Here is a 114,165-nt window from a genome sequence, read left to right on the forward strand (position 1 = left end):
TTCAACATTGATTTTCCCCATGGCAAGCGCACGTGCGGCTTTCCAACTGGCCACAGTTTCGTGTCCAATTGGACCAACTAGAATACAAATGTTGCCGTCAGCTGTTAGCTCAAAAATTTTCCATGCCCTGTTATTTGTTGTGATATGTTTTGCTAGTGGGAAAATTTCATCCCTATTCATTTTTCGGCTCTGGCTCAGGTAAATAAACGGTTACCGTTTCGCCGGCCGTTGATTTGCCAAATCATAAACTGACGCATAACAACTACACCAACATCATTATCATCATAATCATCATCATCAGCAGCAGCAGCAAACACAACAACATAGCAGTGCACGCAGCTTTCGGCCATTTAGCTTTTGCAGGCAGCATTAAACTTGCAGCAAAAGCTTTCTCGAATTATCTGGCAGAGTTTATTGGCTTTTTAAAGCTATTCGCATAGAATAGTCCCGAAGGACTGTGCAAGGATTATTCAGATTCGCGATTTATGTTTATTTTCCATTGGTGTGTCAAACGCATTATTCATTAACATTACGTGTAACAGATTACTATTTCTTAACATAAATTGAATGCGCTGCCAGAGTGACCGTGCAACTGTCTGTGCATGCAAGTGTGACGTCACGTTGATATTACGGGACATCTGTCGCACACACAAAGGAATCCCATATCAAGGACTTTGACCCGCGAATTCAAGGCAGCAAATGCATGTTGCTGAAAGTATAACTAAAAAAAAACGCGATACATCACAAGGTGATGACATCATTGAATGTCTTTTAAGCTTGTAAATATAAATAAAATTGTATATTTTATAGCTGTGAAGCTGCAATGATTATACGATGATTAATTAATCTTAATGTAATTTGGAAATTTTGAGAATATCTTATAACCTGCACTGTTGCATAACAGATTTTAGGACAGATTCATGCAGTTCTTAGCAAGTGTATAAAAAGCTTGGGCTCGACATTGCATAGCTTTTCGTTCGGCTTTTATATGATTTTATTGATTTAAAGTTTACTGTTTTTTTTTATTTGCAGTCAATCTGGATGGACACCGTTTCAATTTTCCAATAAAAGTGCATAAATTGCGATAAATTCAAATTACTTTTTTTTATAAAAATTGTGTTGTTTGAGCTTTGGTATCAAAATGTCGCGTTCAAGTAGTTTGTTGTTTCATTCGGCTTCGAATTTAGAGACTAAGCAGTTTAACTGTTAACAAATTAAAACAATAAAAATAAAACAAACGAAATTATTCCATTCAAATATTAATGAAACTCTAAAAGCAACTAAATACAAATAATTTAAAAGCAAAAGAAAATAAATACACGAAACTAAAATATATAAAAAAAACTGTAACAAATTTGTGTGTGTGTGTGTTTCGGGTCTTTTGGGCAGTGCAATAAACATCAACGGGAAGTATTAAGCTGGAAAGTTCTGTAACTTTTTGACCACATTCCTCCACATAACGTATACCGTAACATAGGTCGCGCACTCTCGTCCTCTGACTCTCTCTCTGTCTCGCTCACACATACTCACTCAGTCAACTTGTCGTTTTCCAACACTCGATTGCATTTGTCAAGTGTGATAACGGTTAGGCGCCTAATGGCAAGTTCGCTCAACAAGACGAGACACAGGCGCAGATTGGCTGCGATCTCGTTTCTATCGAATATCTCATTAGATGGCACACACCGGGACACAAAATTTGGCGCAACATTCGGCAGCAGCGTCTGCACGCAACAGCAGCAGCAGAAGCATTACAACAACAACAACAGCAAAGGCAACGCAACGGCAGCGTTGGGACTCGGCGCCGGCGGCTATCATCAGCATTATCAACGAAATCATCAGCAGCGCAGCAGCCAACCACAGCAGCAGCAACAACAACAACAGCAGCAGCAGCAACAACAACACCAACAACAACAACAAAATCACCAACAACACCAGCAGCAGAATGGTAAGTGCGGCGGCAACGCAGCTGCGCTGCTACTCTGCAGCGCCGATGTGCACATGGGCAGCGGCAGCGATGCCGGCGCCGGCCTTTGCGGACTGGATGACTGCGCTTCCGCAGGAGTGGGCGGTGGCAGCGATGGTGATGGTTTTAGTGAAACTGAAAATATGGGTCAATACCTGATGAATGTGAGCGGACTGCCCTCCCAGGCTGAGAGACGCAACATAAAGCGGCCCACCTCCTGTGGCCGCCAGCAACAGCAGCACCAGCACCACCACCAGGCACCGGCCCCTGTCAACAATAAGCAGCGGCAGCAGCGTGGCGGCAGCGGCGGTTCCGGTGCCGAAAGCGGCAGCGATTCGGACAGCGTCAAGATACCACTAAAGGTCTCCAATTTGGGCAGCGGCCTTAAACTACTGCCACTAAGGGAACGGTAAGTGTTCCCGCTATGCTTTTATACTGTCTACTGTTCCCACATTCTGTAAGAGTGTGTTCACCATATTGTGTAAGAGTGAGTCTGTCCGTGTGTACGAACGCGGGAACAATAAGAGCTAGAGACTTTAAATTGGGAACGTACTTTTGAATCATCGCCCATTTCTAATTAATCGATACAAATCGATTGCCAAGTCAAGTCAAGAAGAAACTCATAAATAAACAGTTTTGTCATCACATATGGAACAGATATTGATGTTGGATTAGGATAGATCGAATATGAAAACCACGTTTTCAGGGTGTTTATTGCAAAATAGAAATTCGAATACTGAAATCGTATACTCTATTTGGCATTTGGTTGCAGCTAAGAACAATGTTTATGCCTGGCAAATTGTTTTGCGGCGTCGGTTGACGAATTACCGAGAATTCAGAAGTTGAGAAAATCGTGTATATATTGAGGATGAATTCCTGAAGATGATTTCCAATTCATGAGTCACGCAATGAGATCAATTAGACACGTTTATTGGATATGCTTGAAAAATCATTTTCCAATGTTGAAATTTCCGATTTAGTTCAGGCAATTGACACCTGGTGCTAAATTTGTTAACAAGCTCTGCGCAGCTATGAAAACAAGCAAGGCCAATATTTTCCAAAAAAATAAGCGTAATAATAATAATAATAATAAAGAAAACATTTGTTTGCCAACATCTTAAGTTTCCCACAGCTGTCTGACTAATATAATTTATATCATTGTCCGCGCTCGAAATATGTACAAATTATTTATATACACTTTTTTTTTTGGGGTGAATTGACGCAGCTGCCTCTGACGGGGCATAGTTGGATCGCAGGCAGATCTCTTCACAGCTCGCTAAATATACTAGTCCGATGCGGATTCACGCCGAGCGCGGCGCTGGCCATTCAAGGGGCCAACGTGTGCCAGTTCAATTAACGCAAATCAAAACGCCTCATTGAAAAGCGGGCCGCAAATTGGCCAGCGCCACAGCCGGTTGCATGTTGTTGTGCGGCAGGGGGGGGGGGGGGGGGGGGGGGGGGGTACACTCAATTTAGGCTTTTGTTGTAATTGTGACAAATGTGCCCACGGTTCCTCCGCCGATCCGCATGTTCCCCCAACTGCTCGGTCGTTAAATTTATTGTTTATTCGATTCGCTTTTTGGTTTGGTTTTTATTGCGAACCCCCCGCACGCAACAATGTGACAGTCATGGGCCACGCAACATTTCATAGTTGAAGAAAGGCATTTTATTTTCTTAAAATAAATATATTATTATAGACTATATGTGCAATCGAGCATCAACTGTTTCTTGATCATATTAGAATTCAAATTGCAGACATCAAGAAAACAAATCTCTTTTAGAGTTCATCAGCCTAAATTGTCAAAATGCAGTTTTTTGTACTAAAGTCGGTTAAAATTGTACTGAAAATCGAACTCTTAGGAATTTTTAAACCTATCTATCTTTTGGGATATTTTGTGTTTTATTTTGTATTTATTTCCAAGTCTGAATACTGATTTTGTTCCGGATTAGTTTGAAAACGAAAAACCATTTTTTTTTAAATTATTTTTTTTTTTTTTTTAAGACCCAAATAACTTCGATTCCAAGCATACTTGGTGTTTTGTAAAATTTCGAAAGGTGTCTCAATTATATATTTTTTTGATTTTTACTCAAATTACATTTTAGCGTATTTATTTATTATTGTTAAAAAGCTATATACCCTGTATAACGTATTTACAGTGGTAGGCATATTTATGTTAACCAACACTACTATTCTCTAACGGCTTTTGCTTAGTTCATCTGCATGGGATGACGACACATTGGTCATGCATTAAACAATGGTTAAAAATATATATGTACCTAATTGTACTACGTATGTTGCTCTCGTCCAAATAATGGTGTCGACCACTGTGCTTACTCATAAATTCATATTCGTGAGAGCGCACAAAGGACAAAGAAATTGCATGCAAAACGCATACAAACTGCCTTGAACCCAAAAACGGCTAGCCGGGCAGTCGCATTACACGTTATCTATCTCGCACTCGCTCTCGCTCGCACTTGCAGTGCCAGTGCAGCGCAAAGCTTTCGCCTCAATGTTAGCACATTGCTCAAGTTGCGTTAAGCTCGTCTAGACGCACTTTAATACACATGTACACAAGCACAGCTACATATATGTGTACGTACATGTATGTGTATGCTCACTTTGTTGTTATTGTTGCGCACTGCAATCCGTTGCGCTTTGACGAAGTGACCTTGTTTCTTATTCGCGCTTCGCCGACGCCTCTGCACTTGTCATCGTAGTTTGTTTTTGTTGTTCTTTTTTTGTTGGTTGATTTGTTTGTGCTGCATCTTTTGTGTCGTTCACCTGCTTCGCCTTCGTGCTGGTCGTAAATCTTATTCTCACATTTCTCATTACATTTGCCAGTGCTATGTTAGTTTACATAGATATTTTAGTGTGGCTGTCGCCAATTTATGCCAAATATACTTGATTCTCTGCCAATTGGCCTTTCAACGGGCTGGTCAGTCATTCAATTTCGTATATATATACTTATGTGTTTGGCTAAGACGTCAACAAATATTTGTTAAGAGCCTGTATTAAATTTCTTATCAAGCAAATGTTCTGGGTACAAACAATATTAACGGACAGCTGATTAGATTATAGCTAAACATGGTTTACTGGCTAAATCATGTAGAACCTTATCCAGAAACGTGAGTTGCGTCTTTTTTCTGAGTAACAATGCAATGATTCTCCAAATTATGTTAACTTTATATCAGCGCAAAGTTTAACTAGATAAGCGTTCAATAATAACCCGGTCTTCAATATCAAAACAAACCAAACCATAAGAAGAAGAAGAAGAAGAAGTGTACATCAACAATTTACCCACAAGGCTTCAATTACTTATTTTGTTATTTCCGTTTGACTATGTCAGCAACATTCCCGCAGAATGAAAACATAATTCGAGATGGCAAATCCCATACTCTAGGGAATGCTTCCTGTAAAAAAACAATCAAAAATGCTGCGCACGCGTGAAAGACAAATCCAATTTGTACATGCATATGTGTGTGTGTGTGTGCGTGTGTATGTATGTATGTATGGGTGTTTCTGTTAAATGGCAAAAATTGCAGAAAACTGCGACGCAAAAGGCCAAAGCAAAACAAAATCCAAACTACTTTGCGCCAGCTCATGTTATTGCTGTTGTTGTTTTCGCTGTCTTTCGAGTTTCGCATGAAAGTTGTTTTGATATTCGATATGTTTTTTAAAGTAAATGAATAAGGGTCAGCAAAAGAACCAAAACACGTAGCGTACGGAAACCTTGCCGAAAACGTAAACAAATTTTGGGTCGGCATTCTGTCTAACAAGTTGAGGTTCTCTGTCCCTCTCTATCTACCTTTCCCTTTCTTTGTTCCGCTCCAAAAAGCTTAAGCCAATTGCGTCATGCTTTTAATCTGATTAAACGCCCTGTTGGCAGCTTTCCTGTGAATCAAACGGCCATTTCCGTATATCCCGCTCGTAGTACTCAGTCTCAAGGACAAATTCAACCGCCGGGCCTGACATTGAAACAGGGCCAGAGCTTTAGAAGTCTGGCAACGCTAGGCGCCGCTCTCAGCTCCTGCGCGGCTTCGCTCAATGTCAATGTCAGGGTTGCCCGACACCGAAAACCTGTACCGGAATGGCGCAGCACGCGCAGCTTCTGTTCCCCTGATGCGCCCCTCTGCCGACCAGGCACTCGATGGCATCTCTTCAAACTGGGTAACCTTGAAGCAGGCTTCTTAGCGACGTAATATGAACCGGTTAGATTTCATGTTTGTTTGCCTGCTGCCGCCTGTTGTTTACTGCGAATCCTGGCAGCGATTTTTTGTCCTGTTGCATCACTTCAAGGTCATGTGGAAAGTTTTGCCATTCGAGAAAAGGGTTGCCAATTTCTGGGGGTTGCAAAATATGTGTCAGTAGAATAAAACATTTGAACGAATTAAAAGACAGGCATCTGCACACAAAAAGTAAACAAAAAGAAACAACTTTGTTGTTGTTTAGGTCAGATATTTGTAGGAAAACTAGGGCGTCTTCGACTAGGGAAGTTCATGTACCTGTACTTCTTCTTCCCTTAGAATAATTTATACATTTTGCGTAGAGTTCGATCTTTATGAAATTTATGGGATATGGGATATAGCAAAATTAAATAAATTTTTAAACTTTTTTAAACAATAATAAGGGTACAACGATCAGATCGAGTTTGTTTCCGATAACCGATAACTTACTCCGTTTCCAAGCAATCGATAAAAATCGATATCGATATCCTGTTTTTGGGCTATTTTGGTAAATAATAAGAGCTAGAGTCACCAAACTTGACATATAACATCTAAAATAGAATATATATATGCAGTTTATGTTGGAAGACGAGGGTTCAGGGTATCCCCTAGTCGGGAGCTCCCGACTAGAACCTCTTACTTGTTTTGAGATTGTCACGTTTATACAAACAGAAATGCCTAAATCGATTCAGCTTTGTTCATGGTAATCGTAAACTTTATGGGATCGGAGATCTGTAAGCCTTTCACAAAAGTTCAAGGCACAGAAAAGCGTATTCGTGACCTATTAGAGTATTTGCTGGCTAGTCTTAGGTTAGTTTAGAAAATTTATTGTCAATAAAAAAAGCTACAAAACATTGCGCAGTTTGTTTAACTGCCAATATCTATCCATATTTCATGGCATTTTCTCAAAATAATTACCAAGCTCTATGCGCTGACTCTCTGGCATTAGTTGGGTATTTATGTACCTGACCGTACATACAGTCATACGAAATGTTTATAGAAACAACTTTATAAGTTTGTCTTTGGCTTTGTGCTGTGGTCATCAGTTGTTGCTTTGTTGTTGATTCATTGTCGTCGCCATTCGCTTCGCCGAGCTGGACTGAAAGTATGAAAACCAAAAGAAACAACACGAAAACAATACCAAAACAAAGGGGCCAAACTCGATCGAACCGCTTTAAACCTCTTTCAGCCGATTGCGTACTTTCCGACTACGGAAAGAGTCTGAAATAACAGAGCATATGTATGGGCTGAAAGCTTCTCTCCGATAAGCGACAACAAACAGAGTCAACTTGTCATACATGTATGTATGTGTGTGTTGTTTTGAGGAGGCCCCGATTGGGTCTCTCTCTCTCTATACTTGATTATCAACATTGTTGTTATTATTATACTCGTTAGCCAAGTGAAAAGAGTTTATTGGTTTGCTGTCATGTCCGGTCTGAGTGAAGTCGCGAGAAGTTTGGAATGTATACTCGTGTTTTTCTGCTGATTATTTTATAATATATGAGATTTGTCCTATAGAACCCCGTCAAGTGAGATCCTGTGGCTGCCGCAGTTTAAGTCTTCCCTCTAGAGGGACAAACACCTGTAATGGGGCATCTAATTCTTGTTCTACCAGGAGAAGCAAGGCGCCTTGGATGAGTGGGCTGGGATAAGAATGAAGGCGTCCAAAGAATCTTTTGGCCTGCTGTCGAATTACGTCTCCTACTTTGGCAACTCCAGGGTCTCTCTCGATGTCCCTAGTACGCATATACCAGTATACTCGTCCATATTCGCGTTAAGTACTCTAAAGTACTCGAATTTAGAATGATGACTACTCAAAACAAGCTAGACTTGGAACGAGTATAACACAGTCGGTTGCACCACACTGTAAAATTCTATTTATTTATTTTTTGTTTTATCTATCGGCCATTGTTTTGGCAGCTTCTACGCAACGCAACAGGCCCCAAATCAGCTGGCTGATTACGAAAATGAACAACGACAATAAAACGAGCAAATAGCCCTAAATGTGTATACAGAGTATGTATGTGCCCAGATATGGACTTGTCTCGTTTTATGGACCTGCCGCGCTTATCTTTATCTGCGGCACATTTTAACGACTTTATGGCTGTCTGGCAGTTAATTCGCCTGATCTCTCTCTTGTAATCCACTTGATAAACATAGTTCCCATCATCCCTGGAGTTCTATTCTTGATTACGTTAACAACCTTCAATTGTTGCTATTTTCGTCATAAAATGCGTAAACAGGCCGTTTTTATAGCTCGTGCCTGATTAACTTATCAATATAAGTACTTCGTGAGACGCTTGCATCAATATGCACAAGCTTTTCTTTAGAAATATGTATATATTATTTGTGATATAATATATAAAAAACATTTGCGATGGCATAAAATGCATATTTACAATTTCTATAAATCTTCAATTCGAAATATTTCGCCTTTAAACTAAAGCTAAAAAAAATAATTGTATTAAATTCTTTTTGTTAATTTCAATTTGTTTTATGTGTTTTGTTGACACAACTTTTAATCGAGCAATGTCGAAGCACGTGAGACAAAAGCCACAAGTTTAACAATTAAACTTTCTATGTGTATGTACACACACACACACACACACACACACACACACACACACACACTGGAACATCTGTTTGTCAAGAACTCACCTACACGCTGATAAGATAAGAAAACAAAGAAAATAATTATTATCAGGCACATCGATGATAAGACAAACTGAATTGTATTAAGTTGATTTGATTGCCCTGTTTATTGAAATATTGATTATCAGCAGGGCAGCGTATAATTAAAACACAGAATACATTTCCTTTTTGGGGTGGGTACATCAACTATTTTATAAAACAAGCAAATTTTTATAGAACAATTTGATGAAAAACAAAGAAAACAATTCATAAAATATTAATATAATGTTTAATGTTGAAATTGGCGGAAATGGAAAAAAAAAATGTAGAACAAATATTTTCTTATTTGTTATTTAAAATCAAAAAATAAATATTTTTTAAAAATATTGTGCAAGGCTGTTCCGTTCCACAGATTTTTCTGATGCAATAGAAAAAATGCATTAGTTGTATAATAAATAAATATAGCGTAAACCAGAACTTATATTAATCTTCAATTAAATTATAATATTTAAGGGAATTCAAAATATTTAAAATTTAATAAATCCTTCAAGTTAAGTTCTCAAAGAAATATATATTATATAAATCTTAGCTGACAAAATATTCTTTAAGAATTTTAAACAGATTTGCGACATTAATACGCCTTTGTAAATTATATTATTGATTTATTGTTGAGCACAAATCAAACTATTCATTTATTCAGTAATGAAAGCTGCCATTAATTTAATTAGTCTAATCCAATTAGAAACCAATTTGTTTGCATTTGCATTCCAATTAGCCCGTTTGTTGGGAGTGGGAAAGATTTTCGAAATGTGTGTTTGAAATTTAAATATTGTTTGTGTGCGGCCCAGGCGCGCAGATGTCGCTAGGCAGCCTACAAAACGGTTGCCCAAACAGTTAAAAAAAAAAAAACAAAAAAAACTATTAAGAAATGCTTCCACACACACACACGTACGCACACAAGGTCTGCCACCTGCACTTATGTGTGTGTATGTGTGTTTGTAGCTGCTGCATTCGTCTCTCTTCTAGGGTTCCACTAGCCCTCTCTCACTCTCGCACGCTGCTAAACGTTACGCTATCGCCATCTAATCATCGCACAGTTTTGCTTTGTTATAATCTAACGGAAACTCTCTCACGCACTGGCTTGAGTTTTAGAGAGAGAGAGAGAGACAGCGCGCCGATAAGTTACATAAGCAACGCATATTTTCTATAGTGCGTGGCCTTTGAAGGTCTTCTTTTTCTTCAGTGTGCCACGCGTTTACATTCCATGTTAACATGTAAATAACACAATGAACGAATGTGTGTGCGTGTGTGTGTGTGTGTGTGGCATTTGGTGTTGGGTCTTCCCTTTGGTCTCTTCTGCTCTGCACATTTGGCTCTTAGCTGCTTGCTGCCGTCGCTGGGCGCCTATTCGAATACTCCAACTAATTAACGGGTTATGACAGGCTTGGCGCCACTTCATCATACGCATTATAATTCTGCCCCCCCCCCCCCCTCTACTTTCGCCTTCGCCAAGAGAGTTGCCTAATTAATGCAAACGGAATTTTCATGGAAATTCGTTGGCCCCAAGACACGCACGTGATTTCAGACAAATATTTGTGAGATTGGAATGATTTTGGGGCTCGTGTAACCTCGATCTATACCAATTATCTCAAGGTAATAGACCCGGCGCACAGAAATCAATAACAAGACGCTGCCCTTCAGCAGCTGCAGTCGTCTTCGAGTGTGTTTTTCATTATTCGTTGGAAACACTCGACAAACAAAATAGACAAAGAGCTCGCTAAGCCTCCTGATGATAAGTGCGTCTCTCGATCTTCGATGGCCCTGCGGCACAAATACTTACCTACATATTTTTGACTGCATTTTGCTGCGTGCCTGTGAAAATATCGATCGCCTCATTTGGGGTGTGTGCGTGCGTATGTGTGTGCTCTAGTTGAGATTTGAAGCAAATGTGAGAGAGCATTAAAAGAGGGAGAGAGAAAGATAGAGAGCTGCATTTGATCGTACTCCCGTTTCTTTTTTGTTGAATATACGCTTGATCTTGCTTAAAAAGATTCTTTTATTGTTTGTAAAACTTTCAAATATATAAACCTGCTCTTATTTTAGATTTGGATCGTGTACTCGGGGCTGTCACCTTTAGTAATGCCGCGTAAATGCAACTCTGTATATAATTTGTAAATATTTTCCAAAGCAATTGGAGATTTGAGTAATTTGTTTGATTGCCTTGTCGATAAAACGTTAATTCTCGAATTGCATCAGTTAAATATTTGTTTACCCCTTTCTTCGACATGTTTACATACGAAGTTTCCAGTTGAATGACAGCTGTTTAGACGAACGGCGAATTTACGTAGTATAAGTTTACGTAATCGCCAATTGTTTACCCGGTCGTTAGATTACTTTCCTTTAAGAGACTGCATGAATACCCTAAATGTTGCCCAACAAAGGTACAAAAAGTGTTTCGGGGTACTCCTCAGATTAATCTCAGTAGAACTCTTTGAAAGGCTGAGATCTTTAATAATGATCATTATTAGTCGTACAAGGAAAATTATTATATTATGTAATCCTAGCCTCGAGTCATTCACAATGACTTAAAAATTTCGAATCTAAAAGATATCTCTCAATGATTTATTTTGATTTTATTTTTGAGCAATAAAAACAAAACTCGCAAATAATGCTTGTGGCCTCAACTTTTTGAATACATTTGCAATTTTCAAAAAAGTTTTGGAAAAGATAATACAAATTGATTTTTTCCATATTATATACCCTTGTAGAATTCCATTGGATATTATAATTTTGTCATGAAAAGTGTAACACATAGAAGATGGCATCTCCGACAACATAAAGTATTTAAGTATCTCGTCTGTTGCCCTGAAAATTTGCATAGGTTCATTCTTTATGTTTTTTAAGATATTTGGATCAAACATTATAAGTTTATAAGTTTCACTATGTTCCTTAGTTTATTCTTTGAAAACATCTAACTTTGCAGAACCTTTAGCAATGGTGCCAGTGAGCAGAGCCTGCAGCCGGAGAGACGAGCGCGTCTAAATACGGCGCCTGGCATGCGAGGAGCGGCGGCGGCGGCGGCGGCGGCCAGCAATGCGAGCTTCATTGGAACTGGCGGCCTGAGGCGCAACTACAACATTCGCAGCGGATCGAGTGCCAGTCACATAACGGATGACAGCAGCACGGAGAGCTTGGCGCCGGCTGGCAACTTTGCGGGCAGTTTCCGCAACAGTCTCAGCAAATCCGTGCAAATTACCGACGGCCGCAAAGACCCGGGTCCGGGCCTGGGACAACGTGGTGAGCGCATGGTGTTGCTATCACGGAACGTGCCATTTGTTATATTCTCGGCGTTTCCGTACCACAAAGGCAAGAACGGACGGTAAGTGAATGTCGGACAATCCACGAAAATAACAAGTTTAACATGTGTCTGTCTGTCCATCTAGAGCTGAGTTCCGCAAGGAGGATCGTCGGCGTCGCAATACATCCACTTCACGCCCCTTGAGCTCTATCAACGATGCACCCTTTGATCCCTTCGATTTACTTGGCATACAGAAAGCTGAAAGCGGACAGGTTAGTTCCTTCCCCTCATCTGTTGAGCTGAACTTATCCAATTTTATTTACTACGCTTCTGCAGGACATTTCGTACGGACATTTACTTATACCATCCCGACAGTACGAGAAGGAGCGCAAGAAGCACGGCAATGCATCGACTAATCCCTCAATTTTCGATAATCAAATGGAGATAACGAGCACAGCGGCTCTTAGAAATCATGGCATAGCCAGGTTGGTGCCCATTTAAAGTCGACCTATAATATTTCATTATTTACATACAAAATTAATAATATCCCATTACCACATACACACATACACACACACATACATACATACATACATAAATTGTACAAATTAAGGACCTTATGCCTCAGCCATTAATCGGTTCACTGAAATGCAATCCAATTATCCCGGAATATAATTACAAATTGGTTCTTGAAATTCCGTGATACCCTGTAATCCATTAAAATGTTTCGAATTGCGGCTTCTGTTTATATAAATGTAATATTTATTGAAGTGTATTTCTTTTGAGATTTAGCAAGGCTAGCTTATTGTTGATTATGCAGACAAGTTCAACCGGGAGCTGCGAGCTCAACCTCCGAAACCAGACCCGACGTGAACTCGACAAAAACGAAGTCCGTCTTCTCACAAGTGCAGACGAACAGAAGCTATTCGACTTATACGATCTCCTCTTTTTGTTCCCAGTAAGAACAGAAGTCAGGGCAAGAGATCAGGTTTATTGGTTCTAAACGGTCTCATTATGACTCCTAACATCAACCAAATTACCAGGTCAAGAGAAGCTATAAATTATTCGCCTATTTACCAAGTTTAAGAATGGGAATCTCAGGATCTGAGTCGAAGAAATGGCGAATTATCGGTTGGGTTTGAGTCGAAAGACAATGCTTTGTTTTTACTATACCGGGAATAGGCCTGCCTAGGCCCATCTCTATTTCATAACTTATAACCATATCCCACTTACAAAAAGATCTTACTTTTACCGAACAGACCAATTAAAAGGTATAGGAACAATATGATGCCTCCTAATTAAAGGCACAACAAAGAACAGCAGATGACCGTCAATGAATAATGATTATTCCAAATTGTTTACATAGCTCATTAAAATGCGGCCAAATAAACAGCTTGTTAGTGTTTGCCTTATTCGCAGCGCTAAGCGAAATAATTTGGCAAAGCCCAGATATCAAAAATAAATGTTGTTTTGTCCACAACTCTGGGCATTATTTGCATTCGCTGACTGAACAAAATACCACAAATATATCGGGGGTTATGCTGAGACATGGGCATACGAAAAGGTCTCGCATGATTTGCGTACTTATTTTTTTGTGATTGCATAAAATGTTGGGCAATGCATTAATTTACATAATCGAGAAACAAGAGAGAGCTTAAAACCCAGTTCCATCCAATCAAAAAAGTTTATTATTGAAATACTTAATTATACACAAAGTTTCGATGCATTTTGTACCATTAACTTTTGCTAATCATAACGCTTTGCACTACTTCGTTTCAGCACAAAAACCATAACCAAACATCAAGGCAAATGGTAAATTTTTAAAGCAGCTAATAAGTAACAATCGATCGCGCCGATCTCAGCTATGGGACAGAACCCAATTCTATGACTGGCTCGCCCATAGCTCAGATATGCTGCAAAGCTTTAAAGTATCCTATATACCACTAACAAAATTCACACTTCACATTTGCACACATTAGAAAACTGGCAACGCTTCAACTAACCTGCTTACACTCACGCCTTTTCTAAGATCTATAATCCCAATACATATATACGTATAGCTCCTTAATCCATGCTTGATGCATTTACAGGTGCTTCACATACGAGAACAATAATCGCAACAATGCAGCGAGTCCTACACCCGACCTGAAGCTGGACATGGACATGGAGAGCATTATACTGAGCGGTGACTCGACGCGTGGTCTGCCGGTAAGATTATAAACTAAATAACTAAACATGGCTAGCTCTAACCCACATATCATTTTGTGCTTTCAGTATCAACAGTATTCGGCTAGCATTTTAGATGATCCCGAGCTCATTGCCGGCAAGCATCGCACTTTGCTAACGTTTACCTCGTACATGACTTCCGTAATTGACTATGTGCGTCCATCGGACCTAAAGAAGGAGCTCAATGACAAATTCCGGGAGAAGTTTCCTAGCATACAGCTTACCTTAAGCAAACTGAGAAGGTAGCTTGCCCCCCAACTATTGGTTCAGACAATTTTGGTATTCAAGGGATAGACTGATGATAATTGTTAATGATATTGCACATTGAACAATATTTGTCGGAAAAATTAGATCTGAATAAGCGATCAATGCGAACGCCTGTAAATTCAAATAGAATTCATTACAAATTTTGCTTAAATTCTCTATGAATTCTTTATTAAATATTGTTTTATACCAAAGCATTACTTCCAAATGCTTATTCCTGTAGGACACACATGATAAAAGGGATTATAGCTGAGCTTGATCTTGATATCTTAATTCACAGAAAGCATTTTCGTACACAAACTCATTTTCGATAGATTCTTGACTGAAGCTGATTAAATTTTGTTAATGTATTATCTTTCTTTTGAAAGATTGGAAAAACAAAACCAAATTCTTGAATGCCTCACTTATTCTAAGTATTATCTCTTTCTACCCTGATAGTACCAAAATGAATACGAGTAATTCCCTGTCATTGACCTCTATTAACTTTTATTTCATCCGCAGCATCAAGAGGGAAATGCGTCGCATTAACAAGCTGGACTCACGCATCGATTTGGTGACCATATCGCAGGCCTATGTTTACTTCGAGAAGCTAATTTTGGCCAATTTGATAAACAAGAGCAATCGCAAGCTTTGCGCCGGCGCCTGCCTGCTGCTTAGTGCCAAAATGAACGACGTCAAGGGGGATGCCCTGAAGAGCTTGATTGAAAAGACAGAGAATGTGTTTCGCCTGAATCGCAAGGAGCTCATCTCCTCGGAGTTCGCCGTGCTCGTCGCCCTCGAGTTCAGTCTGCATGTGCCAATGCATGAGGTGCTGCCGCATTACCAGCGCTTGCTCTACGAATCCTAGAATTGGCCCACGCGCTGCGCCGAAGGACGTCTGACGGCGGCAGCGCAGGCGGCGGTAGCCCTGGCAGCGGCTACCACCCGACATCATTTGCGCCGCAAGGGCAGTCGCAAGTAGCACCTGGCATACCTGTGGCATACTTTCCGGCTGGCCGCGAGCGTGCTAGTACTTATATTGCATATTTTCTTGGAGGTGGGAATTTTTATATATCTATGCGAAACAATTATTTAAGTAGCAGTTAAGTTTTGCTAAAGCAAAATAATGGACAAAAGATAGGCAATGGTAAAAAAAATACTTAAAACATATAATCCCCCCTAGACCTCTCCGGTAGTAGGCGCTTCCATACACAAAATAGCTGTTAAGTGTTTTTCTTTTAGCAAGTTATTAATTTTTTTATTTAACGTTTTGTTATAGATCAAGCATACTGAATAAATAAACTGACAAAATTATATATAATTGTGTAATATAATTAACATACGCAGCGGTAAACTGGAAAACACAGCTGACGCTATCAATTTCGGTTGGGTTCATTGCGGTAGCTGTTGTCACAGCTGTTGGGGGGCCCTTCCAACCTGACAATATTCAAATTCAAGCTGAGTTGCGCTCTCCACACGATCTCGGCCTCTTCGCATTGCTGCTAGCCGCATGAGCAAAGCTAACTAATCCGCCCCAACACGCCGCTCGTGTTGAGAGCTTTGCTGGTCTGAAGAAAATCCAAGCAACCCCATGGGGCGCGGAATAAATCACCCGATTATTTTGGCATACACATTACATAATACTCTGTGGCTCATCAATCAAAAATCAATAAATAATTTGCGATCGATTATTTGGCTGCGCAACAGGCGCCCAGCAGCCGGCGACAAGCTGAAAAAGAGTTCTGTTTGTGCGTCTATAAACAAATGCGGGCCACGATAACCCGAAAATAAAACAAACACACGTGCCCAGTTGGTCCCCGGCCCCGTATGCATTACATTGTTTGTTATTGTTGTTAACAGTTAATTCTGTTTATACCCTGTACACACAACAGCACAGCAGCAGGCATTTCCGACGCTAGTCGGTCTGTCCATGTAAGCTATCTTAGAAACTACAAGAATTCGGCATCATTTTATATGCAGTTTCTCATTTAGCTTATTTATGATTACAAATATGTTCCACCTTTACCCTGTAAAAATAAAATAAATTTAAAAAAAAACCGAGTTGACTAACAAAAACTTTCAGTAATGTCAATAAATACTGATGAACAGAAACGAGTATAATTGTGTGTTCCGGCACTTCCAACTTTGATGCAGGGTATTTCTTCGTTCGGCAACCGCGCACAAATCATTCTTGTTTGCTTTGATAAGACGTGTTGGTGTTTTTGTTGTAACTGATTTGGGCACCCAGCAAATGGGCAGAGGTTGCTGCTGCACACTGCGCAACACTGATTGTGAGCCAGTGTGTGCATGTGAGTTTCTACGCTTGTGTGAGTATGTTTATAATTGTGTGACCGCATGGGTGTGTTTAATGTGGACGGTGCGTTGCAGTGTAATCAGTTTTCGCCATATCAGCATAACCCGCGTCGCTATACTTGGCAAAAATGAATCGGTACGCCAGAGAATAAGAATCAGAACACAATATATATATTCAAGTAGGAGATATAGACACCTTACGTTTGTTTTATTTTATATTAAATTTTAAACATGCATGCAAAACTCTTCATTTTGTATTCTACTTTTCACAATGAATGACCAAAATCCAACAAAATCAAAACCTAGTCCATGCACGTATTGAAAAAACATGTGCTGCAAACTAATTAGTGTGCCTTTTGGTCACACTGACACACAAACACAACCATGCACGCAGGTAGACGTACATATACGTATGCATATAAAATGATATATGTGTGTAAACGCACACACACACACACACATGCTCATTGTCCAAAATACGTACAGCTGTTGCCTGCCACATGCTGTTGCATAATGAAAATGCTTAAAACTAATTAACGCAAAAGCAAAGCCGGAACCGAATCTGTTTACTCCCCCGCTCGCCATTGCCTTCTCTCTATCTCACTGTCCCCCACTCTATTTCATTCTCTGACGCCATCACTCTCGCTCTCTCTCTCTCTCTCTTCCTCTCTCCATTCGCCTGTGGTCGTCACCCTGCTGCTCTGCTAGCCTGATATTCGCGTCTGCTGCTTGTCTAGGCCGTAGCAGAACAGCAGCAGAAGTTTATTTATTACTCATTAGCACGCAAGACGACAGCGCAGCGCAGCGCAGCGACGTTGACGACTTTTGCCATCTTTAGCTCATTTATTAAGAACAAGCCCAGGCACGCGCCCAGCAAACGAACACACATATTAACACACACACACACACACACACACACACACACGCACACACAACTTATTCCTTAAATTTTCGTTTTTATTTCGTTCATTAAGTTGGCCGTTGCGCACTTTTCTGCCTCCCCCATTTTCACAACCCCCCCACACTGCGTTATCATTGTGGCCTTTGTTGTTGTTCGTTAACAGTTTTAGTCGTTGGCTCACTATTTAACTTTTCTGCCGCTGCCTCCGGAGTTGCCCTGTGCCCTGGCCAAGCGCTCGACGCTGATTGGAAAGTTCTGTCTGCATTTTCAGTAGCGACGTCCGCCGGTGACGCGTTTCTTTTGCTTTCGCAGCAGCAGCCGCTGCTGCTGCCGCTGCTGCTGCTACTATTGCTGCTGCTGCTGCTGCTGCTGCTGCTTCTGTTGCCTGTCTGCTGGCTGTGGTTTTCTGTGCGCCTGATACTGTGCGCCGAGTTAATTGGTTTGCAAACAAATTAACCAACGTGGGTGTGTACGTTTCCTAATTAGCAGCTTTTGTAATTAAATATGCCCGCAGCCATTCACACACACACACATACACGCACTCATGTGTACGGCCTCTCTCTCTCTATATATGTGTGTGTGTGTGTACAATGGCATAACGGTTCATGTGACTGTAAGGCGCAGTGGCAGCTACTGAGGGGGGCGCATTTCTAGCTAATGAACAGGCAATCCCCCTTTAAAGCACGTCCCAGTCGTGAGCGAGCGGGTGGCAGTTGGAAGGCGCAGTGGTTACAACGCTGACGTCCCGAATGAAAATGCATTTTAATTAGGGGTTTTTGTTGGCTTTTGTTTTTAGTACTTTTTTGTATGCTGCTGGTGCTGCGTTGCTTTAGCTTCGTTCATTAGTTGAATTGAGGCGCAGAGTTGCCAAGTTGCGCAGAATACCAAGAACAAAATGGTAAATCGGTTTTGAAGTAAGGTATCGCAAATTAAATCAAGTAGAATAATAGTTCCGATAGAAAGAATACAAATGCAGTAATCCTTAAAATAAATTTGTTACTTATTTCTTATTTATTTATTCTGATATTTTATCTGATTCAAAGGCATCATTATCTAGATCACATTAGAAATAATGCATTTTAAAAATGGCAATACTTATATTAATGAGTTGGCTAAGTCCACCTACACGGTCGGAAAATCAGTGTAATAATCTTGCGACAAATTTTAAGATATATATGCATTGCATTATAGATAAATCAATGTAAAGAAAACTTTTACTGCATAAATAAATAATAATAAAATATGATGCACTAATTGTAACATGTAATTACACTTAACGGCTTTTTGGTGTCGCCTGGCAACCCTGAGGAGCCAAACGATAAGCGTACCCAATGGCACATTGCAAAATGGGGGAGGTGGGGTTGGCGGTCTTCAATGACTGTGCGCCGCAGCTGAAGTCGGTGCCAGTGGTGCCTGTGCTGGGCTCTGTAGCTCAGGTAGCTCATAGAGCCGCCCGGCTACCAGAGGCAGACATGGTCCGTGCCTGGTCTCTGCCATTCATGCGATTGTTCCTTTTGTTGTTCAATTCAATTCAATTTGAGCATCAGCTTCGAAAAGGGTCCAATTAAAAAACCACAACAATTAACGAGCCAAGTGAGTTAACTTGGCATAAATGGAATTTTAATTGGCAACATAAGAGCGGCTGCAACAACTACCAACAGTGAAAAGAGCCAAGAGCGGAGTGACTCGTCGAGTGCCGATAAGTGAGTGCAGCAATCGGGGGGCGAGAGCGAACGAGCGAGCGACAGAGAGAGAGAGGGAGAGAGAGTGGTGAGTTTATTGGAGAAAGGGAGAGAGGGATGGGAGGGGGATGGGGCTGGCTCGTTACGAGCCGGGAGTAGTTAAGTAAATGAGCATTTTGTTTCACTAATGAACACTAATGAATGCCGGAGACAACACTTGGGTTAAGCTGTGTGTGTGCGTATATCTGTATGCGTGTGTGTATGTGTGTGCCCGTGCCTGTTAGTGTGTGTGTGTGTGCTGGTGCCTTTGTTGGTTTGGGGTTTTGTGTTGTTAATTAATAAACACGAAAGCCGGGCCAGGCAAGGCCCATTGTGTGTCTGTGTTTGTGTGTGTGTGTGTGCCCAGTTTTGAAGGGGTTAAAATAAGCAATTAGTTGGATTTTCAACTAGGCGCACAGCAAATGCAGAGCCGTCGAAACTGGCAACCGGCAACTGGCAACAGGCACAGGCAACTTTGGGAGGCAAGCCGACGACAACATGAAAAACTTTCAAACTGTTGCCGACCAACGCTGTCGGCGTCGCTTCTTCTAACGAGCAGCGGATGGGAACAGCCGCCGACGCCGCCGTCGTCACCGTCGCCGCTGCCGCCGCCTCCGCTGCTGCTGCTGCTGCTGCTGCTTGGGGTCGTCGAGTTAACAGCGCGAGAGCAAACCGAACACGAGGGACGAACGTTGTCGTCGCTGCGGCACGTAAGCCTGCCACGCATAGCCCCTGACATCGAGGGACTCTCTGTCTGTGTGTGGGTGAGCGAGCGGTCGCAAAAAGCTTTTCGTCTGGCCCTTGCGGTTTCTGTTGGCTTAATTAGTGTGTGTGTGCCGTCTGTGACGTTGGCGTTTGGTTTGTGCGTGTGGCATGCCACAGGTGGCCCATTAAGTCTTTAAAATGCGTTGCGTGTCCTGTGTATTTTTGACACAGTTTCTTGTTTTACATTTTGTGGTCAACAACAGTTAATTATGACAAGTCGGGAGTGCCCGACTAGCAGATACCCTGATTAAGCTCGCTGTTCATGTTCCGAGCTTTGTAAGGTATCTCGTGAATTATCTATCATTTATAAATACCTAATCAATCTAAGCTCTTCTAATCTTCAAGTTATGTATGTTCAAAAACAAGTGTCTATTTATCGGAAAATTTATGATGGTAGAAGAAATGAAAACAAATATATATATATAAAAATGTTCTACATATACAATAGTATACCTTATATACAATAATATACCTCAAAAGGAATCACGCTGTATATATCTTACCATAATAGCCAATTATATTTAATTGATCGCATCAAAATTGGATATATACTGATATCTCCATATGACATTGTGTTTCTTAAAGCAAACTAAAATGTTTTACTGTTGGACAGTGTTATTTAGCATTGATTTATGGACCACTGTGCAGTGTACAGTACCTAAGTTAGCTGTTCTTTATAATTTTTAATTAACTTCCGAAAGGTATTTTTAAAATTGATCAGGCAAACAACAAGCCCGCACATAAATCTAACTTATGGCTAAAAAAGGAAAAAACAAATTTACGTCTTAATTATACCCTGTACATGGGTAAATGGGGTATAATGGTTTCATGCAAAGGGCGTGGGAACCTCCTAAAGAACATACGTTATTGATTTGCACGAAAAGTCGTTTCGATCCATGTTCGTCTATTAGTTCAACCTTCCGAACGTAAGATCGCCTTGACCTCGGGAACTGTAAGAGCTGGGCACCTGAAATTTGAAACGTAGGTTCTATAAAGATCAAGCTTACATCAAATTATCGATAACTTACTCCATTTTATTACAATCGATATCGAAATCTTGTTTTTTGAGCATATCTCGAAGCTTGAGACTCCAAATTCGGTATGTAGGGTATACGAAGATCCAGAATATTTAACTTTCTCGGTTGCGGGTGGAAGAAGCAGAGCCAACACCTTAAGTTCTCACCTTAGAAGCAGCTAGAATTTCTGTAACAGCAGGGTATTTTCGTAGTCGTGCACTCCCGACTAACTCGCTCTTGCTTGTTTTGTTCGCAGTACGCTACAAATTAAAGACTTATGAATCACAGAAATGCTGGCAATCAAGATCAAGCCGTCGATTATAATGGGCATATTTACAGTGACAGCTTGGCTTGAAGACAGCTTGCGGAACCGCTTCACCTGGTAGCTGTTAGACCTGGTGTTTAATTTGTGGGCTTATATGGCAAAGCGCCAGCGACGCGAACTCGTCTAGTACGGTTGTCATTGGCAATGCTAAACAACAACAATAACAACAACAAAATGCCAACCCGTGGAGGAGGAGCTGAAACTGCGAACCCGTTTCGTCTGGCGAAAGAAAACAAACGGCTGAGTTAACCTGACGTCATCGATTTAAATGACGTGTGGGTCGCTGGAGCAAGCAAAAACAATCATTTACACGCCAAGGTTTACTACAGTGAAATCATATTTTAGAATATCACAGCCGTTGCGACAAGTCAATCGAATTTTGAAACTCGCCGAACGAGCATCGCAGACCGAAGCGGAAGCTGGACTAAGGAAAATGTCGCTGCGCAAGAAGGAGGACTATATACCCATCAAGTGTGAGGGCTGGAATGGCAAGTTTGTGTATCCCGATGGGGCTGTGAACAACGTTTCGAAGATTCGTCGCCAGAATCAAAATGTTACCAATACCAACAATTTCTACGGCTTCAATACGGAGCCAATTGTCCTGCCCACCGCCTGGGATGGCACCTTTGTCAAAGGCGGCGAGACACGCATCAAGCCCGAACGCAATCGTTCCGATGATCAGGATTACTTTGACTACAACACGGATCCCACCATATTGTCGCCCGTATGGAACGGTGAATTTGTTACCGATCCAAACGATGTGCGCATCAAGCCGGAACGCAACTTCTCCGATGCCCGGGACTATGCCGAGGCAAGTCGCTTCAAGCTGGTCCAACACTGAGGGAAAGTGCAAGTGAAAGTAATTGTGTGCGTATGTGTCTGTGTGTGTGTACTAACAGCTCGAGGTTCTACGGATCCTGATCCTTGATCTGTTCTTGGGAAAACCCAAACTAATTGCAATATATTTCATGTTCTCTTGAGTTTTGCATTGAAATTAACCCTAGCCTTGTGTTTGAGTTGTATTTTTATGAATATTTATTTCTACATTTAATAAAAAAAAAAACTGCGAAAAAAAAACTGTACGAATATTTATTTTTACACCTAATAACAACAAATTGTGGAAAAAAAACTGAAAGCGTTTGAAAGTTTGCATTCGGGTGGGCGTTCGAGTTAAATATTTTTACGGGCCTTTTACGGTTGCGCTGCTTGATTGTATCGATCAAGTTGGCGAATACATTATATATATATAATATACATATATATATACATGCTATACTTATACAATAGAGCGACCCATTCGGACCCTATATGGAAATGACAAGCATTAGGGAAACTTTTTCTAGACTTTTCTGCCGTAGAACCAAATATACACATATTTCATTTATATACTAGAAATTTATTTTTAATCATTTACTATATTATATAGCACCTCTTGAGCTATTTAACAAAAACTTTCATTGATATTGTGATTGACAAACAATTGTATCTCATTACAGAATGATGAAATTATAGCTGACATTCTGTCAAACTCAATTCGAATGTACTAATTGAAAAAAAATGACACCCAGCTTTGAAATGCGAACATTGAGTATTTCTTATGTGAGAACCTTCTAGAAGTCAACACGAGCTAGACGAAAGGCATTCTAAACGTTCTGAACAGATTTGATAGATTCACATATTGCCATTGATATTGGCCTGTTGATGATATGGGACGAGGCACTTTCCCTGATCGCGGACATGGCCCGACATTATAGGCAATCTCTATTTGTGGTCAACAGAAATGATTCCGAAGAGTACTTCAATTATTGCGCTGCAAGAAACCTCACTACTCTTATAACTTATAAGGTTTTTTTTTAGTGTACTAAATACACACTGATATCTTATCATTAAACCATAAGTTTTATAGATAAGAAGCGGCAGGGAGTGCACGACTGGTGTGTACCATTAGCTGCTCTTATTTTAGTAGTATTACATACAAATATTGCAATTTACATCAATTTATTTCTGAGTAAAATATGACACCAAAAACGTTTCAGTGGTAAGGAAAATTGTTCTATTGCAGTCCGCGAATTGACATTTATGAAAGAAAGTTTAGTTTTTACTCACTTAAAAAAGTATTTTTATTTTTACTACAAAGAAAATCAATTACCATGCGATTGGCTAATTTGGAAAAAAAAGCAAAAAAAAAAAGAAACCTCGATTGACCCCGACGTGAATCGAACACGCAACCTTCTGATCTGGAGTCAGACGCGCTACCGTTGCGCCACGGAGTCCTCAAATATGCGGTTGCAAATTGATTATTTCAACTTGTTTTGACGCATCTTATGGTTCACCACTGTCTATATTTTTAGAGCGTTGCCACTCAGTTAAAATCTCGAGATGCCACTGTTCAATGTTTCACAAATAAAATCTTTGTGCCATACAACAATTTCAAATTATTCTTAAATCGTATTTGCTTATTTGTTCATTTATCATATGGATTTAATGCAATCAATTAAATGTATTGCGGTAAAAATTATACATTTGTATCTCTGGCAAAGCCATATATGCCATCCAATAAAAATTCTCCACATAATCAAAATTTAATCCAGTATCTTCATATGTAAATTCATTGGGCAGAATGTTAAACAGATAATATAAATTATTTATATTTAACTCATCTTTGAAGATGAAAACTACGAATTGCTAATTCGTTTTAATTTCTGCAAATTGAAACCGCGCATTTTACTATTGTAACTAATGAAACTAATCGATAACTTTGCATATATACTTCTGTGAAGTCTATCAATTACCTACTAATCGATAACACTTGGCATTCCCTGCATTCTTAATCGCAGCCAACTTCACATCAACGCGTTCTCGGTATAGGTTTTAGCCATTATTTATTCGCAATAAATGCGAATGCAATTGCGAAAAGTGATTCGATTCGCTATATTTGCGAAATAGCAGTAAAGTAATTTGTTAAATAACTAAAGGCGCCCATTTGGCATATATTTTACTTCCTCTATTCTACGTTTTCTTTCCGCCTCAGTCGTTGTGCGCGTGTGTGTGTATATTTTTGTGAGTGACGCGCTGCTGCCGCCATTCAAGATTGAAGCGAAAAAATGGATTTGGCGAAGCTGGATAAGATGAAGGTGGTGGACCTGCGTAACGAATTACAGACGCGTGGTCTTGATACCAAAGGTGTGAAAGCTGTGCTCATCGAGCGCCTGCGGGCACATGTGGAAGGTTCTGCCGGCGGCGGCGATGGAGGTAAGTTAGTATGTGTGCGGGTGCGTGTGTATGTATGCATCACTGCGCTTCTAAGTGCACGTTTGTGTGTGTTGTGTGTACTACACAATTTTGAACGGTTTTCAATGTGTGTGTGCGTGTAACTCGGCTCAGCGTGTTCTCTTCATATTGTAAACGCGCCTTATATAACAAAAATACGAATTTTCCATGAATTAAAAATTTCGTTTCACCTCCGACAGATGGCGCCCCAGTTACACCAAGCCGCCGTCAGCGTCGAACGCGGTCTATGTCGCGTTCACCGTCGCCGGTTGCGGCGGCTCCAGTTGCCACAGAACCTGTACTGGAGACTCTGCCGGAGGAGGATCAGGCCGCAGCCGAGCCCGAAGTCGAAGCAGAGGCCGGCTCTGGACCAGAAGTAGAAGAAGTCGAAGACGAAGAACAGGAACTGGAACAAGAACAAGAACAAGAAGAGGAGGACAATAAGGCGGTTCAGGAAGAGGTGTCAGAGGAAACTGATGCTTCTGCTCCGCAAGCAGAGCAAGATGAAGATGTGGCTATGACAGATGAAGCCGCCGCCATGGAGACAGCAGATCAGGAAGACTCAAACGACACCAACAAACAAGTGGAGAAAGATGAAGATCCACAAGAAAATGATGAAGCATCAGCCGATGCTGATACCGACAAAGTCGCGCACCAATCCAACGGCGATAATGGTGAGAAAATGGAAGTTGACGACGAGGCTGCCGCTGCCAAGACAGACAAGGAGGAGGACAAGGAACAGGACCAAGAAAAATCCAACGAGCGCCGCAAACGCTCGCACAGCCACACGCGCTCCCGCAGCAGCTCGCGCTCACCCAAGCGTCGTAGCGGCGACAAGCGCGATTCCAAGTCTGGTGCGGCTGTTGAAGAGCGCACCGTGACCGAGGATGAGCCCACTATGGAGGAAAATCAAGTGGGCCTCAGCTGGTGTAAGTAGTGTCCTCTTTAAATACTAAAAAACTAAATAGCTTGCTTGATAAAATATTTTGGTTTTCTATTTTGAACGCATTTAAATAGGAACTTCTAAATTTACGAGTCCGTGGAACAAGTCTTACATACATTAGATACATTAAATTAAAATATTCTTTTTCATTTTTGAGAACATTTCTTTTCCAACTTACTAAACTAAGTTGGACTAAATTTTGTTATTTGTATGAAGTTATAACAATGTGAAGCCTCTATAAAAGCTCGCTTATTGTTCTGTACATAAATATTGAGTTAGTTTTTAGAGTAATCGCTCATATATATAATTTTGCGTACGCATTTGAAATTCGCTCTAATTTAATATCAATTTCTTTTAATAGTTGATTCGGATCTACATCTACGCATCGATGCTACCACTTTTACATCTGCGAAACCTCTGAACTCGGAGATATACTCGCTAATCTGGTCAGGTGCTCGTGCCAACTATGGTGTGCGCGAGGGAAGGGTGTGCTATGAGGTGCAGCTATCGGAGGAGTCTGTGCCGGAAAACTCGCATCATTTCCGCGATGAACCGCATGTGCGCGGCTTTCGTGTGGGTTTCTCAACGCCTCAGACACCGATGTTACTGGGCGAAGCTGAACATTCCTATGGCTATTGCGAGAGCGGCCGCAAGGCCAACAATGGCGAGTTCAAAGAGTACGGCAAGCCATATCAACTGGACGATGTGATTGGCTGCTACTTGGATCTGGACAGCACGCCGTGCAACATCAAATACACATTGAATGGCGAGGATCTTGGCATTGCCCATGAGTTTGACAAGAGTATTTTGGGCGAGGAAGGCGCCCTCTTTCCGCATATTCTCACCAAGGGCTACGAGTATACAGTGAACTTCGCTAACAATGAAGAACTGCTTGTTAATGCGGAACGACCGACACGAAAGCGTCGCAAGCAACGCGCCGAGTCGCACAAAGATGATGACAACGATGGTGAGAAGTGGAAGGTGCTCGACGAGGCAACCGCCGATGATGATGAGCCCGAAAAGAAGGACGATGACGCCAAGCCAGCCGCCACCGAGCAATCCGATGAGGCTGATAAACCTGAGCCCCCCAACGCTGATGCTACCAGTGACGCTGCCGAGGAGGAGCAGGCTAAAGAGGCTGGCGTCGAGGGCGAAACTCAGTCGGAGCAGGCTGAATCCGCTGAGGCAGCGCAGGATCAGGCTATGGAACCTGGTAGGTTCAACAAACATTTTTCAAGTAATTTCAAATTGTTTGACCTTTGATTATTTACAGTCGAGGAAGCAGCAGAAGCTCCAGCTGTTGAGGCCACTGAGCCAGCAGCTGTGGCCAACGGCGATAGTCTGCCTGAAGCCGAAAAAGCCACAGAAGAAAATGCAGAAGCTACTGCCGAACCGGAAGCGTCGGCTAAGGAGTCTGCCAAGGACAGTGAATCGGCAGCCAACGCTGAGGAGGACGACGAAGATGGCCCATCGCCAAATAAACGCGCCAAAGCTGACTCAGAGACAGATAAGTCATCAGCTGACAAGTCACACCCGGCCGAAGATGAGTACGAGGATGTCGTGCCCGTGCCCCGGGATACTGTTGCCCTGCTACCCGGCTATGTACTGCTGGCTTTGGTACCTTCCGAGCAACTAGTTAGCGGTCCTCAATGCGCTGCATCGCGCAAAGAATGCGAGGTTATCCTTCTCGTTGGCCTGCCAGGTGCTGGCAAGACGCACTGGACACAAAAGCATGTCGCCGAGAACGTCGATAAGCGTTACGAGATCATTGGACCTGATTCCATAATAGCCAAAATGACGGTGAGTGACTAACTATATAAAATGCTCGTAATATTATCTTTAGTTGTAGTTTTGTTGTAATATTTTCTTGCTGTAGGGTATTATAATTGTATAACATAATATGTAACGCTTTTGCAGAACATATCCTGATGTAAACATTTTCCTGACTAGTGCCATGTCCAACGGTCTGCGTGTTTCTTATTATACCTTAACCAAGCTTGGCACTTGCGAGCTTCACTATGCTCCTAACAAAAAAGCAACCAAAATTGTATCAGCATTGAAATTGGACTAGCCCAATTGGAGCGGGCTCCTTTTGTAGGTGTCTAAAGCCAAATGCGGTTTGAGGCTTGTTTAAATCATCATTTACTACCAACCTTAACTTCTTTACATAGTAACTATAGGAAAAATTGGTCGCAATAGTTTGAGCATAAATTTAAAGATCAAGTTATATTTGGTTAACATATTAAATATGAAAGCTAGAAAAACCAAAGTTCATTAAGGATCTATTTGCCATTCTCAAAGTGGAAAAAAAGCTAGAATATTTTTGACTCAGGGTATCTTCTAGTCGGACTCCCCCGACTAGAGCACGCTTACATGCTTTACTTAACACCTTGATTGATGTATATGTTGTTATTGGTTTTTTTTTTTGATTTTTAGATTGATGGCGAATCGCGCAAAACTGTGCACAAGGGGCGCTGGGATAAGGTATACGAGATCTGTTTGAACAGCCTAGGTGGTTTGGAAGATATTGCTATGAAGCGGCGTCGCAATTTTATACTCGATCAGGTAAAACATCAAACAAATGACCCTTACACTGAAAAACCACAATCTACACACACCAACACCAACACCAACATACATACACACACACAAACATACACAGAGAACCGAACGAAAACCAAACCACGAAACAAGCGAGAATTATGCGTTGATGATGACATACTATGTACATATGTATGTCACGCCCAGGTCCCTGAAAGGATCTGTTGCAATATTTGTTTATTTTTTTTTTTATGTTTTTGTTTTGTAAACTTTGAATATGCATTTTATTGCTCATATATATGAAAATGAGAATGTGAAAGAAAGCCCAAGCGCCGCAGGGCGCCAACCCGCAAAGGTGTCAGGTATGTGTTAGGTCCTAAGTTGATCCGATAATTAATTTGTATAAGTGTGTGAGTGTAAGTATTTGTATTTGTATTTGCAATTTGTATTGCCTAAGCATAAGTTTTAGGTGCAACAGTTGACTGTAGAGGAGTGTAAGGGATGGCGGAGAGTGCGAGATGGAGAAAATTAAATGTATGTATCTATTAATGACAGGAAGTGGAAATGGAGGAGGAAGTGGAGCGTGCGGCATGGAAGCCACTGTAAGTAAAACCAAAAAATAATAAACACACACAATTCCAATATCCAGACAGAGCGAAAATCGTGATGGTCAACAACAATCTTATCATATTAACTGATTCGTATAACGTATTAGCACTTACTATATCTACTCTCGTATCTCTCTAAATGTCGACTACCATAACAGAGGCCGGCAGCATATATGCTCTATATATATATATAAACTAAACTCTTGCTATACAAAAATGATTAAGTCAACTGTTGTTTCGTTCTGCCATTTCGAAGCAGACAACCGCAATAATGTGTGTGTAGATGTATTGCATCTATGTGTGCGTAACTCCCTGGCGGAGTTGCCGGTTACTAAGACTCACTTACACACACTCACACATTGCGTGTGTGTGTATCTGTGTGTGCATATTAAATCAGGTATGTGTTAGTTTGTAAGCGAGGGCACAACATCGTTGGGGGCCTGGCTCGGCCCGGCGGCAAATCATGAACTGCAATCATCAACGTGTTTCTCAACTGGCTTGCCAACCGACTAAATGTACAACCAACGCAACATTCAACAAACTACCGCCCACAACGCAACCAATAAACAACAACCAATCAATCAACCAACCTATCAATCAAACAACCAATCAAACAACCAACCAACCAATCAACCAACCAACAACAACAACTGTAATATTCTTGTAGACGAATGCGTATGCCTCGGCCCAGCGACGTAAAATGAAAGGTTTTAGCGACTTCAAGCGTATTGCGGTTGTTTGCATACCCGGCGAAGATGAATTGAAACGTCGCATCGCCGAAAAAGAGGAAAAGGGAAATGCTTTTACAGTTAAAGAATCAACAATAAATAACTTACGAGGTAAATATTGTCTACCACAACCAAGCAACGAAAATATAACCAAAAAAAAAAAAAAAAACAAAAAAAAATATATCCATGTATCGAAAGCGGCAATTATTAGTGCATAAACAAAATATATATACTGTATATATATATATTGATAAAAGAATATAATTATGTTTAATGCTTATTATGTAACGTTTATATTTAGCTTGTAAGCAGCTGCATTCTCTTATGTATTTGTAACTGTTTATTCTAATTCTAAGCATTTCTTTGATTCATTTTGATTATACTTCATTATTGATAATTTACCTCGAAACATCCACAAACAACCCAGCTGTGCAACGTGTCCCCTCCCCTCCCCTCCCCATTCAGTCCGATTTAACAGTTAATAGACAATTTGGCAAACATTTAAGTCCGATCGATGGTATGATATATCTTTTAACTGGGAAATATTTCATTTGAATGTATTTAAGTAAATGTCCGATGCTAAATATTGATATCCGTCTGATGCTATATAGATATATACGAATTGTACTTCTATTGTCCCTAAAATAAGAGATCATTTCATCTACTCTCAAAGTTTGAGCTCTCTCTCTCTCTCTCTCTCTCTCTCTCTCTTACTCTCTCTACCCAATCGACACGTTACCAGCTAAAGAACTCACCACTCCCTCTCTCCCGCCTTACTCTCTTTTAAAGTGTAATGTGTAAAATTGATCAATTTTTTGCCAGTGTTGCACAATGCAGTCATTATGATAATATACGTTTGCATAATCTTTTTGCAGCCAATTTCACGCTTCCCTCACTGGAGTTTGGCTGGTTTGACGACATCATCTACACGGAGCTGACCGGCGACGAGGCCAAGGCTGAGGTGAAGAAGTACAATGAGAAGGGCAAAAAGGCCATCGATGCGGACAGGTCGCGTGACAAGAGATCGCGCGGCGCTCGCGATAATTATCGCCGTGATGATCGGCATCGCAATCGCTACTTTGACGAGAGGCGTCGTGATCACGGCGGTCAGCGCCACGACAGTCGCTGGAGCGACTCGAGACGCGGTGGTGGCGGCGGCGGCGGCGGTGGCAGCTACTCAAGCGGTGGCGGAGGCGGCGGTGGAAGCCGTGGATATGACAATCGCAATCGCAGTTATGGCAGCGGCGGCGGCGGTGGAGGTGGAGGCGGCGGCGGCGGCCAACAAAACTGGATGCAAAATAACCGCCGTAGCGGCTACGATGACCGCGGCTATGGCGGTGGAGGCGGCGGCGCCGGAGGCAGTCGTGGCTATGATAATCGCAATCGCGGCTATGGCAGCGGTGGGGGCGGCGGTGGTGGCGGCGGTGGCCAGCAAAACTGGATGCAGAACAATCGCAGAAGTGGCTACGATGATCGCGGCTATGGAGGCGGCGGCAGCTCTAGAGATTACCGCGATCGAGACCGCGGCGGCAATGATCGCAACCGCTTGGGGAGCAACGATCGCAATCGAGGCAGCAGCCAGAGCAGCTATCGCTCGGGCGGCGGCAATCATCAACAACGGGATTTTCGGCATGGCCACCGCGACACCAAAGAAGATAGTCGCGGTGGCTATGAGCGGTCAGCTGCACTAGCGCTGCCCAAATACGGCAATAACTCGGCCCAAGCCGGCTACGATCAGTACAAGCAGCAGTCGAGCGGAGGTCAGCAGTCCGGCTCTAAGGTAAGCAGCACAGTTCCGTTATTCTTACAAATCCATCGTTTGTAAACTCATGTGGAATTCTGATCTCTTGTAGTCCGCACTAAGTGGCAAGTGGAGCACCTATGCGCAGCATCAGCAACAACAACAACAGACGCAACAGCAGCAGCATCAACAGGCCGGCGGCGTCTGGCAGCAGCAGCATCAGCACCAGCAGCAGCCACAACAGCAACAACAACAACAACAATACCAGCAGCAACAACAGTCGCAGCCGACCGCGGGCCAACAACAACAACAATACTGGAACTATAACCAGATGCAGGGTAGGTAGCAGCGACAGCAACGACACCCGGCAACTGCTTACTTATAAACAAAACTCGCTCTGTTGTCGCGCCGCTAATAAAATTCTTCCTTAACATTGAATGCGAATTCTTTTTGATGCTGGTGGTTCATGGAGCGAGTTCCAATATGAGTTGAGTTTGGGGCTGTTGTCGATTGACTGTTGGACTGTTTGATTGTTTGATTGATTGATTGACTGACTGATTGGTTATGGTGTGTGTATCCATCCTTAAGCAGGTTATGGCAACCAGCAGCAACAAGCAGCCTGGCAGGGCGCTGATCCACAGCAGCAGCAATGGATGTCCTGGTGGCAGGTAAGCCAAGCCGCATGCGCATTTCCGGCCAAAACAACAATACTTAAGTGTGCTCTAATCCCGACAGCAACAACAGCAGGGCGCCGGCGGAGCAGCGGCCAATAATGCCGGCGGCGGCAGTGCGGTGGGCACTGCGGGCGCCACTGGCAATAATGATGGCGGTGCCACCAATCATTATTGGTCTCAATATTCATACTCTACACAGTCCAATGCGGGCATCGACAAGAAATAGGAGCAGCAGCAGCAGAAGCAGCAGCAGCAGCAGGATGATGCACACTTTCGCCGTCGGAAGGCCAACTTTCATTTTGAACAACAAGCACACACACATACACATAAACAAACACATGCACACACACACACACACACACATATATATATATACCCACAAGAAGAGGGAAAGCAACTTATAGTTTTTAATATATATGAAACAAAGCAAAGAAAAGCGAGCGTAAATTTAGTGTAGCCAGTTTTTAAGCGTCTGGAAAGTCCAAACAAAAGTAACCTTAACAACAGCTTCTCGCTAAAAACAACACAAATGATCAAAAAACAAAAGAAAACAAAACAAACAAAAAAAAAACTACATACATATTTGTGCATCATGAGTAGGGAACTGTTGATTTTAACAATTTATGTATTTACTTGCTACAACAAATTTGTCTGCGACATTTCTAAACCAAACATACAAATATTGTGCATTATGAAATGGTTTATAATAATATACAATTTGGTGTTTGCCAATTAGCATTCTTTTGTTCTGTTTCAAAGAAAGCAATAAAGGAACGTTAGTACACCTTCTTTTGGCTCATTACGTATCTAGGACAGTACAATTTGTTTAACGTTTAATTATTATTGTTTTATTTTTTTATACAATAACGAAATGCTGGAAGACAAACTAAAAACAAAATAAATTTAACAAATAAATCTATATACAACATACAAAACAAAATAAAGTGTTACGTGTGTTTTTATTTGAACAAATTTATTAAAAAACTTATTAAAATAGACATACAGTTTGTCACAGCTTAAGAAATACAAATCTTCATGGAAATATGTTTACAATTCCTAATTCATCGCATAAAGTCGTGTCACGACGGGGGTGTCGTTCCGAGCACATTTGTTACGTTTCGCACTCTAATGCACATGTTACAGTTAAAAGATAAAAACCTAATGTCTAAAACAGAGCTGGGTTTCCCAAGTGACCATTTTATTTATTATATTTTTAATTTTAATTTAATAATGATTTTTTTGCCAGTCTTTATAGATGGCATACCCCTAATGCGTTGTTTCGGTAACTACCGGCGCTCGATCAGTGTGATCGTGTTTATTGAGTGCGATAGTTATCGAAGATCGAGCAGCGCCTTAACGAGCTCTAATCGATAAGCATCGATAGGCGACCCACCCGCAATCTATTACATATTTCATAAACATAAAAAAAAAAAAGAAACGCACGCCCTTTAAAGTGTGTCGGTCTTTATCTGCAGGCCAGCAGAGCCGATAAATACGCGTGTCTATTCACCTGTAAGGTATGTGATACACATGCAAATCTGATAAGAACAGTTCGAATGACGCATGCAGCAACAACACAAACGGCGTGACTTTTTATTTAATTGATTTTTCCCACTGGCAGCGGCTAGAGACGTATCAAAATGTTGGGCATACAACTATTTAACGAAATCGGCAGCATCTTTCGCAATGTGAGTGTGTAATTGATATAAATCTATAAATAAATATGTAATATATATTAAATGCGTGCATTTGCTGCAGACGCCGACCTTTGCGCTTGTGCTGCAAACGTTGCTGCTGATCACAGTCATATGGCTGCTGCTGCACAGACGAGGCGGTCGCCGGCTCACGAAGGAGCAGCAGGACTATTTGATTGAACAGTATGAACCGGAATCGTTGGTGGCCGACACGGATCCAGATCATCCGTTGCTGCGCACACGTCTCGTCCAGTCGAGGGTGGGCAAGCGTATTGTGGTCGATGGACACGATTGCCTGAACCTGGGCTCGCACAACTATTTGGGATTTCTCGAGGACAACGACATCTTGGAGGAGGCGTGCAAGTGCCTGCGCAAATATGGTGTCGGTTCGTGCGGTCCGCGCGGCTTTTATGGCACCATGGATGTGCATTTGGACCTGGAGGATCGTTTGGCAAAGTTCATGAACCTGGAGGAGGCAATCGTGTACTCCTACGGCTTCTCGACAGTGGCCAGCGCAATACCCGCCTACGCCAAGCGTGGCGACATTGTCTTTGTGTAAGAATAGGAGATCCACAACTGGAAATGGAAATCTAATTGATATGTAACCACTTTTGCAGGGATGAGGCCGTCAATTTTGCCATACAAAAGGGCCTGGATGCGTCGCGCAGCAGCATTGTCTATTTCAAGCACAATGATGCCAAGGATCTGGAGCGCCTGCTGTTGGAGCAGGAGAAGCGGGATCTGAAGAACCCAAAGAAGGCACAAAAGACGCGTCGCTTTCTCGTTGCTGAGGGCATCTACATGAATACGGGCGAGCTGTGCCCGTTGCCGGAACTGGTCGAGCTGCGCAAGAAGTACAAGCTGCGCCTCTTTTTGGACGAGAGCGTCTCCTTCGGCACCCTGGGCCGCACGGGTCGCGGCCTCACCGAACACTTTGATGTCTGCGTAAGTGTGTCCAACTATTCGGCCATACACTCTTATTACCGTTGATTCTTGTAGCGCGACGAGATTGATTTGATATCGGCGGGCATGGAGGGCGCCATGGCCACCATTGGGGGCTTTTGCGTGGGCTCGCATTTCATAGCCGAGCACCAGCGGCTGTCCGGGCTGGGCTACATATTCTCCGCCTCGCTGCCGCCCATGCTGACGCAGGCGGCGATTTGCTCACTGGATCGCTTCGAACGCGAGCCGCACATCTTTGAGCAGCTGCAGCAGAAATCGCGCCAGGTGCACAGCCAGTTCGAGCAGTTCTCCAAATTAAAGCTGGGCGGCGACGCCTTGTCTCCCGTCAAGCACTTGTACTTGAGCGAGAAGCGCGACAGCTTCGAGGCGGAGAGCAAGCTGCTCACCCAGGTGGCGGACAAGGTACCAATAGCATTCCTAATCTTTCAACCTCTCATTCCTTGTTTGTTTTTTCTTTGCAGTGTATTGAACGAGGCGTGGCCGTCGTGCCAGCCGCCTACTTGCAGAACCGAGAGCGTCAGCCGATACGTCCCAGTCTTCGCATCGCCGTCAATCGCTTACTGGAGGATGCGGACATCTCGACCGCCTTCGAGACCATCGAGTCCGTTTCCAATTCGGTACTCTAAAAGCTTATTTCCATTGAACTTCAATTCTATTGTCGAATTGATTGCGTTTTCTAGATTTCGTCCTATAAAAACTGAGCACATTTCTAATATAATTATATTTATACACAACAAATTAGTATTGTACCTGGGTTTGCGTCAATAATCCAGTAATAAACAAATAAAACCCAAATATTGACAAAATCAAAAAGTTTTACCCTCAAATAGGATATTTTTCAAAGCTAATATTTATTCAGAATAAGAACAATGAATTAACTGAGTTTTCCCTATAAAAGCCCTTGAATTTTCTAAGCTAATTTTCTTTCTGATACTCTTTATATATTTTAACTTTTAAAATGATATAATAAAACGAATTTAACACACAATTTAATGCCACTTAAAAAACGCGCGTAATTTGTCAGCTGGTAAATGACTTGCGTGAAGTTGGCTGCGCTCCAAAAATGTATTTTTCTAGTGCCGCCAATGTTTAATAGATGGCGCTACGTGATATATGATTTAAATGTACATTTCGGTAAGTTTTAGATCAGATTGTTTATGCGCAGTTAATAAGTGTGCTTTTTTATATTTGCAATCTCGTTGAAATTAGCAAAACATAAAATCTTCACAATAGCTGGCACTACGATAGTCTTGCTTATCGATAGATTGCTGGCATTTTTAATGCATTTTGGAGTTAATACATCTGGTCACATTGTCATTCAGAAACGAAGCCGAAGCGAAACGTACGCACGTCGCGCTGTGATTTTCACTGTAATTTTTGCATTTAAAAAGTAAGACTGTTCATAATTTAATACAATTTGTAATTAATCGCCAAATGAGCCATAGCAATTCGAGCGCCAGCTTTACGGGCCCAAACTGTGTTTTATTAAATCAGCGCAGTCGAAACGCACTAATCGATTTTTTCACGGCATGCCGGTGACGAAGACGCCGCCAAAGTGTTAATACCGTTTGTGTGCGCGTGTGTGCCTGTGTATTCGAATAAATAATATGACATAATCGACGCACATATGCATATGTGGTTGGCTTAATTGACATAGTTTTTTTCAATGCTCAACCGAATACTTAAAAGTGTCGCATTTTTTGTGGTCAGCGCGTCAGGACTTGACAATTCCTTTTGCATTTCATGTACGTGAACGGCGCTGTTTTTTCCCGCATGCTTTGATCGCCACATTCGTTCTTACCAACATACACACATACACACAAATATTCCCTTTTGATTTGGGCGTTGCAGGATGATACGATTTCCAGACCGCTTTGCGGTCATTTTCCAGAGAGCACCAGAAACTCTATAGTTGTCTCGCTCGCGCGCTCTTGCACAAAACGAAAATTGTATTTGCTGTTGATTATAGAAACAACAAAAAGTCAAATTGTATTGATGGTTTATTGAACAACATAAACATGAATACATATTATTATTTTTGGTTTATTTTGTATGCCGAAAATAAATAAATTGCTTGTTCAAGTATGCATCATTTTTGACATTTATTAATCGCTACGCCCACTTGTCGTTTCCCAACACTGCGCTTGGTGACCGCTTCCAGTCGGAGCGCTCTCTCGCTCTTCGTTTTGTTGTTAACGTGTGCTCGTGAACGACAGACGTGTGCGTTACAGAAATAAGAATATAATAAAATTAAATATTAAATGGCGGTGTTTGTTTAAAATTATATATATAGACAGCTTAAGCTAATTAAAGTTGGTTACGCGTCGATTGTGCGGTTAAAGCGATTTGCGAATATTAAGGGTAAACGTGTTGTGCTGTGCAAGTGCCGTTAGTTGGACCCGCCATCTCTAGAAACGCCGTTATAAAGCGAGCTGTGCCCTTGTCACTAATAGCCCAAAGTGCTTGCGATATTAAATGCTACAAATTGTTCCAGTGCAATTCACGATCATTGCAATATAAATAAATTTAAATTTAAATTTATTTCATAAATTTATTTTTCCCCTCCCGTTTATTTACCATACATGTACGTCGTAAAGCAGCCGAAAACCGAACGCGTGTGCTTGTCTGTTTCGACGAACTTGTGTCTGTGTTTGTGTAAACGACGTCCCAGCAGCACGCAATAAGAACGAAAAAGCGAAAAGAGACAACGAGGACTACGTCAAAGTTGGAAGAAGCAGAACCATACACTGTGAGTGCGAGCCCGTCTACCTTCATATAATTTATTAGATTCGTATGCATGTTTGTGTGATATTAATTGTATTATGTACTCTTGGTCGATTTTTTTTTTTTGAGTGAAAATGTGTAGACATTGCGCGCTGTTTACTGTTATGCGTGGTTGCCGTTTGACCGGTGACGCCATCTTTTAACTCGCACCAACAATTTTCATATATACATATATATATTTTTTTTGGGATTGGTCAAGCACATTCCGGAGGAGAGTGTATTTTTTGTGTTACGCTTTGCGATCAATATTCGCTCTTACCGCAGGGCAACAGATTTTTGTATTTTCTTTGACTAGTCATATTAAGAACTTTTGACTTCTCTCTCGCTCTCTTTTGCATTGGGTGGGTGGGCGCTTGGGCGAGATCTTTGTATGTGTGTATGTGTTTAGCTTTCTATTCATGTCTGACACATGTCAGCATACTGGTTTCTGCTTTCTGTTTTAAACTGCCTGCTTTATCAGTGTACACTCAGCACAAACACACACACACGCACACGCACACAACTACTTGCAAATATTTACGCTTACGCGTGTCTAATGCATTTTGCCGATAAATTGCCGCTGCTGAGGCGCATCTGTTTACAAGTTTCGCAGTCTCGACTATGACCTACTTTTTCAGTTTCTTTGCAGGTTTCTGTTTTGCTGCTTTGCCTTTTGCATTCGATTTGGCGAAAAACCTAGTTATTTGAGATTTGTTTTTGTTTTTTTTGTGCAAAACAAGTGATAAACAGATTTGTAAATATCGAAAACTTGTTTATTGAAGAATGACAGACTAGAACCGTGTTGCTACAACAGGGGCGAGAGTCGCGGCGTGTCGTGTGCCAGTTTATGTTTAGACGCCCGTTATGCACTTTGGCAACCATAAGCGACTCAATCGGTTATCGGTTAACCGATAAAAACAGCTGTGTTTCTACCAGTGTAGCCAAATTCTAGTCTTATACTCTTTTCTACACTTTTGCCACAATCTAATCGGAACTTGCGTTTCGTTAAGTTATCTAGTTAGATGTGAGTCGAAAACATTTATAATTGAATTTACAAGTTTTTTGCTCTTTCGACAGTTATGTTGACCTAATTATAAGTATTATGGCGACCATTCCAGCAGAGGGAAAGAGAGAGAGAGAGTTACAACAAATATTACGTATTATTTGCATTTTAATTTGTTGTTCCAATAGCTTGGTTTCTCTTGCCTTGTTACCGGCCCTATCAAGGTGATATAATAAATATAATCAAACAATTTCGCATGATAAAAGTCAGGTATTAAAGTTTGCAATGACGTCATCGTGCGCATTCTCTAATGAAATTTGCTGCCTTTTGTTGCTAATTCGAATTTGCGCTTCCTATTCATACATAAAAACACATACAAACGAGCGCGCGCTCACACACACACAACACACACACAAGCTGACTTGATGAGCTTTATAATTTGATTCAATTCTGTGCCTTGTGTGTATTTATGTTTTTAGATTTGTTGCTCCCCTCTTTTGAAGTGAACTGCAGTCGCAAAAAGTGATTCAGTTGTTGAATAGGCGGACTATAAAGAGACTATGAAATGTACTGCAACAATTTTCGTCAACAGGTGGAAACAAAAGCTACTCGTGACGCTTTTGGGTGGGTGAGAGAATAGCACACGAAAGCAAACGACAAAAAAAAAGAAGAATATACATTGTCATATTTCGCTACAACAGTTAGTTCAAGTTGACAAATCAATGTGTTGAATGAATGAAGGAAAGAGAAAGAGCTATGCTACGTTAACCAGTATATGTGTGTGAGTGTGTGTGTGTGGGAGGAAGTGCATAGTTAAAACTGTAAACAATTGTTGGGCAACCTAGAAAACCCAGCGACAAATGTTTGAATGAGATATACACGTTAGTTTCACTTTTTTTTGTTGTTGTTGTTGTTGTCTTTGCATGTGACGGAAGTAGAATAGAAACTGGATGATATATTTACATATATAGAAACAATAAGAACTGTGAGCAGCAGCAATAAGCAGAGGTAATACATGACTCACTTGATAAGAAATATTCGTTGCATTCAAAATATATATATAACTGATCTTTATTGTTTGTCTTGCACAATGCACAAATGCATTAGCTGAAAATTGTTTACTCAAGCGTGCTGCTTATCGAATTTCCCATTGACTGACGTCAGTTTCAGGCCGTGATTAATTGTTATAAAATATTTAGAGATTAACTGCATAATTGTGACGTTCGTTTTGATTAATTGAACCGTTCGTTTGCTGCAATCACGGTCTGGCAACGCTGTTGCCGCCCTCCCTAACACCAGGCCATCTTTCTAAAAACAACAAAGCAAAGAAGAAAGCATAAAAGAGAGGTAAACTCGTCTTTGCCTTTAGGCAATTGACAAGCCGCGTCATCCAGACACATTGCAAAAGGGGGAGAGTGAGAGAGAGAGAGAGGGAGAGAAATGCATAAATAAAGCAGCGTACGTGCCAAGCTTCAAACAAACACACACACACACACGAACAGACACAGACAACTAAACCTACATAAGTAAGATTAAAAAAGAGATGCTGCTGCTGGCTAAACAACTGCGGTTCATCAATAATAACAGCTACAGTAACAACACAGAGACAACGGACAAATGTACAGTTGCAGGCGCAACGAAAACAACAACAACAAAAACAACAAACTCTGCTGCAGCAGCTTCACCATAAATCTTGTAAGAAAAATCAAGAAGGCTCAAGCGAAGCAAAGCCCAATATGAGGGGACAGAGGACAACACAGACAGACAGACAGACAGACAGACAGACAGAGAGACAGACATACAGAGAGAGAGACAGACAGAAAGACAGACAGACATACGGACAGCAGCAACGCCTGCAAAAGCTCAGGCACGACAACAATGCTGTTAATTATACATACCCAAGTGGAGAGAGGAGGGAGAGAGGTGGAGGGAAAGAGAGAGAGTGAGCGAGAACAGAGTAGGCAGAGTGGAAAGAACAAAAAAAGTAGACAATTGCCACAAAAAAAGCTTAAAACAAAAAAAAGGGAAAGATGCAAGCGTGTTGTTGTTGTTGCATCTCAGCTTCTGCCGGGGCATCGGCAATTGAAACTGTCTTGAAAATAGAGGCATAAGAATGTTGTTAACTTCTTTTGTCTTTCGCTGAATGAACTAAATTTCTATTGGGTTATTTGGGTTAATTTCGTTTCATTAGTTCTGTGTGGGCGTGGGAAAATGTGGGTAATTTGAACAAATTGGCTTGCGATTAATGTAATTTGAAAGTAAACACAAAATTGTGTAATCATCGCATTGTGTGGCCCTGCTCTAACCATTGCCAGTGTTGTAAAATGCACAAATATCAATTGAATCACGGCTTGAACCAATATTCGGTACGTGAACTTGGACTTCAACGTCGTTGAACTCAAACTGGGGTATCTCACATTTGATTAAATTAAACATTCTATTTAATTAAAATAAATATAGAAATATATACGGAAATGTCAACTAGGATCGAAAATAGAAATGCTTATAAACAAGCTTCTTTATGTGATATTATTTATCGAAGAAAAATATTCGAATTTGATTAATTTAAACTATTCTCTACAAAATTGTTCTAGCACGCTTGCCTTAAATGCAGTTTCTCGTTTTTGATATTATTTTCTATTATATTAATATAAAGCTGTAAATAAAATTTCATTCTAAAAGTAATCGCTTTAAAATATTTCTTGCAATTTGCAGATTTTGACATTTTTCTTAATTCTGTCGGAAAGCTAGTTCAATTTTCTGTTATACTGAAAAAAAAAATAACTTGACGTCATTCAAATCAAATTTTATTCAATAATTTAATTGAATTAATAACATTTGTAAGTGTGCCAAATGTTTTTTTTTGCTTTCCATTAAATTCGAATTTAATTTTGTTGAAACAAAGTTGGTTTCGGCTCGGGGCATAGACAAAAAGCGCGACTTGAACCGGCTCGTCGACTGGTTTGGGTCTTAGCTGTACAAAGGTCAGCTATGCATATTGTTTTATTAAAGCATAAACTGACAAAAAAGGAAGATAAAAAAACGTTTCAGCTTTGGGCCAAAAGTAATTGGACAAAAGAGCTGCAAACGCGACGGCTTAATAAAAAGTCAATCCAATAACAATGGGCCGCAAGACTTGGCCAAACATATTGCAGCATAGAGATTAATGTATGCAGCAAAATGTGAAGCACACGAAAGCTACAACTCGACTCCGATGGGGCTTACATAATAACTGTTATATCTTCCTCGCAAAGACCATAACCGAAACCGAAACCAAAGCCAAAACCAACGAGTCTTCAGTCAACTCGTGGCAGACATTTCGACGTCGCATAATAATAATAGTTTGTTTGCATGTTTCGACTCGAAATGAAATTGTAAATTAACACCAGTAGCAGCAGCTGCGTTGCATGCAACACACGCGCATTATTGTTATAGGTAACAAATTATAACTAACATTTCTGTTCTCCGTGCGTTTTTGTGGCGAGCAGTGTGTCCACATCACGAATGCGTTGTTAATCGGAAACGCATACACTGCAAACAATTTCTGTTGCTGTTGTTGTTGCACTCACAAAAATCAATATACATAAATATAAAATTGGAGACAAATTTCTGTTAAATCTAATAGAAATCATTTAGAACTTTTTCAATTGTTGCAAATTTCCATAAAATTCAATTCGTCTCATAGTTTATGATACCGAACACAAGTGTGCCCTAATCTACACAGAAAGAAAAAGTGTAGTAAAGCAACTATTGCGATCGTGATAAGATGTGATAAGCCGAAAATTGTAACTGATTAAAATGAAAGTCATTTCTTTAATCTGTTATTATGCAATTATTTCAACTTTGAGGTCATGATAAAGATTGTTTTAATATTATTTATTAGCTAACACGAACCTACAAATAATCGGCTCATTATGTTGTAATTAATATGCAAATACGTAGAAAGTGTACCATGAAATTATACAGACTTTTTTGTTGTTGTTGTTTCAATAAACCATATATAATGCAATAAAGGCACCTGTAAAAACGGTCGAATTGCGAGCCTGACAACAACAACAACAACGTCGAGTTTGTTTGCCTTACTCGTGCTCGCACACGCCCCCTCGGCGAGCGTGTGTGTGTGTGCCAGTGTGTACACACATGAAACGGGCGGGGGAATACAAACATATTTGAACGCGCGCTAGCTAAAAATATTCGCATGACATCATTCGGCGCAGCGCGGCCGGCATCAATAATTTTCTATTTTACTTTTTGCCTAGACTTCATTTTTTTTTTGTTTTTTTTTTGTATGTTTTTAAATGCGCTGGATGGAAAATATATAAATACGTAACTGCATTTTGTGGTCAGAGTCTGTGGCGACAAGGGCCATAAAAATGTTGGAATATTTGTCGGCCCATTGAACTTTTGTAAATTACATGCTGATATAGTTTTCTTTTTTCTGCTGCTCTCTTATTTATTTTGTGTTTTCTCTATACATTTGCAGGCGCATAGAAATCACAAAAAATATTAAAAGCGCAACAATTTCGGTTTTAAGGTGAGTTGTTTTCTATTTTCTGTCCGAGTCGTAGACGCCCTTCCAATCGATAACTGTAAGTCAAGTGGAAAGTAAACAAACGTTCCAAGCAGCTGAAGAAGAAGAAGAAGAAGAAGCAACGACAAGTTGACTTCATGTTTATCTGCGTGCGAGGTTTACATTTCAAAATATGCAATGATTATTGTGAATGATGTGCCATCAATCTCTACACTCGCTCTCCCGCTCTCGCGCTCTCTCTCTCTCATTTGCTTGATTACATTCTGTCTTACTATCGTTTTTGTGTTGACATTTGTCTTGCATCACATGATGAATACGAAAACTGCGAAACGGCGAAGTGTGAGAAAAAGAGAGGCAGAGAGAGGCAGAGGGAGAGAGAGAGAGAGAGAGCGAGCGAGCGATTTATTACCACACCTTAAGCTGCGCTCACAATCTTGATGCTTTTTTGAGCTTCGAACTTACGCCATAATTGCCATAATTAAGTCGTGTTTGCCAGAACTAAGTGTTATGTGTCATCCGTAGTTTATTTCTTGCTTGAGCTGAAATGACTCCAAGTTTTTACTCTCCATCTGCGACTTTTAAATCATAATTAACTTGCGGTAGACAGCAAATGATGTCACTCAGTCAAAACAAGTTTTTATTTTCCTTTTTCACTATTGTTGTTCTTTGCAAATATCTATTTACAAACATTTATAATTTATTCAAGCGCGCCACATTCCGGTTACTGTCGTATTTTTTTCGGAATTCATTTCACTTTCATTTGTTGCAAAGTATTTAATTCAATTAGACTTGACCTTTGGTATTAAACGGTCAGTCTTATGTTCAGCATGGTAAATAGTTTAATATTAAACTAATTTTTGGCAAAGATTCATATTTTTCTATCACAGAATAATAGATTAAAAAAAAAGTGCATCAAACCCAAGTTAAATGTCGGTTTTTTCAACCAATAAAATTATTGATGGAATTTTCATTCAATTTGGTTCAAAATCTATTTTCAAACTTGTTCAAAGAACTAGTTTATTTTCAAAACTCGTTCTTTCTGCTTGATATTGAATGAAATCAGAAATAAAATCCAATTTTTTCAATTACCATGTGAATTGCAATATGCCACGACGGGGCAAAGATGAAAGAGAGAGAAAGATAGAGAGAGAGAGAGAGAGAGATGGAGAAACTACAAAGACGCTGATGAAGTATTTGTATTTTTTATTTCTCGTTCTCGTTCAACTTGAAAGTTGACTCGCGCTTGTGCGCATTTGGCCCAAGTCCATCCAGGCCAGGCCAGCTGAGTAGTAAATGGGTCATTGAACCAGACAAACTTTGCTGGTTCTATTTGATTTTATTATCATACATTGCCATTACGGTTTTTCCTCTGGGCAGCTAATAAAAAGTTGTGCTCTAAAGTACTGCATGGTTGAGTTTATTGGAGAAAGCAGAAACATTTATTATTTATATCTGTTTATTAAGCACTATTATTATATCATAATTCGTATGCCAGCTATATGCATTTAAGGAACTTTGTTAACATTCATATTGGTTGTACAACTTTGTACGGCTTCTCGTGCTGCTTAGCATGCGATCTGTCAATGACCCCTAATACATATTTCTAAAGTATGACATCATGCCAACCACCCCACACTCTACTCACACACACACCCCCAAATAAAATAAAACACTAAGCACTTAAAGCGGCAAATAAAAATGTTACCCTCTAGAGCGCTGACGTCACTTCCTGTCATTAAGTCAGAAGGAACGCAACCCAACACCCCCAAAGGATATTTTTACGAGTCGCGTGTGCTTCCCCTTGAACCCCTCTCCCTCGTGCTCAGTGAAAACTGGCGCCACATTTCTATGATTTGGCGTTTGGCGCCGGCAACAAATTTCATAATGGCAGCCGGCGACCAATTCTGACGAATGCCGGCAAAAAACAAATAGGACGACACACACACACACACACACACATAAAAAGTGGGCGGGTGTGGCAGGTATTTCGCACAAGGAGCTGCCAGAGAGGGCGGGGGCATTGGATTGTTTACTTGGGGGTTGTTTGCCCCCGGGCCGGGCCGGGCCCGTGTCGTTGAACTTGCGGCGATGCCTGGCAACACGCGATTGCCGTCAACTTCGGCACACATGTGTCAATGGAAATGCGTGTTTTCAGCTAGTTACAAACTCAGATAATCAATGGGCATGGGCAAGTGCGACCCGGCCATGTCCTTAGCGGCAGTAATTAGACGACAATTTGCAGGCCTAAATGGAACTTTAATGGGCGCTCAATGCAGGTGCATCCGTCAGATAAAATAGTTTTTACTATAATTGAGAACAAACTATGTTTGTTTTATCAATAAACAATTCAGTTTTTTCTGGCATTTTATGTGCTTCAATACTTGCTTGCTGCAAATTCTATAGTTTTCGACTCTGTAAGAAATCTAATGTATCTCATATTCATATTATCCAATTCTCCATTTGATTAATGTTTGTCTTCTTGTGTTTATAATTAGAATCATTTCGAGAAATTTTGTTATTGATTTGATTATTTGATATATATAAAGCAGCACTCTGTAAATTTGTCAATTGGGCAATACGCACACGAGTGCATTTATAATATTCATTTATACTTATGTATAGATACATTTGTATATTTATTGGCTGTTTTCCAAGTGAGTCAAGATTTGTTGTCGGGGCGGTGACAACATACAACATTCAACAGCCGTTGCATGTGTCCATTGAGAAATCATGTGTCTCAATGAGTAACACGAGTGCTCTAGTCGGGAATGCTCGATTGAGAGATACCCTGTACGCATCAACAAGTTTTCGTTGCAATCATTCTAGCTCACACATATTCAAAAACACGTTTTTGTTTTCTCAATTTGAGGGGAATGGGGGTACTCATAATACATATATCGAAATCGGTATTTATCGCTTCTTTTAAAATCAGACTAACTCAGCTCGTCGTTCTGAACAAGAATATATGTACTTTACGAGCTTCGGCCTTTTACATGCATATGCTCCTTTTCGAAAACTTTGGAAGATAGCGTCAAAGAAATGCGGAAATTTTACAATATCAATATACTCTTCACTTTGCGGACGAGTATACAAAATAAACAATTATAAAGCAAGCAAACGAGCATCCATGTAAACATTGAACAGTGAAGTGAATTGTTTGTAGTCATACTCACGCCAAGTGTGTTGTTGTCTGTCCACTTGTCTGGCTCTCATGCCTGTCTTATATATATGTATATATATACTTCACTTAAATCATTCCATTTGTCAGAGCTCGGGTAATCTTTGGCGTCATGCAACGGCGCCAACTTCTTCAGGGAAGACCTCTGTGGGATTTTTATATTGTAATTCAAGCCACGCGACTTGCACGCGACTCTTCCAAGAGCAGAGGACAATGAAAGAGTCAGCTATTTAGCAAAACAAACAAAATTAGCAAGTTGTGCTGAGAATATAGAGCAGACAGAAAAATACTGTAAAATAACAAATCCGCTAAAAATTCGCCATTAATAATTCCGAACACGGCCACAACTGAAGTCATAAAGTCCGTTGTTTATTTTACATTCGATAACCTTCCGCACGAACAGCTTTGATTTCGAGATCATAGTAGCATAAAAGTAAGCTCTTTTTCTTTTTTAAAAAATATAAAAAATTCACATGTTTCCGCCCGGGATCGAACCGGGGGCCTTCTGCGTGTTAGGCAGATGTGATAACCGCTACACCACGGAAACAGTTGAACGTGTGCTCGCCAAATGCGATACACATATTTAAGAATGAAAATAGACCAATATATTTTGTTACTATAAAGAAATTAAAATTTTAATTTTTTAAATTTGGAAGCATCTTGACGTTAACATATTGCTGTTGAATTAATTTTGGTATCTTTTTTTATTAAGAAATAATATCTATTCTATGCTTTAATTGTATTTCGAACTGTTAAATTATTATTTTTAAATCCATAGCTTTATTACAACTTATAACAATTTATTTATTTAAAAGAGTATTATGTGCTTAACTGTCTTAATAGTTAAATGCATATTAAATATAGCTGTCCAATTATGTTAATTTTTGTATGGAAATTCTAGTTTCAATGAAAAAAATTAAAGTTGAGTGCACTTTTACACCTTTCTTCTTCAGTTTAACTGCAGTGTTCGTTTTTTCCCCCCTTAAGAATGATTTTTTTTTTTTTCTGTTAGTACGTCACTTTTCCCTTGAAATCAGCACAATTTTAAAGAAAAATTCAATAAAAAGAAGTACGTGATTCTTATTTAATTGTTCTTCAATATATTCAGTTGCCCCAATATTTATTCAAAGGAGGTGCATTCATGCACGTTGTACTATTTTGAAATAACAAAAAATTCGACATGTTTCCGCCCGGGATCGAACCGGGGGCCTTCTGCGTGTTAGGCAGATGTGATAACCGCTACACCACGGAAACAGTTGAATCATGCATGATTTAAAACCAAGCAGTTGCTTTGTGTAGGCTGTGTAACCAGAGAAGCTGCTTAAGTAAATGCAAAATAAAATTATAACTTAGAACTCAAACAGTTCATTATATGTAAAATAATTTTTAAATATGTTTTCTGTAGAAAACATAAAAATAAAGAATTTATCTTTCGCAGCCGGTAGGATTCGAACCTACGCTCCCAGAGGGAATCTGATTTCGAGTCAGACGCCTTAACCACTCGGCCACGACTGCTTGTGGAAGTGGCCTGTCTAAAGCATGTTATATGCTTTGCAGCAACATTGTTCACATTGGTTTTCGGTTGTTTGATTATTTATGTTACATACACATATTCGGATGTGGTGTTTAACTTTCGACTAAGAAAAGGGAATAATTGACGAACGAGATAGAAATAAAAAACAAAAATTTTAAATTACAAATTTATATGAATTTGGTTACATTAACATTTTACTTAAATGTAATAGCTGTTTTAAGTTGTAACTCTGGCTGAATGTATCTTAGCGATGACATTTTTTTTAACAATGTGAGATTAGTTAGGATTAATATTTAATTAAATAAAATATTATTTAACGAAACGCTCTACTGCAAATTTTGTGAAAATATAACTACAATTTTTGCTGACAATGTTTTCGTAGATAAAATGTAATGTATATTTTTTTACGTTGTTCGTCTTTTGAATGGAGAGCAGCGTCAGAGTTATACAACATTTGTTACTGACTTTAAAGAGCATTTTGTTTAGGCAGTTACGATCGGACTAGGCTTTAGCTTGGCTATATGTACATATTACGACAGCTTGAGAATCAATTGCCATTCAAATTAATTAATTTTACGTTCAGTATTTCACGAAACGCTCTACTGCAAATTTTGTGAAAATACAAGTGCAATTTTTGCTGACAATGTTTTCGTATATAAAACTGGATGTATATTTTTTTACGTTGTTCGTCTATTAAATGGAGAGCAGCGTCAGAGTTATACAACATTCTATTATAGACTTAAGGCAGTTCCGATTCGTCTAGGCTTTACATTTAAGAATGTATTTACTTCATAACCAGTAAAAATATTTAGAGGGCAATTAAAGTAAAACGAATTAGCATGGTTATTTATTTATTTTTTTTTAATTTTAAATTTTTATTATATTATTGTTCATATGGAATAAGGTTAATCTGTCAACTGAACACACGATATGATGCTGAAATCAACTAAACTATTGGATTTGTTTTTTTTTTTTAGAATTAACATTCCGGCGACAACCTTCCAATATTAACTTCTATTCATATTAATTGTTGCCCCATCAACTAAAACTAAATCAACCTAAAGCAAAGCTTAGACTTATTTGCATTACAGTGAAATGAATGAATGCACAATATTTCATGTTTTTGTTCGCTTCGCAATGATTATCTCTGACAGCTGCAAATGATGATTATTTACACTTGACGCACTGCTCGTAAAGTTTATTGCACTTTTTTTTCTGTATTTATGTATTTATTGTTATTTGTTGTTTGTCGTGTACTTGCACATATTTGCTCCAGAAAACTGAACGATCTGTCAGAGGCGTTGAGTGTCCCACTGACTGAGTGACTTTATGCATTATGAACGCTGAATGGATTCATTGATGATGTTTGAGATGATGCTGACCTTATTGCTGCGTTTGTGCTCTGCTTTTTAGAAATATTACGTAAGATTTCTCCAGCAACGATAAGTGAATACTTGAGCAATTTAATTAACGCCAGCGCAAGTGTAAAAATTAAATAGAGGGTGTCTGCTCTGGGGTTAATTGGCCGCCCTCATGTGTGTGCATATGATAATTAACCAAATGAATGGATTAAGAGCATAATTTGAACCTTCAAAGAGAAACTTAGCACTTGCTGAAGCAGCTGTTTGAGGTTCTTTTCGGTGTTCGAACTGATACTTCGACTGAAAGTTCGATTCGTGAACCATGTTTGGCGTCGAACTTCTTTGATTACTGAACTTTCTTACAACAAAATTGAACTGTTCTATTAATAAATTAGACCATTTGGTTTACACATTTTTATTCATTCAAAATTAGTTAAAGTTTTATATGTGTTTTGTTCACGTCGGTTCGATAAAATCAGGTTTACATGCTGAAAGGTTGTCGTACAACTTGTTGCCAACATTCTGATCTGTTGGGGTAAGATGTATGACATGGCTAATTTGTCACATTTGTGTGCCACGCAATGTTCACACCCAATAATAAAGCGCAATTCTACAGCATTTAAATAATGGGCGTGTCTCGTGTGTGATGTAATTGCATAATGTCAACAGCCGACAGAAATGTTGGCGTCAGCCTCGCCTAAATTCAATTGATGTTTCCGTGCAAAAAGGTCAACCAAAAGACGAAGCTTGCCACGCGAGTCGCAACAATTGTCATCGTTCTTACTTCACAGGCACAGACAACGACACCGGCGCTCTATTACCTCACTTTGTCGCATCACATGATAAGTTAATTAGATTTGTATGTGTGTGTGTGTGTGTGTGTGTGTGTGTCTTTGCGGGCCATTGAAATCCGATTAGACATTGCATGCAGCGCTGGCATTGGCGAAAGGTCAATAAACCGAGCTGCCAATTGGCAACTAAGTATGGTTACACTTTTAATTTGTCGATGACCTGGCACTGTTAGCTATAAATGAGAACCAGTGTGTCCATAAAATAACATGTTCAATCGGTAGCAGTGCGTGACTCTACACACAGAACAACAGAGGATGCATTTGCAGATTCGCCTTAATCAACAGACAGGCCTACAGCAACACCTACACCTACAACAGCAGTAACACCTACACATAATTTCGACTGTAGGGCAACACTGGTAGATGCGCAAAACTCCTACGCGTTAGCGATGGCTCGTTAAGTTTATTGCTCGCTGCCCACTCAAACTGGGCACTTGAAAAACGTTTATTTTCAAAAATTATTCTCTTTGATTTGATCCAAAGTTCTCTGTCGTCGCCCACGCACAGAGCAAAGGTTCAATTACCTGGCAACGCTGACGTTGTTGTTGTTGCTCCTTCTCGTTTAAGGCTGTCACTCAAAATGTGCGGCACACGTTCACTCAGCCATAAGCAGCACACACACACACACACATACACACATTCGTCGTAATTAGCAAAGACAGCAGAAAAAACAAAATAACAACAACACTTAAATGCACTTTAAATATGCACAATTTGCATGCTCGATGTGCAATTGTCAAGCCAATAATAACAATGAGCAACGGGTTCTTTTTTTTTTGTTTTTGCTCGTTTCCCCATATTAATAATACAAATAAGCTAAGTTCAAAGCAGCCGATGTAGATATGTAGGCGGCACACTTTCTTTTGCACTGTGCAACTGTTGTTGTACAGTGTTGCAAAAGTTTCGATTGTCGCGTACTCGCGTATTTGTGGGCTCTTCCTTAAATTGCCGTTTGTTGAGTAGAAAATATGCTTTCAAATGATATGGCAAGGCTGTGTGCTGTGAATCGTTGATATTTGTATATTTATTATTTGATTAACTCTCTTGATTGCCGACATATTTACGAGTTTTTTTTTGTTAACCGCATTCATCTACGTACATTATAATAGCCTGCATTTTGCACGCACATTCAAAGAAGAAGAAAAGACAACGGAATCCAAATTGAAGGTTAATACCATTCAAACCACCACGCCTAAAATTAAACGAGCAACGCATTTTTTCTCTGTAGTTGTTGTTTATTTGTTTTAAGTGGCGCAGCGGCGTCGACGTCGACGTCGTTGTCGCTGCATTCGCCCGTCTTTTACGCTTGAGATGCGGTCTGTCATTTATTTGTGTTTTGTCTGTGTGAATAGGTCTGTGTGTGCGTGTGTATGTGTGTTTACTGCCACTTTCTTCATTTTGTTTTTAGGCATCAATTTAAATTCGTTAAAAGCCAAATACATGCATATCTAAATAAAAGCAAATGATCTTAAAATAGTTTTTCCATATCTGTTGCCGCACGTTTGTTTTCACACTCTCGTGGGCAACAGCTCGCTTCACTGCGCTCTAAACCCCAGTGAAAAAGGGCAACATACTTTTCTAATAATTTTTTTTTACTTTGCAACTGTCAAGAAACCGAAATTAAATTTCAACCAAAATAAGAATTTTTTGTCTGGTTGTAAAATATAAATATTCATATAAAGAAGACGAAATGGAAAGGCTGACCGGCTCTCGGAACTTTGTCTCAAGTGCTTTTTGTTCTTGCCATTCACAGCGCATGCAGACATTTGTACACACACACATATACGTATTTCCCCTTTGCTCTCACGTTCTGCGCTCTCACGTTTCTCTCTCTCGATGTGGTTGTTTAATAATGTTGTTGGGTGGTTCATTTGCGCCTCGCCTTGCAGTTTTATGCAGGCGTCACAAGTGCTCTCTCTCTCGCTTTTTCCCACTTCTTTGCTGTTGGCATGCCACCCCCTTTTCATAACGGAAACCAAAAGTTTTGGCCTGCACTTTTTAAGGTCAGTTGAAAATTTTCAGTTGGCAAATACATATTAAGAAAATACACAAGAATTTTATTTTTATTTAGATTAAAAAAAAAAAACTAATTGTGTATTTTTGTATGCCTTGCATATTTTGTGTATTTTTAGCATTTGAACTAAAACATAAAAAAAATAAACTGAAAAATGACTGAGGTAGAGCAACCGCCACAAAACGGCATAGATCCAACCGCGGGTGAGGAAGATGAGAACAGTAAAGCACGTCCCGCGGACATTGAACAGGTATGCTGCAGTTGAACATACGGAAACAAAAATCCAAATCACATTTCAACGATTTGCTACTTGCAGGACATGCGGGAAATGGAGCGACGCAAGCGTGTAGAGGCCATCATGGGATCGAAGCTGTTTCGTGAGGAACTGGAGCGCATTGTGGACTCGGCACGCGAGGGCGGCGCAGGTGCCAGTGGCATATTGCAGCACTTGTCTGATATTGTGGGCGTGCCCGTTAACCGAGTAAGCAATGTGTTCAAGAGCAGCAGCTGCATGGTGCCTATCAACGATATACGCGGCGTGGAATCGATGGGCTATGCCAAGGGCGAGAAGATACTCAGGTGCAAACTTGCTGCCACATTCCGGCTGCTAGACCTGTACGGCTGGACACAGGGTCTGGGCGCACAGATCACGGCCCGCCTAAAGGTCGATCAGGAGTACTTTTTGGTCAATCCGTATGGACTGTTGTACCATGAGATCACCGCCTCGTCCCTCAACAAAGTCGACATGCAGGGCCAGATTGTCGAACAGGGCACCACCAACTTTGGGGTGAACAAGAGCCGTAAGAAAAAACAGAATATTCGAAAAACGAGAAAATTATTTACTTATTGTTTTATTATCTTACAGACTTTGTCTTGCATTCGGTGGTTCATGCAGCGCGTCCCGACATCCGTTGCGCCATCTATATTGGCTGCAGTCCCGTGGTGGCCATCTCCTCGCTGAAGTCAGGCCTGCTGGCCCTCACCAAGGATGCCTGCGTGTTGGGCGAGATCAGCATACACGTTTACACCGGTTTGTTTGACGAGGATGAGCGCAACCGTTTGGTGCGTAACCTGGGTCCCAACTCTAAGGTTATGCTGCTGGCCAACCATGGCGCCCTGTGCTGCGGCGAGACCATCGAGGAGGCCTTCTTTGCTGCCTGTCACATTGTGCAGGCGTGTGAAACGCAGCTGAAGCTGCTGCCAGTTGGCATTGACAACCTTGTGCTCATACCTGAGGAGTCGCGCAAGCTTATCTATGAGCAGTCGCGTCGCCCACCAGAGGACTTGGAAAAGAAATTTGCCGCCATCACAACTGATGAGGATGGCGCCGCTTCCAGCAAAGAGGAACCTACGCCTAAGATAGGCAGTCCGCCCAAGTGGCGTGTGGGTGGTGCGGAGTTCGAGGCACTAATGCGGATGCTCGACAATGCCGGTTATCGTACTGGGTACATTTACCGCCATCCACTGATCAAATCGGATCCGCCAAAGCCTAAGAACGATGTAGAACTGCCACCAGCTGTGTCCTCATTAGGCTATCTGCTTGAGGAGGAGGAGCTCTTCAGACAGGGGTATGCAATCTTTTTGAGTAATAATTTAACGAAATTTTCTGATAATTCCACTTTTCACAGCATCTGGAAGAAGGGCGATCTGCGCAAGGGCGGCGATCGCAGTCGCTGGCTTAATTCGCCCAATGTTTACCAGAAGGTCGAGGTACTGGAAACTGGCACTCCAGATCCCAAGAAAATCACAAAGGTAGAGATCATAACATTTGAAGATAAACAAACAACACAACAGCAAACACAAAAAGTTGTTAACCTCAAGGAAATCGAAGGAAATTAGTTGAGGTTCATATTAACTAATTCGAGCAAATATGTATCCTAATACACAAATAGGGAAATGTTTTAAACGATCCCAAAAACCTTCATAACTCGATTAAAACCAAGACATTCCAATTAGCCATCCATAGAAATATTTAAAGCCCTCATCGACTAGCTCTGCCTCTTAACTTTTCCACTTGCTTTCATTAAATTTCACGCATATTAAGTAATAGAATATAAGTTAAAAGTGAAACAAAACGGACATACTTTATTTACATATAAACAAATTATGATGCAGATGTTTTGTAACCCAAATGCAGCAAATTCGCCACAAAATATATAATTACGATGAAACTAATGCTAAATCAAAATAATATGAAATGCTTTATAAATTGTAATTGTGCATTAATCAAATAAATATACGAAATACAAAACTAAATCTCATAGATGATTTTGTGCCTTTTTAGGGACATACCCATTATTATTTGCCTTAAAAAAAACAATGCAAAGAAAGAGAAAGACATTTGTTACTAAATATTAAATGCTAGCAGTTATATTTTAAATAATGCTAAATGATAAATCAAATTAATTCCGATTGTGTAAACTTTTTACACTAAAAAAAATGTTCAATTATCCATTGATCGGTCACGCATGTCTTATAATTTTCTTCATCATTTTATTATAATTTGTTATTGTGAACACACACGAATTTCTTTTTCTTTGCATGATTTAAATTTATTTGTAAATTGTCCTCATTTTTTTTTTCTTACATTTCTTAAGGCACAAAGTCATTTATGCTTGTATTTCATTTATTTATAATTTGCATTAAAATAATACATGTTTCAACTCTGATTAACATTTGCTTGCATTTGTGTGCAATTATCCGAGGGGGCATTCATATTGTATTGTAAAATGTGTTTTTGCTGAAACTAACAAACAAAAATATCACAAAAATGTAAACTTAATAAATATTGTGCAGGGTATTTATGAATAGAGTTTATCAGATTTAAGCACTTGCATTTCAAAACATGAACTCTAAATTAAAACAAATTTCTTTCTCTTTCCTTTTCAATTGCTTTTCTCCGTTGAATGACCTTTTAAAATGCCCGTACGTAAAACCCTTGAAAACCAAATGCACGTGAATAGTGGGTAGCCGAAGGTTCGCCCACCCACTCGACGCCGGTGCGAATCGAGGATCCGTTGCAATTTGTGCCAGCTGGAACCACAACCAAGGAGTTCAAGCGGGTCCAACAGCAAGTCAGTAGCAAAAGTTCACTGCAAATCTTTGGATTAATCGAAATGCTTAATATATTATTATTATTGAATAGATCAAGGACAATCGACGTGCGGACCTGATTTCCGCTGGCCCACAATCGCACATACTGGAGGGCGTTACCTGGGACGAGGCAAATCGCATCAAAGATGCTACTGTCTCGCAAACTGGTGACCATGTGGTGCTAATGGGTGCCGCCTCCAAGGGCATCATACAGCGCGGATTCCAGCATAATGCGACAGTCTATAAGGCGCCCTATGCCAAGAATCCCTTCGACAATGTGACAGACGATGAGCTCAACGAATATAAACGTACCGTGGAGCGCAAAAAGAAGAGCATTCATGGCGAATGTAAGATCTGACTAAATACTGAAATCCTTAACATTAGCTTAAAATAAACATTTTCCATATGTTTGCCCACAGATACCGACACAGACTTTTCGGAATCGGAGGCCCTCAATTCGATGCAGGCGGCGGGTGCCCATGCACATGCAAAACACGCACAGAGTGAGCCAGAAACGGGTAAGAATTAACACATGATTCCTTTAAGAATCTTCGACTAAATTGGAATTCCTCTATTTATGCCGGATAGAACACCAAGTCATACAGATTCAAACGCAGCAGGCGCCCATTCCCAGCCAGGCTGAGGTTGTGCTGAGTGATGGTAAGTGCAGAGCCATTCCCAATTCTTGTTTTTTTTTTTCCTATTGTTTTATGTCTACGTTCACTTAATTGAATTTACACACACATCCAGTTATGTCCCCCTCTTCCAATACATTCAAACAGAATCCTTAGAGTTGTGAAACAAAATTTGTTCAAGTTTTTTCAAAGCTTTTTTTATTTCGTTTAATTATTTGTATGCATTTTGTCTTATGTTATTTTTGTCAGTCCTCAAATTTAAATATTCTCCTATGATTTATACTTTATACAGGGTTTAAGTAGAAATTGAATCAAGTATTTTTGCCTAATTAAACAATAATTTATTATTCGAAACTAATCTTATGTAAATGTTATTATATTCTAACCTTTAATTTTACTTATGCTATTTTCCTTTTATTTTTGACTCTACTCCACAAACTTCAACCAACACACACACATACGAAAAATACAACAATTTCATAACAATTAATATCGAAAGTTAAAAAGAAAGTACTCGTAGCACTCGATACGGTTTCGACCTCCTTCCTGTAAACAATATATCAATATTTTCTTCTTTTTTTTTTACGTTTCTTCTGTTACATACTTTTTAACCCAACACTGCGAACTGTCTAAATACAAATCTGTCTGTCTATCTGCTATCTACTACTATTCTGTCTACTACTATTTAAGGATTTACCTGTTGTACGGCGTGTATTAAATGATTTTTATTTTCGCCAGACACCAAGAAAATATCATAGCAACAACAACAACAACAACAAATTACTTCTAGTTGCAAGATGTGGAGGTTTTTTTTACTACTCTTCCTTCCTTGGTTTTTCCACTACAGCTGCAGTTTTGCTTTGTATAATTTATTTATTTTATTGTGCACATTTTATTTGAACACAATTCTTACTACAATTTGGCTAATTGTAATTCAAAATTTACCCAAATTAATCCCTCTAGCCAAGCACAAGCGCAACTAAACTGGCGACTAAATTTTCTTTAAAGTTATGTAGATAAAAATGTTTTTAGAATGTGTGTAGGTTAATAAAAAACAAAACAACAACAGCGAAGCTCAACAAAACACAAATACTACTACTACTACACCTTCTACTACTACTACTACTACTACTACATTTTCTACTATCAAAAACAAACTATGTACATGTGTGTGTGTGCATTGCAATGCTGCTGCTGCTGTGCTTTTAAATCTCTACACTCTCAAATAAACGATAACAGTTTAGTACAATACATTTTATGTTAGAGGTGAGTGCAGCCCCTAAGCAACTAGTGTGTAGTAAAAAGCAACAACAACAACAACAAAAGTCGAAAATAATAATACTCGTGCATAGTTTATAGACCAGTGATAAACAATATCGAAATTCATGTACTATGCATACTCTCATTGAACTAATATGTCTGTTAATCATTCGCTCTGTTAATTAACATTTTGCATTCAGTTTGCTTTGCAGCTCTGCTATGCTAATTAACATAGGTCATTATTTTAACCAAAATCAGAACTCTGTTAGCTTTGCATATGTTTTTTGAGCCTGTTTTGTTTTCGCAAACAAAGCATATTAGTTAGTTGGCTTATTTTTGTCTTTCTTAGAACTGCAGCTGTTTTCTGTTTATTGCTATTTCAATGCTTAAAGCTATGAGAAAAACCCACAACTTGCTACGACAGCTAACAATACTCACAACAAAGCATGAATCGATACTAACATAATTAAACATATTTTTAAGCTTAAGTCTTTTTGAACTTTATTGCATTTATAGGTTTATTTAATGCTCTCAAATATCAACAGCACACAAACATGTCAATTTATTATGTACGTTTATTTCTCAATACTATTTTAGCTACACTTAGTTTTATAAACGGCGAACGCTCTCATACAGCAACAAATCGCAAGCCACCAACTGGCCGAGGTAACGAACAAGTTGTATTCACTATCTCAGACCTAACCCCCCCGAATTGCAATTGTACTCAATTGTACCTAATATATTTACTCAGGTATCTGGACAGTATACCAAATGCTGCTGCATATGTATATACAACATATATTCAAACTAATTAATGCCCCATTCCATTATTATTGATGTTAATAACTAGCCAAATCACCTATGTTTGTATGCACCTACCTAACCTAGTCAGTAGAAAAAACGAAACAAACCATTTACAGTTCATTACCTCAGCCTCATTTATAGAATAGTTCTCACAATGATATCGGTCGGTTTTTGGGTTCAAAGCTCATTCCTATATTATTGTTACAATTTTGAATTTAGGCATTGAGATTACCGATGTAGGTATGGAAAATTCGATGTACGTTTATATATATCATATACTCATAGGTATTTAATGTATCAGCGAGTAGCAAGTCATAGTGCCGCAAACTTGAGGTGCGAATTTTGTATGACCATGGTCATCTACTTGATTCCGGTCGCCCAAGTTGCCGGCTTTATGCTTGAGGTGCGCTCGAGAGTAAGTCTTGCTAGCCAAATCATTTTTTGAGCAAGCGTACTGATGTTCCTTTGATTTTTTCCCTCCCTTAAACCAAACGCAAAGAAACTGAAATTCAAGAAACTGATCCTGATACAGTCAAAGTCCAGACGTCGAGCGAAGAAAGGAAGATCGACTTAGTCTACGATGAGCTGGACAAGGAGAACCAGAACCAGAATCAGGGTCACACTCAGAACGAGAGTGTTCCTGCCTCGACTAGCAAGTGTCGTCGCGATTTGCTCTCCGCGTTTACTAATCCCAACTCTACTCAAAATTCTTGTCCCAGTCCCTGTCTACATACCCAACACGTTGCTGACTTGACACAGAAACCCGAGTCCCTTGCGCCGCCAAAAGTCCTTCAGGGAGAGTTTTATTCGTACGCGTATGGGGCTGGTCCTTTGGGTCGCTGCTGTCAGCCGCAAATCTGTTCTGTTCTGTTGCACGCCCTGCACTCGGAACACCTGCAAAACATGGCCTACTATCGGGGCAGCGGTAATCGTTCGAGCGCCACGTCCAGCACGGGCACCAACAACACCAACGAATCATCTACCCCTCGTCGACCACTGCAGCTGGCCAATGGGCTGCCGCCTCCTTATCGCACGCTCTCGCACTTTGGCTTCAATTCGCCGCGACAGCCGCCGCGCACCGAACACCGGCATTTGCCGGGCGGAGCGGAGTGCATCCGCTATCGGCCCATGCAGCGGGTCATCAGCTACGAGGAGATCTTTGCCACACCACGCTACGAGCAGCTGTGCCAGTTCTGCTTTGAGCAGCTGCTGCGCCTCAAGCCAGAGCTGCAGCGCCGCAGTGCTGCGAGCAGCAGTGGCGAGGAGCCCGAGGATCTGATTAGCGGCTCTGGCAGCTATCCGGCTACGCCCCGAAAGCTAGCTACTCTAACGGAGCTGAACGATGAGGAGGAATTCGAGGAGCAGCTGTTCGAGCGCGCACCACTCACAAGCGTGCGCTGCCATGTCAGCACTCAGACTAGCTCCATTTTGATGAGCAGCAATTTTCTGGCACAGATCGAACGTCTCAACTTCTCGGAGGAGTCCACCAATGTTAACTACGTGCCTGGTATCCAAACGATTAGCAGCGATATTAGTTTTCGCGGCGTGCAGACGCCGACGAGTCCGCCGGCCAGTGCCACGAGTGCGCCACCTTCTGCGGATATGCGACGCCGATCTATTCCAACTGATCGTGATAAGACCACAACAGACCTGACGGAGGTGTGGAACTTTGGCAACTGGCAAGAGCAAGCACAGCAGAACGAGACAGCCCAAGCCCAACAACCACTCACCGAGCGCCGCATTACTCTCGAGATTACCCAACAATTTGGTGCCAATTGCGAGCAGAACGAAGTTCAGGCTACGGATCACAAGGAGCTAGACCAGCAGGCTGAGCGCCAGCTGATGACGCGTGAAGAGCGTCAGCGTCGCAAGCTGGAGTTCCAGGAGCTGTGGCAGGATCACGTACAGTACTTTGGTGCCAAGGAAGAGATGGAGCATGAAGTTCCAGCAACTCTAGAGCGTACGGTGACAATGTCGCTGGAAGCAGGGGAGGCTCAGACATTGAGAACATATGGTTGGCTGAGGCAGCCAATTCAAGGCGAAGATTCGAAGGAGAAAGTCCAGGCAGATTTAGTGTGCGAAGAGCTACACATTGACCAGGGGTCATCCTCTAGCGACAGACAGTCGACCCAATCCTTCAGCGGCGATGTGCAACACCAAGCAGCTGCCGAGATTCCGAAAATATTGCAAGATTTCGAGCAAAGTCTATGCGTGGCGGGTCAGAATTTAGAAAAACTGGTGGCCACTACAAAAAAGCTGCGAGTGGTAGGTGTGCGAGATGAATTCGGCTCAGACGAATCTATGGAGAGCGGATCGCTTTTTCGGGCAATCAGCTTGGAGAATATCGCCGATGCCGACGATACAGCTTCAGTTTCCGAGCCTCAACGCTTTCAGCAGCCAAACTTCAGCACAGATGAGGAATTTCCCGAGCAAGGGGAAGAACCTCAAGCCGAAATCGATCATGAGGAAAAGCGAGACGATGAAAAACCGGTAACACCCTTGCCCAGTGTAAACCATAAAGACCATGTTGAGTGCGGACATATTGATGAAAAGGATGTGGATGAGAATGAGGAATACATAGATATTGGCGAATCGGATTGTCGAGCTGAAGTTTCGCCGTCTGCAGAGCCAACAACTAAAGATGAGCCGGCGACACCACACAGGGAATGCACCTCGACCGAAAACGACATTTTCTCGCCATTAGAGCGCGAGATACTAGAGCGGATCCAGGCGAACAAACTAAAGGAAAGGGAGTCCATATTCGGCAGGATTGATGAGAGTATACGCAATAAGCTAACGCCCTGCAAGCTGCAACGCATGGTCACCGGCGCAGAGGAAACCTTTCAAACATGCACCCATATCTACAGAAGCCCACCCACAGCAACTCCCACCGGTGGCGATATACCTCATCTTTTCCAGTTCAGTAGCGAGCCGCGCCCATCCTCCTTCTCCATGCACAATATTAACGCACCTGCGAGTTCCTCGGCGCATGTTCATGTGATTACGGCAAAGACGCCACGCTTGTCTTGCTCCTGGGAAAGCTACCAGGGTAGCAGTAGGTCGTCTTCACCGACATCTCGACCCTCGCTGGAGCGTACCATATCCTCCACGACATTTGTGTTCCGTAGCAGTCCACGCAAGAAGCGCAACTTTATTCAGGAGAACATACGCAATGCCGGCAAACCCCGCGCAATCTCCAAGTCCTCCATAAACTCACCCGCAAGGTTAAGGCGTGGTCTGGCCAAGACTAGCGATGCCTTGTCCGTGTGCACGTTCCAGGCCGAGCAACGGGGCAGTAGCGCTCGTCTGTGGGTCTCCCTGCCGTCGACTCCACGTGGCATCAGCGGTCAAAAGCGCCGATCAGTAAGTCCAAATCAGGTGCTTTATCCACTGATTCACTCCTCCTCCACGTCCTACGCCAAGCGTCGCAAACCCCTCGCAAATCAGACACCTACACTAAATCGCAGCCCACGTCCCATCTTGCATAAGACCATATCGAGTAGTACATACTGTACGGACTCGACTGGATCGCAGCAGGGCGGTGTCTTGATGCAGAACCCTTCCAGCACCACTTTTGAGTTGGCAAACACGGAGGAGGACCAAATTGCAGCGACATCCCTTGTCTTAAGGTCACCAGAAAACCAAAACAATGCAACGGGCAGCTCCTTGTACTACAGCGCCGACGATAATACGGTTGTCGAGGTGCAGGAACTCAATCTTGTCGTTCTCGCCAATCAGAGGAATACTACGGAGCAAGAAATGGGCAGGCGAATGTATGATAATGAGAGCGATGAAGCATTGCAGCCACGATTATCCGCCGGTGAGACAACCGAAAACACAAGTCAAGCTGCAACTGCTGATAACCAGGAGGTAAGTGAGGTGAGCGATAGCACGGCAGAAGTATACACCGGAAATACGGATGAGTTTACAGAACCTTCACAGACGACGACAGACAGGCCGGAGGAGGAGACTATGGATCCTTCCTCCGGTAACGTTGAGACGGGCACCAATGACACGGACAACGAGAGCGAAAGTGAAAACGAGCCCTCGGCAGCAGCTTTTCAAGATCCACATGCAAATAGAAATTCCAATAGATTAAACAGGTTGGAGGTTACTTCCACAAGCAGCTTGCCAGATGGTGGAGAAAGTCTGAATGAGGACACAGCTGAAATGGAAGAACAGATGACTGATGAGAACTCTGGAAGAACTGGATCTCAAGAATTTGATGCGTCCAACGAATCAGTCAATGGAGTCCCCGATTCCGACAAAACAAATGTCAATGGACAAGCAGTTCCCAATGCAGGTGATACAGCTGAGCCAGGAGCTCCAGCAAATGAGTCTAATGAATCCAAAGTTAAGTCGGCCCATAAACCTGCTGGCAATTCTGAGGAGGAGCTGGAAGGAGGATCATCGGGCTTTTCGCTTAGCTCAAATCGCGCCAACTTTAATCTAAGTCCCCAAAATAATTTTCTACGTAGCTTTTCGTTCTACGACTCCGACAGCTCAACAGATGGAGAATGTCTGCTAAAGACGCAGCACGATTTACAGTCATCTGTACAGGATGACACTGAGGATGATAACAAACCCAACACCTCGGCGGCGGCGGCAACTAGCAAGAAGAAGCGCAAGTCTGGCGGCAGAGATGACAATGCATCCAAGAAGTCTGACGAGGACGACATAGTTGTATTAGATACGCAGTGCACGCTAACAGATGGAACACTCCATCTCACCGACGAGTCCTTGGACGACATACAAGTTCCACGCGGTGAAGCGGGTGATGTGAATAAGGCAAAGCTTTATCAGCCGTTTGCCGAAAACGACAGCTGGAATATATTTGAGGTAGAAGGTGACGAGGAAGAGGTGGAAGAGGATGAGGAGGACGAGGTAAACGAACGGCAGTCAGATGCGTTTGAGCCAATAGCTGAAATAGCTTCCATGGCAACAGACAATATGAGTCCACAGAATGTTGAAGAGTTTTCGATTGAGGTCGAGCTGCCACTGGGCCGCTTAAATGAATATGGGCAGCTGGAACTGGAACTTGACACGCGTTTGCTCTTTGGTGGCAGATCAGGTTATGCGGCAATTGATTCCCATCCAATCGAATGGCCACTTAATGGTGTTTATGACTTTGGCCCCTTTGTTGTGGAATTGAGCGATGAGCAGCCAGAACTCGTGCCTGGCAGCGACTCGACGCAATCTCTAGAAGTATCACAAAATGAAAAAAACCAAGCTGTGGCCCTCGAACAAGAAATCAGAACCGACTTGGCTCAACCTGAGCCCAAAGAGGAACAGCCCCCTTCGCACGAGTAAAACTATTATTTTCAAGAAGTATTTTCCCAATATCTGGGTTGAATTTGAGTTTTCCATTAAATCAAAAGGCTTTTCGGCTCTTTGCCACATCTGTGCCAAGTCAGCAGACATGTTAAAAGTCCCTATCTACTTTTTAAAAAATATACATTTTTCTTAATTTTACTTTATTATTGTACTTACACTTGGCATGCGCTTGAACTGCACCCATATCTTTTTTTCACACATACTAAGCCTATAAAAAATAACAATGGTGGATTGTATAATTTTTATTTAAATAACAATAAAAGTGAATAAGTATTTAATCGATGTGTAATTAATAATTGTTATATAAGAGAAAGATATATCCTAGTTGAGTAAACATGTTAATATTACATAATAATGTTCCTGTTATTGTTACCGTTGCTGTCACTGTTAATGTTAGTTTTAAAGTTAATGTTAATGTTTAAGCTCCCACTATTTAATTATTTAAATGTTCCCTTTGTCGTTAAATAAGGAAATGAAATTATACCCTAGTTGATTGCACATGTTAATATTACATATTAACGTTGCTGTCACTGTTAATGTTAGTTTTACAGATAATGTTAACGTTTAGGCTCCCACTATGTTAGTTGATAGAACATGTTAACATTACATAATAATGTTGATGTTAATGTTACCGTTGCTGTCACTGTTAATGTTAGTTTTACAGATAATGTTAAAGTTTAAGCTCCCACTATGTGATTCTTCGAATGTTCCCTTTGTCGCCCCCTGTCTATGTTTACACACACCCCGCACACACACACACACTCACACTCATTGCGAACCGCGCCACCCGCATTCTCTCCCTCTGCTTACTCTTTCTCCCAGCAATGTGCTCATATTTGGCACACAAATACTCTTTTCTCTATGCGCCCGTGCAGCGCTACTTGGACGCATGTGCTGCACGGCTTCAGTGCGTCCAGGCTAACGTAATATACAAAATCGATGCCACATATAGGCACAACTATCCGCTGCTGAGCAATGGCAGCAGCAGCAACAGCCACAACGGCACCTTGAACACCAGCAACACGGTGGGCGGCGGGGAGGAGAGCTTCTCTGTGAATCTGGCTGCCAGCAGCACACCTGTGCAGGCAAGCAGCAGACAATGGACAGGTGACAGCAGCTATAGCATAATGAATCCGCCGGCTGCACCGTTTCGCACCTTCTCGCACTATGGCTTCAACTGCCCCCTGGCGAATGCGCCCAGCATCCTGCTGCATCCGGCCAACCAAAGCATTTGGCAGACGGTATCCGAGCAGCGCGAGCGTGTCGTCTCCTTTATAGATCTGGCCAATCTGAGCTTTGCCAAGCGTCGGATGCTCAATGTGCTCAGCGCAAGCGGCAAGCGTCCGGCCGCAGCGCCAGCCGAGACTTCCTCGCCCTCCTACGTTTCCGAAATGCAGATACAGCTGGAACGGACGCCGACGCGCAAGCAGAGAAATAACAGTGCGGTAACCAGCAGCAGTTGCCAGCAGAGCGCCGACGACTCGCTGGACGAACTGACCGCGCAGTTCAGCTCCATGTTGAGCATGCACGAATCCCAGCCGGAGCCCGACCGCGACGATGACAGCATGTATCCCAGCACTTACACGCTGCGCAGCTTTCTGCCGGACAATCATGCGCTGCCCAAGGATGACGGCATTGCGACTGACAGGCCGGAGGCCGAGCAGGCCATGTACCAGAACGGCGACGACAGCGGATTGGGCGGACTGAGCGCCAACAACAATAACAACAACATAAACGGCAGCGGAACTGGCAGACGCGAGCGCCATTGCACCACCAGCAACGACTCCTCCACCCAGGAGGCGGAGGCGTACAGCCAGGGCAAGCATATTAGGCTGACGTTGAGCAGCTCGCCGGAGGCGGAATCTCAGCTGAAGACCTCCTCGATTGAGATTCTCATCAATGTCTCGTTGCGCAACACGGAGTGCGTGCAGTCCGTGCAAGCGCACGAGCAGGAGTTCCGCTCCAAGCTGGAGAAGGTCATCGACGACGAGATACACTATATATCGCAACAGCTGGCGATGCAGCAGCGCACCGTGCATCTCTTGCAATCCTCGGAGCAGCCGTCCCGGGCTCCACTGGCCTCGCCCACAGCCTCCACATCGCTGCTGCAGCGCTGCAACTCGGCGCCGGCGCTTTGCCACACCTACAGCTATGTGGCGCTGGCCGGTTCCGAGACGCCTCCGCCAACGACGCCAACGTCCTCGTCGCACAGCTGTGCCGAGGCGGAGGCACTGCAGCGTCTGCTCAGCACGCTGGAGCTGGAGCTGCAGCATCTGCTGAACAGCATCATACGCGCCCACGAGCTGCACAATCGCGCCGTCATCTATGATTGTCGCACGCGCATCTCCCAGATGCGAGATGATATCAAGGGCGTGGTGCGGAGAACCAGGGCCAAGTAGGCTCCAACCATTCCTTTTAAATCGATCCAATTATTGCTCAGCTCGGCACTTGAACATTTGTTTTTTTTTTGTTAATTATGTTAAAAGTTTCTAAATGAATTGTCTTTTCTGTTATTTTTCTTTGCCAACAAAATTTTGGCCATGTACTATAATTAAGCACAAAATATTCTTAAGATACTTTCATTCTCCAAGCTATAATAAATGTCCTGCGCAAGCTTTAATCATACATATATTTATATATATATATATATAATAATATATAAATATATATATATATATATATATCAAATAATGTAAGTTACAAAAAGAAAAAGCAAGAAAAACAACAGCAGGTAACATTTTTTGCACTTTTTCATTTTTAAATGTTTGTTAATTGTTTGTCGCTAATTATTGTATGCATGCTTGTGTTTGTTTAGCTAACATTTTTGTACTAAAACCTCACAAAATACATATATATTCACATACATATACATAATATATATACTGACATCCTACATGTTTTCGGTTCTCCAAGAGAACTTAATCTTTGTACGCGTCCTTTAATGGTGAAGAGTATTTCAAATAATACATACTATATGATTTTGTGTACGTCCATTGAGTTACATAATGACATCTGGTGGCCCCGGCAACCCCAATTAATCATCCAATATTTCTAATTTGTCGATCTTCCTTATCTGCACTCAACAGGTGAAAACGTACAAAACGGCGACCATTCGGAGGCGCACCTGAGCACCTTCTCACAGAGCAGTAAAGAGGTAAGTTGTCTACGGCGAAATCCAACTGCATAACAAAAGTGCTCGACTAGCAGATACCCTCTAACCACGGGCATAAATGCAAACTGCGAAGCGTATGCCCTTGGAAAGGATTATTCATAATTCACTTTTGAATCAAATCGGTATTTGTAGTCCGATCTTAATAACATATTCAGGTTTTCCATAGAGCTTCCAAATGGGAACATATAAAAATGGGCGAAGACATCGAAAAAAAAAATAACTGGTTCTGCATATGTTATATTTATGTCTCTAGCTCTAAAAGATTATGAAATGTTAGCGTTGGATTTGACTCGTCGAACCCATCGAAAATTGTAAAATTGTATATGTAACATGCAGAAGGAAGCATCTCCCACCCCATGAAGCATATATATATTCTTGGTCAGCATCAATCTTGCCATATCCGTCCGTCTGTCCGTTGATCTCAGAACCTATTCGAGTACGGGTTTGTTTCCTGTCATCGAAAACTTGCCCCGTTTCCAAGCAATCGATTAAGCTCGAAATCCTGTTTTTGGGGTATATCTCTCAAGATTTAATAGCTATAGTCTTCGTATTTCACATATATCCGGTGTAGTATATACAGAATAGGTACTTTTACTCGGGTCTCTCCCGATACTCTTAACTCTCTCTTAAATTAACAGCATTTCTCGCTGCGCCGTTTTACTAACTTAGACGCAAACGATATTCTCACTGCAAATTTCTATTACGGTTCCAGGATGTGTCCACGGACGGTTCACCCAAGAAAGACAAGAAGAAGAAGAAGGGCCTGCGCACGCCATCGTTTTTGAAGAAGAAGAAGGAGAAGAAGAAGAGCGAGGCCTAAGCCAACAACAACAACAGCAACAACCACCAACGCGCAGGCGGGGACGACAGTGTAACCGAGAAAGAAAGAGAGAGCAAGGGAGAAAGAGAGAGAGAGAGAGAGAGAGGAAAGAAACGGAAGTGGGATAACGATGATGGAAACGACGAAAACAAAGCAACAAATAAAATAATATTATGAGAGAGGCATTAAAAAGCAACAAATGAGCAGCTAAACTTGAACAAGTTGACGAGGAAGTTGAAGAGGAAGAAGCTAAAGCGACGACAAGAGAAAGAACGGCATTAAAACAGAATACAAAATAAGAAGAAGTAAAAATGATATATACATATATACATATATACATATATATATATATAAAATATATATAGTCTAAAGTCAAGTCTATACAACACACGATCCGCTACACACAACTCATAAGATTTAATTGACAATTGCCGCTGTTCAATACAAAATGCAAATCTAATAGTTCTCTAAGCGCTTAAATATACTACGTAAAAACATTACATAGTAGACAAAAAACAACAACAACAACAACAACAAAAAGAAATAATTCAAGATTTCATAGATTCAAATTTTAATACACAACACACACACGATAAAAACGATTTGAAGATTTTGTTGTACTTTGTGCTAATTTATTTGATAAAAAAAACAAACACACACACGCACACACACACACATACAAATATGTTAATTTACATAGCTTTTGCAATATTTTGATAAACGCAATAAAAAACATTTTGATATTCTTTGCATTTGCGAGTGTGTGTGTGTGTGTGTGTTTGTTGATAAGCAATTTATGTGTATTTCAGATGTTTTATAATTATTGATGTATTGTTAAATTATGTTTTCTCTTTCTTCTATAAATGCAGCCAATTTCACACACACACACACACAGAATCACACGTATAATAATAAATAATAGAGATATATACATGCAACATTGTATTAGTTTTTTATACAAATAATTATATATTTTTATGTACGTAAATCTGTTTATACACACACACGCATATATATCTATATATATATATAGAGAGATATATTTGTATATGTGCAGAAAATAAATAACGAGGAAAGGATAAAAATGCACCGTAAAGCAGAAACAAGTTGAATAATTCAAAAGAAGCGCCAAATAAAACAAATCAAATGGCCAGGATGCGAAGGATTAAAGCACTCGAAATTTCAGATATGTTTCATATTGTAAGTAGACGTGCTTAGCTTTGCATTTGCATTTGTTCAAATAAGGCTTAATAACAGCATGTCGTAAACAAAAGAAAATTAAAAGAAAACTCCCAACAAATTAAACTGCCATAGCATGTAAAGTTGTAAGGCACAATATTTATTAACTGAACTGCATTCGATTTATAACAAAGTTTCTGCTTTTTGACGCATAACACACATTTGAGACACATGAGCCTTAGAAAACAGTTAAAACTTTTAAATGCAACCGAGTAATACTTAAAACATTAATCAATTGATTAATTGCGCTACGACAGAAGCTTATTTCTAGCAACTTTTTTTGTGTCCAATTCAAAAAAGTTTGTACAATTCCAATCGACTCGATCATAGAAATATGTTAATATTCTCAGTGCAAATGATAAACATTTAACAAACGCTATAAACAACAACAAATTTGAACCACGATAAAGCAGCCCGAAAACTGTTTATTAATATTCTGTAGACCTTAAGTAAATGCATATATATTTAAATTCGTATTATATATAAAACACGACACACGATACAACAAAACAAAACAAAACAAAACAAAAAAAAAAATGCAAAACATAATTAATAAACACTTGGAAATTGTACAAAATTGAGGAATCTTAGACAATTTTCTTAAACATTTCAAATTCGTATTAACAACATTTGCTATATGAAAACTTTGTCACGCCGAACTACAAACACCCTTTCAAGGCATCTAGCTTAAAAGAAATTTAATGAACAACTATTTTCGAGCAATGCTTTCCATTGGAACTATTTATAATATTTGCCAATTTGGATTTCCATGATCAACTTTTTTCACCCTATGTATATATATATCCTATGTTTGATCAAGAAATCTTAAGATTCCGACTATAATGATTATATATGAAATTTATTGCTGTGAGTTACGCATTTTTTATGCAAAGCTAATATATTACTCTATATATAAAGTATAAGTTGTCTAGCTGTGAACAAGTCCGCGAGACACACTTCAGAGAACGCCAATTCCCGCCTCCCTGGCCCGATGACCGACAGACGACCCTTGAGTCAAGTACTTAAGTGTGTGCCGCTCGACTAGGTCTAGATCCATTCCGCGCTACTTACAAATATCAACTCTCTCAACTGTACGTTTGCGTATTTTTACATTGGGTATCATCATAAGGCAGTAGATCCTTAAGATTTTTAGGACTTTTCATATGGTACAGCAACAATTACTCCAAGTCGAAGCTAAGCATCGTCTGTCTGCCGCGGCCTTAAATGCTCTTCCATAACCCATGCTATACTCCCGCCACAGTTCCAGTTACAGAAACTATCGGAGCTGGCTGCGACGCCGACGGCATTGAGTTTTGCCCTTATCCAATGCATTGATTGCTCAAGCCAGTTTGATTCTAGCCATTGCACCGAGCAGAACAGAGGCATGGCACAAGCAAAAGTACTGCCACAATATATTGCCGGGCTGTCCGCAGCGTTTGGAGCCTTCTGTATGGGCGCCAGCATGGGCTGGTCATCCCCCGTAGAAAGAATGCTGACGGAGGAGCAGGCTTACGGGTTTCCAGTGTCCAGCGACCAATTTGGCTGGCTCTCCTCTCTTCTTACACTGGGCGCGACTGTCGTTTGCATACCCGCAGGCAGGATTCATTATTGACTGGATTGGACGCAGACCGACGATGTTGGCCCTGATACCACCTTACATGGTGGGCTGGATTCTGATGATCTTTGCAAAGAATGTGCTCATGCTGTACTTTGGACGTTTCATTCTGGGAGTTTGCGGTGGTGCCTTCTGTGTGACTGCCTCCATGTACACCACGGAGGTATCTACCGTGGCCACGCGTGGCACGATGGGAAGCTTTTTTCAACTCAACATTGTCTTAGGATTGCTGTATGGCTACATCGTTGGCGGTTACCTTCCGCTGTTGACCATCAATATACTCTGTGCCATATTACCTCTAATCTTTGCCGCAGTGCACTTCTTTATGCCGGAATCGCCGGTTTATCTGGCCATGAAAGGTCGTCCTGAAGATGCAGCCAAGTCTCTGCTCTGGCTGCGTGGCAAGGACTGCGATGTCAGCTCCGAGCTCAAGGAAATTCTCGAGGAGACAACCAAGAATGCGGATGAGCCCAAGGTCAGCATCTTAAAGATGTTGCGACGTCCCATAACCCTCAAGGGAATTGGCATTGCGGTGATGCTGCAGGTTCTGCAGCAGTGGACAGGTGTGAATGCCATTACGTCCATTCCACGTCCATTTTCGAGGATGTTGGTGGGGGCCTCAGCGGTGTTGTGTGCTCCATTCTGGTTGCAATTACCCAACTGGTTATGACTCTTGTGGCCACGTTAATAATCGACAAGGTCGGTCGACGCGTTCTGTTGCTGGTTTCCTCCTTCTTCATAGTCATTACCACCTGCCTAATGGGCGTCTATTTCCAAATGATGGATGATGATCCGTATTCGGTGACATCTATAGGATGGCTGCCCATTACCAGTATAATCGTTTTCATGATGGCTGGCTCCGTTGGACTTGGGCCCGTGCCGTGGCTTATTATGGCCGAGCTTTTTACTGAGGACGTCAAGAGTGTCGCCGGCTCCATTGCGGGTACTGCCAGCTGGTTTTCGGCATTTTTGGTCACAAAACTGTTCCCCCTTATGAAGGATAATATTGGACCAGCGGCAACATTTTGGGTATATTCCGGCATTGCATTCGCCGGCTTCGTGTGGACGCTAATTTGCGTGGCGGAGACGAAAGGTAAAACGCTTCACGAGATTCAAGAGCTGCTCGCCGTTGGCAAGAAATATAATTCAATGGAGCACACAACACTTACAAGCCTTTCCGGCCGCAGTGAAGGATTCAGTTTTAACCTTCGCACTGAAAGTAAGGATCAACAATTTTCTACTCATTCAGCAAAAGTTATTAATTGCCGTTAGAGCGGAATAATCTTAATATCAGATAAACAGTTTTTTCGAATCTTTAGTTTATAAATCTGTTTAGATTCGATTTAAACTTGAGAAATCTCCGACCCTTTTTACGGGGCACGGGGGACGGGGTATGAGGTATATGCACATATGATAAGATTAGATACACCTAATTTGGGAGGTAGACTTTCATATAATACATAAAAATACAGAATAAAAATAATAATAAAACATATATAAATAAGTTCAATGCCGATCGAAACCAACTTTAAACCTTGACCATAAAAACTTTCTCCTATTTCCAGTGAGGTTACGTCTTCATTTAATGTTCACATCCTTTAGATCCTAAAGTTAACCTTTTTCTGTGGCACGCTGTACATATGTCGGAACAGGCTAGATCGGACCACTATATTATATAGCTGCCATAGTATCAAAAAGTAGATCGTTGTATGAAAAACTTTTTAGTTCATTAAGATATCTGGACTAAGCTCGGCATATATTAGTTTTAGTATGCTCCCCATATATAAGCAAAATCCAATCAACATCGGATCACTATATCATATAGTTGCCATAGGAACCGTCTGTCGAAATTAGGTTGTTATATGGAAAACTTTTTTGTTTATCTAGATATCTTGACCAACTTTGGCATTAATAAGTTTCACTATGCTCCCTACATTTATGCGAAATCGGGCTTACATCGGTCCACTATATCATATAGCTGCCATCGGAACGATCTGCCGAAAATAAAGATTGAATACCCTTCGGTTTGCAAGGGTATTCAATCTTCGAAGAAGATAGTTCTTCATTCTCGTTTAAACCTTTGAACATCTTCTATTGTCTGATCACACTTCATTCCTCATAATTCCTCTCCATAAGCTTTGTGATAGATACCATCTTGAGTTGCCTTCCATAGAATGTGATGGGTTGAAAAGAAAAGTATCCGAGTAACAGAATGCATCTCGGACTTCTACTCCTCGCTCCCCTCAAAGGGATATTTACTTGAAAATAGTTTCGGTTAGTTACCCGTAGTTAATTAGTTAATCTCGATTTGCCAATGCGCGGTCGTAAACTCACTTATCTTTTGGCATGTTTATTACACTTAGTTTAACATTGTTTGTGTTTGCTCAACTTATGTTCATTCTTGAATAGGTATATAGTAAATTGTACTTCAGTTATCAATTACCCCCGTCGAAGAGGAGGGCCATCGACGACACGTTGTGTTGCCCTCAGCCAATGCAACGAGATTTCAACCCAAGAAATGGTTGGCCAGTTTGATTCTAGCCGTGCCACTGAGCAAAACAGAGACATGGCACAGGCAAAAGTGATCCCACAATATATTGCCGGCCTGTCCGCAGCGTTTGGAGCCTTCTGTATGGGCGCCAGCATGGGCTGGTCAGCGCCTGTAGAGAAAATGTTGACGGAGGAGGAAGCTTACGGGTTTCCGGTGTCCAGCGACCAATTTGGCTGGGTGTCTTCCCTGCTAACACTGGGCGCGACTGTCGTTTGCATACCCGCAGGATTCATTATTGACTGGATTGGGCGCAGACCGACAATGTTGGCCCTGATACCACCTTACATGGTGGGCTGGATTCTGATGATCTTTGCAAACAATGTGCTCATGTTGTACTTTGGACGTTTCATTCTGGGCGTTTGCGGTGGTGCCTTCTGTGTGACTGCCTCCATGTACACCACGGAGGTATCTACCGTGGCCAAACGTGGTACGATGGGAAGTTTTTTCGAGCTCAACACAGTCTCGGGATTGCTGTATGGCTACATTGTGGGCGGCTACCTTCCGCTGTTGACCATCAATATACTCTGTGCCATATTACCTCTAATTTTTGCCGCGGTGCACTTCTTTATGCCGGAGTCGCCGGTTTATTTGGTCATGAAAGGTCGTCCTGAAGATGCAGCCAAGTCTCTGCTCTGGCTGCGTGGCAATGACTGCGATGTCAGCTACGAGCTCAAGGAAATTCTCGAGGAGAGAACCAAGAATGCGGATGAGCCCAAGGTCAGCATCTTAAAGATGTTGCGACGTCCCATAACCCTCAAGGGAATTGGCATTGCGGTGATGCTGCAGATTCTGCAGCAGTGGACAGGTGTTAATGCCATCATGTTTTATTCCACATCCATTTTCGAGGACGTTGGTGCAAGCCTCAGCGGTCGCATCTGTACTATTTTGATTGGAGCTACCCAACTGGTTATGACTCTTGTGGCAACGTTGATAGTCGACAAAGTTGGACGACGCATTCTTCTGCTCGTGTCTGCCTTCTTCATGGCCATTACGAGCTGCCTCATGGGCGTGTATTTTCAAATAAAGGAAACCGACCCGGATTCGGTGGATTCCATCGGATGGCTGCCAATCACCAGTACACTCGTCTTCATTGTGGCCAGCTCCATTGGCTATGGGCCTGTGCCCTGGCTAATTATGGCCGAGCTTTTTACTGAGGACGTCAAGAGTATAGCTGGCTCCATTGCGGGCACCATAAACTGGTTCTCCGCATTTTTGGTCACAAAACTCTTTCCGCTATTAAATAATAATATTGGATCGGCGACAACTTTTTGATTTTTTTCCGGCATCGGCGTATTCGCTTTTGTATGGACCTTGATTTGGGTGCCGGAGACAAAAGGGAAAACGCTTCTCGAGATTCAGCATCTGCTAGCTGGCGGCCGCAAAAATAGTCCAATAAGCCAACAAATAATTCCAAGCGCCTGTGTTAACAGTGAAGTATCTAGTTTTAGTTTCCACAACTCTAGAAAAGATGAAGTATTTTGTAGTCATTCCGCAAGGGTAAAAAAGTGTTAAGTCCGGATAAAACAATCTTGATAATGCCGAAATTCTTGACTTAAGTCATTTGAGCAGCAGGTTTGCTTGACTTAAGTCTGATTCCAAGCATAATGAGAAAATAGAACACGTGAATCTCTGAAAAGCAGCAGAAGCTATTTAAACATTGCCGGGGTAAGCCGGGTGATAAGCTGATAAGAGAGTGTTTATCCTGACTGACTGACTGAACGGGAACCTACAAAGTTTCCTGTTTGGTCGAAAGTGAGCATCAAGACTCTCAGCCACATACACACATATTTGTGCTTTGCAAGCATGACGCCACGAGGTTGTGTGGCTTAAGTGTTTGAGTGGAGGGGTATCAAGCGGGCAGTCCCTGGTTCAAATCCAGCGGTCATCAATTTTTATTTTTTATAAGAAAAAAATAAATAAATAAATTACAAAACGGCAGAAGAAATAAAGCAACGAGTTGCAGCAATTACTTTCTTGGCTAGCAATTTTAAACAATTTGTTGTTTAACCTGGGCAAAATCACAGTGGATCATAAAAGTTTATGATGTTCACAATATTATTTATTAGTTATAGATTATTTATAGATTGCCTTGGGGTTCGAGGTCATTAAAGACGTTTTGATGCTGGCGCGCGAATTACACAGAGAATTACGCATTATTCATTTGACCCCGTCGACGGGTAATTTCCTCTGTGTATCACTGGAAGAGGGGTGAGGCGGGTGATAAAAACTTGCGGCCTAACAAACCAAAACGCACGCAGACCAAGTCGGGAAATGCAAGTTATTATTTAGTAAAGAGAAAACAGCACTGAATACTTCCCATTGAAGAATAAATAAACAGAAGGCGACCGCAGTTCTAAAGAAATCGAGATGACCTTTGCTACATTGTTCGCGATAAGAAACCCGATTGCCATCTGGCAATTTGTTCTCATCGCTAAGAAATAAATTTTGCCACTCTCGATCTTTAATACATACATATGTACATACATACATACTCTGGCTGCATTACACGAAAAATAGCGGAATATTATAGCGGCTTATATCCCATACATATGTATGTATGTATGTGTGCACATGCTTGTATGTCAAACGAAATATAAGAGAATGGAAGAACGCATAAAATGCAAAGAAACTAGCAAGGAAGTGTTTGATCTGCTTATACGTATATGTATGTATGTATGTACTTAGCTTCTACTGGAAACTTCCAGGCGCAATATTGAAGTTATATTTGTCTATGAATGTGTTTTGTGTGTATGCTACCGAACCAATCAATTTACGCTGTACTATTCCACATACATACATACATACATACATATATATGTATGTATCATTAAAGCTGCAAACAATTAAGTATTTGAAAATATATTTGTTTATTCTTATTGATAGAGACTATAGCTATAGACTAGACATATGTATATATATATGCTTAGGCCCAGTTCTAATTGCCCTTCGTCTCGGTGTCGTGATTCTTTTTGCCGCCAGCCAACAATAGCTGAATCTCGGGAAGCGTTTTACCCTTTGTCTCCGGCACACAAATCAGCGAGTAGACAAAAGCGACGACAGCGATTCCAGCAAATATCCAAAATGTTGGCGCCGATCCAATACTGTTCTTTAATAACGGAAACAGTTTTGTGACCAAAAATGCGGAGAACCAGTTGCTCGTGCCCGCAATGGAGCCGGCGACACTCTTGACGTCTTCGGTAAACAACTCGGCCATAATTAGCCACGGCACGGGCCCGAAGCCAATGGAGAAAAACACAATGAACACGAGTATGCTGGTGATGGGCAGCCATCCCAGAGACGCCACCGAAGCCTCGTCGTTTTCCTTCATTTGAAAGTACACGCCCATCAGGCAGGTCGTAATGGCCATAAAGAAGGCGGAAATAAGGAGCAGAATGCGTCGACCAGCCTTGTCAATTATTAAAGTTGCCACAAGTGTCATAATTACTTGAGTAGCTCCGATCAGAATGGTGCAAATGCGACCGCTGAGGTCAGCACCAACATCCTCAAAAATGGACGTGGAGTAAAACATGATGGCATTAATGCCCGTCCACTGCTGCAATGCCTGCAGAATCACCGCAATGCCAATTCCCTTGAGGGTTATGGGACGTCGCAACATCTTTAAGATGCTGACCTTGGGCTCATCCGCATTCTTGTTTGTCTCCTCGAGAATTTCCTTGAGCTCGGAGCTGACATCGCAGTCCTTGCCACGCAGCCAGAGCAGAGACTTGGCTGCATCTTCAGGACGACCTTTCATGGCCAGATAAACCGGCGATTCCGGCATAAAGAAGTGCACTGCGGCAAAGATTAGAGGTAATATGGCACAGAGTATATTGATGGTCAACAGCGGAAGGTAGCCGCCCACAATGTAGCCATACAGCAATCCCGAGACGGTGTTCAGCTGGAAGAAGCTTCCCAGTGTGCCACGTGTGGAAATAGTTGAGATCTCCGTGGTGTACATGGACGCAGTCACACAGAAGGCACCACCGCAAACGCCCAGAATGAAACGTCCAAAATAGAGCATCATCACATTGTTCGCAAAGATCATCAGAATCCAGCCCACCATGTAAGGTGGTATCAGGGCCAACATCGTCGGTCTGCGTCCAATCCAGTCAATAATGAATCCTGCGGGTATGCAAACGACAGTCGCGCCCAGTGTTAGCAGGGAAGACACCCAGCCAAATTGGTCGCTGGACACTGGAAACCCGTAAGCTTCCTCCTCCGTCAACATTTTCTCTACAGGCGCTGACCAGCCCATGCTGGCGCCCATACAGAAGGCTCCAAACGCTGCGGACAGCCCGGCAATATATTGTGGCAGTACTTTTGCTTGTGCCATGTTTCTGTTCTGTTCGGTGCAATGGCTAAAATAAAACTGAATGCCTCTGGACAACCATTACTTGGCTTGAAAAATCGATGCATTGGATAAGGGCATAACTGAATGCCGTCGGCGTCGCTGCCAGCGTCGATGACCCTTCCCTCCTACCGTGGAAAATAATAAATCAAGTGCAGCTGGAACCGAGGCGCGAGCAGAGCCGATCGGGCGCTGACTCAGTGCTCCCGAACACAACTTAAAGCATTATCTAATGCACAGTACAGTGCGTATACTATATATTACTTTGGTAGCCGGCGGCAGCTTTTAAAAACAATCTGTTCTATTGGAATTTTACAACTGTCGATGTTATTGTAAATACCGTGTGAAAATGTGATAGAAGCAGCTCCTGCAACACAGTTGCTGTGTGAAGTTAATGGCTTAAAGTGGATCTAATCTAGAGCTGATCGAGTACAGCCAATGGCTCGACGGTCACCTGGCGGTCATCGGATAAAGGTGTTGGGTGCGCTGCCGTGCATCGTCATAATACGGCCACTTCTGAGCAGGCACAGACAAGTGCGGGCCGGCGACAGAGTTGGCGCGCGCGCGGGGAAAGTGGTGGGGCATATCGTGATCCATTGATAAGTGGATTGTTTTTCAGCGATGTGCACTGCTGCAATTGAGTCATGTAATCGTGATGCAAGTCCTGCTGATAAGGGCGAACGAGTGAACTTGAAGTTCCAGTTTCCACTAAATTACAAGAGGGTAAACACTGAAAAATAACCTCACAATTATTTATTTATTTAGACAAGCAACGGTATCGTGTGATTGTGACAAAGCAACGCATTACTCTGTGGGTTTTGCCGCACTTGAGGATCGGCCTGCCACTTGACTTATATAACAGCTGATATCAAATACATTTTTTAAGCAAACCAGGTGTAGTTCTGGGTTTACTTCTTGCGTTCCGCCTCCTGCATTGCGCGCATCATTTCTGCATCGTGCTTCTGGTGGTGTTCACGTATGGCGCGCTGCAGTTCCTCGTGATGGCTCTTGCTTTCCGGCGGATAAAGCTCGCGCTTCTTTTTGGTTACCCATTCCTCAAAGTACTCGGGCTGATTGAATATGTGAAACAGCGCTACTGGAAATGCCATGTACATGCCCATTTTGGCCACCTCAAGTACCCAGGTGCCCATGTTGTTCAATAGTTTATGTAGTGCAACAATTATTTAAGTAAATACTTTTGTTTAATCAAAATTTTGTTTTGTTCTCGTTGTCGAGCGGCTGTCAACAAAAATCAGATGTTTTGTTTGAGTGCTGTATAATGCCAATTCAGAAGGAAATGTCAGTGTTGCCTAACAGTCACATCCAAGTATATCGATACTTCAATATTTAAATCAATCCGATTTTAACGCTTATGCTTCTATTAAGTAATTTATGAACGAATTTTATAAAAAAGAATATTATAAAAAATTGATAAATGTCTTTCAGTGAAAATAATTTTTATTTTTATTTATATACTATGTAAAAAATGTGGTCTTATAATAAAACCAGTGATTGGGCCTCAAATTATATATGTAAAACTCTTCGGCAAGGTTAATAAAATATTTTTATTAATGTATTTTTAAGTAATATTTTTTTGTTGATTACTAGGGAGGCATGCATTTAAAATATATGTACTTTGAAAACGCATCCAGTTACAAAGCAAACGCGTTTTTCTTATACTTAAAAAGCCGCCAGATCTGACAGCTGGTTTGTTTTCGAAAACAATTTCACGGAAGCAATATGTTTGATGGGACAGTTTTTTAAAACCGTGCAACGGTTTTAACGTTAAATGTGGCAAACCTTATTTGGTGTACTTAATGCTAAAGAGCCGTTTCGCCTGGATACTCCCCATGAGAAGTAATCAGCAGTTTTTTCGTTTGCAAATGTTCATCCGTATCACGGCTGGAAATGTTTTCCTTGTTGTGCACAGCGTCCTGAACAAGCGCAGCCTTTAGGGGTGAGCCTGCCGAACGTTTGCGACCGATATTTAGGCTACCTAGAGGCGAAGCGATTGCCGGTTCATTGCCATCCAAGCAATACAGCAAGCTGGGGCTCAGCTCCGACTCATCGAAATCCTCAATATCCTGGGTGGTGTTGGCACCACCAAAATCATCCGATCGGCTGGCAAATGACAAATCCGCTGGACTTGCTGTCAACACACTGCGCGTAAGCAAATACTCCCTAAGGATTAGCACGGAAGATTATTATCCAGGTGACTATGTTACAAATAGCAAAACTTACTTAAAATCGCTTGAGAGGGCATTATGGGGTTTCCCCATTATTGAAGGCTCCAGTTCCAGCTCAGTACTATTGCTATTGCTGCTGCTGCTCGTGCGTTGCCGTTGCGTTAATAGGGTAACGTTGGCAAAACTCTGTTGACGTCTAAGTATGTCTGCGTAGCCTCCAAGGGAAGTCGCATCTTCGCTATGCAGCACCGGTGGCTCCAGCTGTTTACTCGTCAGGACCTCATCCTGTTGCTCGAGAAAGCTCTGATTCTGCTGCTTGTCGCCATTGCCCAAGGCATTGAGCAGCATCACAGGCTTGCGGGACCGTGGCGTCATAATGGATTCCTGCAAAAGTTCAAGCATTAGCCGTATTTCCAGAAGGCTTATCATTATCATGCTAATAAGGAAGCATGCTAGGCAAACTATTCATGCGAGACTCACCTGCATGGCTTTGGGCATGCGTTGTGTGGACTTGGTTATGGGCGACATGGAGCGGCGGGCCATTCGTAACGCTGGCGTGCTTGTTATCAAATCCAGGTTGCGATAAACACTGCTCTGCAGCAACTGCTGATGATAGCTTACATCGATTGCCATGCCTATGCCTTCAGGCAATTCGTTGGAACTGCCATTTACCTCGGACAAGGTGTCGTCATCATCATCTTCAATTTGTTCGTTTTCCTCCAGATCGCTATCATCCACATCCTCCAACAACGGGGCATCCGCACTCTGCAAGTGGGACCCAGCATGCTTGGCATCATCGCTGCCGCTGGGACGGCGCTTTAGAGTCGCCGAAACACTGCGCACCAGACGTTTTGTTGTCTCTGGTGTGCTGAAGGGAAAACGCAGATTGCCCATGCTGACACCCTTCATCAGCTTGCGTGTCAGCGACTTGCCCATGCCATTGCTAGCCGTTGTTGTTGACACTTCCACAATCGGCGTCAGCGCAGCGTCTTCATCGTCGTCGTGCACCTGTGGCCGCATACTACACAAATTAGGCTCGGACTTGTAGCGCGAAGATTGCTGCACGGGCGTGCAGGGATTCGAGTATTCCTCGATATCCAGCAAACGACGATCATCCCATGCCACACTCTTCTTATCAGCCACGCTGAGCAGCTGCTGAGCCACAGCGGAAATGACCTTTACCGGCGTTACACAGCACGCGTCAATATCGTCTAGCTCTGGCACAGTAGCTGGCCGAGCGTTCAGCTCGTGCGATTGCTGCCGGCTCACGGGAGCTGAGTGGCTATTTGCGCCGCAACTGCTACTATCCGAAGATGATTCTATCTTTAGAGATGTGGATGAGATGGACTTGTGAAGTGTGTGCAGTGGGTTAATGCCGGATGATTTCGTGACTCTTGATGAGGGCAGTGGCATGGCTGGCGTGGGGCTTTGGAAGAGCACACGCAATTTTGGAGCTTTGGCATGCGATAGATTAGGCGTCTAAGCGAGGACACAAAAAACATGCGGTTAGTGTACAAAACGCTTATAAAAAAGTGTTTAATACCATTGCAGATATATTAACAAGATATATATGATTTCAATTGAAAGGTTCTACAAAATTTAAACCTTACACTTGTCAGAAATAAACAAATGGATGGATATGCGGATACGAAAATGTAGAAATATATCAAACGTGAATAATATCTGCAAAGGTACATATAACACAGATAAGCCCGGCCGACACCAACCTCTGATCCGGTCATGGCTTGAAGAGCAGGCGCCCGTTTGGGAGTACGCGACATAAGACTCTTATGAAATATATGTTTTTTGATAGAGTCACCAAGGGATTTTGCACTACGAGCCGCCTCGTTGTTCTTTAATCGATTCATAACGACTAACTGCAATGGAGTGCCTGAAAGGAGAAAGGTTTGGGTTTACTCTCAATAGGCAAATAAACAAATAGCTGTCTCGGCAATACCCTGTCCATTTTGTTTGTTAAACTGTTTGATCAGTCGCCGTTTTTTTGAGGACTCAGGCAGACTTTGAATGTGGGCATACAATTGCGCCAATTCCGTATCTGTGTTGTTGGTATTGGTGGCCGCTGCAGTGGCAGCACGATCTACAAAAGTGTACACCGTGTTGACCGTTGAGATGTCCGATATCGACTCGTCAAGCGTTTGCTCCGGCGACATGGTTTTCTTGCGTTTGCGTTCAAGAAAGTACGCCCGAATATCGGTCGCCAGCTTGGCGGGCACGGCGAAAATCTCCAAGCTTCGCAAAATCATATATGCAATTATGCTGGACATGCGCTTCGCAGTATAGTGCAGTACCTCTGGCGGCAGATTGCGTGGACATATTAGATGCGGTGTAAATAATGTAGCCAAATTCTCCGCTGACATCTTGTTGCTGCTCTCATGCAGGGCAACGGCGTGCAACATTTCCATGATATGCTGCAGCAGCTCCCGATGCTCCTCCGGCAACAACAGTAACAGCAACTGCACCGAGTTAAGAAGATGCTGCTGCCGCTCTAATGTGGCCTGCGTCCTCTCGGTAAGCGCTTGGCAAAGCGGTGCAATCTGCAGATGCGCCGGATAATGCGCGTCGGTCAGCAATGGTTCAGGCAGCTCGGCCAGAAAGCTCTTGAAAACGGTTGCACAATCGTGCGCCGAGAACCCAGTCTGCTCTAGCTCCAACGGTTTGTCCTGCTGTATGTGTAGGCGCAGTTCGTTTTGACGTGAAACAGCGCCAGTTTTTCGAAAGAGTCCCTCCTGAGTAATATCTGGGGAATAAATGTTATTGGTCATGTCAAAATACATAGATGTGTTTATAAACGTACTCTTTTCTAGCATTAAAAATTCCTTTAGCTCCAGTAGGTGCATTTGAAAGCCTGCATCAATTTGTTGCTGCAAGCACTCTGTGGGACTGTTCCCCACGGACTTGTTGCCGCTGCCAGCAGCACAACTGGACACGGTGGCAACACTCGCAGCGTTGCCAACATGACCCAATCTGTGCTTCTTGGACAGCCTGTTCCACTTCTTGAGCTTGCCTTTGTCCTCGTATACAATTTCGTGACAGGGTAAATCGAATCTACAAGCGACGCAGTTAACGCACAGTCACTAACACATACAACAAATACACTCATTCACTTACTCATCGGTATTCAACTCGAGCTCAAACGAGAGGTGCATGCGCACGAGAGATTTGTATTTTTCATAGTTGCAGGTGCGCATGCGCGTCGCCAGCTCGAGGTCGTTAAATTCATTAATATTCACATATTCCATGTCCATTGTTGGCTGTGAGGCGTTCTCTTCCAGCCAAATGTGTTTGTATGCTAGCAGCTGCAGCTGGGAGAAATTAGAGCTGGAACACCAACAATGACAACAACAAAGCAGATCAGAAACAGAGCGACGAATAGCTACAGGTTCTTGCAGTACAAAACATAAGCCATGTATATTAATTTTTCTTTTTTCACTTCAAAGTATTTTACAGAATACACAATTTGACATAAACTGCACGACCCATGATAGCTATTAAGCAGCGTAAAATATATTCCGAAAAAAGTGCAAGACGCTCTCAACCAACCGCTGTGAATTGAAATTACAGAGTTGCTACGCTCTATTAAAAAATGAACACAGTGTAAGCAAACGTCAGAAAAATATTCATTGTAATTATTTTTTATATATATTAAATATTCATGTTTTGAGTTTTTTTATTAAGTATCTTATTTTGTGTTTGTAGAAATTATTACAATAATATTGAATTTATTGCAATTATGCTAAAAAATATTTTGCAATGTTTTGCGTTAACCAACACTAACTGAGTTTACCGCTGCCAGACGGTCTGCAAGTCTGTTTATTGTCGTGTGTTTTTAGAACAATTTTCTATTAAAATGGTATTAATAATGCCTATCAGCCCGCCTGAGCACGGTCTCTTATATACCGCCAATAATATTAAGCTTAAGCTTGGAGATAAGGTAGTAGGACAGGGTACAATATATATTTCACAAAAGTGAGTGCATACTTTTTCGACAATGCTCGAATGTTTAGTAATTGTTTTTTTTTTTTATGTTAATTTTGTTTTTAATAAAGCACGCTGTCTTGGCAGCCGGCAGATCTTGCTGAAGGGATCTCGATCGAATGGAAACAAGTTAGCCTGCATGGCATTTCGTCGAATCCTAGAAAATGTATTTATTTTATGCTCGACCGAAAAGTGGAGTGGGAAGGCGTTTATATGGGCCGAAGTCCCGAAGTCAACGGCCAGAATGGCGCTGGGGATGAGCCTCATCGAAATGCTGTTGCCAATAACGAAGATGACGAGGGCAACGGCAGTGATGAACATGACCAAGACGACGAAGACGATGACAACTTTGAGGATGCCGTCGATCAGCAACTGGATGAAGTAACCGAGTGCTGGCTATTGCCCGATGATATACACACTGTGGATACCATGTACAATGCGATGACTACTTGCCAGGCATTGCACCCAGATTCGGCAGACAGCAACTCGGAAGATAGCGATCCAATGGAGGATGCTGGCGGTGTTGGCATGGCCTTTGATGACCAGGAGATGGTGGACGATGCGCTTACGCTTGGTCGAAACGGCGGCGAAGTTGGTGGCATGCAGAATCTTAGCCTTGACGATGATGACGATCGCTTCGAGGATGCGGATGAATAAGGCTGCTAAAAAGTGAATTAACTACTCCACATAACCATAACATCCATAAACATACGTATTTATATTTGAATCTTTTATACAAATTGTAAGTCTAAAGTGTATGAATTGTGAAAATATCTGATTAGCTTTTGGAATACTATATACTAAACGCTGTAAGCGCACCAACTACAAAGCGTTTTCTTTCTTGGCTTGCTGGAATCGTTTCATCTCATCTTCAAGCTCCTCTTCGCTCACGGGCTTAGCTAGCTAGAAAATGTTTAAGGTAGTACAACTTGCTTCTTGTAATATGTTTAATACTTACTGCGTCGGCCACTTCCAGCATTATTAGTGCCTGCTGGTATCCGTCGCCTTTTGACGGCACTTTGTCATAATTCCAGTATGTAAAATCCTGAAAGGTGCCGGTGAGACGAAGTTGGCGTTGTTCCTGATTTGGGTCCGTTTCTTGTAAAACAACGCCTCTATATCCGTCGGGCACTGGCTCACGCTTTCCCAAAAGAGGATAACCCCTGAGCGCATTTATCAGCACGCCAGAGCCGTATTCTGAAGCTTCGCGCGTGTAATTGTTAAAATAGGTATCCACATTTGCACATTCGCCGTCGCCATCGATTTTGGCTGGTAAGGAGTGCAGCTGCAATGGTCTTTTATTGGCCAATTGCTTTGCATCGAAATCAAGGGTTATTGACATTGTTTTCAGCAAAAATGAAAAAAACTGGCAAAGTAGCGAAAACAGTAAATCCCAAACACCGCCAAATAATTGTAGTGCTGTATAGCGTAAGTTAATTAAGTAAGCAGTGTGGAAAATGCGCTTTACAACACTTAGTGTTGGGACGAACCATAAAATGGCGTTTCTCGTTGGGCAAGAACTGATTTCTGCGCGATATTAAAATTATATAGTTATCAACAATTAAAGCGTGGGCCGAGCAGCTAAATTCTCGCCAAATAATGTAGTTTTAGTAACAAATTACAAAAAAAAATTTGCAAAATCCAACGGTGCATGCAGCTAAAGTGCTTCATCCGCATTCAGTCGTCGTTGTTCATATATCATTTGCTCTCTCGCCGTCTCTCTGTAAGTATAAAAAAACGAGAGCAGTGCGTAAAAAAACGAAAGAATATTTTTGTTGCTTTTAAATACGTAGTGCGCGGTTAACAGCTACATGTATATTATATATACATATATAAAATATGTGCATGTATACAAATTTTATAATAACTAACAAGTGTGTGGCGGGCAGGGCGTTTACAATATTGCAAATTCTGTGGCAGACACACACAGATGCTAGCAAAATAGTATGCACGCATACAAACGCATGAAAAAAAATTAAAGTTAATTAAGCGACTGTTGAAATATATACAAATGCATATTGTATATACATAGCAACATTTGTAGTACGTGCATTATTTAATACAATTTATGAAATAATAAAACCCAGTTCTCGTAAATTGTCTGCACGCTGCCTGCAACGACTGTGCACCGTGTCCCCGTGTGTGTGTGTGTGTGTCAGTGTGTTTGTGTGTAACATGTGCGTGTGAAATGGTTTTAAGGCAGCAGAGCAGCATCAACAAACCAGTAACAACAACAACAGAGGCAAAACAGTTTAGGGTGAGTTGTAAGCTACCTGCTAAAGCCGATTTTTTCCCGTTTGCCGTTTTTTTTTTTTGTGGTGTCTTGTGTTCTGTTCGCCGGCAGAGTTTGCACGCCCAGCTCGCTACGATGACACACACACTCCAAATACTAATACATGGCCACTTCATTCAGTTTTAGAGCTCAGATAACCACCCACACAAATGCAAGTGCTTATCTTAACGAACGAACGAACGTTTTAGTTATCAAAATGTGTGCGTTAATAAAACAATTCGTATAAATTCAATTACGAAACTCATAAATAATCAGTTTTGTCGCTCTTCTATTGCAGTTTGCATTCGCAGCGCCAACAAACAACAACACATGACTTATACATATTTTTCTGTGCAAACAATGACACACAACTGCAACTGCAACTGCAACAACAACAACAACAACAACAGCAGCAGCAGCAGCAAAACTCAAGGCTACAACAAGAGCGGCAGCAGCTGCTGCGGCAACAACAACAATTACAACAGCAACAACAAAAATTGAGATAATTATTTGCTAATTTTCTACCTCCTCCTTCTACTTCGCTTCAATTTGTTAATGCTGCCAGCAACAACAACAACAACAGCAACATTTAAGGCCCAAAATGATCAACACACTTGTCCGACAGACCAATTGTTGTATAAAGAAATAACAACTATATTTTTATATACTTATGTAAATTCAATTAATCAATAATTAAAAGTCTGAAATTATGAATAAACTGGATTACCCACGTCGCAATGGTACACACAAGATACGAATAACGCGTAAGTAAAGCCAATTACCAAATTAATTTATTGATATTGTTTATTAATTACGCTTCTCGTTTACAGTGTTGTGTGCAAGAAATTTGGCGCGCAAGGATCTGTTTCGTAAGTATTCCCTTTTTTCGCAAACTTCCAAATTGAATAGAAAATGTTAGGAATTTGTTAGAGAAATTAATATGTATGCAAAATTGATTGCTAATTTTTCACGAATCAAAACAAACATTATAATTTTTATTTAATTGTTGCCACAACTGTTTCGTTGTATTGCCATGCCGGGTAACGTGCTACGTGACGCGTATTTGTTGCTAAATTTAGCATTTCCTTTTGTTGTCTACTTTCATTTTTATAGAAATTACGGGACGGACAGGTACAGGGAGGGAGGGGGGCCAGCGTTTGCCTGAATCTATGCCCGTGCGCACAAATTACGGCTGCCATGCTTAAGATATATGCACATATATTTCTTTTGCCATAATTATTTGTTTATACATAACTAAAGTAATTATTACTAATTTACTTTCATTGTGCCTCACTCTCTCGCTCGTGCACGCATAACCCCATTTGTATGTGTGTGCGTGAGTGTGTGTGCTATTTATTATTTTGTAGTTTATTTTTTCTTCTTCTTTCTGTATATCTCTGTGATTCATTTTTTACACATCGTTGCACTTAAATCACGCAGGGGGCGGTCAACCGTCGCCGTTGTCCGCATTGCCTAATGCCATTTGTTGTTATTTTTAAAATGATATTTCTTATTAGTTAGTTAAAGGCTGGCAGGCGACGCATTCCAATAAATTCGACAGCTGTTCCAAAGAAGTAGTTGCTTTCGGTGTGGTTGGATTTCCATGCCACATGAAATGGCATATTAATGCTAATGTGCAATTAACAGCGGCATGCCAACTAGCGATCCGGCTGACTGAATGCCCGACTCTGGCATGGCGTACATGATGCCATCTTTTCATGGAAATATCAGAGCACAGTCTGTTACAGATCCAACAGATCAAGTGTCTGGCACTTGGCTTACATTTTTGTTTTGATCGGTAAATGTTTTTATGCCCATGCAAATAGGTGTGAGCGCAAAAAAATAAAGTTGGCCGCTTTTGTTTATCGTTGGACTGATTAGATTTGTGCAATATACGGACACAAAAAACACTGTGGGCGTTGGGAAAAACCGCACTCACAAACTGGGTAAAAATGTGTGTTTTAGGGTCTTACGTAGGACTTGGCACTATCTGCGGGCGTTTGACTCAATTTGCGGACAGATATTAATAGATATTATAGGCAAGGGATTTATGGGGGCAACATATGTTATGACTAAGTATCTCTTCCGTTTTTAAGACACAACGCAAAACACTTTTGACAAGTTGCTGTTATAATGCCTTGAGCAAACATTCAATCACTTTAATCTATCAAATTAGAACAAATGAAGTTAGAAGTCATAAGCTGTAAAGCATTCATCTGTTCATATATGTATATATTTTATTTAGTAGACTCTTGCTTTTGTTATCACAAGTAAAAAGTGTAATAAAAATAAAACGACTCGAACTGAAACGTGGTCACAAAGAAGAAATAGAACGACAATGATTGCATTGCTGTTGCGTAAGCAATTTCTGGCTGGTTGCAAGAAACCTTTTGCATTACCATATTTGCGACTTACGCTGACGAATGCCAAAACCGCGTCTGGCAAGGACATCTGTGGGCACGATAAATTGAAGGATCCGCAACCAGAACTGGAGCTGGTAGCAATACGCAAAAAGGTCAACGATGCTGGAGCCGTGATCCTAGCTTCGGCATTGTTCGGTTACCCGGCTGATCATCGTAAAGGTGCAACATTGGGCAATATACCCGTGATTATGCTTCCCGCAAAGATGACGCAAATCATGACAATGTCCACCAAGGGCGACGACAGTTGTAAGGACGATGCCAACAAGAATACTTCTTCTGATACGGAAAAGAAGAAAAAACGCAAACCAAATGAACCGCTTCAGAAGCAGCCAGATGAGTCATCTGGGCAGAAGAATGGCTTAAATTCAAAATACTGTTCGGAAAAACTGCCTACCGTGGACTCATTGTCACTTCCAGAACATGTTGAAAATACAAGAAAGGAGATGCATGCGTTGATAAAAAAAAAAGGTGAGGCCCTTCGGATACTCAGCCAAACAGTCACACAAAAGAAGGAAAAAATAGTAAAATTAAAGGAGCTAACGAGCTTTCCACTAACTGGCCAGCAAGACCCAACGAAATTTCCTCTAAATGATCGATTAGCTGAAACCGAAGATAGCGAAGTAGCCAAAGTGCTGGAAGAAGCCAAGAAAGAAGCTGCTAAAACCAAACAGTTGACCACCTCAAATCAATCAAAGAACGCGGAAGATAAGAAGTGCAGTAAAACCATGGCCGACAAGAAAAAGCCAGAAGGAGACAAGCTCTCACCAGTCTCCGGATCTGCACCTGGACCCCCACCAGTATCTAAAAAATGCTTCTCAACATTCGGACAGACTACTTCCAGTTCAGACATAACTAGCTCATACGATAAGAGGCCCGTGCCAGTCTCAGGAGTTAACGAAATGAAGAAGCCTTTTGGTGACTTGGCTTTCGATTCTGGAAAATCAAAACCACCTGGACAACCAGCTGGGTCAAGTGGAAATAAGCCTCCGCCTGTTGCTAAAACGCCACCAGGTACCGCACAAGCTAAGCCGCCAGGTCCACCGCCTCCACCTAAGGGGGGTCCTAAGGGTCCTCCGCCGGGCACACCGCCACCCCAAACCAAAACCACTTTTGGCCCACTGGCAGATGCGGACCGAATTTTCACAAATCTCTACGGTCGTCACGACTGGCGCCTAAAGGCGGCCATGAAACGGGGCGACTGGTACAAGACTAAAGAAATAATCGAGAAGGGTTCACCCTGGATCATCAATGAGCTTAAAACGTCCGGCTTGCGTGGACGGGGAGGGGCAGGTTTTCCCACCGGTCTCAAGTATTCCTTCATGAACAAGCCACCCGACGGACGACCCAAGTTTCTGGTCGTTAATGGGGATGAGGGCGAGCCGGGCACTTGCAAGGATCGAGAAATACTCCGTCATGATCCGCATAAGCTGGTGGAGGGATGTCTTGTGGCCGGATGCGCCATGGGTGCCAATACAGGGTATATCTATGTGCGCGGCGAGTTCTTCAATGAGACTTGCAATCTACAGTACGCCATTATTGAGGCCTACAAGGCTGGTTTTCTGGGCAAGAACGCCTGTGGATCAGGTTTTGATTACGACCTGTACGTGCAGCGCGGCGCTGGCGCCTATGTGTGCGGTGAGGAGACCTCGCTCATCGAGTCCCTGGAGGGCAAGGCTGGCAAGCCTCGCAGCAAGCCGCCCTTTCCGGCTGACATTGGTGTCTTTGGTTGCCCATCGACAGTTACCAACGTGGAGACGGTGGCTGTTACACCCACGATTTGCAGGCGCGGCGGCAAATGGTTTGCCAGCTTCGGTCGCACTCGCAACTCAGGCACCAAACTGTTTAACATCTCGGGACACGTGGAACGACCCTGTACCGTAGAAGAAGAAATGTCGATGCCCACACGCGAGCTCATAGAACGACATGCGGGCGGTGTAGAGGGCGGCTGGGATGATTTGCTCGCCATTATACCCGGCGGCTCCTCTACACCCTGTATTCCCAAGGAGGACGCATCGAAGGCTATACACGACTACGACGGTCTGATGGCCGTTCGCTCCTCCATGGGCACCGGCGCCATCATTGTGATGAGCAAGAAGACGGACATTATTAAGGCCATTGCACGTCTGTGCGCCTTCTACAAACATGAAAGCTGCGGCCAGTGCACGCCCTGTCGCGAGGGCTTGCACTGGGTGCACCTCATCATGCAGCGCTTTGTTACCGGCCAGGCGCAGCCCAGCGAGATCGACATGCTCTGGGAGATAACCAAACAAATCGAGGGCCACACCATATGTGCCCTGGGCGACGGCGCTGCCTGGCCGCCACAGGGCCTGATTCGCCATTTCCGACCACTCATCGAGGAGCGCATGCGAGAGCGTGAGGCGTGCGACAAGGCGGCAGCCGCCGCTGCCTCCGGCAAACCCGCCTCATAAGTGTTAATGACGTTTATTCGCAATAAAAACAGTGGCGCAAAACCTTTTGTTTGCCGCCAAACTTCATGCAACACCGACTTCGCCTGGCGTCGCCAGCAGTTGCTGCGACTTGCGCGAAGTGAAAGTGCAGCCAATCGTTAATTTCCTACTAAGTATTCCGACGTACGCCGCCGACCGAGCGCCGAAATTGTGCCATGTAGCGTAAAGCTAAATGGGGTTGAACGACATGTGTTCGACAGGCAGTGCCAGTCGGCTCGTAGCTAATCAGTCGATGGTCTTCGGATGGCGCTGCAATATTGTGCACTTCGTCCATGAAATGAGCCCAAATAAGCATATAAGGGTATAGGGTATCCCTTTAATTTTGATACTAAGCCTAATTGAATGAATATGTGCTTGTTAGGACGCAGGGCTTGTTTGATATATTACGAATTAGTCAATTCATTGCGGGTTCGGAGTATTATGTCATCTCTTTTTTAACATTCAAGTAAGCGCATAAATCAACGCTGAAAATTTTGAGCCGAGCCAGATTAAGCCCGCAATTCCAATTGTTAACCATAAACCGAACCTTAAATATGAATATGTAGATTTATCAAATTTAATTTACAAGTTCAAACCTAGGCTCAAACCAAACTAGGTTCATGCATGTCGAAAACCAGGTTCGTGAACCCAACTGACAAACCCTTTTGCTGAGTTTCAATCCTGGTTGTAAATATATCTACGGCCAAGTACTTTTTTCAGGGCATTTGCTAGTCGACTACATGCGTCTTTCTTGCCGCTATTTCCTTTTACTTTTTGCCGTTTTGCGTTTGTGTTCTTTGGAGCATAAAATCAATCAACAGCTGCTGCCGTTGTCGTCCACAGTTCAAATTACCAACACACAGATGCAGATACGTATGCAGGTACAGGTGAAGATACAAACACAGATGCAGGCACAGGCATGTGTGTAAGTACAGATACGGCTACATATACAGATGCAATGTGCATGTCGCTTAGCAGGACAGAAAACTTGCGTGTATCGTATAATTTCAATGGCCTTCATAGCCAATATAGTATAGAGTACATTCATAGAGGCCTGTCCATGCTAAAAAAATTTACTAAGCGCTTAATACATATTTCGAGTTTCAGTATGGCTATGCAATCTTATCAGTGAGATCCGACTGCGGTCAGAATTTATGCCAAAGTACACACAGGCATGAGATTGGTCCCATCGCACTTGGCCCCGTCGTGTTTTGGGTCAGTAGTAAAAACAATTATTTGAGCATCGTTGAGATTTAATTGAAACTTGTTGCCGTCTTTGGTCAACTATGCGTTATTTTAATAAAAAAACGAGACTAATTGAATGGTGGATGACTTGTCTGTGTCGCTTAGCCATGTGGATTGAAAGGCGGCGTGCCGGGGAAGTTAGGGTACTGGACTGGCCGGGATCGTCGATTCCCGCGGCGCTCGTCAAAAGGCGCAGCTATCGCCGAGACAGCGCACAGTGCCATCAGCGCCAGGAAAAGCCAAGCAATAAAGGTGCTGAAGCGAATGGAAGCCATTACTGCTGTGATTGTTGGCTGCGTCAATGGTGCCGTTTATATATGGGTCAGCCTCTGTGATTACCCTCCGCCGGAAGACGAAGTAATCTAACGAGAGAGGGGACTCACAATCGCTGTCATCGAGGGGAATTTGCTTTTCTTAATGATTAGCTGGCCGTTGTGATAACCTAGACGAAGCTGTTTGTTGCTATTGTATCACTTGTTGTTGTCGTTGGTGATGTTGTTGTTGCAATTTCCCGTTGATGTTGATCCATGCAGCCTGTGAGCAGATGCCTCGCATCAATATCGAAGCGATCAGGAAATCCAGGGCGTGGGTGGGGCAGATAAGAGCAGACGGGTAGCATTAAGTGCATTAGCAACCAGAACAGCAACAGCATTCGGAACATTTTGATAGTTCTAAGGCAGCGTTTTTAGATGATGCTAATTTTGGATCAAAAGTATACTTTTTGTTACACAAGTTGGAATGAAACTGAAACTAACTTCCAGCTTTTCAGTCTTGCAGTTTTATAGGTAGTTTAATTTGAGCATGCAATCCATATTTATAAAAATAGGTAATTATCTGAATTAAATTATTAACCCAATTATTATAATTTACATTTTTCAGGCTTGCCCGATCCGTTTGCAAAAGTTCAGGTGGATGGCACTGGTCAAGTCTATTCGACAGAGATAAGCAAATCCTCACTGGATCCCAAATGGAATGCACACTACGATCTTTTTTTGGGACGTGGTGATTCAATAACAATAACCGTTTGGAACCAGCGAAAGATACACAAAGGCAGCGGCTTCCTTGGCTGCGTGCGCATTCCCGCTGTGACCATACAAAGCTTGAAGGGCACAGGATGTAAGTAAATGGAATTACATTTCAATCGGAACTTTACTAACATATCACATTCATTTTGCTTGTCCAGTTCAACGCCTGGATCTTGGCAAACTCTCGCCAGATGACGATGAGCTGGTACGCGGTCAGATTATTATCTCGCTGCTGCCCAAGGATGGACCCTGTAGCGGCAACCCGCTGGCCATTGTGGGACCCAGTGGCGATGTGCGTGGCCCCTCAGAGGAAGACTCCTTAGTGGACAGTCTGCCCGAGGGCTGGGAGGAGCGGCGCACGGACAACGGGCGCATATACTATGTAAATCATGCAACCAAATCGACGCAATGGGACAGACCCAGAGTCGCGGCGACGCCGGCGGGGACAAAGTCGCCGCAGCAGCGCCAGCACAATGGCAACAATGTTGACAGACAGCCTCCGGCAGGACCCACACGTTCCACAACTTGCACGAATCTGCTTAACGGTCATAGCAATCGACATGTGGCGCGTGAGGCCCCAGACGAGCGGCGCCATTCAACGGAAATACTCTCCAGCGCAGGTGTGGGCGTGGCAGGTGGCAAGGAGAACACCAGTCCCAGTTCGGGAACAACGGGAGCGACGACAGCCAGCACGCCGGGCAAAAAGTCAACGTCCAGCCGAGCAGGAAATGCAGCGCTAGAACCGTCAACGCCCAACAACAGCAGCAGCAGTAACAACAGCAGTGGCAGTGGCAGCAACACGACAACAACGACGGCGACTGGTCGCCTGCACAGCAGCAACAACGACAATCATGTGAAAACGCCAAAGCACCAAACACCTACAGCGATGAATGGGCATACGCCCGGCGACGCGACGCCAACCTCGCCCACCGGCCAGCAGAACTATGTGAACGGGAATGTACAGAGCGTCCAATCGGCGCAGGCTCAGCATGCCAACAATGGCTGGTCAGCAGAGGATGGCTCGACGACACCTGCAACAACGCCGCCAAGGCAGAGTCCTACGGCTGCGACAACGACAACGACAACACCTTCAACGCCCGCCACGCCAACGGCCAACAGCAACAGCAACGGGAACGGCAATGTGCACAGTCCCAATACGAATGGTCAGCCAGCGGGCCGATCGGAACGCACGCCCGCAACGGTGACGCCTGCGCAACGTTCCCAACGGCGCAGCTCACGTCAGGCTGTAGAGGAGGCAGCGGCGCGTCGGCGCTCGTCTCGTGGCACACGGAATGCGGCAGGAGGTGCAAGTGGCGCGGCCATGAGTGGTGGGGTGCGTTACGGGTCAGCAGCGATAGCAGCGGCAAATCAGGCGGCGCGCCCGTTTTTGGATCTGCCACCGGGCTATGAGATGCGCACCACACAGCAGGGCCAAGTATATTTTTATCACATACTCACGGGCGTTTCCACATGGCATGATCCGCGCATACCACGCGACCTTGATACGCAGCATTTGACGCTGGACGAGATTGGGGCGCTGCCAAGCGGCTGGGAACAGCGCAAAACGGCCTCAGGCCGTGTTTACTTCGTAGATCATAATAACCGCACCACACAGTTCACGGATCCGCGGCTAAGCGGAAGCATACTACAGAGGATATGCAATGGCAGTGGAAACGCGCCTCCAGCGACACCAAATACAGCAGCAGTCCCAGCAGCACCAGCAGCGGCGCCAGCCTCTGCAGCACCGCCACCTGCGACCCCCAACGCTGCTGGCAACGCGACAACGCCGCATCGCCGGGCTGCCCCGCATATTGTGGTGCCGGATCTGCCGCAAGGGCTGCTTGAGGGCGCCGACCTGCTGCCGAAGTATCGACGTGATTTGGTGGGCAAAATGCGGGCACTGCGTTCGGAACTGCAGGCGTTACAGCCGCAGTCGGGCCACTGTCGGCTAGAAGTTTCGCGCAGCGAGATATTCGAGGAGAGCTACAGACTGATTATGAAGATGCGCGCCAAGGACATGCGCAAGCGGCTCATGGTCAAGTTCAAGGGTGAGGAGGGTTTGGATTATGGTGGTGTGGCACGCGAATGGCTGCATCTGCTATCCCGCGAGATGCTCAATCCACAGTACGGCCTATTCCAGTACAGCCGCGACGATCATTACACGCTGCAAATAAATCCTGATTCGAGCGTCAATCCTGATCACCTGTCCTACTTCCATTTCGTGGGCCGTACTCTGGGCATTGCCGTTTTCCATGGCCACTGTCTCGACGGCGGATTCACGACTCCCTTCTACAAGCAACTGTTGAACAAGCCCATCACACTGGGCGATATTGAAGGCGTGGATCCCGAGCTGCATCGCAGCCTGACCTGGATGCTGTAAGTTAACTTTATTTACGTCATTTGGCTTGCAGTCATTAAATCTTTTATGCTAATGTTTATCCTGCAGAGAGAGCAACATCAGCGGGATTATTGAGTCCACATTTAGCGTGGAGAACAATAGCTTTGGAGCTCTGGTGGTGCATGAGCTAAAGCCCGGCGGCGCATCAATAGCTGTCACCGAGGAGAACAAACGCGAGTATGTCAAGCTTTATGTCAACTATCGCTTTATGCGCGGCATTGAACAGCAATTTTTGGCGCTGCAAAAGGGTGAGTATCACACAATGCACTGCTGCTCATCCTGCATTGAACATGTTGCTCACTTTTCTGCAACTTATATACTGACAGGCTTCTGTGAGCTCGTACCCAGCCACTTGCTACGCCCATTTGATGAGCGCGAACTGGAATTGGTTATTGGCGGCATTTCCAGCATCGATGTCAATGACTGGCGCAATAATACGAGAATGAAACATTGCACCAATGAAACGCCTCAGGTTCTGTGGTTCTGGCAGGTGCGTTGAGTTTTGCTTCTCTTCTTATTTTGTACATATGTAATTTCAATCTTGTTGTTTCGATTCAGGTGGTTGAGTCGTACAGCTCTGAGATGCGAGCGCGGTTGCTGCAATTTGTGACGGGTTCTTCGCGAGTGCCGCTGCAAGGATTTCGTGCGCTGCAAGGCTCGACGGGCGCGGTTGGGCCACGTCTTTTTACCATACACCTTACCGCAGATGTGCCCACACAAAATCTGCCCAAGGCTCACACCTGTTTTAATCGCATCGATTTGCCGCCCTACGAGAACTATCAGCTGCTTTGTGACAAGCTCACGCAAGCCGTTGAGGAAACCTGTGGATTCGCTGTGGAATAGTTACAACGTACGCACACACAGCCGCACGCACACCCGCATTCTTACACTCCCATATATGCATTATATCAGATACAAATATATGAAAGCGATTTGAAATCAAAATTATACTGGCCTGGGGGCCCCCTGCAAAGCTGCATTGGAATTTGTCTGTTGAAAAATGCTCCACAATATGATGTTTAGTGTTTGATTGCGCCTTTTGCAGTTAAAAAAATGAAATGACAGACTTATTACAACATATTTATGTGTTGCCTGAAGGGCAATAGTTCTTAAACATAGTTACCAAGTGCATATACACTCACGTATATCTTTATATTTGTATTTTGCTGTCTACCCTGGCCTTTGTTTGTTTACGTCATGTTATAAATTGTAGTTTTAATTATTGAACCCATATACATAAATACATATACATTATACATTATATATCATAGTTGATAATTAGGCGTAATAACAACCAACAACCACAACAACAAATTATATAATTGTAGGCATTGGACCAGCAATTTAGTGCTTTTGTTTAGTTATAAATGCATTTTTATGTTTACTAATTATATTTTGTACATTTATAAAGAAATCGAACTCAATGCTAGGTTTTTTATTATTGTTAAAAATTTCCTTAAATACACACACTATTATTTTCACGCATTTACACGAGAAACATTCAGATTGAAACACCCTAAACCCCCACTCATAAATATTCTTAAGAAATGTAATTTCAATTGACCCACATACATATACATATATATGTATGTACCCATCACTTCCCCATCCCCAACACCAAAAAAAAAAAAATGAAAAAGCAAACACTTGAAAAATTACTCAATTATTATAACTAGTTATTTTTTAAATTTTTAAATAAATGAAAATTATTTAAATTACATTTGATTAAATATTTTATTTTGTAGCTGGCTCGGCCTGGCCCCTAAAGTGGATATTTAATTTATACCAAAACTAATTAAGTAAAACCATTTGAGGAACAAATTACATAAACGCATGTTACAATTGATACACGATAAGAATTGGACAAATTTCTAGAAAGTGATATTAGTAAAAATTTTAACGGAATTTTGAATTTAATTGTAACAATTAGTAGCTATATAAGAAACCCCCTAGAACCTGTATTGATTTTATGAGATTGCTAAAACATATAAAGAAAATCCCGATCATAGCCCTAACAAATACATTATTAACAAACGTTAACTTTTTGGCTTTAGAGAGCTCTAGCGTGATAAAACCAAAAACATTTTACGACAATTGCTCTCTACAGCATCAATAAGAACTGCAGCAGAAGTGCTGCTTAATTAAAGGACTAAAAAAAGTTGTAAACAATCCTTAAAATGCATGTAATCAAAGGCATCTGAAGTGATTTGCAATATATTTAGATAAACGTTCTGTCTATATTTTTCATTTAATTATATTTCGGGTACACACATACATATATGTACATATATTGTGATGTCGCAAGAACATGAAATCCAATGAAAATAAAGCGAAATCAAAAACCATCAAAAATTCATTTAGTACATAATTTAATGATATAAAACTCAATTCTTGGCTCCAACAATCATTTTATGCATCTTAACAAATAAAACAAATTAAACGTGCCACTTTCTAAGATCCAGGAAATTCACCAAGAAATTGGTGAAAACCGATGGAAAAATATTCACTTTTTGGAAGTTCCATTTCGCCTGAGTGCAAATTTGGTGAAAAAAGGGAATTTTTTTTGGTTTGCTCCTTTGCCTTCAGAATCATTTTTAAATATCTTTGTGAGAATTTGCAAATTTACATAAATGTTTACATTAAACAAATAAAATAAATCATAAGTGCCACAAGGAAATGCACTAAGTTCTAAAGCGTCTAGTATCAAAATTCAATTTAAGAGCCTTGGAACCCAGCAGCCGAAATAGCTCAGTTGGGAGAGCGTTAGACTGAAGATCTAAAGGTCCCCGGTTCAATCCCGGGTTTCGGCAATTACTTTTTTGTCTACAAATTGTATATAAACAGTAGGAACACGAAAGTAGTAAGAGCCGCTGTAGTTGTTGAATGTTGTTATCTGTGTAAAAAGAAAGTAGACTCACAATTTGCTGCCGCCCAGCGGCATGCAAATGAGGTGAAATATATTTCTAGCTTATTAAACTTGCTGTTAATTCTTGTTGTCTCACTTTATGTTTACTATAAAAAACCGAATTTCGACCGGACACGCATGGTGGTCTGATAAGACGGTTTCTGACTTACATATATACAAACAAATATATTATTTTGTTGCTTTTTATAAAATATTAATTTGAAAAAAAACATTTAGTTCTACTTTGTCTGTGTTCTTAAAGAGTGTATTCGACACATGAAAGCTATGTGCCGAAATAGCTCAGTTGGGAGAGCGTTAGACTGAAGATCTAAAGGTCCCCGGTTCAATCCCGGGTTTCGGCATTCCCATTAACTTTTTGTATTTGTTAAACTAAAGCTTGCACATCCGTGTTTTCCTGCTTAAATAAAATTGTGGCAAATACTATTTTTGAATTGTTAAATTATATAATTTATATATTATTTTTACTTAGAATTTTGACATTGGCATATAATGGATTTTGGTACATAAAGAAATTTAAATTAAGCTAACAACGAACAACTATGCCACAAGAAAAAGAAAACACAAATGTGTTGAATAAAGTGTTAAAAACATTTAGCGTGGACTCGAACCACTTTGATAAGAAATGTCTTAACCACTATAATCTAGTAGCTTATTTGAGAGACCCTCAACATGTGCCGAAATAGCTCAGTTGGGAGAGCGTTAGACTGAAGATCTAAAGGTCCCCGGTTCAATCCCGGGTTTCGGCAAATCGAATTTTTTTAGCGTACAAATTTTTATTATCTACATTTACCTAATAGAAAAAATGTCAAATGGTAATCATCAATGTGACAAGTTTTTCTGGAAAGTCAATAAAACGAATCCCAAAAATCTGAAATCAATATAGATATAGATTAAACAACTCAATTCGATCTCGGAAATATAATTCATATTTTATTCATTGTCTAAATATAGACACTTGTATATTGTAATTGGTTATGCAGCCATTAATTAAATTATTTAATGTGTCTACAATATTATTACAAACTAGCATTAACTAAATGTGCATGACTATTTATTTCTGGAAGCCCACATGCGAACTCCTAATTTCCATATACATATGTAAGCATATAGAGCAAGTATTTTAATAGATTTAGTAAAGAACAAAGACGTGGACATCAATTAAATATATATAGTATATAAGAAGACAGGTAGAATACGAAAAGAAAGCTACTGATCTATAAATTATAGTGTTGCTTTGAAACTAAGCCATATTTCACAGTACAAATTGATTATGATTTATACCTTCGTATAAATAGTACGTTACCTGCCTGCCACAGTACAAATAAACGGAGGCAGCTCACACAATGAAATTACGCACAGACAATGAGTAAGACAATTGGCAGTAAGACAAAGTAATGCTATAATTTCATCGTATGAGTTGTCCTCATCGACTTGTTCTATAGTTAGTTAGTCCATACTTAGTTTGTAAATATGTTACTGAGCAGCGTTATAATTAACGCATACGTATATAAACTTTAGGCTATTAAGTTGCGACACAAAATCGGTCGCAAATTTTCTAAAGCTAGCGGTAAGTCGGGGGTGGAGGGTCTTATGGACTAACTAAAAATCGGGATCGTAGTCGCGTGCATAGCGCGTTCGACTCGCATGATTGTTGTAGCTGTACATCTGATGCGCATCGGCAAAGGCATCGGGATATTGATGCCCATAGCCTTGCTGATGGGCGGGATACTGCTGGTGCTGGTGTTGCTGATGATGCTGATGTGGCCGCTTTAGAGAGTCGCCCTTCTGCGAGTACGTTGGCTGCTGATCATAGAAATAGTCGCCGTTGCTGTGTGGATGGCGAGTCGATCGCCAGCTATCGTAGATGTTTGAGCTGTTGCTGCCGTGCATGGAATTGGTGAAGCGCTGACAACAGAAAGGAATACAATTAGCAGAGAAGTGCCAAAATAAATCAGTCTGTGCCTTACCTTTGGCTTAATGGGTTGCTTGGTGTCGTTCCAGGGATCGTCAATGTTGTAGAAATCATCAACTCCGTAGTTATCCGCGCCGCCCATGTGATTGACTTTCAGTTCGTTCAGCATGTCGTTGGTCAGTGGAATGGGTGTCTTCTTGGCGCGCTTCTGGCGATTAAGCAGCTGCAAAAATGCGACTTGTGTCAGCGTCCAAAAAAACATTGCAACTGCATCCAGGGAGTCCACTTACCACTGTGACTCCAAATATGACGACAAACACGAGCGAGCCTACGCCTATGACGATGACCACAATTGCCCACTGTGGAATAGGAAGATCATCCTCGGCAGCCTCGACATTCGTATGCAAGTTCTTGGCAATGACTGTGTGAAGAGACAACCAAAAGGGGTTCGGTTAAAGATCAGTTAAAAAAGGATTTCCTTGATAAAGAGACACGCACCACTGAATTCGGTGGCCACGGGGTCGATAATAAATTTGCCCATTTGATAGCTGGCCTTGACTAGATGCTCCTCCTGCGGCCCGGAGACGCTGTCTGTTTCATTTTCCTGGGCATCCTTCTCGGGCAGCACAGGTATTGTGGGCTTTGTTAGCGCGTCGTGGAATAGCTGCTTAATCTCCAAAGTATCTACATCCTGCGTGATGTTGGCCAGCTCGACGTAATAGTCCACCAATACGCTGCCTTCACTGAAGCTATCAATGCGCACTTTCTTGTACCACTTGCTCAGTTGCGCTGCATTGGAGTAGACCTCATTGAGCTAGAAAAAATGTAAGAGATTAGAGCCGCTAGGTTGGTAAACCGAAATACGTGTGTTACCTGTGCCTCCAGTTCGTGGGCAAGGTTTTTCCATTCGAGCGTGTTGTGATCCAGCAGCTCAGGCTTCCAGGCCACACCATCGATTATCTTGATGGTGGCCTCCAAGTCACAATCAGCCGTGCAATGTCCCGGCTTGGTGGGTCGTGGTGTTGTGGTAGTCGTCGTAGTTGTTGTTGTGGTTGTGCTTGTGCTCGTGCTGCTGGTGCCCGCGGCGGTCAGCAGGTCCTCAAAGTTGATGGTTTGTGCATTTAACTTGTCAATGGACAACGGCGTGGTGGGTGGCGTAGGCCAGCCAGTGAATTCGGTGGTTGCGCGCACCGGCGGACCCTTCTTGATCACCACCTGCGGTGATGACGGCGGCCCCTCGCTTCCCTCGTGCGGTGTGTGCGGCGTGGTCAGCCTGTGGGAGCCGAGTCGCTTGTGGAAACCTTTGGGAAAGACGACTTTGAGACCGCCTCCGGCACTGCTTTCATTGCCGGCTGCCTCGGAGCTACTGGCAACTGGCGCGCTAGTTGATTTGGGCTTGCTCGTCGTTGTGGAGGTAGAGGCTGGGTGCACGGCTTTCGGCTTGTAGCCCGGTGGCAGCAACGAGGAGAGCAGCTCATCATCTTCAGAGGCTACGTTTAACTTCGGCTTGGCCGTGCCATTCAGCTTAAACCCAGGCGGCAGCAGGCTGCTAATGTCGTCCACCTTCAGAGGGGTTATGCCACCTGGCAGCTTGGGTTCGCCATGCGCTTTCTGTGGCGGCTTATAGCCAGGTGGCAGAAATTTGCTCAAATCGTCAAAGGGCACGGCAACCGCAGGGGATCTTTGCGTTGTTGTTGTTGTTGTTGTACTTGAGGAAGGGTTGAATCCCGGTGGCAAAAACTTGGAAATGTCGTCGACCAGGGCTATAGCCGGCTTTGACGTAGTCGAGTTCAATTTGTAGTCTTTGGGCAGCAGCGCAGCGAGGCTGTCATCGAACTTGATTTCCTCGAAGAGGCTGTCCAGAGCAGCTGCTGTCTTGGTCGTACTCTGGTCCGGACTAGCCGTCGTTGTTGTTGTCCTGGGTGGCTTGTAGCCCTTGGGCAGCAGACCTGCTAATGCAACATCCTGCACGCTGACTACGCCGTTCTTAAAGGAGCGACTGATTGTAGAGTTGCGTGCGGGTTTCTTTGGATTGGATTGCTCTTGCACTGGCGCCTCCGTTGTTGTTGTTGTCGTGCTTGTTGTTGTGGTTATCTTGCGGTTCTTATAGCTGGACTTGGGCTTAAAGCCAACTGGCAGCAGACCGGCCAGCTCATCCATTTCACTTTCATCGAAATGCTGCACCTTTACCCTACTGCCGCTGCTCGTGGTGCTGGGCGTCGAGGTGGTACGGGGCTGGAACTTGCGAATGTTGGGCGCAAACCTACCTGAGCCGGTTGTCATCGTGGTGGCGGGTGTTGAGGCATCCATTTTACTAATGATGGGATATTTGCCGGAGAGCACACCGCTGGACAGCTCCGATTGCACGCGATCCAGCTTATCGATGATGCTCTCCGTGGAGGGTCCCTGCACAGGCAACGATCTCTCCGTTGTGCTGGACGAAGAAGACGTCGATGGCGTTGTCGTTGTTAAGGTCTCCTCGCTGCTCTCGCTTAAATCGGCCTGCTTTTGCTGCTGCTTGGAATGCACCTTGCGCTCCAGCTCGGAGAGCGTTTGCTTCGTCTCCTCCTGCTCGATGGCGGGGAAGGGCAAAAAGCGGGCTCCGTTTATGCTACGACTCGTTTGAATCGACGCCACAACCACATAGCTTTCGGTCACATTGGGCGCGGCATCGTACTCGTTGGGCAGGGGTGTTGTATTTACAGCATTATTCCCTGCCTCCGTTTGTTCTTCGTTGAGCTGTGGCGCCGGCTGGCTATCGGCCAGAGTTGTGCCAATGCTGCTGGGCGTCACTGGATAAGTCGGATAGGCCGTGGAGCCATTGACAACGCTCTTCGTGGTCACCACAGAGATTATTTCACGCTCATCGTTGTGGTCCTTGCTTGGCGCATGCTCTCCCTCTGTCTCGGTCGTAACATTACCGTCGTGTTTGCTTCCTTCTTCGCCGGTCTCTCCAGCTTCGCTTTCATCTTCGTCATCGTATTCGTATTCTTCAGCACCTAAATGCGATATAAATGATAGAATTTAATTTTTAAATATGACTTACTCTCACCATCTTCACCCTCCTCATCGTCGTATTCGGACTCGTCCTCCTCCTGTCTGGATGAGCTCTCCTTTGCAGTTTCCGGCGCAGCCTGTGTCGGCGTGGTGCTCTGCGTTGTGGTGCTAATCGACTCGACTGGCAGCTCGGTGGTGTTGACTTCTAGTTCCAGAACTTGGTCCTCAGTCGAGTCATTTTCCTTGGATATCACTGTTGTGGCCTTCTCCTCCTCTTCAACATATTCATATTCGTGCGCAGGATTTGACAGCGTTGTCTCCTCAGTGAAGTCGTGTGCCTCGGATGAATCTGTTTGAGTTTCCTCCGTACTACTCGTGCCGGACTCAGCTTCATTGCTGGCGGCCGTTGTTTCGGCTGCATTGGAGACACTTGAGTTGGATTTGTGCTCTTGGCTGGCCTCAGTTTGGGCTATTGTGGCTGGCGCCATCGTTTCCTCCTGAAGTGGCAATTTCTCCAGACTTGAGGACTCTTCAGGTTCTTCGGCCTGTTTCAGTTCCTGTTCCAGCGATTCCTGATCGTACTGCTCATCATCGCTTTCCTCTTGATCCGCACCCTCCGTGGTGCTGGTCGTGGTGGATGTGGGTCGCGGTACCTTCAGCCTGGCGCTGTTGTAGTTGAAGGGTCGCTTGCTGACAACACTCGCGGGCTCATTGATCTCACGGCTAATGAACACGGGACGCCGCGGGCTGGGTGCCTTGCGTCCAAAGCTGGGACGCTCTGCAGGCGTGTTCTGGGTGGTTGATGAGCTGCTGCTGCTGCTGGTTGTCGTGCTCGTGGATTTAGCTGCTCCGCGATTGCTGCCAAACCGATTATAGCGCTTGCTGCTCACCTCCGCGCTGCTGCCCGTCGTTGTTGACGTTGGCGTTGAGGAAGCAGCTATGGAGCCGGAAGGCTGGAATCGGTTGCGCAAACGATAGGGCCCAGCTGCTTGGGGCGTGACCTCATCTGCCGAAGGTGCCTGAGTGCGGCTGCGAGTCCCGCTGGGCGAAAAGCCGCCATTGCCAAACGGGCGGACGGCAGCGCTGTTCGAGGGCAAACGCTTCTCGTTCTGAAAGCAAAAAGACAACACAGTTATGAATCGAAGTAATCGTCTAGCGGTACGCTTTGCCCCAGTTACTATGGGTATTGCCAACCCGACAGCTGCGCGCCCCATTCTCAGCATTGGCTTTTTTGGTCACATGTTAACGTCGGCGTCATGGGAAACTGTTACAGTTTCAACATGGTCCCCCTCCTAGGCACAGACCAAGACACAGACACCCGTTCACGAAATCACAACAATCTCTGCGGTTCGTCTGTCAATTGTTTTGCGTGCGAACTCTTCCCCAGCTGCCGCCTCTCCTGCCGCAGTCTGCGGCATTCAAAAGTGATTCTCAAATTTGTCTAAAGCGTTTTGTGCAAATTTCCAGTCGACTGTTCCATTTGCCAGCTTTTGGTCTCTATAATTTATGCGCTCGTATTTATTTAATTTTGATGTGAAGGCAACCGCAGCGACTCAGACCCATCCAAGAGCTTCGCACAGGTTGCAAACGTGACGCAGTCGCAACGTGTTCAGCTATTGAAAGCCGCAAGATTGAGTATTGCATGTTGATGATTTGGGTCGCTGCAAATCTCAGTGAAGCCCCCAAGTGTAATCTTGGGCTTTGGGTAGCTGTGCAGCAGTGTGTCTAAAGGTGGCAAAGGTTACAGCTTCTTGAGCGAAGTCTGCGATGACTTTATGATAATAACAAAGTCTGAAAGTGACTTTGACTAAAATATCAAATACTATACACTTAATATATATATACATAGTTGCAAAACTAAACTGGTTATAAAGAAGTTCCTCCCGTTACCCAGTTTTCATTCCCTTCGAGGCATATTCATCACGCACCTGCCCTGCAAACAGCTGAAGACTTTCATTTGATGAGGTTTGCAGTCAAGAGATTTGAATGCTTAAACTATATTTCGGACTTATGTGGGCCGTCAATGTTTGTATTGTAAATGGGCTTAGCTGAGATTTATCATTGGAACACTTTCGCTCAAATTAAGTAACAAATTGCGGCAATTAACTTCAAATGAAATGTATAAAATTAAATGAGTCGGATGCCAAATGAAAGAGTGGGAGGCGAGGTGAGAGCGAGCAAACGTGTTGACTGGCAAAACAATGTGAGCTAAGTGTTTCCAGAGAAAACAGTTGTGCAGCTTTGGTAAACAATTCAATCGTGTTTGTATTTGTTGGTTATTTGTACACCAAAATGCACATATTAGATAATCATAAGGTATAGGGAATCTCCGCAAGAGATTAGGGTCAGGGAGGTCCCCAAGTGAGAGAGGGCTGTGCGATCTCCCAGATGGAAGGAAGCGCAGTTCTCTTGCTGAAGAAGTCCTGATCTGAGCTAGGTGAAGACAAGGCCAGATGCTTGTTCCTGTAATAACTGAATATTCCGAGAGAATATCATTTGTTTCGTCTGCCTCCAAGCGAAGTCTGTGTAAGGGGAGAGGCTATTTTGTATAGGCTACCGAGGGATTAATAGAATCAAACGTAGTTAGTCGATGTCCCATGTTAGAATAGAGAAAGTTTTCTGATTCCTTCGGGCAATGGAATGCCTTCATGGATTTTACCGAGGACCCAGAAATGTCCTGGCTTGGAAGCTGCTGAACAGTCTACTACAAGTATCGAGGTTATCCCTTGTAAGTACAACGGCAGCGTTCAGTCAAAATAGCATTTAATACTGAACAAGCCTAAGATCAAATTATATATATATATATATATATATTGTATATATGATACATAATTAAAGGCGATATATAACTATTTCCCCAAAGTTGAATGCTCTAATTTTTTATAAGAGAGCTCAATTCGATTAGATAAAGCATTAAATAAGATCTGGCGAAAGGTAAAAATTATTTCATTTGATAGGCTCATATATATTGTTGTTGTTGTTGTTGTTTTTTCAAGTTGCGGCTTTAGTCAACAAAAAAAAATTTGTTGTGGTTTGCAGCAACTGGTTCTGGGATTGGGTGAATTGGCTGCTGGCAAAACAGTTTGCCTTTTTTTATGTTTGGAGTCACGTAAGAGAAAGAGAAACAACGCCAACTGATATTGGCCAAATCAGAGCATGGCCAATTGTTTTGTTAAATGTTATGCAATGCCAAAAAATGTTTGCTGTTGTTATTTCTGTTCCTTTTGTTGCTTTTACTTTTCTGTGCCCCACAATAACAAATGTCTGTGCCTGTATCTAGTGTATCTGGCGGCGGAGTCGGAGTTGGAGTCGGAGTCTGTGCCAGCTCTCGTTGGACATTTCCTTACCGTTGCCTCACTGAAGTGCGCCAGAAACTGCGTCTGCTGGTGTGGCACATTGACGCGCTGCGTCTGCGGCTGGAAGCCGTTCAGACTGTTCCCCAAGCTGTTGCTGTTGCCGCCGTTGCGTATTGCTTTGGAGCGTGTAAATCCATTGGACGGCGTTGCGGACGCGGACGCGGACGTTGCGCCACCGCCTCCAGCTCCGCTGACGGGCACACCAAAGGGGCGTGGCGAGATATCGTAATAGTCCGACTGACGGTTCGGTTTCTGTGGGATGCAAAAGAAAAACCAACAAGTATGTTGTTATTACTAAAGCCAAATTAATTAGTTTTGCTTTTTTGGTGCGGAGGCCTTTCGTGATGGAATATAAATGTGTAATTTATTGACACAAGATTAAAGATAAATGATGCGATTAAATTGTAATATTCAAGCTAAAAATCTCAATTTAAAAACGCTTTATCAGCTGAAACTATGATTGTTCGTCAATTTTAGACATTATTGTTAGAAATTCCATAGAGAGCAGAGAACAGAGTATTTAAATATTATTACAAAAGCTGTAAAGCAAAGGACTCGATAATTTCGTATTGTAAAACTAAGTTCTTGTAAGAAAATCTTGCTTTTCTTTGAATATCTTGACCAAATTTGTTATTAACTTGTTTGACTAAACTCTTTTCATAATTGCAAAAATGTATCAAACAGTTCTCTATTTGAAAATTTATTCTGTTTTTTTGGATTGTTCGCTAAACTCATGTCTTTTTAAGATTAGCTACCCTCATAATCTACCATTATTTGACTGGAAATACTTTTCCATTTACAATGCTTAAAGAAAAATTGTAGCATTTTCAGATTGAAATTAAAGTTACACAACAATTTAAGAAATTGAAAGAAGTCCTAGACGACATAAGCTGACTTTGAGCTCAGCTTTAGATGCATTTCGTAAGTCCAAATCTAACCGATATCAACATAAGTTGACAACCAAAATCTTCAGTTACTGAGGTGTAGGCCAAACACCGTTACGGTGCATACACCTGGCATTTTGATGGGGCCTTCAGCACACGTGTTGCACGCAATGCCAAAGCGCTTTAAGATCCAAGCTCCAGAAACTGAGAGGCGACTGCAAATGAATGGAAACGAAATCCGAATCGAAATCAAAATCAAAATCGAAAGCAGCAACAACATAAAACCTAGCCGCACAATGGATATCTATCAAAGAAAATGTTTGATTGAAGTGTATCAAGGTCGCGACTGGCCGCTAATTACAGAAATCGCCGTCAGTTTCGAGTACTTGTTGTTATTATGCATTATTATTTTTATGGTTGTTTTTTGTTTTTTTGAAAGTGCTTCTAAATTTGGGGGGGCCCAGAGCTGGCCGAGCTGCAGGTTTTGCTCTGTTAAACAAATTGCATACAAAACGCAAGTTTTGTTGCTAAAAGGCGAATTTGATTGCATGCTTTTTTCTTTTGTTTTCCGCTTCTTGACGTTTACGCATCACAGAACACCCCACAGAATACGCCCCAAACGAAAAATCAGTAAAAAAAAACAGCAGAAGCTGCAGGCAATTTGTTAAACGAGCAGTTTCTCCACCAATTTTTTGAGTGAAATGCTTTCGTCGTCAGTTATCCACAAGTCGTAGTCTGATTAACAGTCATTAATTAGGCATAGCTAGAGTTGGGGACTCCCAATAACAATTTCACTGCGCTTGGCGCCTGTCAATGCCGTGGGTGCAATAACCGACTCGACTTTAATGGGGCGGCTTTTCAGCCGCCGAAGAAAGCGTCGGTCAAGTTATTAAACAGCTCTCGAGTCGTTTGTCAATATGGAAGCATAACAAACCATGAAAAGCGGCTCACGTACTCCACGACTTTGGTTGGATTGCAATAAATGAAGAGAGACGACAGCATTGGACTAAGGAGCGACAGAATGCATAACATAGGCTCTTCTTTGGGAACTGGCTTTCACTTCAAACGAGTCGTCGATAATCTATAATCAAATAATAATGCATCGGCAATGCACATGGGATTACCTTATGCATATGCGATACATTTTTCAAAAAGACATCTTTTATATATTCTTTGCTTCCCGTTGAAGCATTGATATTTTAAATTCAATTTCGATTGAGTTAGTTATTTCAAATCAAGTATCAATTCTTTATATTCTCTTTTTGAATTGACAAGTGGCAAAGTGTTCGGACTAATATATATATCTGATATCCCAATATGGTTCAGATATCGTGAAACAACAAGTTTTTCGTACAAGAAGTATATTTTCAATACATCATTAATTTTCTACTAAGCTTATGATGCAGTGTCCAAATAGGCTGACTTTGATATATATAAATATTCTGCCTGCAACAGAAAGATACACGGATGTACAGAGATATATATATGTCGGTTAATGCTGATTGATTATGTTCTCCGTCTATGCTTGACAAATTATCTGTATATATATATATATAAGTTCTTTTTTTTCCTAGCATGATTTATTACGTGGCCCAGATAAGGATGGGAGCAAGGAGCTCCCGCAACTAACTTGGCTTAATTGAGCTCTCAAGTGGCTTCACTCGAAGCCATAAAGAAGTCACTTCCATTAGGTAAATCAGTGTCCAACCTCGAATAACGACACAATTCAGCTGCAAGTGCGAGGAACTGCAGCAGTCGGACTTGAACAATGGAGGGCAAGACCTCTCGCTGGGCGCTGACAAACTGCAAGGCAGCAACTGGCGACTTGTCTGGCCCAATACCAGTTCCAATCCCAGTCCCTTTACCCGCACTTTAGGCCCTGACATGCCAATTCAATTAGGGCCAAACTGGGACTGCAGCAAAGTGCGTGCTCATGCCTGCAAACTGGCAACTGGTAATAAACAATATGATTATACAGTTTTTCAATTAGAAACACGTTCCTCTGAGAGACCGACAATAGCCAAAAGTCTCTAACAATGCATTCGAGCTTCGGGAATAATCAACAAATAATATTTGTTGATTCGTTGATATGCAGAAGACGTCTTTTGTGTGTGCGTTTTTGTTTGCAGTTTCGGCAAAGTGAAAGTAAGCGGGAAAATGGATTTGGAAATGCTTCCAGCTCTGACCAGTGGCCAGTTGTGTACACCCGCCGTCATTAATTTCATTGTCTAGTGTGTAATTCGATTTACGTTTTGAGCATTGCGTGAGTCGTGCACAGTTCCAGGCCGGGCTAAGCAGAAGTTGGGCAAGAAGTGGGAGGGAGTCGTCGTCTGAGAGCTGGAGCCACAAAACAGGGCAATTCTTCCTGAATCGGTTTGTAATCATTTTTAGCGAGCAAATGGTTTCCTATGTGTTAGGAAAGTCCCAGAGACTTGTTGAATAATTCGTAATAGTGAAATAATTTCCTAACCAGGAAATACCTAGTGCCAATCTCGCACCATTTGCAATATACACAAAATATATATTTAAAAAGAAAAAAATAGTTTGGCAGTTAAAATAATTTAATTTAATTACAGCCCAAATTCTGTCCATTTCTGTTCGGGCTATTAAAATTGCACTCATCGTTTTGTAATGTTATAGGAAATTATGCTTTCTTCAGATAATTTATTAGATCATAAGTATATTGAATAATGAGGCTCGCAATATGATATATGATTAGTATATTCTAAGTTTAGTCAGCATATCTTGAAGATAGTCTGTATATATATATATCTAAGCGTTACACATTTCGTGTGGAAATCATAATGCCCAGATTGTAAGGGTATTCAACCGATTGATTTTCTTTAGCTGCAATTGGCATTCCCGCCTGCGTTTTGCAAGTTGGCTTAATCAAATTTCATATGTGGCATGTGGCATGTGGCATGTTGTAATTTATGAATTTTGATTTGATTTGATTTCGTTTTTGGCGTTGATTGGCAAAGCTTTGCGTGTTGAGAGCCAGACTTGGCTTCGAATTCGAGCTCTCAGACCGAGACACAGACAACAAGTTACTTAATTGCCTTCGGCATAGTTTGTTCGTACATTTTGTGGCAGGTTGCAGGTTGCCTGCTGCCCGTTACCTGCCCGTACCCATTCCCGCCCCATCCCACCTTGATTGGTAATAAAGAGCCCCGCATATGGAAATGCAAAATGCACTGGCCAACATTTTGCACAAAAATTGACTTTGGAACTGCAATTGGAGTTGAAGTCGGACTTAATGGAGAGTATAAAAACTTACCGCAAATTGTGGAGCTGCCCCACCAAATGGTGTTCCGTATGGCGAGCTCGTCGAAATTGGAGTCTGTTTATTGTTGTTGCTGTTCTCGTTGCCGATGAACAGGAGCTGTTCCTGGTAGGAGCCAGGGGCTGGGGAGAAACCGCCGCTGCTGCTGCGAAAACCATGAAGCGTTTGTTGGGGCTGCTGCAGTTGGCGGGGAAACGAGCCGGAGGATGGCACGAAACGATTTTGTGATGGAAAGTAATAGCTGGAGGTATCTGAAATGCAAACGAGGTCAAATGTTAATAGTCAACACGTAGCGAATAGTAATTAATCAACAGCATCTCAACTTCAGCTGCAATTTCAACACTTGACGCAAAATTTGTTGTCGGTTTTATTGTTTTGTTGACACCTTTCGGCGCCGCTGGCTGCAGTTAGCCCTGAAAGGCGCTCAAATTCAATATCATCGTATCTAATTGTCAATAAATTGTAATAAATAAATAAATAAAGCCCAGCCTAGGGGCCAACTTTTGTCATGGGTCTGACAAATATACAACTATTTTCCAATATTGCTCACAAAAAAACCAAAAATAAATTAATAAGTAGTAGTGCAACACTGCTTTGCCGATTGTTTGAACTGCTTGCCTGGTTTCGTTTCGAGTTTCAGTTATATTGCATTGAATAAAATCATATGTACTTTATTATCTATATATTATGTTAGGGTATCAATAATTCGGCCAAAGTTTTTATGTAATGCTTGTATACATGAGTGTGTGTTTATGTGTGCTTATGTGTGTTGACCCATTTCCTTCCCGTTGAACGAACTACAAACGTGCAACAAAATGCTGGTTTCGCGACATAGGGTTATTTTAGGCAGCTGCCATTTGTTTATAGGTACTTATGGCATGGCGTTGGTTGCTTTTTCCTTAAGTATACAGAAACATATAGACAATTGAACATAAGCGTGGGCACAGACACCCAAAGCTGACAACAACAGCAACAGCAAATAGCTTCCAGCTGCAACCTCGCATGCGTCATTCTTAGCTCTTTGACCCACAATGTCTGGGCACAAAAAGTCCCATTGCACAGCAACAAAATAGATTTTCAACCACGCAAAAACTTTGCCACTAATTGAAAATTGAAATATCATACTACAAGCGCGCAACATTTCAAACAAGAATATAGTGTTGAAAATTTCATCAGGCAAATTTATGCAGTAACGTGAGGCGCCCAGAGTGGAGCGGGGCAACGCCTACGTTGAGCCAGGGGCTTGGTAGTACTTCAATCAGATGTTTCTTGCGTTTCACACCTTGTTTTCGACACATGTTTAAAAAAATATATATGCGACCGGAGGGAGACGTGTGGTACTTGCATTGGCGATAGGTTAAAATATTTGATTAATTGATGGAAAAAAAAGAGCCTGAAAAATAGTGTTTATTTCGTTATGCCAAGGCAAAGAGAAACTAGCACTGCTTTATTAACTGCTTCTACAACTGCTTGCCATTGAACCATAAAGAACCAGAACTACAGTACACGACTCTTAGCCACACAGTCTACGATTTCTGTCTTGGCGTCGTGTGTGAGCAGACGCCAGCTCTGCATGAGGAAAAGAACTGTGTTCAAGCCCCCCCGCAACAGTGTGCAGTATATTATTTATATAAATTAAAAAACACGCCTTCTGCGCTTGGGCAAGAGTTGCTGTGTACATTTCCAGCCTGCTAACTCTAATCCGCTGAAGGTAGATAAAATCGTTCATTCTCATCTGCCGTTGACTCTGCACTATTGTTCCATTTAATAAGTGAGCATTGCAGATCTGACGTGAGTGAATACACTTTTTTTTTTTGCTGTAACGTAAATGAGTGAATATATTTTAAACTAATATGATGTCTTATTAAGAAATGCTGCGAGCGTATTTTAATTTCGTGCAACGGAACTTTGTATTCCTTTGGGTAACAATATAATTTATTTGTATTCCCAGCACACTTGACCTAAAATTGAAAAATCGTGAATCGTATTGGATACCAATGCGTATTTGTCTATTGCTATTTTCTTGACAGAAAGAACACAAAATTGAACAACCTTCGGACAGCTGACGCGTAAACAAGCCTATCGATTGCATTGGTATTTATTGTAATGAGAGCGAAGTTCTCTCTTGAATTGCATATGAGCGATTTAAGCAGGAGTCGTTATTCTCCATATAAATGGATTAAACATTAAACGCCAAACAAAACAAGTAAGTACGCTGCGGGGTGTCGTAAACTCGACTACAAAATACCCTGTAGCCTTCAGTCAATATAATACTTTCGCGTTGATCAGCACGTTTTGAATTCACGAAATAGCGCCCAATATGAATTTTAGATTGCCAACGCAGTTAATTATACACTATAGGATATTTAACTTTGAATAACTTCTCCATCTTCATGGCGCATAATATATTTTGCATTATGCTCTTAAGAATGGATCGAGATATCGACAAAGAATGAGTATAGAAGAATATAATTTTCCAATTTTGAGCCCAAAGCATTCATTCAGACGGACATGGCCAAATAGTCTCCACATAGTATATACATACTTTTCTGCCTGTTATATATGTATATATATATGTACAAAACTATAACAAATTGTTTACACCCATTTTCAATGAGTACAGGGTATAAGAAACATGACAGAAAACCATAAACATGGACATGACTTTATATGCAAATACATTTCGTACCCCTTGTAGAGGATTTAAGAAGTTTTAATTTCCATATAAATTTGTGAAGGACAGTTATTTTCAAAAGTAATATGTAATTTTGGATTATGCGAATGATAAATCGAAATAATCATTGAATAAAAGTTGAAATAAATTTCTATAAAGGAATGTTATCGCATCAGAGCTTGGGGCATTGAGAAATGTGCTACCAACTATTATATTAAAAATCATTTATTAAAACCGTCAAATTTAAATTTGTATCAAAATCCTCCAGCCTTCATGCTCTGCCGTTATAATTTTTTACTTGAGGCTGGTTTGCACTTATTCTGGACCTTTGGCGTTTAACTGCCTGGGCTCCGGACCGGCGCAGCCTGTGTGATGTGTTCGGATAGGGCTTCGGTTGTTTATGTAGATGCTTCGGACGACTCTTTACTTTAGTTGCCTGATGATTTTTTTGCTGGGACTTGAAAATTTGCCTAGCCCGCATGTCATAGGTAAACTTTTGTTCTGGGGACAGCTTCGCCCAGAACTGGTGTGCTAGGAAGGAGAGCTTCTCATCGGCCAACCAGTTGACAAAGTCCTTGTAGAACATGTCGAATGGAATACAGGCTTTCCGATTAAATTTCTTCTCGGACAGCGCATCTGCATTTTGTCTGCCCAGCCACCTGGAGAAGTCGTCGTACAGCAGATCGAGCGGCATATCCCATGGCAAACGAGATCTAAACATAGCGCGTACAATTTGAAATTTACACAGTACTCGGGAGTCTAGAGCTTTGAATGTGCTTTAAAATAGAACTGACAAAGTGCCTTAAACAAGTTTCATTGATACTTTTCGCAGAGCCTGCCACAAAAGCAACAGCACAGCCTGTTTTCAATGCCCGCCAAATGGACTTTGAATTTGTTTTAACTTTGCCGCGCGCAGCCTTTAGTCAAGTGCCTCTCAAACTGTCTGCCGCATTTGGCATTTGCCCCAAAGCAAGAGCCAAACAATGAGCCCACCTCAAACCATTTTTAGTTTGTCCCATGTCGAACGTCCACTGCGCACAGAGACAACGGCAGCGACGCCTTGTTGCACAGTAGTCAATAATCGTAAGCGGACGGAACAAAACTATCAAACTCTATTCATATATATTAGATGGAATGATGGATTGTTTCATAGAGAATAATAACACTATGCCAACAGCTAATGCCGTAAATAATTTCGTTTTCTCTAGTGAAAACGTTTTTTGGAAAACATGTTTGTAGTTTCCGAT

At 42.1% G+C, this 114,165-nt stretch overlaps 15 protein-coding genes and 7 non-coding genes across 32 annotated transcripts; 13 read left to right on the top strand and 9 right to left on the bottom strand.

Moving 5' to 3' along the window:
• Positions 1–1,314: 1,314 nt before the first annotated feature.
• Positions 1,315–15,880, top strand: LOC115760913 (CDK5 and ABL1 enzyme substrate 2). 2 transcript variants are annotated; one of them, XM_030702488.1, is made up of 8 exons: positions 1,315–2,372; positions 11,802–12,197; positions 12,262–12,388; positions 12,453–12,601; positions 13,896–13,928; positions 14,207–14,324; positions 14,391–14,584; positions 15,108–15,880. In XM_030702488.1, exons 1-8 carry the CDS (start codon positions 1,597–1,599, stop codon positions 15,451–15,453), a joined length of 2,139 nt encoding a protein of 712 aa, XP_030558348.1. In that variant the 5' UTR covers positions 1,315–1,596; the 3' UTR covers positions 15,454–15,880. The 2 variants fall into 2 exon arrangements, with proteins under 2 accessions (XP_030558348.1, XP_030558356.1); XM_030702496.1 differs by lacking the exon at positions 13,896–13,928.
• A 6,121-nt stretch (positions 15,881–22,001) lies between these two features.
• On the top strand, positions 22,002–22,689 carry LOC115761811. The gene has a single exon (XM_030703762.1). It carries the CDS (start codon positions 22,060–22,062, stop codon positions 22,465–22,467), a length of 408 nt encoding a protein of 135 aa, XP_030559622.1. The 5' UTR covers positions 22,002–22,059; the 3' UTR covers positions 22,468–22,689.
• A 1,138-nt stretch (positions 22,690–23,827) lies between these two features.
• On the bottom strand, positions 23,828–23,899 carry Trnaw-cca. Its single transcript has one exon. It is a non-coding gene; the product is annotated as a tRNA-Trp (tRNA).
• Positions 23,900–24,454: 555 nt separating this feature from the next.
• Positions 24,455–33,020, top strand: LOC115757697 (heterogeneous nuclear ribonucleoprotein U-like protein 1). Of its 3 annotated transcripts, none has more exons than XM_030698044.1 (10): positions 24,456–24,878; positions 25,097–25,825; positions 26,201–27,052; positions 27,113–27,639; positions 28,276–28,404; positions 29,656–29,827; positions 30,592–31,496; positions 31,570–31,795; positions 32,046–32,125; positions 32,193–33,020. In XM_030698044.1, the coding sequence occupies exons 1-10, from the start codon at positions 24,731–24,733 to the stop codon at positions 32,355–32,357; spliced, it is 3,933 nt and encodes a 1,310-aa protein (XP_030553904.1). In that variant the 5' UTR covers positions 24,456–24,730; the 3' UTR covers positions 32,358–33,020. The 3 variants fall into 3 exon arrangements, with proteins under 3 accessions (XP_030553923.1, XP_030553904.1, XP_030553914.1); XM_030698054.1 differs by having other exon boundaries at positions 32,049–32,125; XM_030698063.1 differs by lacking the exons at positions 29,656–29,827; positions 31,570–31,795; positions 32,046–32,125; positions 32,193–33,020 and having other exon boundaries at positions 24,455–24,878; positions 30,592–30,739.
• Positions 33,021–33,511: 491 nt separating this feature from the next.
• Positions 33,512–35,583, top strand: LOC115761621 (serine palmitoyltransferase 1). Its single transcript, XM_030703454.1, has 6 exons — positions 33,512–33,648; positions 33,753–33,819; positions 33,890–34,380; positions 34,443–34,770; positions 34,825–35,190; positions 35,250–35,583. Exons 2-6 carry the CDS (start codon positions 33,772–33,774, stop codon positions 35,412–35,414), a joined length of 1,398 nt encoding a protein of 465 aa, XP_030559314.1. The 5' UTR covers positions 33,512–33,648; positions 33,753–33,771; the 3' UTR covers positions 35,415–35,583.
• A 533-nt stretch (positions 35,584–36,116) lies between these two features.
• LOC115765126 (protein hu-li tai shao) lies at positions 36,117–67,834 on the top strand. 7 transcript variants are annotated; one of them, XM_030708549.1, is made up of 13 exons: positions 36,120–36,178; positions 37,386–37,537; positions 52,142–52,273; positions 52,340–52,823; positions 52,889–53,591; positions 53,652–53,775; positions 54,987–55,097; positions 55,169–55,463; positions 55,536–55,634; positions 55,705–55,776; positions 57,609–57,677; positions 66,236–66,303; positions 67,028–67,834. In XM_030708549.1, exons 3-13 carry the CDS (start codon positions 52,178–52,180, stop codon positions 67,139–67,141), a joined length of 2,235 nt encoding a protein of 744 aa, XP_030564409.1. In that variant the 5' UTR covers positions 36,120–36,178; positions 37,386–37,537; positions 52,142–52,177; the 3' UTR covers positions 67,142–67,834. The 7 variants fall into 7 exon arrangements, with proteins under 7 accessions (XP_030564400.1, XP_030564409.1, XP_030564414.1 ...); XM_030708554.1 differs by lacking the exon at positions 57,609–57,677; XM_030708532.1 differs by lacking the exons at positions 57,609–57,677; positions 66,236–66,303; positions 67,028–67,834 and adding exons at positions 43,038–43,088; positions 58,315–63,369.
• On the bottom strand, positions 46,738–46,810 carry Trnav-aac. The gene has a single exon. It is a non-coding gene; the product is annotated as a tRNA-Val (tRNA).
• On the bottom strand, positions 47,445–47,517 carry Trnav-aac. The gene has a single exon. It is a non-coding gene; the product is annotated as a tRNA-Val (tRNA).
• Positions 47,697–47,778, bottom strand: Trnas-cga. The gene has a single exon. It is a non-coding gene; the product is annotated as a tRNA-Ser (tRNA).
• Positions 67,835–69,640: 1,806 nt separating the features above from the next.
• Positions 69,641–71,454, top strand: LOC115768517 (facilitated trehalose transporter Tret1-2 homolog). Its single transcript, XM_030713139.1, is given in 3 exon segments — positions 69,641–69,971; positions 69,973–70,570; positions 70,573–71,454. Coding segments are annotated over 3 exon segments (1,500 nt in total). The 5' UTR covers positions 69,641–69,764; the 3' UTR covers positions 71,268–71,454.
• Positions 71,455–72,310: 856 nt separating this feature from the next.
• On the top strand, positions 72,311–74,920 carry LOC115768426 (facilitated trehalose transporter Tret1-2 homolog). The gene is given in 1 exon segment (XM_030713026.1): positions 72,311–74,920. A coding segment is annotated over 1 exon segment (1,545 nt). The 5' UTR covers positions 72,311–72,513; the 3' UTR covers positions 74,059–74,920.
• Positions 74,921–75,389: 469 nt separating this feature from the next.
• On the bottom strand, positions 75,390–76,908 carry LOC115768581 (facilitated trehalose transporter Tret1-like). The gene has a single exon (XM_030713266.1). The coding sequence runs from the start codon at positions 76,877–76,879 to the stop codon at positions 75,482–75,484; it is 1,398 nt and encodes a 465-aa protein (XP_030569126.1). The 5' UTR covers positions 76,880–76,908; the 3' UTR covers positions 75,390–75,481.
• Positions 76,909–77,625: 717 nt separating this feature from the next.
• Positions 77,626–78,149, bottom strand: LOC115768659 (protein PET100 homolog, mitochondrial). The gene has a single exon (XM_030713368.1). The coding sequence runs from the start codon at positions 78,043–78,045 to the stop codon at positions 77,803–77,805; it is 243 nt and encodes an 80-aa protein (XP_030569228.1). The 5' UTR covers positions 78,046–78,149; the 3' UTR covers positions 77,626–77,802.
• A 355-nt stretch (positions 78,150–78,504) lies between these two features.
• On the bottom strand, positions 78,505–82,545 carry LOC115762295. Its single transcript, XM_030704465.1, has 7 exons — positions 82,210–82,545; positions 81,896–82,146; positions 81,038–81,838; positions 80,808–80,971; positions 79,561–80,559; positions 79,136–79,464; positions 78,505–79,075 (listed from the first exon to the last, which is right to left on the bottom strand). Exons 1-7 carry the CDS (start codon positions 82,344–82,346, stop codon positions 78,715–78,717), a joined length of 3,042 nt encoding a protein of 1,013 aa, XP_030560325.1. The 5' UTR covers positions 82,347–82,545; the 3' UTR covers positions 78,505–78,714.
• Positions 82,546–82,828: 283 nt separating this feature from the next.
• On the top strand, positions 82,829–83,746 carry LOC115765556 (methylosome subunit pICln). Its single transcript, XM_030709197.1, has 2 exons — positions 82,829–83,067; positions 83,148–83,746. The coding sequence occupies exons 1-2, from the start codon at positions 82,949–82,951 to the stop codon at positions 83,731–83,733; spliced, it is 705 nt and encodes a 234-aa protein (XP_030565057.1). The 5' UTR covers positions 82,829–82,948; the 3' UTR covers positions 83,734–83,746.
• A 137-nt stretch (positions 83,747–83,883) lies between these two features.
• Positions 83,884–84,504, bottom strand: LOC115765563. Its single transcript, XM_030709209.1, has 2 exons — positions 84,035–84,504; positions 83,884–83,979 (listed from the first exon to the last, which is right to left on the bottom strand). The coding sequence occupies exons 1-2, from the start codon at positions 84,416–84,418 to the stop codon at positions 83,899–83,901; spliced, it is 465 nt and encodes a 154-aa protein (XP_030565069.1). The 5' UTR covers positions 84,419–84,504; the 3' UTR covers positions 83,884–83,898.
• Positions 84,505–84,576: 72 nt separating this feature from the next.
• Positions 84,577–96,532, top strand: LOC115765539 (E3 ubiquitin-protein ligase Smurf1). Of its 2 annotated transcripts, none has more exons than XM_030709166.1 (8): positions 84,577–84,799; positions 85,914–86,112; positions 86,179–86,217; positions 92,343–92,579; positions 92,647–94,864; positions 94,935–95,134; positions 95,213–95,376; positions 95,445–96,532. In XM_030709166.1, the coding sequence occupies exons 2-8, from the start codon at positions 86,058–86,060 to the stop codon at positions 95,727–95,729; spliced, it is 3,198 nt and encodes a 1,065-aa protein (XP_030565026.1). In that variant the 5' UTR covers positions 84,577–84,799; positions 85,914–86,057; the 3' UTR covers positions 95,730–96,532. The 2 variants fall into 2 exon arrangements, with proteins under 2 accessions (XP_030565026.1, XP_030565035.1); XM_030709175.1 differs by lacking the exon at positions 84,577–84,799 and adding an exon at positions 84,984–85,333.
• Positions 87,561–90,249, top strand: LOC115765551 (NADH dehydrogenase [ubiquinone] flavoprotein 1, mitochondrial). Its single transcript, XM_030709185.1, has one exon. The coding sequence runs from the start codon at positions 87,687–87,689 to the stop codon at positions 90,198–90,200; it is 2,514 nt and encodes an 837-aa protein (XP_030565045.1). The 5' UTR covers positions 87,561–87,686; the 3' UTR covers positions 90,201–90,249.
• A 1,091-nt stretch (positions 96,533–97,623) lies between the features above and the next one.
• Trnaf-gaa lies at positions 97,624–97,696 on the top strand. Its single transcript has one exon. It is a non-coding gene; the product is annotated as a tRNA-Phe (tRNA).
• A 384-nt stretch (positions 97,697–98,080) lies between these two features.
• On the top strand, positions 98,081–98,153 carry Trnaf-gaa. Its single transcript has one exon. It is a non-coding gene; the product is annotated as a tRNA-Phe (tRNA).
• Positions 98,154–98,485: 332 nt separating this feature from the next.
• Trnaf-gaa lies at positions 98,486–98,558 on the top strand. Its single transcript has one exon. It is a non-coding gene; the product is annotated as a tRNA-Phe (tRNA).
• Positions 98,559–98,735: 177 nt separating this feature from the next.
• Positions 98,736–113,639, bottom strand: LOC115762697 (mucin-12). Its single transcript, XM_030705022.1, has 9 exons — positions 113,234–113,639; positions 110,239–110,495; positions 106,069–106,329; positions 102,777–103,830; positions 100,598–102,723; positions 100,223–100,538; positions 100,015–100,145; positions 99,780–99,947; positions 98,736–99,717 (listed from the first exon to the last, which is right to left on the bottom strand). The coding sequence occupies exons 1-9, from the start codon at positions 113,637–113,639 to the stop codon at positions 99,412–99,414; spliced, it is 5,025 nt and encodes a 1,674-aa protein (XP_030560882.1). The 3' UTR covers positions 98,736–99,411.
• Positions 113,640–114,165: the final 526 nt, after the last annotated feature.

Source organism: Drosophila novamexicana, unplaced genomic scaffold (genome assembly GCF_003285875.2).
Source record: "Drosophila novamexicana strain 15010-1031.04,08,12 unplaced genomic scaffold, DnovRS2.1 tig00000008-arrow-pilon, whole genome shotgun sequence".
NCBI classification, from domain to species: Eukaryota; Metazoa; Arthropoda; class Insecta; order Diptera; family Drosophilidae; genus Drosophila; species Drosophila novamexicana.

Bases quoted from the DNA above. Each gene is read 5' to 3' on its own strand.
- LOC115760913 (XM_030702488.1), top strand. From the start codon at position 1,597: ATGGCAAGTTCGCTCAACAAGACGAGACACAGGCGCAGATTGGCTGCG. The intron at 2,373-11,801 runs GTAAGTGTTCCC...CTAACTTTGCAG, and splicing joins CTACTGCCACTAAGGGAACG to AACCTTTAGCAATGGTGCCA. The intron at 12,602-13,895 runs GTTGGTGCCCAT...ACTTCGTTTCAG, and splicing joins AGAAATCATGGCATAGCCAG to CACAAAAACCATAACCAAAC.
- LOC115761811 (XM_030703762.1), top strand. From the start codon at position 22,060: ATGTCGCTGCGCAAGAAGGAGGACTATATACCCATCAAGTGTGAGGGC.
- LOC115757697 (XM_030698044.1), top strand. From the start codon at position 24,731: ATGGATTTGGCGAAGCTGGATAAGATGAAGGTGGTGGACCTGCGTAAC. The intron at 24,879-25,096 runs GTAAGTTAGTAT...CACCTCCGACAG, and splicing joins TGCCGGCGGCGGCGATGGAG to ATGGCGCCCCAGTTACACCA. The intron at 25,826-26,200 runs GTAAGTAGTGTC...TTCTTTTAATAG, and splicing joins TCAAGTGGGCCTCAGCTGGT to TTGATTCGGATCTACATCTA.
- LOC115761621 (XM_030703454.1), top strand. From the start codon at position 33,772: ATGTTGGGCATACAACTATTTAACGAAATCGGCAGCATCTTTCGCAAT. The intron at 33,820-33,889 runs GTGAGTGTGTAA...CATTTGCTGCAG, and splicing joins TCGGCAGCATCTTTCGCAAT to ACGCCGACCTTTGCGCTTGT. The intron at 34,771-34,824 runs GTAAGTGTGTCC...TGATTCTTGTAG, and splicing joins CCGAACACTTTGATGTCTGC to CGCGACGAGATTGATTTGAT.
- LOC115765126 (XM_030708540.1), top strand. From the start codon at position 52,178: ATGACTGAGGTAGAGCAACCGCCACAAAACGGCATAGATCCAACCGCG. The intron at 53,776-54,986 runs GTAGAGATCATA...GCACGTGAATAG, and splicing joins ATCCCAAGAAAATCACAAAG to TGGGTAGCCGAAGGTTCGCC. The intron at 55,777-58,314 runs GTAAGTGCAGAG...CCAAACGCAAAG, and splicing joins TGAGGTTGTGCTGAGTGATG to AAACTGAAATTCAAGAAACT.
- LOC115768581 (XM_030713266.1), bottom strand. From the start codon at position 76,879: ATGGCACAAGCAAAAGTACTGCCACAATATATTGCCGGGCTGTCCGCA.
- LOC115768659 (XM_030713368.1), bottom strand. From the start codon at position 78,045: ATGGGCACCTGGGTACTTGAGGTGGCCAAAATGGGCATGTACATGGCA.
- LOC115762295 (XM_030704465.1), bottom strand. From the start codon at position 82,346: ATGGACATGGAATATGTGAATATTAATGAATTTAACGACCTCGAGCTG. The intron at 79,465-79,560 runs GTGAGTCTCGCA...GAACTTTTGCAG, and splicing joins GCATGCCCAAAGCCATGCAG to GAATCCATTATGACGCCACG. The intron at 79,076-79,135 runs GTAAGTTTTGCT...GCTAATCCTTAG, and splicing joins GCCCTCTCAAGCGATTTTAA to GGAGTATTTGCTTACGCGCA.
- LOC115765556 (XM_030709197.1), top strand. From the start codon at position 82,949: ATGGTATTAATAATGCCTATCAGCCCGCCTGAGCACGGTCTCTTATAT. The intron at 83,068-83,147 runs GTGAGTGCATAC...TTTTTAATAAAG, and splicing joins ACAATATATATTTCACAAAA to CACGCTGTCTTGGCAGCCGG.
- LOC115765563 (XM_030709209.1), bottom strand. From the start codon at position 84,418: ATGTCAATAACCCTTGATTTCGATGCAAAGCAATTGGCCAATAAAAGA. The intron at 83,980-84,034 runs GTAAGTATTAAA...AACATTTTCTAG, and splicing joins TGCTGGAAGTGGCCGACGCA to CTAGCTAAGCCCGTGAGCGA.
- LOC115765539 (XM_030709166.1), top strand. From the start codon at position 86,058: ATGAATAAACTGGATTACCCACGTCGCAATGGTACACACAAGATACGA. The intron at 86,113-86,178 runs GTAAGTAAAGCC...TCTCGTTTACAG, and splicing joins ACACAAGATACGAATAACGC to TGTTGTGTGCAAGAAATTTG. The intron at 92,580-92,646 runs GTAAGTAAATGG...TTGCTTGTCCAG, and splicing joins AAGCTTGAAGGGCACAGGAT to TTCAACGCCTGGATCTTGGC.
- LOC115765551 (XM_030709185.1), top strand. From the start codon at position 87,687: ATGATTGCATTGCTGTTGCGTAAGCAATTTCTGGCTGGTTGCAAGAAA.
- LOC115762697 (XM_030705022.1), bottom strand. From the start codon at position 113,639: ATGTTTAGATCTCGTTTGCCATGGGATATGCCGCTCGATCTGCTGTAC. The intron at 106,330-110,238 runs GTAAGTTTTTAT...TGCATCCCACAG, and splicing joins GGGCAGCTCCACAATTTGCG to AAACCGAACCGTCAGTCGGA. The intron at 102,724-102,776 runs GTGAGAGTAAGT...TATCGCATTTAG, and splicing joins CGATGAGGAGGGTGAAGATG to GTGCTGAAGAATACGAATAC.